Raw genomic sequence first — 144,179 nt, forward strand, 5'->3', positions numbered from 1 at the left:
CATTAATGTTTACAGTAATTAATGATAGATGTGTGTTTACTGCCATTTTGAACTTATCTTTGCAGTTGATTTGATATTTCCTTTGTTCCTTTCTTCTTCCTTTTGTGGCTTGGTAATTTTCCTTTGTATTATCATGGATTTTATTTAGTTTTTGTGACTCTTTTGTAAGTTTTTGGCTTGTGGTTACCCTTTTTTGTAAGTCTATTAGCCCATTACTATAACTGTTTTTATTAAACTGATAGTAACATGATCTCAAATCCATCCTACCGAGAAGAAAAAATTTAAAAAAGAAAGAAAAAAATCTTCTGTATTTTCCTGCCTCTCTCTCCCACTCTCAATGGTTTAGATGTCTTCTTTTACCATTTCGTGTTTATTTTACTTGTAATTCATGAGTTATCACCTTTCCAATTGTGAGATTCTCATTTCTGTAGCATTCTGCTGCTTTTCTATTTAGAGTAGACCTTTCAATATTTCTTTTAGCATGGGTTTAGTGTTGCTAAACTCCTGCACTTTTTTTTGTCTGTGAAACTCTTTATTTCTCCTTCTATCCTAAAGGATAGCCTTGCTGGATAAAGTATCCTAGGCTGCATCTTTTTTTCATTCAGGGCTTTGAATATATCTTGCCACTCCCTTCTGGCCTGTAGTGTTTGTGTAGAGAAATCAGCTGAGAGCCTTATGGGGTTCCCTTGTAACTCACTCTTTGCTTTTCTCTTGCTGCCTTTAGGATCATTTCTTTATCCTTGACTCTGGCCATCTTGATTATGCTATGTCTTGGTGTGGGTCTGTTTGGATTCTTCCTGTTTGGGACCCTCTGAGCTTCCTGTACTTGGATATCTGATTCCTTCTTTAAGTTTGGGAAGTTTTCAGTCATGATTTCTTCCAATACCTTTTCAATTCCCTTTGATCTTTCTTCCCTTTCTGGGACCCCTATTATGCGAAGATTGGCACTCTTTATATTATCCCATGCTATTTTCATTTGTTTTTATTTGTTTATCTTGTAGCTGTTCTGATTGGGTGCTTTCTGTTGTCCTGTCTTCTAGGCCACTTATTTGTTCCTCCACAGTATCTAGTCTGCTTTGCACAGCCTTTAGATCCGTTCTCATCTCAGCCAATGAGTTTACCAATTCTACTTGGCTCTTCTTTATAGCTTCCATTTCATTTTTGACGTATTTTATGTCTCTAAATACTATCTCTTTTAGTTCCTTCAGTACTTTGATCACTCCTTTTTTGAAATTTTGATCTAGTAGGCTATCAATGTCTATTTCATTGATCATTCTTTCAGGAGATTTCTCTTGTTCTTTTAATTGGGAGTGGTTTCTCTGCTTCTTTATCTTGCTCATACCTCTCTGGCACTGTGGTTTATGGAGTATCAGTTACCTATTTTGGTCCTTAAAGAGTTTATTTATCTATCTAATGCCTATGTAGGAAAAAAACAGATTTGTGGCGTCTCTGTCTTTTGAAGAGGATGATGTTTTGTTGGAGTTCTGCAGGTGCTCTGGTTGGCTGAGTGGGTCTGTGGATGTGAGTCTTGTTGTATTAGTGGGAGAGGGTGAGCTATGAGCGTCCTTCTACTCCACCATCTTGGCCTCCTCCTCCTCAACAGCATATTATATTGTCTGAGTGACACATGAATACTGTGAGGTAAGTACAAAAAGGCAGATTAATGTTTGTGTTTTACATGACAGAGCAGGCCCGTAATAGAGATGGAGGACTCTATCAGCCTTCTGGGCAGCAGTGGTGGTGATGATGGTGGTGGTGGTGGTGGTGGTGAGTTTGAAGAAGGCAGGAGTTTTACAGTTCATCAGAGGTGATTATTTCTGGAGCACAGAGCTGAAGTTAAGGTATTAATTGACCTAGGTCATGTATTTCATCAGTGACAGAACCTGATCTTGAACTTGGACCTTTAGACTTCTATTCTAGCTTGGAACTCTGCTCTCTTAAAGTGCATCTGTAGGATCTTAATATGTCTGCTCTTTGCAGTGTGTTCTCCACTGTTAACGCCAAGGTTGGGTTCAGCTGAATGATATCAGTTCTACAGAGATTCATCCATGTGGCTTTAGGGTCTTGGAAAGATGGCTAAGAAGCATTGCATTACACGAGTGAATAACATTAATCTATTATTTTCGAATTCATTTTGCAGAGTTTAAAAGAGTGTAAATAAGACATGGACCTCTTTGTAAAACCTGTTGTTTTGTACTGAAATAAATGCTGAAGAGTTTAGAGAATGCAGCTCATATGTTTGTTAAACAGAAAGAGTAAGTTAAAAAGTGTAGAAGTATAGACAATAAGAAATATTTAGGTGATAGACTCATTCAAATAACTGTAACCTGATTGATTCTTGAAATTTATGGAACTAAAGAGAGGGCACCTGCCATTTATCAGTGGGCAGAGTTTCTTACAAAGCAGACAAGATGAATCCCTCAAAACAAGGTATGAGGAGCAATGGTAGGAAAAAAGTCAAACTATACAGGTGCTGACTTTTAATTTTAATCAGCTAGCAGGTGTTTTTTGCATAGGCATTAATTGATTTTTTTAAGTTAAAGAAAAGGACTAGAAAACTCTGTTTATTATTTTAAAACTTAGATCAGTAGATAAGCATCTAAATAAGGGATTGGTGATTTTTTTTTCTCTGAAGGACCAGATGGTAATAAGTATTTTTCGCCTTATGTGGGTCATGTGTTTTCTACTGTAACAACTCAGATCTGCCATTGTAACTCCAAAGTAGCCATAGACCCTGTGTAAGTGAATGAATGTGGCTGTTTTCAATAAAACTTTATTTAAAAAATAAGAAGTGGACCAGATTTTACTTGCCAATCATGACCGCAGTTTGCCCAACCCCTAGTCTAACTCTTTATTAGTCTTGATTCTTAACTAATACTGGAAAGCCATAAGTAAAGTTCTGGACAATAAAAGCATCTTTTTTCTCCTTGTGCCAATTATTTCCCTTTTAAAAGTTCTATGAATGCCAACCTTATCTATCAATAAAGTTATAAGCATACTGAATAGAAAATAATCAAATATTTATTGTGTGATACTAGGAATACAGTTGAAAAAGAAATACCCACTTAGAGGGTCATTAGCTCAAAACATTATTTCTATTAAAAATATATATCAGGATGACTGAAACCACACATACTGTATTTTTCTGAGTATTTAGTAAGGAATCAACTAGTAGTTCTGTGTCATACTTAGAATATGGAATAATACCCATATGCAGTCATAATGCGGCTGAAAAAAGGAGACTAGGATTAATTTTGCCCTTCTCATGTGCAACTAGAGCATATTGGAATCAGTATCCTCATCAGTTACCCACAACACCTGTAATAGGTGTGTGTGAATATGTGTGTGTTTGTATATTTATGTATAATGTATAACCTTATATATAAAAACACTCCCACTCACATAGCTGAAGCAATAACCTAGTTAGACAAGTGGTAATTCCATAGGGATTTTCTTTTCCTACCTAATTGGACACAGATTTTGCACAAATTTTATGAAAAAAAAAACTTACATGTGTTTTCTGAATTTAGAATGGCAAATAATAAACCAAAAAAAATCCATAGTCATCTCAAATCAAATGTGGCTAAAGACATGATTCTAAAATGACAGTGTAGGAAAAGCAAGATGTAAGGTCTAAAGGCCTGTATTTCAGAGTATACAAGGCTTATTACTCTGGGTCTGTTTTCTATCAAATGCTTCCCTACTCATTCTCATTCATTTTTCAATTTGGCATTCCTTTATATTGCCAAAGCAGGTGCCTTGCTCGCAATAGCAGGAGTATATGTTTCAAAAGGTCCCATGGAGAATAATTTATCATGCAAGATTACTTCATGACTAATGATGATCTCTATAAACATTCAGGTGCTATTTGACTGCCTGGTTGGTGGTGGTCCAACCTGGTGACAGTCAGCATATGTTTTATCTCATCTTGCCTTACACATTCTCAATGTAGTCTAATATACGTTGGAAAGAAGCTCTGGGATGTCATAGAGAATAAAATGATGAATAGAAGCTATTAAATAAAATTACTACAAATAAAACATTGAACGTAGGACTTTATCATCTCTGGTTTTATCAGTGACATAGGAGGTCTTTTTGAAGCTGTATTCCAAACCTGATGTATTAACTGCTGGACACTGTAAGATAACAACGATATCATTCTAGCCAAGTTTAGGACTGGGAATGTAGGTTGGGAGGAGGAAACTTGTAAAATTAATATGCTCTCTAGCTAAAGCTTCAAAGCTACAGATAATAATGCATGTGAAATTCTGTGTACAGTGTAAGCACTATATGAATATGAGGTGTTTTTATATTACTGTAATATTTAAACCATATGTTTTTATTAGGTAAATATTTTAAACAACCTAGGTTTATCTTTTTAAAGTTTGATTATCAGCTCTAGTCATTTTGAGCTCATTAAACATCATCAGCAAAGGAGCAAACACGTAAAGCAGATGTGTTTCTAACCTAAAAAACAGAGTATATTTTGATATTGGCATGTACAGCAGAACAAAATACAACTTATAAAGTGTTCTGAAACTAGATATTTTTACTTCTGAGTATATTTAAGTAAAAATAACAGTTTAGTAGAAAAAATTTGAATTCTACACAATTTCCAGAAATATATCTAAAGTTAGTAGATTTTAGGTTGCAGATAAGTCACTATGGAAATATTTTAATCAAAATAGAAACATTCTCCACCACCATCTCCTTATGATGTCCAGCATAGTCCGGCGACCTATGCAAGCAAATAAAATGAAGTTTTCAGTTTTCCACATTTTTGGGAGAAGGATTAGTGTTTTTCTACATGATGAAATCTATAAGTTCATTATTTCTTCCCTCTTTCCATTTTTATATATTGAAATTACAAAGCTCATTAACACTTTGTAATAAATAGGAGAATTGCAGTTATGAGCACTGATGTAGTAATTAGCCTGCCTGGCTGTGGGCCCTAGCTCTCCTACACCAGCTACTTCATCTTGGGCAAATGACTTGGTGTCTTTGTCCCTCAACTGCTTCAACTGTAAACTAGGGGTAATATAGTGTCCACTTTCTAGGATGATTCTCAGCATTAGAAATAATGCATGTAAAGAATTGGCAATGATTTCTGATATACAGATGTATTCCACAATTATTTTATGTTAATATTATTATCCTTTTTATTTATTTTAAAATATGCATTCAAGCTTTGAAAAAAAAAATAGCATCAGAGCTTGGCAACTGTGATGAGCTGTTGTGTTGCAGCAAGTGTTAAGTTCCACACAAACTTGATTTAGTGTCTGCCTCACTCACCACAGCCACTCCAGGACCCAGGACAGTGTCTGACATGCAGGGTACACTCAATACCTGTCAAATGCATGAACAGATGAATGCATTAATGAACCTGACCTCAAGGTCAAGGGAAAGCATTGGGTTGTTTTGCAAGGAAGCATCTATAAATGAAGCAGTAAACTAAGGCCAGCTTTATCTCCAGTGCCTCCTGTCACTGGGTCCCTACTGTTTTGGCCTTGGCAGTTTGCCTTATTGTTGAGTAAATGTTCTAATGGCATTCCACTATTTCAGAATCTTATTTATAAACTTCCGCTTTGACTTTCACAGCCAAGTTTGAGAACCTGGAATAAGTAGGACATGGTTTAAGACAAGAGATATGTGCGTATCTCCAGAACACTAATGCTAATTCTAATAGCACCTATGTGTATCTACTACTGTATACTAAGTATATAAATACATATTCTCATTTAATCCTCATGCAAATCCTGCAAGGTAATTATCACCATTGTACATAGAATAAAAAAAGTGAACACTGCAGAAGATTAAATATATTTGCTGAGATCGTACAGCTCATTAAGTATCAACCACCACTACTAGCTAGTATCTTTGCTAAGTGCCAGACATTCTTCTATGTCTTCTATGTGTGTGTATTCACTTGCAACGCTATGATGTAGGTACTATTATTATACTTGGAGAAACTGAGGGTAAGAAAGACTAACTAGATGCAGGTCACACACTTGATAAATGGTACAGCCAGAATTCAAATCTAGGCAGTTGCACTATCAAATTCGCATACTTAACCACTACAATACAAGATTTTCCACTGTGAGGTCAGTATTAAAACTGACTTATGTTTTAAAAATAAAGTCTATTGTTTTATGGTGAAATTCAACCTTGATTTCAGTAACAAATATATTATGGAATTTAAAATATGTATTCCCTTTTCCATTTTGGGTATGGAATCTTTGCAAAGGCAATTTAGAGATAAATGGAATATAAAGATGAGGTTACATTATTACATTATTTAGTTCTCTTGTACATTATTACATTTATTATTTTAAAATTTAACCTGAAGTTAAATCATAATGGTTAAAAATTTCACTGTAGTAAGCATGATGGCCTTTCTATATGGTATTCCCAGCAATACCATATCTAAAGTTAAGAATGTAGGTAGTGTTCTTTGACAGACACTTTTAGTAAAGAAACTAAATGAAATGAGTATATGACATAAAATTGCACATAACTTGCACCTTTTACTTAACCACTGCTCTATATAGAAAACTATCTCTGCACTACTTCTACTCATCACCTTGTTTTGCTGACACACAGTAGTCTTTTTATTTACAAATGTAGAGTTCTGTAAAATGAAATACTCCTTTTATGAGGATGCTTAACTTCATTCATATGTCTTAGAGTTTAGGTTAAACAATAATTTAGTTCATTTTGGGATTAACATCCTTATGAGAGATCACAAGGAACTAAGGGAAATAAAGTAAAATTGTGTTTACCAAATCATCTGGGTTTGGATAAGGGATTTATATGTTTAATTACATTTAAAACTTTTTTATTATTTTAAAATAAAATTTTAACTCTTTTTATACAGTGAAATTAACCTTTTGGTAGAGCCCAATTCAAGGATTGAGAAAGGGTAAACACTTTCTATCTAGAAAATTAAGGTTAAATGGTTAAACATCCAAAACATCTTTTAGTGTGATATGGGGTATAATGTAATTCCCCCCCTAAATTGTCACTGGCCATGCTTAAGGTTGATGAAAGAAGGTTGGGAAAATCTCAAGGTACCAACAATCAATAAGTGTTCCCCAAAGTAGGACTGCGTAGCTCAAAAAAAGTTACTTAAAAAGAAATTTCACATAAATTAGATACTTACATTAAATGTTATAACCCGATAAAGTAAGCATTATTATTCCCATTCTACAAATGAGCAAATCAAGTCTTTGAGATACTGTAACTTCCCAATGGATCCATAGCTAGACGTGGTGGAGCTGGCATCTAATTCCAGGCCCTCTTTACTCAACAGCTGCAACTATTTATACCACATTATATTGTGTTGGCACACCAGGCAGCTGCATTCATTAACTATGTAAATGAACACATTAATTGAGCATAAATTATGTGGCATCAAGTCATGATACGTTCTTTAGATGGGAAAATTAAACAAGATACTCTAGTTCCTGCTCTCAAGGAATTCAAATCTAGGAAAAGAAAAAGTTTCTTGAACAGATACAAAGCAGCAAGATCAGTGTAACAGCAGAGGTGATCGCACCATGGAGTGAGAGCATAGAGGTCAAATAAGCTGTCTTAAATGGTGAGTTGAACATTTTTTTCAGGTAGACCCCAGGGAAAAAGATTTTCCATGCAAGGAAAACGACACGTAAAATCATGAAACATGGGATCACATGGTCTATTAGGGAACAGCAAGTGACTGACCATTCCTGGGCTGGTATAGAAGCAGTATAGTGAGGTGGATAAAATTATGGGCTCTTTGTAGTCATGACAGCAATCACTGAACATTGTATTTATTACTATGTTTTTCCCCATTTTCCAGCAGAAGAATGTCCAGTATCTTTACAGCAATAGTAGAGACTCTTCATCCTCTGTCCCTTGCTTACATACTCCAAGTTACCTCCCACTGCTCTCTTTATTGATAAAGATCTATCCTTTTTCCATAATAATGATATTAGGGAGTGCTTACTATGAGTCAATCATCCTTTTAAGTACATAAAACATACTAATCATTTTTTCTTTTTTTTTGAAGCAATTTTAAACTTACAGAAAGTCGCATGAGAAAAGTACAAAACAAAACTTTATACCCTTCATCCAGAGTCCCCATGCAAGTTTTGATAACCAATCCTATGTGCTGTTTATAGGAAAATTATCCATTTGAGGGTCAAGCATCACCTCTTGCCATATTTCTCTAGTCTCCTTCAATATAAAACATTTCCTTTGTCATTCTATGATTTTCACAACCTTTATGTTATGGAATTAAAGGGTCTTATTTTGTAAGTGCCCATCATTTGGGTTTTTCTGATGTCTCCTCATGATTAATTGCATGCTATTCATTTTGGGGCGGAATATTGCAGTGGTACTATTTTCTTATGTGATAAAATGATGCTTTGGAAGCAAGAAGCTAGTATGAAATATTTCCACTACATTTCATGATTCAGTCACTATTGGTATTTGATTCTACACTTCACATGATTTACTAACAGTCTGTCTCTATAACTGGGAAATGGTGAAAACACTTCAAGAGTAATGGCATATAATTTACCTACTGGGAAACCTCATACAATTCTCTGTGTAGAGCAAGTACTCAATATGAAGCTATCAAATTTATCAAAAGAAATTGAGATGAACTTTAGTCACTTGGATAACTTTACAAAAGAGCAATTCTGGAAGAGGATGGCAAAGAATAGAAATTAAGGGAGAAATGTTTTAAGAATTTGAATTCAAAAGAGGAAAGTGAGAGGAGACAGGATTTTTAGATCTTTTGGGGAATGTCTTGGAGAAGGGTAAAGAAGGAAGCACTTTGAGGCTGTCTCATTTGCTTCTGGAGAGAAAATGAATTCAATGTTTTACTGGCAGTCTGAAAAGTGATAATTTACTTAACTTTAAAAACTATCTCAGGATGTAAATATTATTATGTTCTCATTTTATAGACAAATAAGTTATGACAAATTAAGTATCTTGCCTAAAGTCATGCAACCAGAGTGTGGCCGACTCAAAGTTCCAAACTGGTGAACCTTTCATTTTAGTGCCCTAGTTCTCTGCAGGGGGCTTTAAGCTACATTTAAGATCACTTGTAGTTCAGATTCATAGGATTAATGAATCTGAATGAATTGTACCTATGAGAACAGGGAAGAGAAGTGGGAACTGAGGGAGAAGGTCATATCTCAAAGAGACTGCACAGTTTGTTATTCACAGGGTCCTTTAAATTAAGATGAAAACCTTACAGCAAAAATTGTAGTGCTAGATAGAGGAAGGGGGTGGGAGGGAGAGCAAAGAAGCAGTGGTAGTTGTAGTAGCTACCGAGGGTGCCTGCTGTGTAGCATTGCTTTATATTATATGTAATATCTGCTTACATTTTTTTTAATCTGGAAGCAATTCCTATCTTTTTAGATTTGGGACTGCATTTAACTACTAATGGCTTTCATGTAAGCCTCTGGCATTTGAGATGAGATGGATGGACTAGAAAAATTTTCCTCTCTTTTAAAATTCTCCCCACAGAATGACCTTTAGGGCTGTGGTTCGGTTTTAATGGCAGGCAGGATATAGCTGCTCTCATCCGTGTCAAACATCCAGGAATTGTTATTGTTTTCTCTCTCCATTATCATTTAGACAATCAATACGTATTTAGGTTCTTTAGTAAATAAGTCAATGATTCCAAGCCTTCACCATTGTTTGAACTCACTCTAGTTTATGTCTTTCTGGTAATGAAAGGATGAAAAACAATCATATGGTTTTCCAGAAACAGATCATTAGTTGTGTAAGAGAAGGATTATCACCTTCTTTCATATGGTGTAGTACCTTTTTGAACCCCACTCAAAATAGTTTGTGTGTGTATGTGTATAGTGTAATAAAAATGTGTTTAATAATACCATACTGATGATTATTACAGATTTATCTCCTAATAGTCATCTATTTGTTTTTCCTCTTGTGTGTCTTTGCTTCTTTCTTCCCCCACACCAGTGATGAGGGGAGAAGATAAGTATTAGCATGTGCTTAATATAATAGAATTCCCAAAGTATGCTTAGGGCAAGAATAAAGTAGATGTTTAAACACAAAATTGGTTTGAGAAAAAATGTAAACTACAGTATAAGTCAAATGTGGAATATAATTAACTTTTGCTGCTATAAAACTTACCCAAAAGCTAATAATTTAAAATATAGTTTTTTATTTCACAATTTTGTAGAATGATGATTTTGGCTGGCCTCTGCTGGGCAGTTCTTTTGGTCTGGGATCAGCTTGGTTGATCTCACCCTGACTCATTAATGCATCTCTCAGCAGCTGGCTGCTTGGCTGTGAGCTGGCTGGTGTATGATGTCCTTGCTGTGACAGTTGGGGTGACTGGGGTTTCTCACCTTTCAGCAGGCTAGGCAGGTATTCATATGATGGCAGCATTACAGAGCCATATGAAGTTGCACACCAATGGACAAGTCCTTTTCCCATTCATTATCTTATATCACATTTGTCAAACTGTCAGGTATGCTGTTACCCATGGGCTTAAGCAAGTGCCATGGCCAAGCCTAAAGTCACTGTGGGAGAGCAACCACCAAAGTGTGAGGATAAAGGGGAGATGTGAACAGATTTACTATATTAAATATGGCGAATTTGTGAAAGTTATACAAATGCCCAATATAGGCAACATATTATATATAATTATAAATAGCAGTATTTCAGAAATTATGATCAAACCACATTCTACCATTCTGGTAAACTAAGAAGTGATTTAGAAAAAATTTTTTTGCTATTTTTCAAGTTTTCTGCAACTGTTAGAGATTAAAATGTTTGAAGAACTGTAAAGAATCTAAGTGAAATATAAGCTATAACCTTGCCTTGAAAAACTGTATCATCTTTGGGGACTGATAAGAATGATACACTTAAGCAAATGTAAACATTTACAATAAAAATTAGTCATGAAACTTTTTTTTAATTTATTAGAAATAGACTGTAATGTGTATATTTTGAGGAGAATAGTATGCTTTCCTCTGCTGCCTTTCTAAATACATGGCATTGTTTCTATTCTATTGATATCTGTATCAATCACAATAGATTAATTGTTAAGAAAATAGACAATTTTAGGAAATTTAATACTTGTAAGATGAGAAGTTAAACAGAGTGCTGGAACAACCATAGATTAGTGAAGTGTACCATCTGGGGCTAAAGGAATAAAAGCTAGAGAAGATATTATCTTGATCTAGAAGTCTGGTCTTTCTGGAAAGAGCTAGAACCATACCAGGGATTGCTGATGTAGGGAAGAAAAGAAGATACCAAAGAATATGTTGGGGAAGAGAGGGCATTGTACCCTGATTTTCCCTGCCTTCTGTTCTCCAGTTGCCTGTCAGTGCTTCCATTTGACTAAACTTCGCCAAATGTCAAGGGAGCTTGGGAAACTGTAGAAAAGGGAGAGGAATGGATATGAGACCAAATAGGCAATGAGGTAACTATTCTTCTACGTGGACTTTAGCAGGAATAAGGGAATGAGAACAGAATTCCGTTACAGGAGAAGTACAAGGAGTAAGAAGATACAGATTTTCAGCCTTTGACGTACAAAGTAGACTTATGCAGCATGACAGAATTCTTGTAAGCTGGGCCAAGGTATGAAGAGGTTTTCCGGGCTCCATTATCTTTTCCTTTAGCTTACTGAGGGTCAAATCTTGAGAATGTAGCCCTAGAATTTTCCAGCATCGTAGAGACTGTTACTGTTTTTGTGTATTATGATTTACCTATGATGTTGAGGTTGGAAGAAAGGAGGATACATCAGAGCAGAGTCACTAAAACAGAAGCCTATCTCATTCCTGCCCTGTTCCAGGACTCCAAGAGGAAGTCCAGAAAACTGGGAGTCAGAATATGTACGGACCATGATGTGCCTTGATCTATCAGTATGTAGCTGCTCTGGATTCCTCTTCCCCCTCAAGTCGCAGGGATTGTTGAGACAGAACCCAAGAGTGGTTGAGAATCTGTGTTTGAAGCTCACCAGAGGAAGCACTTAAGTGGGGGTGAAGTTGGTGAGTGCACCCTATGTACCAAGGCCAGAGTGACTCAAAGGAGACCTAAGAGCTATCATAAACAGCAACGAAGACCAAAGGGAAGAATTTTCCATAAGGGTGTGTGCCATTGTACCAAACCCAAGCCCAGAGAGACACAGCCATGATGTATACCAAAAAGAGACTTTCAGTAAACCAGTAATCAGGCAGGCAGCACTCAGATGAAGAATACATTTGTTCATGCACTCTATATATATTAGAGAAAGAGAGAGAGAGCGAGAGTGAGAGCAAAAATTAAAGGCAAATTTAATCTTTTAGATGAGACTAAATTTCAGACTGAATAACACATGTAATTCCCACACCTCCTTAACCATGGTCTGGTGAAGAAGGTGAGAAACATATAAAAATAAATACTTTTCCTGTATGTTAGAATTTTGATATGAGTAAAGACAGACAGATACATCACTGTTTTATGATTTTTAATCAATATATATTATATTTGTTTATTCCTTTAGCCACCAGTTTATTTTTTTCCACAGATGAGGTACTTACAAGCATAACATAAGTAAAATACTTTATAGGATAATCTCACTTCTCAGAGACTATAAACAAACAGTAATAGTCAGTTTCCTAGCTTGAATAAACTGGATAAATGATAGTACCATTTACTGAGAAAGAAAAGCAAAAGGGTATGATATTTGGATGGCCTATGTTTGCACGTTTGGTTTCCAGTAGGAAACATCATGTAGGTTACGGGACTTACAGTTCTAAAAATGTTAGGATGGGGTTCTAACTCCCAGGATTAACAACTGGTGACTGTTCAAGATTTTCATTTATTTAGACTTAAAGTGGTTTCATCAAAAATAGTGAATTGATCAAGGCTGTTTAATTCCAAGGGGTGCACTAGCACTGAATTTAATGCTTTGATCTTTTTGTTAGACAATTTAATCATATCTGCTTTTAAGATATATATCTTATTGATTTTTCTTTTGGTGCAATGCAATGCTTGCTGATGTCTCTTTGTATTCTGTGCCCTCTAACCATAGATCCTTGGACTGGCTGCCCCCACCCCATCCCTCCAGATCTTTCTCTCACTCCCTATTGTCAGCATAGTTTTCATGTTTCTGAAGGAATCCTATCCTACTTTCCTCATAGAGATGATGCTCCTTATCAAACCCTCAGAGCATAAGATACCTTTCTTTGGTGGTATTCACCATACTTGCAGTGTTACTCTTTTTGTGTTTATTTGACTAATATCTTACTCCCTGTTAAGAATATTGTATTCACCTTGTTCTCCTTCAATACCAAATTCAGAGTCTAACACATAGCAGTGCTCAATAAATAGTTACAAAAGAAAAACTAAAAGGATCAATTATAAAATGGCTGTTAAAGTATAAGGGACGTAAGTAAAATACTTAATTTCACTTCAATAGTGCATAATTTTTCCTATACATAGGAATTACTTATACCACTAGATTTTTCTTTTAAGAATGATGGCTTTAAATATGATTTTTCAAGGGCTCTTTCTAAAATTTACTAAAGTCTCATTTCAATCTTTTGTTGACTCAGAGTCATTATGAGTATACTTAATTATACTGTGTAGTATTAATGTTGGTGTTTACTTTTAAAGTTTTTTTCCTTCTGCGTCCTTTAAATCTAATGTGTCAGCCTTTCTTCCCATCCCTGAAACTGTTCTTCTCATCTGTTGTTGTCAAGGAAAGAAGTTAACCAAGCTTTTAAAAAAAGATAGTTAAAATATGAATCAATAAGGAACTGAATATAAGTTTTAGGACTGAATTAGGAAACATTAAAGTGGAAATTTATTGAATTATTTCAAACCCACAACAAACTTTTCACTTATATTTGAGTTTACAGATTTATTAAGGGCATTGCATTTTCTTAAACCCAAACCCTAAAGAGGCAAGTTCTTCTCAAAAGGAATATAGTGCAGAGATGGTTAAGTGGACCTGGCTTGTAAAAAGTCTAGCTGTCTGGACCATAAGAATATAATCAAGACACTACTTCACATATGGCATCATAAACCCAAACTGAAGATGAAATAAACAGCTTCATGGGTATAAGCTGCTAGAACCCAAACCTGTAGAGAGATCCCAAATCTGATGCGCTCAGTCTTTTGTCTAGAGTGCGTGTTCTAGAACTAAGAGTATGAGATCTCAGTCTAGGACATGCATTCTAGTCTCTTACAGAGCTTTTAATACTTTTTCCAGTTTGGTTGTCAGAAAAGTGCAGCATACAAGAGCTAGTAGATCTGGAATGGAATCTCATATGTCTTTGTAACATATGAAGCCCACAAGCGATCCTGTTGCATGGCTGGATCAAGAAAGAGCATCATCATTCCAGGTAACTGCTGAGTTTCTAAATGCTTACAGTGTAGTTTCACTCTAAATTTTCATTCTTGGCTCTCAGATAATCAGCATGACAGTCTTGTGGTGAAATTCTGGTGCTCATATTACAGAGGTTGGGTTGAACATTTCCCAAGGGTAAATGCAGAGGACTTTATCCACACATTTGTGATACTGTGCTCAGTGGCTTAGGGTCAGACTTAATGTTCTTACCATTTTCTGTTATTATCAATTTTAGAACTTTAGTTCATTATGGGGCTACTGTATAATTTGTCAATTATATCAACTTGTTAAATTGGGTAAAACAATAGTTTAAACCTCTCAATTCCAGCTCTAGGAAGTAGATTAATGTACAACAAGAATGTTGAGAATATAGAGGGAAAGTATACCTAAACTAGGGTGTTCCTAAGGGAATAAACACTAACCAATAGACTGGAGGAATATTTTAAAGCACCATGGAAGTGGATTTGAGTTACTCAGTACTGATCAGCATCTACATTTTCATCTGGAAAACTTAACTCAATCTGTGCTCTTGATTAATTTAGTCACAATGATACATGGTTTATTGCATATCCCCTTGGCAGTATGAATCAATTTGGGGAACTATTTTTGTATATTTTTAGCTTCCTAAATATTTTAAGTTTTAATGTAAGAGAATTATTTTTCTCATTTTTATTATTTATTTAAGTTTTACATGAATGCAATAAATGCAGACATCAAAATAATACTAGTAAACATGTGTGGAGAGTGTCTTTCAGGAAGGGTAACCTGGCTTTGGCAGCATAATTCTGTCTTGGATTTCACTGCTGAGAAACTGGTAACCTATATATCATCTAGTTCAGTGAATAGGCACCTGTCCTCTATTGTAATATATATTATTATAATACTCTATCAGTAAAGTGAATCATAGTCTGAACTCTGGATGCAGACCTTCTGGATTCAAATTCTGGCTTTCTACTTATTTGCTCTGTGATTATGACCAAGTTACTTAATTGTTCTGTGCCTTAGTTTGTCATATGTAAAATAAAGACAAACATAATAGTACCTTATAGGGTTATAATGAGGATTAAGTAGGTTTCTACGTATAAAATGCTTAACACTTCGGAAATAATGAATAAAGGTTAGTTCGCATAATAGTTATAATAGTAGCACTGGTGCTAACACCATAGTTTTAATTGGAATGGAGGGGAATTCACTACCTTACCTCTATGATAAACATCATAACATACTGAATTTAACTTAGTTTCTTTATCCTAAAGTCAAGGGAAGATACTTTTCAGGAAAGTGAGTACCAATTTGGAAAGATACTGTAGGAAAAAATTCTATCTGCACTCTTCTTATCTCTGAATTTTGGAGATTCTTTGAGAATGGATCTAAATAGCAGTGTATGTAGCGTACCAGTGGAGCAGTATACTTTCGTAGCTTTCAAAAAACAAAGCACAGTGTGGAAAATACAAGGTAACTTTAACGAAAAGTAAGAACACAGTTATTTTGCATGTAATGTAAGAAGTCCTTTGGAAAGTGCCTTTAGTTCCTAAGTTAGAGGCATCATGAGTACTCAGAAAGTTACTGAGAAACTTCTTTTGAATCATGTCAAGGAACAGAAGTATCAATGTAAGTGGACTGCTTACAGCCTTTGTCAATTAGCAGGCTGAAGACGACGCCAGTGGACTGCATTAGAAGTCCTTCATGACGCTGAAGACTCTCAGTGTACACACTGGATCAAAAGCTGATCTGTTTGATGTTCCATAGTATGCTAAATGACAAAGAAAAACCTTGATCCCATTTAGAGAGAACTAAAAGACACAGACAGTGCCAATGTAGACTCTGAGTGTAGAACTGGAACCTACTGGTTGGGTTGTTGTTGTTGTTGTTTTCTAAGGGAGGTACTGGGGATTGAACCCAGGACCTCGCACATGCGCTCTGCCACTGAGCTATTTCCCTCTCCTCTGAAATCTACTGAAGGTTGACCTGAGCAAGTTTCTGGGAATCTTGCTTTATTTCTACTCAATGCCCAAGAAAGTTGGCATTTCAGAAATTGTGTAAAGAGGGTAAATTTATTTTAACCTCTTTTAAGGTTAATCTTTATAAATATGTAATAAATAATATTTACAGAATGCTTACTATGTGGCAGGCACTACTCTAAACATTTTGCAAAGATTAACTCATTCAATTCTAACAACAACGCTATGAGGTAGATTACTATTTCTCTCCCTATTTTACAGGGGAGGAAACTGAGGCACAGAGAGGTTAAGTCAGAATCTAATGCCCTGTTACTAAATGCCATTTAAATAAAAGAATTTTTGTTGCATCTGCTTGTTCTGATGCCATGCAGATATAAAAATAATGGATAACAGTAATGAATAACAACAAATTTTCTGATTATTTGAAAAGTATTGCTTATCATTTATTAGTTTTTCAGTTATTCTCAGACAAGCTAGAAACAAGTACCAGTAGGATCCTTAAAGGTGAATTTAAAAAGGCTATAAGAAATGCATTTATGTATGTGGAATTTTATTGGGGTTAAGAGTGAATAAGGAAATCAACAAGAAAGATAAAATTTCACATATTAAAAGGACAGTTTATACCCATGCATGCATTTGTGTGTTCCAGATTAGGCAGAACCATGAATATTTATTTTTTAAGTGGCAGGAATCAAAGGGAAGAGGCTATATTTCTTCATCTCAGGGTATAGTCATTTTACAAAGTGAAGAAAATTGTATGTTAAAAGTTGAATCTGTTTACATCTATTTCTCATATTTTCATAGAAGAAAATTGATTTCCTCCCCTCCCTCAGGTGTGGGTGAAAAGCCTCCATTTTAAAGAAAAGCAGCACAAAAGTGTGAGCTCTGAACCACCACTGTTGTTCTCCGTCACAGGGGCCGGTTTGAGACATAGAACGCTGCCCAGCTGAGCTGTGTCTCTGCAGCTGTATGGCTTACTCAGGGTGCTGCTGCTGAAAGTGTCTTAATTGCTTGCTTTGTCATTTGCCTTATCACCCTTTCTCTTACGTTCTTTTTCGTGGTCTTACCTAGTTTTAACTGAGAATGCTCTTCCCATGAGTTTATGCTCATTTTTAGGGTTCTGAAGAAACAGCATACATATTTATAAAGTTAGGACCTTACTGTAATTTCACAGTGTTTAATATTGCCATAGAAGACAATAACACTTACTGCATACTTTGAAAGCCAGGGCCTAGCATTTCTGAAAGGTCCTGTAGACCTCTTTCAGGCTATTCACCTAATATGAATATTAATTAAATTGACATTTATTGTATCTTGTTACTTTGAAATGTTACTTTTCACTTCAAGACCTCAGCCACATGACGTGCCTCTGCCAAGTTTTTAGAATCCTTTACAGCCCAATTCAAATATGGGATTCAGACTCACCTCCTCCCAATGTCTGCCCTGATTATTAATGCCAAGTCACTCTAGCTCTTTTTTGGTCCTGTCTCATTGACACTTATGGATCCAACTGAGTCTCTGTCACTTCACCCTGGCTGGCATGTATATGCAAAATGTGAACGTCCATTCACCTGAGTGAAAATGTGTTTTTTTTTCACGCTTCCCTTATAGAACCCCTAGTCATGAATAGAACTTATTTAGCATCACTCAGTGCAGTTCCCATACATGCTTTCTATGTTCTTGTGTATTGAACACAGTGAGCAGTTTGCTTCTTCCACTTATTGAGTAGCTACTATTTGCCAGACATTTTCGAACCCAGAGATACAATGGAGAACTTATGTCTAAGTGGAGGAGACAGATAATAAAGAAATACATGGTAAACAGACCAATGATAGATTTTAGAGAGTGATCAAAGCAAACAAGGTGTTAGGATGTAGAGCAGTGCAGAGTTGGGGGACTGATGGATGGAAGGAATTTACACGGCATGAGCCAGCACCAGAGGGCATGCCCTTTATCTGAAAGAAGAGAAAGGAGCCAGCTGAGTGATGAGCTTGGGGACAACACTGCAGGCAGAGGGCACAGCAGGTGCAACAGGAAGCTTCAAGACACTTTGACGACATGTTGAAGGAATTGAAACACACATGGAGGCTAAAGAGATTGGAAAGCACCTTATTGTGGAAAACTATGCAGTGAATAACACAGCAGGGTTTCTCTTCTTTTTAAGAGTGGTGGTAAGTCATGACGAATTATCAGCACTCACCCCTGGGCTCTCAGGTAATAAAAGGCCTGCTAAGGTAAAATGCTTTACCTGGGTTAGAGTCTGTGGTTAAAGAACAGTGTATTTGTGTGAAAAACAGGCTGTTAAGATGATCAATTCATATCTCTTATTATTGGTATCCTATTCTTCCAACTGGATCAAGTTGACCAGGTTATGTAACATCTTATGATGTACATAAAAGACATGATCTGTGACATAATATACATGGTTCTTGTAAGTATAATGAATCTAATTATGGGGGACATTATAGTACATTTGATAATAATAGTTGAGTTAGTGTTACTATATCTGTTTTGTTTCCTTTACTTGTATGAGAAAGAGAATTACATTTGTTAAAATATGTGTAATGCAGTTGATGTAAGTGTACCTTTCACAAAGAGAGACTATGTCTCTTGTTGGCATCTTCTTTTAGGCCTTGAATTTAAGCAGTATTGCAAATACAGTCCCTTATCCATAAGACAAAGAAAATACAACAGGGCTTTGAAAATCAAGCTGAACAATATTTTGCCAAATGATCATGAACATATATCAAGGCTTATCTATACAGGTGGTTCTTGTACAGGAAACAGCATTATACACAGTTTGACTAAAGGTCACAAAGGAATAAATACAGTTCTTTTTGAACTTGACAATAATTTATTGGAATGTAGCTTGCTTTAAATAACAAAGTGGCAGCCTAAGCCTCAAAATTCTCCATTGTATACACTCATTTCACTGACTTGATTCATTCTAGGGATAAACTGGTCCAGAGTAAAGAGAAGGAAGTTTGTATTCTAAGATGCATGGTTAACCCTTTAGTTAATAGTAGAGTAAGAGGCTGCCAAGAACACTAGTCTGAAGTTTTACTATCTTTGGGAGATTGACTGAAATTCAACCATCAGTGATTCAGGAGTCTATATTCTATCAATCAATCTGTTTAACCTATCTGCTAAAATTAAGTTTAATGTAGAATTTGGGCAAAACCTCAGTATATCTAAATAAGATGTATAAACATATAAACCTCAAATTATACTTTAAAAATAAAGAACTAACTTTCTTTGGTTGCTTAAATTCTAATGAGATCTTTTGTCCAGTTATTGTTTGCTATTAGGTTTTTCTCTGCTTCCTGAGTCCATATTTTCCCCCTTTATTCCTTCTCTTGATGAGGTAGGCAGGGTAGCAAAGATGTCAGGAAAAAGCTTTTTTATAGAATTTTATTCTATGTAGGGGTAGAAAATCTGTTCACAAAAATAATGAGCTTGTTATCATTCTACCTATATTTTGAGACATTGATTTTCTAATTTGCTAAGGATATATTGAACAAGTAACTCATGCATCACCGTGCACTAGGAATAACCCATGTGCTTCATTCCATGTGTGTCTCAGGATTTATCTAACCACTTCCCTCTGGCGAACCACAGTCTGTTTGAGTTTCTTAAGTGAAATACGCCAATGGATATTCTTGTCCACATGTTTTTGTAAAAGCCCACGCTCTTAAGCATTGTAATATATGCTCTGAAACTGGGAGGTATCATTTTTTCAGTGTAGGTATGTTATGTTTGGCAGAAAGTAAAAAATGATTTAGCTTCAGAGAGGTGACATGGGGAGTAAGTAGGACCAGTGTTTGGAAGATTATTCTTAAGGAGCTAATCATCTCATTAGACACTGCAGAAGATTCTGCTCCTGTGTCAGTGATGGCATTTTCCCTAGGCCACATCTACATTGATCTTTGTGTAATTTATAAGTAGTCTGTGAGGTCTATGTTGGTATAGCAATCAGTTTTTCTACCTATTGAACTACTATCTATCTTCTTATAGCCATGGCTTTCCATTTGCTCCTTTTTTCATGCAATAACACTGTAAGTCTAAATTTAAAAAAAAATACTCCCAACTGAACTCTAAATAGTCTTTCTTGTATGAATGATAGAGTGTAAAACTGACCCTCATGGCTTTGAATTTTGGATTTCTGTGCCTGCTCCCTATACTCATACTCCCTCATAGGTTCAATAATGACTGAGATGCCAATTTTAGATAGTAAACAGGCTTTATTTCCTTTTGGTCAGAGCAGAAATGGAAAGAAAATTATCTTTGATTTTAAAGGTGATTTGCTTAAAAATAAATCAGTTCAAAGTGTTTTTTCCTTTCTTACAGCTAAATGTTTAAAAGACTGGTGAAAAAGAAGCGTGGTAATTTAGTAACTGCAAGAGGACAAACCCCTTAACCCTCTGCAGATACTACTTCAAAATGATTTCTTTTGTTAATTTTTACAATTTAACATAAATTCAAACAGACACTGTTGCTTTAGGTATTTATCTTTAATTTGCAAATATAAAAGCCCTATGGGTAGCTGTAAGTCCAGCCTCCCAATACATATAATAATAATGTCCAAATACAGGTAAAAATGAGGATAAATGGCTTTTAAACAAAGAGGTGTGTATTTAAAAATTCTCTCCTTTTACAAAAATGCATCAAATTGCAGACAGCTAGAGTGGAAGAGTTGCTTATGTAATAAATAAATTATGCCTTCTGAATTTCAAATTAAAAAACTTTTTTTATGTTCTCCAATGCATGACATAGTAATCAATGAGAAGCTTTGTTGAGAGAAAAGTCAATTTTATAAGTACTCAGTTTAATAAAGTAGTCATGAATAGAAATATATTTTAAATGGAATAATATACTTATTTGCTAAATAAATATTCCTTCACATTAAGAAGGATAAGTAAAATAACATATATGCTGTCTTAGTTTTATAGTTAAAATTATCCAAAATGTCAACAATCAGCTCAGTTAGAAAATGCCTTAATTGAATTCATTGAAAATAGATAGTTTAATGACTATGTGATCAGAAGAATAATAAGGAACTCTCTTCTTTGCAGTGTAGCATCCACATAGAGGTTTCAGGGGTAGCCACAATGTTATAGGCTGAAACAAGTTTCCGTATAGCCAATTTATCAGCATTGAACAGTAGGGGACGATATTTCACTAGCTTGTGTAAAACCATCAGCATTAGAATAGAAAAAAAGCCTGTAGTAGGGTGACATAGCTAGCCAAAAGTAAGACAGATCTAACAAAATAATTAAATTCAGTTTTGTTCAAAAGTGTTTCTTTTTTTACTTGTTTATCAAAATCAGCTTCTGTTCCTTGTGGAATATTTATCTGTACCGTCATCAGCATTTTGTTTTATATATTTAGATTTCATTGGAGAGAAACACTTATCATTAGTGCTATTTCCACTCCATCTTCCCAATTAGAATTCTCCATAGAGGAAGAATTTACATTAAAAGAGATTGATTTGAATTAGAAATGTTTTATCCTCTAGCTTTGCCAAGGGAAAAAAAAGTCAAGAGTTAAAAACATACTAGGAGGGTCAGTGCCACTGGTGATGCTTCAGTAGAGTTTATATCAGTGCTTTCAATTCTTTCCTATATAATAGTCTGGGGAAAAAAGAACTTTATCAAAATTATATTTCTTTAATTGAGTTCCCAATAAAAGAAAATTCTGGCAATAAATGGTTCTAGAGTTTTCACTGACTAGGCTGCCGCAAAAATTAGTGGCAGATCATAAATCCATATTTATATATAGATAAAAATCAAATGTGCTATAGTAAAATATCCCAGAGTAGTTTTTTGCATGTTTTTGAGGTTTGCTGTGTATTTTTACCATGACATTGTCATGAAAACCAGAATCAGCAAATATATATGTTGTTTTAAGTAGAGTGTATTTATTGGTGACAATTTTGTGGTTCTGGCATCATTTGGACTATATGTACTAAAGAATTATTAAAATTAATTAGTAAAATTTTAGGTAGAAATTTAGTAATTCATATTTCTGTATTTTTTCTAGAAGTACGATTTCTAGTTACTATTCTAAGAATTGATGCTGAAGTAATTGGAGTATAAAGCCCAATATATACCTTATTTTTTCATCAATTTACTTATTGTGAATTAGAATCCTACTTTTAAAAATTACAAAATATGATGCATTGAGTCCCTTTATAAAGACAAGTTCAGTAAATTGTTGTTAAAACAATGTTTCTGATAGTTTAATTAATCAGGGCATAATGAACAAATCATATAATCACCATAAATCTTAATATCTTTGATTTTCAAAGTCCCAGAAAACCAAATACAAATTTTACCTACTTTATAAGTTTATCAAGGATTGGCTTACTTTTGTGGAGAGTATTTTCTTAGAAAATCTGATTTGGCTAAAAGGGAATTTTGTTGAAACAAACCTTACTACAATGCAAAAATAATTCACTATACAAAAGGAGAACATGGTTTGACAGGAATTTCTCATACTGATCTAAACTTAGTTGGAAAATATACTAGACCTTTAGAATTGGTTCTGAGCTTCACAGTTAATGACACTTACATGTGACTTGGACAATGAAAGAAATGTAAATAACAGATCAACAAGGATAAAAGACAATTAAACAAGGAAGAAAGAATATCCAAGCAGGTGGACTAGGAGCAGCCGTCAAATGGCACGCTACCCCTAACTTTTCTCACTCCTGAGGAGTTTGCAAACCAAGAAGAAAGATCCTAGTATTACATTTAAAATTGATTTTACCTTGTCATCACAAAGATTTTATGTACAACACAATAATAGATTATTTTTTATCTTTGAAAATCTTTTCAGCATACCAAACACAAAGAAAAGCTACCTGGAATAATGAAATTCCTGGTCTTATTGAGCACTCACCAGATTCAAGGTATCTGTCTAATCCTACAGAAACCCCCTGGCCAACAACAGTAGAATAGAATCTCCTTCACCACCCTTTTAGGAAAATATGTCCTTTGTTTTCTAAGTTACTTGTATATGTATGTGTGGAAGTTTAAAGGCACTAGAATAGAATTCTTAAATTGCTCTGAGTAAGAAATGAGTAATAGATGTAAGGCAGTTTTTGTTCATGGGAGCAAATTTGTTCCTTAGGGGACATTTAGCATTTCGAATTGTCAAACTTGACACATGCTACTGGAAATTGGTGAGTAGAGTCCAGGGATGGTGCTAAATATCTCACAATGCACAAGACACCCTACCCCTCCCATTTCCTAAAACAAAATATTAATCTGATTCAACATATCAATAGTGCCAAGATTGAGAAATCCTGATTTACAGGGAAGAGGAGAATATTCAGGGAAAAAGATAATTCTCTCTGCTACCTTTGAGGTCCAGAGGAATAAGGGAGTAAGGAAATAAGAAAGATTCTTTGGCTGGACGCAGTTTGGAGAGCCCTGAGAAGAGCCCTATGGAGATTTTTCAAATAAATGTTATATGCTAACTGATGTGACTTACAAATCTTCAAAAAAAAAAATACAATGCATTTGTTGTACTTGATTTCCCTCCACAATCCTGTGAAGGGACTGAGTTTTGAAATTAAGGCTAGTGGGTCCATGAAGATGCAAGAGAACAAATGCTATTTTAGTTGATATTTAGTTGGTGCATGCTGACTCACTGATAGTTCAGGTATTGTTAAATTTTCACAAGTTGATATATAATAACTGTCTTAAACTCCCTGGGTGATCTTGTTGCCATGACTACCCTCCACACCTCTCACAATCCAGGGAATCACTAATAAAGGGATGATGTCGGACCCAAATTGGGAACCAAAACTGGGTTCCCACCCTGTCATTGTCATCAGTGTCTTTTCAGATGGCTTTGTGTCCCTACTATACTGTGGTTAAATATTTTGAACTTCACTTTTTATTATACTCTTAATAAAATCAAACCTCAGTCCTCCAAAGATGGCACCTAAAGGGCAACCCACACAAGGGGATCATGGAGAGGGCATTAAAAACCAGTTACTTTTTCATAAGTTGAAAATTTTTTTCTACTGCAAGCTTGGAAGTAGAGTTTCAAATTTATTAATGAAGGTGGTAGGTTCCTGATGTAAGATTCGGTGTGTGAATCTTGTCAGCATGCTAGTTTTCTAAATAATGCTAGGAATATTTTAAATAGCATAATATTTATTTATGTAGTGATTCTTGGAATGAAAATGCTTTGAGAAAACTGGCTCAGTGTCAAAATAATAAACATGTCAAGGAATGGAAATCTTAAAAGCAAAATGAAGATGGGAATGGAAATGTCAGGTTTGGGCTGTACAAGTTCTCGAATCAATTACCTCAAATGCATTTTCCTTACCTGAATTTACTTGCTATGTTTATTTAAAAATGTTTTTTGATGGCTGTTACACTACTTGTGGCATAGCAACTTGGATTGGTTTGCATTTTTCTCTGAGAGGAGATCTCTGAATAATGCTGTGAATAGCCAAAGTAAGACAGAGGTCCTGGCTAGTGAAAGTCTGTGGGATGCTACGATTTTGTTTAGAAAGACAAGATCAAAATGCAGCATGGGCTAGAAAGTTGTATGCTAGAAGATATCTTACTATGGCATTTGAACAGTTATTTTCCTTAAATGAATAGAAAGTATTAATTATAATCACCTCCATGAAATGTTCTTCCAGAGGGTATTATATTGTAGGGCTAAACAGCATTTCAGTGAAATACCTACCTACATTGCACATGGTTTTGAAGAGTGTTAAATTCTGTTACAGAGTAAAATAATGGATATCTGATTTAAATAAATGGATATTTAGATGATGAGCTTGACAGCTTGGAAAATGGCAATGTACCAAAACCATAGGAGAGATCAGATGGCTTTGATAATGAATGTTTGTGTTAAAATAAATTTCTATTGCTTATACTAATAAAAACTAAGTAAAATTTACCTTCAGTCCACATGTATAGTCAGCTCAGTGTTTACACCTGCCCAGTTTACTCTCATAAAAACACACACATACACACACATACATACTACCCTGCTTGTTTACAGAGAATCATAAAACTTCAATGGCATCAAGACACATTATAATCAAATTGCCAAAAATCAAAGATTAAGCGAATTTTATAAACAACAAGAGTGTTTATAAGTGACTCACCAAGTACAAAGAACCACCGTAAGTCTATCAGTGGATTTCTCAGCAGAAACTTCGCAGGCCAAAACAAAGTGGGATGATATAATCAATGTAATAAAGGAAAAACACTGCCAACCAATGGTACTATATCTGGCAAAACTATCCTTCAAAAATGTAAGAGAAAGAAGGATATTCTCAGGTAAGTAAAAGCTGAGAGAATTTATCATCAACTTGCAAGACCTATCTTACAAGAATTGCTAAGGGGAGTCTTTCAAACTGAAATGAACAAGATACTAAACAGCAACATGAAACCATACAAAAGTATAAAGCTTGCTGGCAAAGGGTAATATGTAAACAAATACAGAATACTGTAATACTGTAACATTGATCCATAACTCATTTTTAATTCTTACTTAGAAGTTAAAAGACAAAATCATAGAAATAATTATGAAATATGTTCATGGATATATAATATAAAAAATGCAATTTGTGGTATCAATAGTATAAAGTGGCAGGATGAAAAAGTACAGAGTATTTGTGTGTGATTGAAGTTAAGTTGTCATCAGCTCAAAGGAGATTATTGTAACTCTAAGGTGCTTTGTAATTCTACTGGTAACACACAAAGAAAATATTTATAGGAGATATACAAAGAAAATGAGAAACAAATCAAACCATGTCAATACAAAAAAAATCAACAAAACACAAAAGAAACAGCAAGAGAGAAAAAGAGAAAAAAAAGCTTCAAGACAGACAAAACAATAAAGAAAATGGCAATAGAACCTTCTTCTCTATCAATAATTACTTTAAATGTAAATGGATTAAACTTCCTGTTATGATGTATGTGATTTCTTGATGTGATTCTTGTAATTATATATATATAATACATTATATATATAACACATTTTATATATGTGTCTATATGTATAAAACACATTATATGTGTGTGTGTGCATGTGTATGTGTGTAAAATATATAAAAATAACACAATAGGAGGCTGAAGGTTTCAATAAACCAGTTCATTCATGAACCATATCTGTTTGTTCTAACCTGTCATTTGATCAAGGTAATAAGGAACCTGCCCCTCTCTTGGAGAGGTTAATTTGTTACTAGATACCAAGGAGTTAGACCACCCTTGCGTGGTCCAGCGTAACACTGCCCTGTCATAAGACAGAATAGCTGAAGAGATTAAAACGTTTTGTCTACAAGACACTTTAGATTTAAGAGCATGCATAGGCTAAAAATGAAAGGATAGACAAAGATATTCCATGCAAATAGTAACCAAAAAAGATCAGGGGTGGCCATTGTCATATCAAATAACATAGACTTTAAGTCAAAAACTGTGAAAAGGGACAAAGAAGGACATTATATAATGATAAAAGGATTGTTTCACCAGGAAGATTCAACAATTTTATATATATATATATGTATGTATGTATATGTATATATATATATGTGTGTGTGTGTGTTTGTATATGTATATATATGTGTTTATATGTATATGTGTTTACATATACACATGCACACACACATCAGAGCACCCAAATATATGAAACAAAGAATGATGGAACTAAAGGGAACAACATAACTCTTTACTATAAAACTCCTAGAATAAATCATAGGGCAAACTTTCATGACATTGGTCTTGACAATGATTTCTTGGCTATAACACTAAAAGCACAGGCAACAAAGTGGATAAACAAATGGACCACACCAAAGTAAAAAGCTAGGTGCACAGGAAAGGAACCACTCAGTACAATCAAAAGGCAACCTACAGAATGTGAGATAATATATTTAAACTATACACCTGGTAAGGGGTTCATATACAAAATTTATTAAGAACTCTTACACCTCAATGGTAAAAAATAGGTAAATAACCCAGTTTAAAAATGGGCAAAGGACTTGAATAGACATTCCTTCAAAGAAAACATACAAATGGCTGAGAGGCATATGAAAATATGTTGGCATCACTAATATTAAGGAACTGCAAATCTAAATCACAATGAGGTATCACCTTACTCTTGTTAAGATGCTTATTATCAAAAAATGAGAAAATAAGAAGTGTTGGCAAAAATGCGAAGAAATTGAAATACTTGTGCGCTGTTGCTGGGAATATAAAATCGTGCAACTGCTATGGAAAACAGTATGGAGGCTCCTCAAGAAATTAAAAATATTACTACTATATGATCTAGAAATCTCAGTTTTTAATATTTGCCCAAAAGAATTAAAAGCATGATCTTGGAGATATTTTTACATTACCAAATTTATTGCAACATTTTTAGCAGTAGCCTAGAAGTTGGAAACAATGTAAATGACTATGGGTGAATAAATAGATAAAGATAACATGAGATGTGCGATACATATTAGAATATTCAGCCTTAAAAAAGAAGTAGATCCTGCCATTTGTAGCAATATGGATGAACCTTGAATATAGTAAGCCAAGTTAAATAAGCTAATCACAAAAGGATAAATATTGCATGATTCCATCTCTACGAGGTATCTAAAGTAGTCAGACCTCTATAAAAAAAGTAGAATGGTGGTTGCCAGGGGCTGAGGGGAGGAAGAAATGAAGAGTTCCTGTTTAATGCATCCAGAGATCAGTCATGCAAGATAAAAAAGTTTGAGAGATCTTTTGTATAACATTGTGTTTATAGTTAACAGTAGTGTACTGTACACTTAACATGATATCTACCCTCAATAATTTTTATTTTTTTTTACCATAAAAAAAAAACGAGAAGGAAAGCCCATAGATATGGAAGACAGAAAACAGAAATGATGGCTATGCAGTCTAAGTGGGCAGAGCTTCTGCTGTCTTGTTCACTGATGTACCCCCAGGGTTTGGTATGGAAGTACCACAGTGTACTTTGAGTGTTTGACTCAAAAAATATATTGACTAAAGGAGATTTAAGATCTTCATTGTACTTAAGAGAGAAAAGAAAGAAAGGAACCCAAAACACTTGCAAAAAATTAACTAGAACTGGAAAAATAACATGCTCAAAATATTCTTGAGAAAAAAATTAAAATTTCAAAATTAATAATGTGCTGACAGCATTTGAATTAACATGATGAAAGTGAGTGAGAAAATGGAGAAACTCTTAGTTCTAGTAATACAAAACACTGATATATCTTCACATGTATTTTTAGGTGTTAGAATGTTGATGTTGAATAAAAAATAATACTATGACATAGATAATAAAAACATAAATCATAAAATATAACAAATATTGACATAAAACTTTTGGCAAAGGGGAAAAAATGAGAAAACATATGAGAAGCCCTTGAACTAACACAGATTTCCCTTAATGTGTGGTAGGTTATTATTCCCCATTTTGTCTACAACTTTGTGTTTTAAAGACTAAATGCAAAAGGAACAAGGCCTTACCATCTGGTGAAGTAAGGAGTTTAAACTGTGACCCCTGTTTAAACTTGGGACTTGAAGGTTGTGCTCTCAACAGGCATGATAAAAACTCTGTTCTCTGACATAGTGAATTTGAGAAATAGAAACTCTAGGCCTGTTCTTGCCATAGGTTTAGGATTCAGATTTTTGCTTTTCACTTAGTTCATCACCCAAGATGAAAAATTAACAGCAACAAAAATGATTTTTAGCTGATGATGCCTCTCAGGTGCTTGGCAGAAACAAATGCAAAACCATTCTGGAAGGCACTCTACATAACTTCTTAAAAATATATACATTTAAAAAAATCTCCCATAAAGATAAGCTCACAAACATGTGAATACATACATAAATATATACATGAAAGTATAGAAATAATATTTTAGTGATGAATTCCAAAAACTATGAGAACTCAAGTCTCTAAAACAGCAATGTCCCATGACCTTTTATGTCATTTGTGTAATGACAAACCGTAAGTGTGTATCTTCAGCTTGACCTCTACTCTGAATTTTTGTATATATGGGAATAATCATATATAAATCATCATAATGTGTGACTACACTTAGGAATATATAAATGTATTGCCGACTCAATGTCTCCAACTGGATATCTAATGACCGTCTCAAACTTAGTATGTCCAAAATTAAATTCTTAATTTCCATTTTACATTGCTCTTCTCCCTGTCTTTACCATCCTTAATTTCTATCTTTCTTTCACATCCTTTCTCCCATCAGTTAGTAAATCTTCTAAGTCAATGTTTAAAATACACCCTAAATTTGATAACATTTTACTGATTTCTCCAAGTCTACTCTAGACTAAGCCATTGTCAGCATCTTGTGCTCCTGCGGTAAGTAACCTTCTAGTTGGTTATTTCTGTCTTCTAATCTTTCTTCTTTTTCAGTTTTTCATGACACATAACCATTCATTCATCCATTCAGTAAGTATTTATTGAACATCTACTATGACCTAAGTACTTGTCTAGGTTCTCATTGCGTATTAGTGAATGAAAAGGACAAGTTTTCTTTACTTGTGGTGTATATGTTTGGCAAGAAATTTTTGTTTTTAAGTCAGATCATGTCGTTCTCAAAATACTTTGATAGTTCTTATCTCACTCAAATCTCAGAACCTCAAGACTCACTATAGGCTTGAGGCCTTAAACAATCTAAACCCCTGTGGAAACTTCCTGACCTTATCTCCTGCTATTCACCTCTTACCCATTCAACTTCACCTATACGGTTTTGTTTTTGGCTTTGTTTGGTTTTATTATGTTCTTCTGGTCTGTGAAGCTCCCTCCGGACATTTATCCCCCTGTTCTCTCTGTGAAGAGTACTATTCGCTCTGTTCTTTGAAGTCTCTCATTCAGTTTCACCACTTGCAAGCCTGCCATGATAACCATTTAAATTGCGCTCCTTCCACCTCTTTATCCTGATTGATTTTTCTTCAGGTAACTTATAATGTACTAGCATTCTATATATTTACTTGTCATATCTCCTTAAGCCTGAGGTTTCTAAACTGTGCACCAAAGTGCACTGGGCCACTGCAGTGAACTCACAGGGGGCACTGTTGGATATTTTAAGTATGTGAGGGCAATGTCTTTATATGTTTCGCATAAACTGTTAATTTGGAATGTTAGTTTTTATGTTAGGTCAATTACATTCTTTGTGGAGCGTGGTATTTTTACAAAGCTGTGTTTTTGGTGGCAGTGACAGTGATTAAAAAGCACAAATACTGTGAAAAAAATCAGTATTAAATAATAAATGAGGGGGGTGGTTTCCAGTGTAATCCCAAAGTCCAAGCAGTGCCCAACAGCTGTACACTTCCCACTAGTAATTGTGGTCATTAAAGAATAGGATAAATATTTTTCAATGTATGTGTACTATCGTTTTAAACAATGTGTTAGCACATAAATAAGTTTAGACCTAAATACTTAATAAATGGAACTGTTAGGTATTCCTTTTGGCCTAGAGCTACTGCAAAAAATTACTGAGAAACTAAGGGTGCTGTGAACTGAGACAGTTTGGGAGTCTGAACCATAAACAGTTAGGTTCATGCAGGCAGGGACTTTGTTTCTTTTGTCTTTTTCCCCAGTACCTAAAAGAGAAGTAACACATAATAGTACAACAGCATTGAAAGGCAGTAGTAAAGGGAAATCTTCCTGGTGACAAGAACTTGAGATATTTCTGGTGGTTTACTTTATGTGAAAGAGAAAGTCTGAGGCTTAGGTTGATACTGACTTATAGTGACTAATAGTTTGGGTGGTTGATAAAATAAAATTGGAAAACTGGTAATTAAGAAATCCAGGTGAGAAGCATGTGGTTAGATCTCTCAAGGTGTGAAGATATCAGTACTTCCTAAATGCTCACCAGAGGTCATTCTCTAAAAGGAGGCTCTCATTAAAAAGGTAGACAAAATGACCTATCTTAGAGTTGTCACTTAGCCTCTTTCCCTAGACACCTTTTATCACCTTGAGCCCATGGACACAGGGATTGAAGCTACGCATTGGCTCAATGACACGGACTTCCTCTCACCAAGATTGTCTAGCTTCTTTCCCAGTTGAGTTTTCAACCTGCCAACATCAGAGGACCTGAGCCCCCAACTGGGCACCATCCACTGGTGTCAGGTAACTTAACGTTAGGCCTCTTCTCCCATGGAGGGGAGCAGAGATTGACACATTTTATGCAAATTGGGTTTCTTCCCTTTGGACAGTGCTTCTGTCAGAACAACCGTTCAAGGACATTAAGGATGCCTTGCCTTTCACCATAATATTCCACACAGCATCAATTCTGATCGGATGATTCATTTTATTCAAAATAAATGCAATGATGGGCTCCCTCACAAAATTATCTGGAAGTTTTATGAGGCTCAATGGACCCTGGCTTTCATCACCCAGTAGCAACAGAATGAATAAACAGCCTGCTGAAGACCTAGCTATGGTACCAGCTGGGAGAAAATACCATTAGAGGATGGGGCATTTTCCTACTGGTTATTTCAAATGCCATAAACTTGTGGTCGATATGTGTTGTCACCATCTCATACCCAGAATTTGTTGTTCTGGGGACAAAGGAGTAAAGGTGAAGTGGCCCCTTCCTCATTCCACTAAATTACACACTGGAAAAAGTTTGGCTTATCTACTCTGCTACCTTGGACTTTGTGTGTTGAAAGTCCTACTTTTTACCACTCAAGAGAAGAATCCTATCAGAGAACGCTATGCTGGGTCAGATGAATTGGTAGTTGAGGCCTTTCCTGGGTTGTTTTGGGTATGTTGTTTAAACAGAACGCTGACAGAGGGGATCATAGAAGGTCAGGGAGAGTAATCCTAATTATCAATGGGAATACTGGGTTTCAGCTACACACCTGGGACAAGGAGGAGCGAGAATCCAGTGGATTTACATAGGAGCCCCTTGGTACTCTCTTGCCTAATATCTGTATCAGTGGAAAGCTAGAGCAACTCAATAAAGGTAAGACCACCAAGGACTCAGATCCTAGGAAGGTGGTTTGGCTCACTCTCCCAGGGAAGGGACACCATCCAGTTTAGATGATGGATGGCTGAAACTAAGGAGAGCATGGAATATGTGATGGAAGATAAAAATTGTAATTATCAACTTGGACCTTATGATCAAGTATAGAAGCAGGACTATAGCGGGAGTTTTTACGTATCTTTCTTTCCTTCTTTCTTTCTCTTTCTCCCTCCCTCCCTCCCTTCTCTCTCTCTCTCTCTCATTTTGCTATTTTTCTTTTTCTCCTTATTCTCTCATGACCTTTTGAGGAGAATACAATGAATTAAATGTGAACTGAAATTACAAAACCATCATCTGAAAACAGAAAAAAGAAAATATTTTACAAGACAAAATGTGTGGATTATACTGGAGATTTTCGACTTTCCCTTCCAGATCTCTGCCTTTGACTCCTTGCTTATTTCTTTGGGAGGCTAAGTTGTATGCTTTCGTTACAGACTTCCTTGCCTCTGGATTCTGGTTGACTTAGGCCAATGGAAGGCACCAGTAGAACACTGAGGGACAGGTGATGAGTGAGGTGCTGTCTGCTTCCTTGTCTGCATTGGCAGTAGCTCTTTCCTTCTGTTTAAGACTGCATCTGCTCTGAGCTGGCCTTCCCTGTTTTGCAACTACTCTCTGAGTTCCAGGAAGCACTCCCTCTACTTGCCCATTCAGATCTTGTGCTAGGAACTCACCAGTCCTTATTAATTTCCCTAGCTCCATCTGCACGTTTATGAATGGTTCTTTTATTAAATTCTCAAGTGTGCTGTTTAAATGTGCTGTATCTTTCATTCCAAGACCCTGGCTGATAAAAATAAATAAAATTAAGCCACAGTCTTTGGGGCCATAGGGTGAGGTCTATTTAGAAAACTGGGGTGTTGGGGGTTGGTAGACAGTCTTATCCCAGAGCCTGTCTTAACTACTCTATATGATCTTCAGGAAGTTTGAAAACATTATTTTGAAGTCATTATCCTGATACTGTTAACTCAGACTAAAATTTGGTTAGACTGTCTCATCCTTTCTAGTTTGCAAATAACTTCTCTTGTTTTCTGCTATTTTACTCAAGATGATACAGTGAAACTTTACCCCATCTCACAAGATCAGCAAGTCCATTCCATTTGTCTGTGTAAAGCTTAGCTACAACAAAATGACTAACAACTTTTTGTAGATGTTTATATTTGAACTTTGTACCTTTGAATATTATATTTAGGAACACATAGTGTACTGATTATTGTATTTCAGCTAAACAAACAGCCAAAAATAATTATCTCCTGGAGAATCATCAATAATATCACTTCTCATCCATCTGCTAATGAACCTATGTACTTTCCAATTAGATTTCCAATTAGTATTCCATTCCATGGAACAAAATAATTACCTTTTCTCTGACTTGTTCCATGTTCTCAATGAAAAAAAAATCCTTTATGAAGTTCTTTTTATCCAAAGTCTGAGTTTGGAACAAACTTTAAGCTCAAACAAATGGTACAATGGTTATTGGCAAAAAAAGAAAGAATGGTGCAATGGTGTGTAGCAATAATGAAACACAAAATACTCAAAAGCATTTCAAGCAGGTGGTGCCACCTGTACCCATCTAATTCCTATCCTGACAGTCTGCCACCCACTTGTTAAAAGGATGGAGAACTTGATACTTGTTCAGTCTTGGTAGGGAAAGGGAACTGTGGCTCTAGCTCAAGTACTAAGTCAGATATGGAGGAGAGGATTATTACTGTTAGTGCCAGTGGATAATTTTCTTTCTGTGAAACAACTGTGGGGATCTCCTCAACAAATCTAGCTTTGATATTGGCAAGCTATCAAATGCGAGAATGGACACCTGTGGGCAAGGAATTCCCAGCTGTACTTGTTGCCCTGCTGTTCCAGCTGGTTGGCGTTTCCTTACAAAGAGTATAGAAAAGGGTCTGGATGAGGGGGAGATAAGCTCAGCCTGCTCTGAAATCAAGAAATACATTAGAAGATCATTTTAGAGGAGGTCATCTTTGGGGAACCCATTAAAGAGGAATGAACCCAAATAAAGGAGCATCTTTTAAGAAACTCCTAGGGTGTTCTTTCTTTCAATGCCATTATGGTTGGGATGCTATATGATCAGCTCTGGAAAGAAATAATGTGAAGCATGTTGAATGAAGAAACAAATGACTAATCAATGAGTGATAGTCCCCCAAATCCAAATGCCATAATCAGACTATGTAAGCACATTTTACTTTTGCATTTTTTTAATTGAAGATGCTATTGTTAAATACGTTACTATGTCTGCCTTGTGTTGGGATACAAAATTTATCACAGTTATTTCTGGCTTTCTTTGTGTTTAATCACAGATGAATCACTTCAAAGTGAGCCTTAGATTCCCCGTCTTCTAATACTTCTGTACATCATTACAGAGGAATTGGCCAATATTATAAGAAAACATATTGGTAACTTTCTCAGTCACAGGAAAACCCAAGTGTCTCTGGTAGATCATCCTCACCTGAGGGTTTCTGTTTAAAAGAGTAAAGCCATGTGCCTTTGAGTAGATCTGGCTGTAGATATTATTCGTCAGCAAATGCTAATTTCCTTCAAGTTACTTTATGTTATTTTCTTCACGTTGAATTTCTTGAGTAGAATCAAGATAGGCCAGGCCTTAGCACAGCCTTTTGACTCTGGTCATCGTTTTCTTTCTGGCCAGTGACAGCAGACAAAGAGTGTCATAATGCTGGTAGTATCTTTAGGTTCTAAGTTAGTCCTTAATTTGTCCACTTCCCAAACATGAGGTCATTTGTAGACAGGAGAATTTACGTCGTATTCTCCCATCTACCTCGGTGTTGCATCCTTTATCCGTTATGGTTTGTGCAGCCATAATTAGCTAACGATAATAGCTAATCCATGGAATTACCTCATCTCCTGTACTGGGGGAAGGAACAGGCAGAGGATGTCTCCTGGAGAAACTAAAGTAGCTAGCATTACAATAGCAATTATTGAGAACTAACACGAGTTTTCTAGGTTTGAAATAGTTAAAATTGTCTTTTATAAGGTAATGTGTTCTTCCACTATTAAGTCATTTTGTTATTACATGTGTTCCAATCTTAGAGAAGGAAGAGCCTGACAGCCCTGGTGGTGTGAGGTCCAAAGTAGAATCCTGTCACAAAGTTCCTTTTAGAAGCCTAGAATTTCTTCAAGAAAATGAACGTCTTCTGCTGCTGTATCTTAATGCATCAAAGGTGCCTGTAATTTGTGTAAAACATCTGGGTACATGGCAGCATATCAGAGTTTCATGTAAAAAAAAAGTTCTTTCTAGTAGGGATATATGCAGGGAACAAAATCCTAAGAAAAATAACAATGGAAACTTTATATTCATCTTCTAGGCGACGTATTCAGGTTGTCTGGTGTGAAGCAGCATTCAGCACTATACTTAAATCTCACACCAAGCAGGGTAACTAATCTCAGTGCAGTGGTGACAGGTGCAAGCCTTATGGCTTTTTACTGTAGGTTTGCTGGGAAATGGCGCCTAATAATGGTGCCCAGCTTCCTCCTGATTCAGAGAATCTGTTTTCTTAAATCTTCAAGTCACTGATTGTCAAAATTTTTAGGATGATATTTATTTATATTAGTAATCTTTCAGGTTGTTAAAAATATTTCCACATTTCTTTTTTTTTTTTTTTGCTCACCCTATTGTCAAGAATTTTTGTTGATTTTTCCTTTTTACTCTTAAAGAAGTAAGACTGGTTTAGAGGAATGTATGAAATGGTTAAGTGCAAACTAATTTGAATTAGAATATATTTAACATTTCTCCAAAAGAGCAATACTACCTAAAGCAAATGTTTATTTAATATTATGCATAAAAAAGATCAGGTGTGCACTATGACATATGCAAACAGATCTAATTATATTCTTTAATTATTTATGTTATATTTGAAAATGGCAAGGATGCCACCATTTATTTCTCATATCATTCCTGCTATAGTGATTCATTTGTATCTTTAAAGACATTACAAGTTTAGGATGAGACTCTTTTGGCCAGATACAGATTTTAGAGTCTTATTTACTGTCTGTTTTCAGTCATGAGATACCTTCGTAATTTGAAGAAGAAGTATAATTTATAAATTCTTTTTACTTCACAATCCAAACAAGTGAATAGCGACTGACACCCCACCCCCCACCCCACCTGCCAGCACACACACACACTCACACACAGAGAACTACATTATAATGTAACAGGAATTCATATTACTTCATAGTTGGTGCATATTTTAACATTTGTTTATTTCTGGAGTTTCAGGGATTGGGTGGAGAGATTAGGGATGAAAAGAGTGTATTTGACTTGTCGTGACTTCTGTTCCCTAATCCAGCCTGTATGATTCTCCTACTGGAATCTCACCATTCATTTTACCAGTCAAGAAAGATTCTAAATAACCTATACTCATACATCATTGATGGTTTGAAGAAAGCTCACCAAATCACTAACAGAGACACTGCTATAATGCTGCTGATTAGTGAGGGAAGAAACTGAGGCATAATGAGGCTAAGGGATTTTCTTTAGGACCAGGGTTGGCTTCAAGGGCATGAGACCTGCTGTTATATAGAGCTTTATGCTCAAATGGGTCTTGTATTTGAATTAGTCCTTAGTTGTTGCCAACTTAATAATTTTTGAAAAAGGGGCTCTGCTTTTTTATTTTGCACTGGGCCCCAAATATGATATAGCAGGTCCTATATCAGATGCATAACTAGTTAAGTGTCAGTTGGATTCATTACTCTTACAACAATATGATTTGAACTCAAACTCTTAAAATTTAATATCTATTGTTTATTGTTATCATTGTACCAGTATAAGCTGCATGGAATAGAACACCCAGGTAGGACTCTGTATCAAGGCCATAGGATCACAGTGCTTTGATCTAATCTGGACTTTTGGAACTGCTGATAGACCAGTTTTGCCAAGGCATGTGGACATGTAAGAATAAATTAAATTCCCGAGCAAAATTACAATTTGTGAAGAAAGGGGGAAAGGAGATTCTAGATTAACAAGTAACAATATTTGCCTTAACTCTTAAATTTTTTTACCTAGTAGGTTATTAGTGCTTTTAACTTGCCATAATTACATAGAGAAATATTTTTCCAAGAGTAGTGTCTATAGATTAATTTCACAAGTCTGCTTGAAATGAAATAAGGTAATAAATTTTTCATAACACTAAATTTATTTAACTTAAAGATATACTCTTTTCTCAATATCTTTCCAAGTTTTAGTGTCATGTGATTTTTTTCCTTTATAGAAATAATAAAAGATAACATAAGAAATTTACTTGGAAATAGTAAGTTTGGAAATAATACAGAAGCTTTCTTGTTATGATTATCACTGGCGTTATTTTTGTACTTTTACTATTTATTGAAATCTTCTAAATTTAATTAGAAAAACTTAAAAATTTAAAGTGATAAATGTTTTTGAGACAAAATTTGGGTCCCAAATATGGTAATTAAGCTATTATTATGGTATAATAATAGTTAAAACTTCTTGAATTCTTGAGGCTTCCTCTTTGCCTGGCATCATTCTAAGTTTTTATATGGCATGGAATTTTGGAGACTCAGTGGTGTATTTTTGATCAAATGCTTGAGTAGGTGATAATCTATTTAGAGGTAGTGAGGCCAACTCTAGCAGAGAGGCAATAAGTACCTGGTTAAGAAGAATAATCTATCTGGATTCAGATCTTGCCTCCACCACTTACTAACTGTGTGAACATTGGCAAGTATTAAACATTCTTAATGCTTGAGTTTTTTTCATATATAAATTGTGGTAATACTAATAACCTCCTTAATACAGTTATATGAAGATTAACTGATTTAGTAAATACAAAGCACTTTGAAGGGAATCAGTCATGTCATATTGTAAACATTATAAATGCAGCAACTACTGCACAGGTCCAGGTTTAACGAGAGAAACCAATGCTACTCTGCATGTTTTAAGTGAAGAGAATTTAACACAGGAATTGATTACACTGGTTATGACAGAGTCAAGACGCCGCCCATGATGCAGTGAGGTAACATGGAGATTAGGAACAGCTGCTCTCATGTCCAGGAGGAAGGGATATGGATAGGAGGAGAGGTTAAGGGACTTTAGACGTAATTCACCCAAGAGAAATTGTAACTAGATGGAAAACTCTGGTGGAGGCTGAAGTTATGGAGGGGAGGTGGTTGTAGCTGGAGTTGCTGTCCAAAGGAGGAGGTGAACTATTTTAGCTTCTCCCTTTCTCCTAATCTCCAGTTTTCCACATGTGTCTCTCCTGAGCCATACCTAGCTAGAAGTCAGCAATGCAGGCACCTAGGGAGCTTACAGAAGCCAGCCCTCCTACCATCCAGAACAGAGCAGCTGAACTGTGAAGAACTGATTGTGAGCAAACAGGACCAGTGGTGGTGTAGATACTGTTATCACCACCTCTTTAGGTGGAAAGTGACTTGAGAAAATTATAACCTTAACTGTGGTCTGTTTTTTTTTTTTTTGATAATTAAAAAATAACAAGACATTCATGTTTATCAGTTTAGACAATTTCACATATAAGTTTATTTTTCCTTTAAACTGCCTTAAAGTTCTTATTTTTCAGAATGCATTCATATTTATTTTCTCTCATTAGGACATGAGGTAAAATAAAAGATAACTATTATAGTCTTTCTGCAACTGAAGAAATTGAGTGTTCAAGTTTATAGATGCAAGTATTTAAGGATCCGTAGTGGGAAACAGGACAGATTCCCCTAATTTCTGTAAACTTAAATCCATTCATCCTAATAAGAGTGCAAGTATAACTATAGATTGTTATTTATTTTGGATTAAATATTAAAGTGTTGTTTTTACTAAGTAAGCTCTATTCCTAGAGATTTTTAGCGTTCTGAAGAGCTGTAGCCTGGAGGTGTATCTAAATAGATATATATCTGTAAATTATCTATCTGTATACATATAGTCTATACAGATGTTACTTTTTCCTAAGGATCCTGGTAGTATGATTTTGCAAAATAATGTTTTTTTCTTTTGTTTTTAACTTTAAATTTAAATATGAGTATATGATAGATTCCTTACTTATTGAGTTCCATGATTTTTCTATTTTTGTTTATTAAATTTAAGTGTATTATTTTCAAATAACCCAATTTCCCACCTCTCAAATTCTACTGAAGTATTTTATTTGATTTCTTAGCATAATGGCTGTTTATATTGGGAAGACTTTCATGGAGTGGAAGATTTGGTTAATTATTTTTTAAGATTTAGTATAGCATTTTATTATTTTTAAACTTTTTACTTTTTAAAATGTATTTTGTATTAATTTTTTGAATTGAAGTATAGTTGATTTACAATACTGTGTTAGTTTCAGGTGTACAGCAATGTTATATATATTTTTCAGATTATTTTCTATTATAGGTTATTACAAGATACTGAGTATTGTTCCCTGTGCTATACAGTAAATCCTTGTTGCTTTTCTAACTTATATATAGTAGTATCTGTTAACATCATACTCCTAATTTATCCTCTACCCTCCCTTTCCCCTTTGGTAATCATAAGTTTGTTTTCTACATCTGTGAGTCTGTTTCTGTTTTGTAAATCGAGTCATTGTATTATTTTTTTAGATTCCACATATAAGTGATATCATATAATATTTGTCTTTCTCTGTCTGAATTATTGTACTTAGTATGATATTCTCTAGGTCCATGTTGCTGCAAATGGCAATATTTTATTCTTTTTAATGGTTGAGTAATATTCCATTGTGTGTGTGTGTGTGTGTGTGTATATATATATATATATATATATCTCATATCTTCTTTATCCATTCATCTGTTGATGGACTTTTAGGTTGCTTTCATGTCTTGGCTGCTGTAAATAGTGCTGCTATGAACATTGGAGTGCATGTATCTTTTCAAATTAGAGTTCTTGTCTTTTCTGGGTTTTGCTCATGTGTGGGATTGCTGGATCATATGGTAGTTTCTATTTTTAGTTTTTTAAAGAGCCTCCATATAGTGTTTGTACTAATTTACATTCCCACCAACAGTGTAGGAGGGCCCCCTTTTCTCCCCCCATTCCAGTATTCATTATTTGTAGACTTTTGATGATGGCTATTCTGACTTGTGTAAGGTGATACCTCATTGTGGTTTTGATTTGCATTTCTCCAGTAATGCTCAGCATTTTTTCATGTACTTGTTGACCATCTGTATGTTTTATTTAAAGACATGTCTATTTAGGTCTTCTGACCATTTTTTGATTGGATTGTTTGTTTTTAGTTATTGAGTTGTGTGAGCTGCTTGTATATTTTGGAACTTAACCCCTCATTGGTTGCATCATTTGCAAATATTTTTCCCATTCCGTTGGTTGTCTTTTCATTTTATTGATGGTTTCCTTTGCTGTGCAAAAGCTTTTAAGTTTGATTAGGTCCCATTTATTTATGTTTGCTTTATTTATTTTTCCTTGGGAGACTGATCTAAGAAAATATTGCTATGATTTATGTTAGAGAATCTTTTGCCTATGTTCTCTTGTAGGAGTCCTATGGTCTCATGTGTTATATTTAGGTCTTTAAACCATTTGAGTTTATTTTTGTGTATGATGTGAGGGAGTGTTCTAACTTCATTGATTTACAGGCTGCTGTCTAGCTTTCCCAACACCACTTGCTGAAGAGATTGTTTTTTTCTCCATTGTATATTCTTGCCTCCTTTCTCAAAGATTGACTCTAGGTATATGGGTTTATTTCTGGGTTCTCTATATGATCTATTTCACTGATCTTTATGTCTATTTTTGTGCCAATGTCATACTGTTTTGATTACTCTAGCTTAGTAGTATTGTCTGAAGTCTGGGAGGCTTATGCCTCCAAATTTGTTCTTTTTTTCTCAGAATTCCTTTGGCAGTTCTGGGTATTTTGTGGTTCCATGTAAATTTGAGGATTATTTGTTCTAGTTCTGTGAAAAATATCATGGGTAATTTGATAGAGATTGCTTGTAGATTGCTTTGGGTAGTATGAATATTTTAACAATATTAATTCTTCCACTCCAAGAGCATGAGTACTATAGTATTTTAATGGTATACAGAAAATAATAGGCTAGGAAAAGTAACTTTCTGATTTTAGCTGCCTTTAGTTTTTTCCCATTAGCATTTCAGTCATAGGAATTGCATTAAAAAGCCCAAGATGTTATTTTTAGGGATGCCAGAAAGTTAGGATTTCATGGTCTCTTGGTTTTATTTGAAAGTAGATAATAACCTTCACAAATTTGAAGGCTTTCCTTTAGAATATGAATTTTCTACCTAATTATCCCCCTTCTGTGAGAATGTGAGACCTCCAGTATCCATTCCAAGTATGCCTTTTTGATATAAGTAGATTTAGGATATCAAAGACACACTTAGGTTTCAGATTCTTAAAACATTATCTTAAGCAATTATTCTCTCAATTATCATAGAGCTGTGCCAATTCTAAGTTTATTTCACAGTATGAGGAGAAAAGTTTTGTTCTACTCAGTATTACACACTTAAAGTGTCCCATAGCTGGGTTGCTTGGGCATAAAGTAGTATAAGCATTTAATGAGATATGCACAATATGTCACACAATGTCACACAGTAACTCTGTCGTTATCAGGATGCCTAACATGTCCAGTGTGCCTTGCTCAAGAAGGCTTTAAATAACCGCCACTAAGCTATATATCCTACTGAGTTTCATGTTTTATTACTGAATCCCCCATATCAGGTCTGCTAGGTCTTTATTTTAATATTAATTTTTTTCTCCCAGAGGCACAGATTCCTTCATGGTAGATTCTATCATTAGTTTTTCTGCTTCCTTTTTTTTCCCAGTTAACTTTAAGCCAGTGCCTCAGTCATGAGAAGAGTTTACTTCAGTAAAATCCATACTATTACATATACCAGGAGATGTGAAATCTTAGGGGAAGGTATAAACAGTATTTGTAAAGTGGTTAAACCGTGCCAAGAACATTGTGTGCTATTAAATGATTGCATGTATAAATGGACAAGTTAATAAGTATATGAATTGAACTTCATCCCAGATTTATTTGAATCTTCACTTCTAGGCCAGTAAGGAACTACAACAATACAAAATAGTTACATGTTTTCTCTTAAAATAAAAATTCTTTTCCTTAGAAAGCTGGTCTAGTTAAAAATGATAAATAATTAAAAGCCCCAGCCTTTCTTCTACCCATAGACCGAGACTGGGTTTTGACATCTGCAACTCTCCTGGGATGGCACTTAATGCTGACCCACATGGTTATACCAGTGTTGAAGTTTCAACCTGGAAGATGGTTATTTCTAGACACAGCCCACCATCCATAGTTAATACTATTATTCATAAATGTCTGATTAGCCAACTACAGCATACATGCTTTAGAGGGAGAAACTGAGTGTTAACCATCTTTCACTACAAATTTGCATCATAACAATTTATACATAGTTAATACTTACTAAAATTATTTTCTATTTCTACAAATAAAATAAGGAGTGATAGTTTTTTATATGAAAATCTGTTATTTCTTTTATGAAAAACCTACCATTAATAGAATATTTGGAGTTAACCGGTTAGCAGTGAAATCATCATTTTATAGATATTGAAATTGCCTCCTAAAGTTGTTTTCTACTTGTATATTTAAATCCTTAGATATGAAACTTGATAGTGAGAAAAATACTCAAATCCTTGAAGAAATGTTTATGAACAAGTTCCACAAAATATAAATTACTTTTATGAATCTTTAATTATCTATAAATTAAAGCTTTTATGCATAAGTAAGACTTTTCAGAGATACATAATAAGAATTGCAAGTTCAAAGAAACACCTGAATACAGTTTAAAACTTGGTTGCAGAAATGCTTTTTAAAGGTGCTAATCTTGCATGCATGTCCAAATAAACAAAAGGTATTTTCCAAGTTTTTATGATGGATTTTTCAGTTTCTATTTGAAAAAAAAAAAAAAAGGAAATATTCTAAGCTTTCAGGAAGTAAAAAAAGAGTTTAAGCTCATAAAAAAAGTCTTTGTGGCCCTGCTTAATGTTCATGTCATCAGTTAAATTAGATGTGACAGGACCAGTAAGCCTGGAGATTTTCACCACTACTGTGATTGCCTTGAAGTATTTTGTCTCCTTAGAATCTCTTTGGCTCCATTTCCCAAGGACGTTGACTCCATGTTAATCCTGTTGACTCTTTCACAGCGGTTTTAAATAGTCTGCATCCAGCCATAGGGAAGAGAATGCTTCTCTGAAGACTGCTAGGCCATTTAGCCTCCCCAACCATCATCCTTCTCCTAAGAAAGAATGCTAATTACAACAAGAGATTGCTTATATCTTAACGCAGCAGTGAGAGTTGAAAGAGTCAATTACTTATTTAGGGATTGTGTATGAGGTTAAAGAGTACGCCCTCTCAAAAGTCTTTAAACTGAGATTTGCCACATTCAAAGAAGAAATGGCTTAGAATGGTGATGAAGCAAGCCAACACATTTTCATCACTCATAACACAATCATACTTTACAAGCAAGCTGGTGTTTAGTTGACTTCTAGAGAACTGGAATCTTTATTGTAATATATAAGACACTTAGAATTCAATAGGTTGACCTTCAATTCTTGATTTAATTATTATTACCTTATAAGTACTATTTAAACAACTTGCTATTGAATTACACACAGGTCAAGATGTTAAACTTTACCCTGTTTTTTCTTCGATGATGAAAATAGTATTTGCTTTTATGCCTCTTCACCATTTATGTAAATTTTAAGGTAGATGTTTTATTTAAATGGTTAGAAGCAAGAGTCTTGAAAGAAGTGAACAAATGCTTTTGAGAAAAATCACTTCTAAGAAAACATATTTTATGATTAACCTAAATCAGAACTTTAGATGATGAATGACAACAGACTACAACTTAGTAGGAAAGAATTGTTTTTGAAGGGTAGAAAATGTCCCTTGAGAGATATTCAGTTAGCAGAAAAAGTATACACTTTAAAGCAAAACTCATATTACCTGATTTAAATACATTTAATTTTTATATATTTACCATAATTATGATTTAATTATCTGATTTCTCTAACTGTCTTTCCAGTATGAATGTGAAGTGGTTATTGAGTAAGACAAAATTATCTTTATGTAAAACATTAACCCATATTTACAGAGCTTTCATCAATTTACAAATCATTGATAGAGCTTCTGGTTTCTAGCAAATTTCTACTCAGGATGAGTATGTTTCTCATCTTTAATTGTTACCCTTTATAATAAAATAAAACAAAAAAATTCTCACGGGATATATTCATAGAATGCCTTTTAGTAAATAGTAATAATAGCAACTTAGACTAAACTATTTGTAGGGAAAGGTAAACGCTGACAGCCCTTCCCAGGAGCTAGTTTTAAGCAGGGGAGCAATTTGAGATACTGTTGGTAAATTCCAGAACTCCCCTTGGCCTTAATTAGAACAATTGAAAGAAACTGTTAATTTTGATCAGCTGGTGGAAAGCCCTGCTGTTGCAGTCAGTCATTTCTATGGAGTTCAACTTTTGAGTTCAACTTTCAAGTTCATAAGCAAAAGGGTTAGATTAAAGGATTTCTCCTCCCGGTAAATCATTAGCACAAATGCGTCATTTCAAAATTAATACTTTAAGATTGAGCTGTATTTTAAGGTTATAGAGTTGCTACTTTAAAATGTGACACACAATGTATGAGTAATTCATTTCACAGGGGGTTGTATAGTTTTAGTTTCCATATTTAGAGCTAAATAGAATATTTTAATTTGTGGAAAAGCCATCTTTTGGGAACATGTGCTGATATTCAGGCTGTACATCTACATGGTAATCAAAAAATGTTTTAGGGAAAAAATAATGTGGAAAGGCCACACAATATGTTAGAAGGGGCTACAGTAAAGGTAAAAATAAAGCAGGAATGTGGTGGGTGAGGTGCCTTCAACAACTTTTATGTTTGTAACATAAAACCCAACCATGGAACAATAAGAAGAGAAAGCAAGATATGACACCACAAACCATCACCCACAGCAAAAAATAGCAACACAAGATTTCTTATCAACTGTCACGGCAAGCAAAGAGGGTCTGAATATGCTCACCTGGGAGATCTGGCATTGATGGTGGGCAAATTCAGTTGGTGTTGTTTTTGTGTTGATTTGCTTTTCCTTTCTTTGTGACGGTGATTACTTTTGCTACTCCGGTGATCTCCAGGTGTGTGCATCTGATAGTATATGCCATGCCAGGGGCTCTGTACGGATTGACAAGGACAAAATTGGAGTCCCTTTGAAAAAGCCACACGGGGGATTCAAAAAAGCACTACAAAATACTTTTCTCTAATCCCTTGTTCAAAATGTTAAGCATGAGAAGTAGTTTGGAATTCTCAAGTTTTTAACATTTTAGGACAGTAATATGGTGCATATATCATATATAATACATAATGTACCCAGCAGGTCCTGGAGTAACATAACAGTATTGTTAAAGAAAAGAAAAATCTCACTAGATACTTCAATACAGGAAGTTTAATGTAAGAGATTGGTTATACCAGCACTGAAGAGTTAAAAGAGCAAAAAACCCCAAAACCAAACCAAAACCAAACAAAAAAAAAAAAAAACAAAACCCCCAAAAACACTGAGGGATTCAGAGAAAATAATAGCAAGAAGAGTTTATGAGAATTTAGAAGTTTAGAAAATGGCATTGACCAATTGGAGGTATGAGGCTGATTCTGGAGATGCCAAAAGAACCTGGAGACCAAACAAATTTATTTTTTATGATTTATTTTTATAGTATACTTATTTTTGCCTTTTTTACTTGGTAGAGAAAGTAGGATATAGTGATACAGATATTTGGGGATCTCTAAGAGAATTTATTGTTTTACATAGTAATGTAAATTACAAAGCTCATGCTAGAGAAGGCACTTTGCAAATATTTTCTACCTCTTAATGGCATTAGTCTATATTGTCCTTGAAAATTGTTGAATCTTGGATGATGTGTGCAATGAGGCTCTATCTTACAAGTAAAATTAACTGAAATAGTTCATCAAGTGTGTTGAAATTCACACTGATGAGGAAATCTAATCTGGTTGGCCTTTATTCACTCTGGAGTGGCTTTCAAAGTACAAAACCCCAAGGCTTCTCCCCATCCTCTCATATCCAGCTTGTGGTGTTGTAACTGGTACTTATTGTGTTGCTGAGATTCTGAGATAATTCCTGTAATCAATGATTCACACTCGGGTAATGTAAAAATAGGATAAGAGAGATAGATCCAGTATGAATTCCTAACCTGTGAGTGGAGTGAAGTTTCAGGCAAGACTATTTTGAAGAAAGAGTAGGGTCGCAGTGCCAAATCTGAAAGCAAGGAAAGGTGATTGGGAACTCAAATCCCAGAGGGGAAGCAACGCTTTTGTGATGGAGAGCTTAACCTTTCAGCCAGTAGTTCCTTTGGACCCTGGAGGAAAATCTATTTATATTAACCTTGAACCTTTAACCAATTTAACTATTTACCACTTAAACTAAAATTCTACTTATAAATGCCCTAACCCCTGAGTTTAAAAAATGTGTACTATATTTATTTGTCAAGGGAGTCATCTTAGATTAACTGAGGGGAGGCTGGCTGATAATCTTGAAGTGTGACTTTTCTTATTTATATTCCTCTGCTTTTGGCTGTTTAGAGGAAGTGGCATCCTTTTCTAGTTTTGACCTTGGGTTTTTACATGATGACCAGCAGTACAATGAGTATAAATATATAACAGAACTGAAAGTAATGGGTGGGATAAAACTGTAGTCCAGTGAAGGAACGGAGATGAAAAATTAACACTTCCTATACTAGAAGCTTGTAACATAAGAACCAGATGGAGTGGATGGTCAGGTTACCTAATTAATAGACTAAAATTGTAATCTGAAACCAAGGCTGCTAAATAGACATGCATTCTGGGGTCTCCAAAAGCTTTGGATCTGCACAAGTACTTTTATGGAATAGAGATGTTAAACTTTGAGAGGATTTTGCTCAGGCTATAGATTATTTAAGGAACCTGAAGCTCTTGTCTATTTGCTTGAAAGACAATCACCAGTTCAAATGAAGCCATTCATACGGAGACATGATGCAATGAAAGAGGAGTGTAGAGGAATGCAAAGAGATCAGGGACTCATTTGAGAAGAAAGGAAAGGTTATCATGGAAGCCACATCCAAGGCGAGCTAGATTTTCTGAGCATATCCTACTCTTCTAGAGTTAATCATCTTCAAGTTTGTTACGATGTAATTACTCTAATACATTTCTTTTCTATTGTCTTGTTTACAACCTCCAGTAGGAAATTCAGCATGAGGTCCATGGCTAGAAGGAGGAAGAAATCTACTACTCATAATTAAATAGTGTGAAGAATAATGTTTATTTTTGTGTTTGAAATAAAAAGTCATCAAAGATATATATTTAGATTTAATGCAATCTGCCAGGTTCTTTAAAAGCTTCTTAAGCCACTTGGAAGTCAAAACATTTATTGTATATTATTACTTATTTAATAATAAGAAGAATTTATAAAACATAAACTTAAATATGCTGCTATTTTTTATGTAGGTAGCCTTGTCAGTGCCCTTGGTTCTTCAGAAATAAAGTAAAAGTATAAATGAACACAGACCTTGACTCCAGATAGTTAAAATATAAGCTATAGACCACAGATAAAAGCAGTGTTGTCAGTTAATTGATTTTAGGTTCCTGGGACTACATTCTTCTTCTATCAGTGTATAAATCTAAGAATCACCTTTGAGTTATAAAGATGAAAATAATATCATACAAATTAAAATCCTTTGTATCTATAGATAACATCATTTCCTGTTATGGCTGTCTATGCAGGGGTTGGAGTGGTTGCTTACCTGTAGTGTGAGGTTCAATTGCCTTCCTTTCTCAGTGGTTATGAAAGTCTTCACTTTTGAATAGTGGCTACAGCAATAAGAGGAGGAACTGCTCTTGTCAGCCTCTCTGCATTAGGGTCCCTCTTTTATTCCCCCTCATTCCTGCCAAACAAAATAAAACAAAAACAAAAAATAAAAACAAACAAACAAAGAACCCAAACCCTTTCTATTTCTTGCCATAATTCCTTGCTGTTAGTGAAATACACGTTTGTTTCATTTTAAATATGCAAAGGGGAGGGAATAGCTCAGTGAACCTGGGTTAAGTCTCCAGTACCTGCATTAAATATGTGTAAATAAATAAACCTAATTACCTCCTCTCCCCCAAAAAGAAGCCAAATTTTTATAAAAATATATACATGCAAGAAAAGGGGAGCAGGACATGCTTTATCACAGGAACATTTTTTTCTTTGGTAGATTAGACTAGCATCTCTAAACTATAGGCTAATTCCATGTACTGAAATTAATTGCACACTTTGATTTTAAATAACAGGATAGATGTGAAAGAGTGAATAAAAAATACTAGAAAATTATGCAAGTACACACACATTTTTCTTGGTATACTTATTTCTTAATTCTGTCTTCTTGCACTCTACACTACTGCTAGTTTGTACTGTATGATTTTCCTCTAATACTTTCTTGCACATACATGCCTTTATGAGATTCTGTCTCTCTAGAAAGTCCTTTTTTGAATCTTCACATGGCAAATTTATCAATTGTTATCTACCTTCAAAAGTTTTTCCTGTCTCCCACACTTGAGATTTACCATCCTTAGGTTTTACTATAATAAACTTAGCTTCCTCATGTTATAGCACTGACTTCTGTTTTTTGCCCTAACATGGAAAGAGATTGGAATTTATTACTCCTTTCCTTACAATAAGAAAAAAAAATAACAAACTGAGAATTAGATCTATCAAAGAGCTGAGGTACAGGGCAAACTGTCACTCCAAAATCTGGAGAGACAGACTCATACCTAGAGACATAGCTGAGATCTGCCTATCTGGAGCATGAGTTGTTGGAGACATACACAAATGATAATTTTGAGAAACTGTTGGAATCTGATTGTTGACTGACATGAGAGGAAGAAACTCTTGGGGTCACAGTCTTAGGGGAGCTATTCCTTTTTCACTGGCTTTACCTCTAGCAACTCTTACCTTCCAAAACTTCCATGGTGATGTTCTGAGAAAGCTCTCCTTATGAGTCTGGCAGGGAGTAGGAGGAAGTAATCTTTGTGAAATGTGATCAGAACCTTTTCTGTTTAATAGGTTTTTTTCTGGGAAAAATGACTCTGCCATTCCTCCACCAATGAGAGCCATTTGTGGCCTTGCTGTCTCACCTAAGAGGGGGCAAACAAAAATGAAACAACCAATAACAACAAATATTCAAAATGGATCAAGGATCCAAGGAAATAGATTGGGGGCATTTCAGTTAGGAAAGGGAATAGAGGGCAGGAGAAAAATAAATTATATCTCTGAAGAAACATTTGTGAATGTCACAGCCCTAAGACAGGTGCACTAAAGGTAGTGAGATTCAATTGGAAAAATCTTCTCCACACATTATCAAAACACCAACAGTCCTCAAATATGACAGTAAGTTACAGCTGGCATAGATACTTTCAGATAAAGAATGTATAAGGAAGCCCAAAGTCAAGAGGGGGGAAAAAATAAGGACAGTAGAGGACTTTGAAGCCTCTGGCATCTATAGCTAGAGCTTTTACCTCAGGTCTTATTACACAATATACATGCCCAGCTTGCAACCAAAAATTACCAGACACACCAAAGGCAAGTAAAAGCAATCTGAAGAGTTAAAACATTAATCAGAACTAGACTGAGGTGTAAGTGTTGGGATTATTAGGCAGGAAATTTTAGAAAAATCTATGACTCTTATGTTAAGGGTGTTCATGAAAAACATTCTCTATGCAAATGTATCTACTAATTCCTCTTGTAACCTAGTAGAAATGTGGGAAGTCCGGTTGATGTAAAATTGAATGTGTACCTCGTTATTTCTTACATTACCTTTTTCAGGAGTCTGCTTTGATTGTAGTTATCTATTTCAATAATACCAGTAGAGAGCTATGATTTCCAACATTTGTGTTGTGATAAAAACAAAGCAAATCTATTTATTTTCTATTCATGAGGATTTGGTCATTAAATTCTACATTGTTTATCAAACATAGTAATTAAAAGACATGAGCTTTCTGAGAAGAATTAAAATCATCATTCACTTGATTTAAGATTCATAGTTAATTACTTTAAGTGTCCTCAAATGGTATTCTGAAAGTTTGACAGCTCCTAGAAATGTGCCCATGTAACATAGCAAATTTACTTACAGGTTGTGGGATTAGAAATGATGAGTCGGATCTCAGAACTTCTTCAATTTAAAGTTCTATTTGCACTGAGACAGTCATACATAAGTTTGGTTGGCTGAATTACAGAGTGAACATAGGGAAACCTACTCAATCACGTTTAGGTAGATCAGATAATACCTATTACTCACGATCCCAGTCTTTCCTTACCTCAAGTCTTTCCTACAGAATGGTAACTAACTTTTCTCATTACTCAGTTTCATTCTCAATTGTCCATAACTCTCTAATATAATCCTATGATGACAATCATACTATTGGCAGAAAGCACCTTGGATTTCTTTGCTCATTTTTCTTTCACTGGCACCAACACCATTTCTCTGACCTCTTTATACAGACACCTGCTTCTGGACTGGGTATTTCGTATAATGCAAGAAAACCACAAAAATGCTTCCCTGAAGATGGAGGATGGGCAAAACATTAAAACAAGTAATAATGGAAAGGCGGGTAGTGTTAAATTTTGTGATAGGATTTGTTTACTGGAAAAAATAATTGCTTTCCTTTAATTTCATGAGACAATCTGCTCTGTCAGCTTGGAATTTTCTATTGAAATAGGAAATATTTGTATTTGGAGATCTGTTGTGAAAGAAAATATTTTTGAAGTAGATACATTACTTTCTAGTGATAAAAGCAACATGATGACCATTTAGATTTTCTCTATCATTGAATTTTAAGCAGCAGAGACTTACAGAAGAGTATTGTGACTAAGAGTATTGTGGCTCAGGTAACTGGATGAATTTCCATGGGAATATCAGTTGCTGTCAACTGAACTCATTTTATTTTAACTGGAGTATGTAAAAACTTACTTTTCTTGCCTATCACTATTTATACTCACAGGATGTTGTTAACAATAACCTGAATCCATAATAAGACAGCACAATTCCTTAAATATCTTCTCCTGAGCTAGACTAATAACCTATCATCTTCTATGAATGCTAGTACTAGCTTGAATTTAATTTCTCAAGTAGAATAATTTTATATAAACCTAGCCCAGTGGGTCACTGGAAATTGATGTTCTGCCCTGCCATTAAGGAATGAAGGAAAAATTCCTTATCAGCATTAGAGTGCAGGCCTATGCAAAGTAAATAACAGGAACCTCCAATCACTAACAGGTAATATATAAGGTACTATTAAAAGTAAATTCATTTGGGACTGACAAAAACTGAGAAAGCTACAAGCATAGATTTATTTTGTATATACCAAAGGATAGTGATAAAAAAAGATAACACTCACATAATGAAATTTAGGACAGATACCAACATATACCTCTAAGATTCACCTGCCCTTAAATCAGAGACCTTCAAGTACCTGCCATTCAAGAGGAGGATGAGTGTCATTTAACAAAAATCATGGTGAAAATGTTCTATCGATTGTTTTCTCAAACTAATTTTAAAATAGAACATACCATATTTGCATAGGAAAACTTATTTAGTTTCATTTCCACCAGCAATTATTTGCCAAAGCTATTTTATACTTCCAAAATAAAGTGAAGAAATTCAAAGACTACCTGCATGATATTTATGCAACATATGCTTTTTACAAGGTTTACATAAGACTTCTTGTAATGGAAGCGGGTAGGGAAGCAGGGGCAGTAAGAGAAAGAGTGGAATCTTATATGTGGTCTAAAAAGCACTTCCATTTCCCACTTTTCCCCCTCGTAAATGAAGACAGGATGAACAGCTAAAATTACTAATTGGTTTACTGATCAGTTGTACTTTGTTCGATTGATTTGCAATTAATTCTGGTTTGTGGTGCGCTGAAGAAGAAGGTTGGCGCCAACCTTTGAGGCAGCTGATACTTAATACCCTGCTGGAGACGGCAGATCAGGGTATCAATATTCGGTCTGGAGACAGCTCCTAGACCCTCTCATGAAGAATTGCTCTGCTCCCTCTTTCTAGGGAGGCTGAATTCATATTATTTGTTTCAAGTAATAATAAAATGTAAGCTTTTTAATTTTATGTTTAATCTTGCATAATTAGGAACAAAAGCACCACATACCAACACAATTTCAGGCATATAAATCCTTTTGATCATTGTTTTTCTTCCTATCTGTACTGCAAACTCCACATATAGCCATATAGTCACACACAGGCACCCGCCAACACACACACAGTCTCAACTGGCTAAAGAGAATCTGATGAATTTATTCCTACAAAGTAGAAAAGATTAATGAAAACTCAAGTATTAAACTTCCTAAGTTCATTTTAAATATAATTTACATTTCAAATATCAGAATCAGAGGGCTGAAAAAATAAAGTTCTAATGTTGAAATTACCATTGTTAGGCAATCAATTGGTCAAAAGTGTGAAAGGCAAAAATACCTTACTGGTCTTCATGACATTGTGCACTTGCTGACTCTGCTAATACTAGTACCCCTATAACAATTCTGTACTAAGAAAATTATGTTTCATGCCTTCTGTTCTTTTTTTCTTTAACTTATATAGATGTTTATTAAGATTGATTTTAAAAATTGAAGTATAGTTCATTTACAATATTGTGTTAGTTTCAGATGTACAGCAAAGTGATTCAGTTATATATATATTTTTTTCAGCTTGTTTTCCATTATAAGTTATTACAAGATATTGAATATAGTTCCCTGTACTCTACAGCAAATCCTTGTTGCTTACCTGTTTTATATATGGTAGTGTGTATCTGTTAATCCCATACTCCTAATTCATCCTTCCCTACCCTTTGGTAACCATAAGTTTGTTTTCTATGTCTGTGAGTCTGTTTCTGTTTTGTAAATAAATTCATTTGTACCCTTTTTGTTTTAGATTCTACATGTAAGTGATATCCTATGGTATTTTTATTTCTCTGTCTGACTTACTTCGCTGACTATCATATTCTCTAGGTCTATCCATGTTGCTGCAAATGGTAGTATTTCATTCTTTTTTATGTCATGACTTCTGTTCTTAAGTGATATTTTTTCTGGCCATTTCCAATCTTTTATGAGACTTTTAACAGTGTCACTTGTGTTTACTGTGTTTTTTATGATCAAGACTATATTGATGTCAATATTATAAAATTATTTGACCTTGTTTAATAAGAATCAAAATCACAATGCATATTTTTCTGACCATAAAATCTAAAATAATCCTGTATAGATACAGGATGTAAAGTTTCACAAAAATTTTTAAACATTACTTGTATATATTCGTAATGGTAAAATGTCTTACATTAACTGCTGATTTTCTGAAGCGTGTAAGCACATTTTTCTTCTAGGATTACCTAAATAAGCACCATATCAATTAGGATTGCATTGTGGTGCACTTAACAAAAACCTAAGTGGCTTATTACATGTCTGCTTATTTGTTTGTTTGTTTGTTTTTTACCTGATATGGAGCCTAGGGTCAGGCAAGACATGGCTGATAGTACTACTTAAGAACTAGGCTCTTCCCCTCTTACTTTGCATCCTTAGGGCATGACTAATTTTCATGGTTGATAATCATCTGTTCCACTTTCCAGGTAGAAGGATGGATAAAGGAAAGAAAGCAAATAGCAAAAACAGCCTTGGCTGGCCCATCCAGTGGCTTGAGCTTACTGGTTAGCATCACATGGACATACCTAATTACAAGGAATTCTGAAAAGTGAATAGGTTGAATGGGCACATTACTATCTTAAAACAAAAATGGAGTTCTCTTGAAAAAGAAAAAAATGAGGATCGATATTAAATTTAATATTCTCTTATTTAATATCCACATTTAAGGCTCCAAGATTCTATTTTTTTTAAATTTACCTTACCTTATTTGCAATTACTTATTTAACGTTTATTTCTGTCTCCTCCTAGTAAAATAAAAGCTCCAAAAGAGTGGGGACTTTCTTTTCTTTTTGCTCATTTTATTTTTAGGGCCTAGACTAGTTCTTGAAGCACAGTAGTCATTTGATGTATTTTTGTTGAATGAATGAATGAATTTATTCATTCCTGAATTCAATACAAGTATATTGAATATCTACTTTGCTTTCCAAAGCTAAACAGAAGGCTAAGTGCTAAAAGTACAAATTCAGATAATGTTAGTTTTCTAACATCAAAGTGCTTAAAATTTGTGATATGAAGTCAGTCATGGAAACAGGTGAAATGATACATGATAAAGGCCATGATAAAGGTTTGTACATGGAAGATTTCCTGGAGGTAGGACATCTAAACCCAAGTTCAGAATAAAAGGTTCTGTGAGCCAGGGGACAGTTCGGTGGGATGTGGATGGGCAACAAGAGAAGGAGGAGATGTATCAATCAGTAGGGCAGAAGAATAGTATATGAAGTCAAGAGATCCTGGTACAGTTAGGAAACTCTAAATAGGCTTATATAACCAGACAAGAGTTTGTGTGTGTTGGGCTTTGGGGAGGGGATGGTTGTGGGTGGGTGTTGATTGTGTGAGAAAGGTTGGTGTTACAAAACATAAAATTGGCTGTAAAAACAAAAGCCAGATTATGAAGAGCTTATTACTCAAGCTAAGGAGTTTGTTCTTGAAGGTAAATAGAACACTTGACACTATATAACATGATATGATTTTTAGAAGTACATACGGTAATTCAGAGGTAAGAAAAAAAGCTGAGAGCAAAAAGACAGTTTAAAACTAGTTGCAATAAATCAGAAGAGAAATTAGAAGTACTGGAGATAAGGATCAGGGAATAAAAGGAGATTCCTAAAGAGAGTATCACATGACATGGCAGCAGTTTGGGTAGTGGGTTGATATAAGAAAGGGAAGAGTCATGGATGGCATGATTTCTGAACTGGTTAGATGGAAATATAGGAGGTTTTATGCCTCGAGGCGCACAGAGTGAAGAATTTGGTTTTCCAAGTGTTCAGTTGCATTTTCAGGACATTCAGTGGAGCTATCTAGTCTATCAGAGCTCTGAAAAGAGAAATGCATAAGAAATTCAACTGTAAGACATGAATAAACAACTTATAAGTGAATTCACAGAGTAAATGTATTCAACTAGGGGGCTGAGAAAGATGAGAAGAGTCAAGGACAGAACTCTGCAGAACACCAAGTTTTAAGAAGGCCATAGCAGCTCATTCATTTTCTAGAGAGTAAGTCCACCATTACTAACATGGTTCCTTTCTTTTAGAAAGTACTGTCATTATAAAAATGTCTCATTAACATTTGTAACTAAGGGAATCCTAGGTCCAAACAGAATGACTCTCACTACTAAATCCTGCATCTCCTAGAGCATCTACAAAGTTCTGGGCACATGACTGGCATTCAAGTGATTTTATTTTTCTGTTATTTAGTATCCTACCAACTCGAATTAGAATTAGGGTTAGAGAATAGGATATCATCTGACTTAGCGACAATCAGAATTGTCACTGAATTATCAGAATTTAGTGAGAATCAGAATTTATTTTTAAACCACTTCTTACCTTAAAGAATGGTACTTCACATGTGAAAATATAACTGGCTAATCAGTTATTGTAAGTTAAAGAAAATACCTCACACATCTCACAAAAGGCCTAAATTAATAGGTTAAATAATCAACTATTAGATCAAATGAGATTTTTGATAATGTCTTAACATAGTGAATCTTGGATTTAAAAAAAAAAAAGAAGCATTTTATTTATTTATTTTTATGGCTCTGGTATTGAATGGTCACCCTTCATTTCTAGGTAAGTTTGTGGTCAGTTTGAAAAGGGGTATATTTGTTTGGTTTCCTCTACCCCAGCTTTATTGAGGATGTAATTGATACTAACATTGCATAACTTTAAGATGTACAATATGTTGATTTGACACATTTTGCAAAGTGATTACCACCATACTATTAGCTAATATTCCCATCAGGTCACATAATTACCATTTCTTTTTCTGTGGTGAGAACATTTAAGATCTACTCTCTTAACAACTTTTAAGTATATGATAAAGTATTATTTACTATAATTACCATACTATACATTAAATCCCCAGAACTTATTCACTTATAACTGTAAGTTGTACCCTTTGACTAACATCTCCCCATTTTTCCCTATTTCTTTGCTTTTTTAGACTCCATGTGTAAGTTATATCCTTCAATATTTGTTTTTCTCTGACTTATAGCACTTAGCATAATGCCCTTATTTCATCCATGTTGTCAAAAATGGTAGGATTTCTTTCTTTCTCATGACTAAGTAGTATTCCATTAAGTATATAGATAGATATTAATCTATATCTATTTCTATTTTTATATCTATGTCTATAATCACATCTAATTTATCCATTCATCCATTGATGAACACCAAACATCTAGATTGTTTCTGTATTTGGCTGTTGTGAGTAGTGCTGCCGCAGACATGTGAGTATAGGTATCTCTTCAAGATTCTGTTTTCATTTCCTTTGAGTATATACCGAAAAGTGAGATTGCTAGATCATATATAGTAGTAGTAGTCTATTTTCAATTTTTGAGGAACCCTCCATATTGTTTTCTGTAGTGGCAATACCCACCAACAGTGCACAAAGGTCCCTTTTCCTCTGCAACCTCGCCAACACATGTTATATCTTATTTTCTTGATGATAGCCATTCTAATAGGTGTGAGGTGATACTTATTGTAGTTTTAATTTGCATTTCTCTGATGATTAGTGATGTCTAGCATCTTTCCATGTACATGTTGGCCATTTTTACATCTTTTTTTGAAAAATGTCTATTCAGTTCTTCTGCCCATTTTTCTAATTGGATTGTTTGTTCTTTCCTATTGAATTTCATGAATTCTTTATATGTTTTGGATATTAACTTCTTATCAAATATGTGATTTACATATGTTTTCTTCCATTCCTTACGTTGCCTTTCCATCTTGATAGTTTCTTTTGCTGTGCATAATATTTTTAGTTTGATGTAGTCCCATTTATTAATTTTTGCCCTTGTTACTTGTGCTTTTCATCATATCCCAAAACAAATCATTGCTATGACTAAGTTTAAGCTTTTTTTCCTATGTTTTATTCTAGGGGTTTTATGGTTTCAGTTCATACGCTTTTAAGTCTGATTCATTTCAAGTTTATTTCATTTTCAGTTCATATTTATTCTTCTACCTGTGGTTATTCATTTATCCCAACACCATTTACTTAAGAGATTATCCTTTTCCCATTGAGTAGTCTTGGTTCTTTTGTCAAATATTAGATAACCAGGTATGTGAGGGTTTATTTCTGGGCTCTGGATTTCTGTTTTGTTGGTCTATGTATCTGTTTTTAGGCCAGTACCATAGTGCTTTGATTATTATAGTTTTGTAGTGTAGTTTTAAATCAGAACGTGTGATGCCTCCAGCTTTGTTCTTTAAGAAGGAGTTTGGAACATATTTTTCCAACAGTGTGTAATCTTTAGATTTAGAGACCAAGTCCTAGGCCATGGATGTAATTTCATTGAGGACATTTATTCTTCTGGTCATAGTTAGAAACTCCTTTTGGATTTAAATCTAAGTCCTGATTTTGGACAACCATTCTAATTCAATTATGTTTTTAGGCTTTCTAATGAAGAACACAACATTTATAATTTCACATGTTTATATTAATCTCTGAGTATCAGTGATTGGAGGTATTGACTAAATAACCATGCCTATCATTTAACTGTAAGTATTATTTGGACACTGAAATGCCTCTAAGATCAGAAAAACAGTGACAATCTAATGATCATTAATAAATGCACAAAACTTCTAAGTAATGGAATCAATTAAATATAAAATTGTCCAATTAAATTAAAATATAATTATCATTTTCTGTTTTATGAATGGAAACATGATTTGTAGCTAAGCATTTTCGCCAAAATGTATTAATTATATTTTAGACCACATACTCTACTTTTTCCAGAAGAGAGTGGATAGACAGGAAATGTGGGGCTAATAGAAAGAATATGCAGAAGATGTTATGAGGAGATGAACACTTTTGGGTAGCATTTTAAGTCTGATTCAAAAACCCTGGGTACCTGGAAATGTCATCTAATAAATGTAGGACAATGTTAATGCATTGTTAGCATTGCTCACATGTAGCATGGCTCTCTTACATGGGTCAATATGACTGATACACAGCCAGCACCAAGGCTGATATTCAAACTTTCTATTTTATTCATCAGTTGATTTAGAAGATTGACTTTGCCATTGCTTTACACTTCTCATTAATGTTTCTTTTCTTACCTTTCAACTTAGACTTTACAGGGTTTTCTGTATACTTAGTCCCTTGTAGGGAAAAAAATGCCTAAATTAACTTGTAGCAACTTGTGGAATTAATTTTAAGTATGACATAACTTTTTTTCCCCTCACATATTATTCAAGAAAATCTATCTTGCTACAAAAGAAGTTTCAATGAATAAACAAAGAATGCATTAAGATTACTCTGTTGTGTTACTTGGCAATGAGAATAGTCTCATCCCACCTGGAATACATTTTACACAAGTGGTGCCTACTTGTATTACTATAATTTTAATTTCAGCACAGCTGAGTTCTGATTTCCAACAAGCCTAATCTTGACTCTTACTCTTATGTGGTACATTAATACCTTACAATGGAGGCCATCTTTATAAATGGACACTTTTTTTCTTTCCATTAGGAATGTGATAGCATGCTACAGATGTATAACCAAAAAAGAACAAAATAGAGCAAATAATAAGTTGTTCAGACTTAGCAGAACTAATAAATTAGGTATGTGATTTGAAATATTGAACAGTGATAAGAAAATGAAATCTCAGACTACATATTACTCTAGAGTGCCCTTTTCACTCTCTTGTGATCTTGTTTCTGCTGCTGAATGAGTTTCGAGCTTCATTTAAAATCAGCTACATTAAGGACACTATAATCATCACAGAGCATCCCCATGAGAATGGAGAGAGGGTTTCTTGACTCCAGCGTAAGAAAGCTATCTGTCACTTTATCTGACTGAGCTCTCTTAACTGATGCCAGACCTACTTATATAAAGGTACACGTATTTTGTTAGAGAAGCTTGTGTGGTTAGCAAGGATGAGAGGCAAGATGGCGGGGGAAGGGGAATGCCTTTGCTAAATGAATAAGATGATCCGTGTGACTTTTTAACTGATCTATTCATTGTGATACTAAGTGTACAGCTTCTTGATTGGAAGAACATGAATCCTTACAGGACAATTTCCTAGCTATGTCATAATTTAGTCATCATGTCACATTATTTACATGTAATGAATCAAGAACCCTAATACTGAGTCTAAGAAATCTATAGATCTACTGCTTGATAGGAGAAAACTACATGTTCTAGTATTTGAGCTGTAAAGTCCATAACTTACTATTAAATGATCATCAGTCCAAAGGACAGTAGTTGGTAGAAAGGATATTAATGAAACATGGGATGTAATTCTTAAGTTCACGGATAAATAATTATACCACATGACACTGATGTTGAATCTACAGGGTCAGAAAATGGAGAAAGCCACCATGAGGGGAGAGAGATAGAAGCACAGAAATAGAGGAATTGAATTAGATTGTGAGAGACAGCGGAGACAGTGGTGAAATGAATCATTGTATCTTTCTTGTTTGTTTTTATTATCACACCCTTTTTAAAAGTACATTATCAAAAAATAGATGTGTTGTTTCAAGACGGCATCATCTTCATGAACCACACCACACATCCGTGGTTCCCTACAAATGAAAATAGCAAAAGTCATGCTTATTAAAAACTACTTGAAGGGAAGAGGAAAAGCTTGAGTGGAAAAGCATTCAAAAGATGCATTCTCAACGTAGCAAGCTTATGAGATATGTGCTGTTCAGGTCTAAAGTAGCAGTTATGGTGTGACCACTCCCCAAGGGACAAATAACTTAATTGCAGGTTAAGAAGCAGATAAAGAAGACATGGGCAAGTCTTACAGACAGGGCAAAGGAGTATATTTTGTATATGATTTTTTGGGAAGAAAGATTGGGAAGGATATCACAAACAGAAGACAGGAAATTGATGAAGCTATTAATAAATTAAACATTATGACAGGGCCAGTGTTCACATGCTACACAACAGAACGAACGTTATGACTGAGAAAATGCTGGGATTCTATCATACAGATGGTAGACTGGTGAGTGCTGCAGACCCTCCAAGTGTCTGTGCTGTTCTAGTCCCTTCCATGAAACTCTCAGGAATTTTCCCAAATCCTCAATTAAGTGGTTAAACCTGGAGTGGCAGGGTCTTTAGAACCCTGTCGCAGATCTAAGGTCATCTTCCATTCTCATTGCAGCACTAGTGCTAATGGCTTACTATTATTCCAACACTGGGGCATCAACAAATATAACTTAAATTGTATTTTTTCTGTACAAAAATGAGAATAATGCCTTAAAAATTAGAAGTGGCACACAAATTTATAGACTTGTGCAGTTATAGTGGTACAGGTATACTGTTCTTGATAGAAATTAATTTGAAATATGGCTCTGTAACAGGAGTATCACAATCATACATAGAAAACACAAAATTTTCTTCAGTATTTATAGGCACTCTGTGTCCATCATTAGGCCAAGTGTTGGGAGTAATGGGAATGAATATAAAATATTTGTAGAAAATTTACAAATCTTAAAGCTGCAAGGGGTATTATTTGTCTCCTTCTCACAATGGTCAAGCATCACTGGGTAACAGATGTTTGCAGGAAAATGATGATATAATATTTTCTTTGTATTGTTTTCAGGCAACATTTTTAGAATGGATAACAAGGTGTCTGGACTGTAATGGAATTTAGCTTTTTCTTTCCAAATTCTAAAAGATTGTGTTCCATTGCTTATACCTGTTGTAGCTACCAAAACATCAGGCCATACTACTAACCTTTTTTCCCCTAAGATCTTAATATATTTTACATTTCACTTTTGTTTTTTAACCTTTTTTCCAGGAAATATTTGTCCATTTAACTTTTTGCCCTCCAATCTTCTTTTTTCAAAGGTATTTTAATCCACTTTCCATATAGCCAACAGTTGGTTTAATGTCATTATTATTACTATTATTTTATATTAGATTCTGTTTAAAAGCCCTCTATGGTTTTTCATTGTCTTTAGGATAAAAACAGAAATTTTCCACACTCTATCCTCTGTGCTTACCTTTCCAATTTTTCCTTGTGCATATTACTCTCCTATGTCCTCAGCCTTTCACCCCTCCACACACATACACTCTTTATTTTAGCCAACTTCTTTTATTTTTTGAAAATATCACATGATCCTTAAACTTCAGGACTTTATACCAGACATTCCTTCTGTGTGGAATGCTTTCATCCCCTCTGCTCTTCCACACTCACCCAAATCCTACTGATTCTACAGATCTCAACGCTTTCATCTTGATTGTCTTCCCTATGTGTGTACAGACTATGCTTCCCTGAAGACCTAATATTTGCCACCATGTCTTGCACACAGTAGATGCTTGGCAAATATTAGTTACATAAATGCATGAAGAACACACCTTCACTTTCTATCCTTTTTTTCAAATCAGTTTACAGCATGGCTTTACTAAAATCTCTTTCTCCTGTGCCGAAATAAGAGATGTCCTTTTTGCTGCCTAAGGCTAGTTCCTCCACAGGAACTCTGGTGATCATTTCCTCAAAACTGTCTTTCATCAGTTATCCTTTCCTACTTAGGTATCTTCAAATTCTCCCTACTTTCACTAAATACGGTTTTTTAAATATAAGTATAAAATAAGGATACTTATTACTTAAATATAAAAATAGACTTATTATAACTTTTCAAAAAGTAAGTCAAAACAAATCTTACTATCCCATATTTTCTTAATAATACTCTCATTCTATGGTTGATGCCAAGCATGCTATGTTATAGGACCAAATTAAGCTACTCCAATTGCATTGTTTATTGACTGAATCTATTTGAAACATGTAGCAGGAAGCAAGGGAAAAGAGATTAGGTAGGTTTACGTACTTAGAAGAGGGTATAGAATGGAATAACCACACTATCCAAATCCTATAGTATTTAATGTTCATATGGGAAATAGGTGAAATTAAGTACAGAAGCAAGTATTTTGTGAGACATTTTAAACAAAGATAAAATAAGTAAAATATATGTGTACTGATCATAGATAGGAAGGGATAGAAGGACCAAAACAATGTTAAATGTTCATTCATCAACCTTCCCCATTGACAATGTGGATAATTAGGACCAGAGTTGATGGCATGCAAAGGTGCTCAGCAGATGAAGCTTTCTAGGGGCCCAGCACACTTGCTCTGTTAGAGAGATGCACAGCTCCCATTTCTGCATCACCACTCCTCATACTGATTCTGCCTGGGATGTCAGTCTTGTTTCCACCTCTGTTTGAGAGATCCTCACCATGTTTCAAATTCCTGGTCAAACCATCTTCCTCTAGGAATCCTTGATCTCTGCTTCTGAAATTCTAGGTGCTATTGTAGCAGAAGAATTTCCTCTATGTTATTAAATAGAAAATCTTTTAATGTAGTAAATTTCCTTATCATATGCCATACATAATTATACATCTGTAATATATAAATGTCTGTAATATACATAAGTAATAATATGTTTCCAGACAGTTTGAATTATTGTTGAATTTTCCTTCTGTGGACCACCTGTCAAATGCTGCTATATGTATATTTACCCAGGACATTATTGGCAAATATTTGTATTTGGATTTTAGAGAAGGCATTCCTGTTTTTTTTCCAGTAGTGTAGTCTAAGCGTGATGCCTGCTAATTCAATTTTTTGTGCATATGCCTTCATTTATAAGTATGTACCTTTTTATTATAAATAATTGGCTTAATTATAAAAATATGCAGTTATTTTTATGGGTTTTTTTTGCTCTAGAGGGCTAAAATAGTTATTTTAACTTTGATTATGGCTAGAATGAATTATTTATTAAAAAGGGAATCTTAATAAGGAGGGGAACCAAGAGTACTTTCTGTATTTAAATATTCAATAAAAACTGTTAAAGTGAAAGGTTATTACCAATATCTTCTCTTTATAAAAAAATCATCCAGGTATTTCATGTTTTTATTAGAGAGAGCTATTACTTCAGTAGAAGTTTGTTTGAGTTTCAGAAGTTGTACTTAGTGATTTAAAACATAGAAAGTTAATTGCATGGTTAAATATATGTCCCCAGGACCCTCTGAAAAGGCATGGTCCTAAGACCCATATAACATGTTCCCATTTCCCCAATACTTGCTTATCTGCTTTTTATCAACAGCAGTTTTACAAGGTCCTTATTTTTGCAAGCAATTTAATAATGAGTTGTTGTAAAGAAATCTCAACAAAGCACTTTGATTTCCCAACATTCTAGGTTCCATTCTCATTATTGTTTTTTGCTAAGTTTTTTGCTTTCAAATAATTAATCAGAATTTTATTTTTTAAGGGCTATTTGAATTCCTTAAATCCATCACCTGTACTCTACCTGCGGCTTCCATATCATTTCTCCTATCATTTTAGATAAAGAAATAGAAACATTTTAGAAAAATTATTATATATACTTCAGTTCTGAATCTGCTGCTTGCACATAATATTCCTTATTTGATTTTGGGTTCAGATTTCTTTAAAAACATGTGTTCTATGTGTTGCATGCCAATTGCAAAATGTATGAAATTGTTTTCTAAACTTTTCTTTCCCTTTACAACAAATAGGTTATTTTAAATTTAAATTTAAGTTGGGTTATTTTTATGAAACAATAATAATAAATTATCAAAAGGGAGAATCAAAGGCCAGAAAGTGTTCTTGCCTTCCATACTCAAAGATTCAATAAATATCTGTTAAAGTGAAAATTCATTAACAGAAAAATCTTTCTTTGTATTCAATTTCCCATAAAGGCGGGGGTGGGCAATGGGATTAGTAGTCTGTGGTTTCTTGAAGTTAATTGCCTCAGAGACTTGACATGCTACTTAGTGACTTCTTTTACCTAAAACAAATACCTTCTCTGTACTCTGTATGTAGAAATGTAGAGTTGAGCTCACTAAGCTGTCTTTTGTATTCCTTACTCATTCTTTTACATGTTTAACATGCTGAGAACACATAAATGATTCATGATTCTCAGTCTTGGAAAAGTTGATTTTCACCCCAACAAAACCATCATTCATCTGAATCCACTAGCTCTGAGGGGAGAGAAGTAGAAGGTTTAGAGAAGGATGTTTTAAAATAAAACACATTTTTAAGAGGCATCTGAATGAATATCTCCCTAATTAATCATAGGACACAAGATGAGAGGGTTATTTGTTTTTGCTCTTTTGTTTGTTTTTGAGCAAACTGAAGTTAAGAGTCAGGTCAGTATTGAATTACTGGATGAGAAAAGAGGTAATTGTGGTTAAGAACTGAAAATATTACGTATATTTGTTTAATTCCTTACTGTTAATAAAAAGTAAAATCTCCCTTATTGGGTGGATTATGGCACATGGACATTTTTTCCCAATTGTTCATAAAGAATCAGCTGATAAATAAATATAACAAAAGACACACCATGCATCAGTGAGCCTGGCAAAATGGTGATAAAAATGAGAGGATGAAATTTGGAGTGAAACAGATTGAACTTACATTCTTTCTTGTAGCATTTACTGGTCACTAACACTCTTGATTTTCCCTTATGTTTTTAGAAACGTTAAGTGGGAAATGTCATGTCAGTAAATTGTTTTCAGTCTTCAGATGAATATATTTTAATTACCTCTGCTGTCATTTTCCCACTTTGTCCACATGCCCTCTCCCTTTCTCTTTTACCTGTTTCCACGTATATTTAGCTTTCTCCCCAAGGTCTTTTCCTTGTACTTCTATTCTTTTGTCTTTATTCTGAGGTGTAATCAACTCAAATGTCTTTAACTTTCAGCTGTGCGAATGACTTCTAAATCTCCATCTTTTACACTGAAATTGCTCCAGATCTTATGTTTTCTTACTTTCTAATTTTAAATTTTTTTCCATGTGTAATATTTCTTTACCTATCTTATTTTACATAAAATTTTTGAAATATAACCTTTGTTTTCATCCGCACTTTGTAGTTTGTCGTTTTTATCCTTTAATATTGCAAAGCTGCTCTAGTTTTATTTTCCAGCCACTAATGCTCATTAGAATGTCTTTTTTTAACCTTTGTAATTAAATAAGTAGGTATCTTTTTCATTAATTTACTTAGAATACAGTGACCCCTGAGGAGTTTAATTTGAATTGTTATTACCAACAAACTGTATTATTGAAAAGTTCTTACAACTAATTCTTGCTGCATTTTAGATTTCTCACTTTTTTATTCAGGCTCAAATATTTATATATCAAACTCCCTGACTTGAATTTAGAGGTAAAAATAATATTAAATAATACTCATTGATCAATTAAAATCTAATTTAGAAGAAACAGGATAGGATCATAAATTTTAACCTCGAAATTTTACAAGCTCTTGTTTCAAAGGAACAGTAGAATGCTTAATTTTGAACAGTATACAGTTCTGTGAGATTTAGCAAACACACAAAGCCACGATTTAGAGGGTGCCATCATCCCGCCAAATTTCCTCCTATTCCTTTGTAGTCAGTTCCTCCTGCCAACCCTAGCCCCTGGCAACCACTGATCCATTTTTTTGTCCCTATTGTACTGCCTTTTCCCAAATGTCATATAAATGGAAACACAGTGTGTACTCTTTTGGGCCTGGCTTCCTTTACTTAGCAAAAGGCACTTGGAATTCACCCATGTTGTTGTATGTATCAATAGTTTTGGTACTTTTTATTGCTAATTAGTATTCCGTTAAAGTGTTAGTATTAGTACTCCATTATATCAGGGTACCAGTTTGTTTAGCCATCACCAGTTGAAGGACATTTGAGTTGTTTCCAGTTTTTGAAAATCATTGCATAAAGCTGCTGTAAATATTTGCGTATAGGTTTTTGTGTGAACAAAGGTTTTCATTTCTCTTCAGTAAATATTTAGGGGTAGAATTGCTCTGTCATATGTTAAATATGTGTTTAATTTTGAAAGATACTACAAGCCTGTTTTCTAAAGTGTGTGTTTTCATAAGCAGTACATCGACATCCAGTTATTCTAAATCCTCCCTACATGGTATTATTAGTTTCTTCTTTTTGAACTATTTGAAATTTTTAATTATTGTATTAGATGTGTAGTGGCATCTTGTTCTAGTACAGTGGTGGTACAAATTGATTTAATTTGCATTTCCCTAAAGACAAGTAATTATTAGTATCTTTTCATGTTCTTATTTGCCATCTGTATATCTTTTTTGGTGAACCATCTATGCAAAAGTTTTGTTAATTTTTTATTGGGTTGTTTTCTTATTATTGAACTTATGTAGGTATGTATACATACACAAATGTAGACGTATTTTTTTCCTGGATAAATGTCCATTGTCTCATAAAGTTTTTTCAAGTATTTTCTCTTAGCTTATAGATTATCTGTTATTTTTTTTTTTGCACTGCTCTGAGTATTTCTGCCCTTAATTCATACTAAAACTTGTCTTTTAAAAAATACTTATTTTTCAGAGTACTTTTTAGGTTTATAACAAAATTGAGAGGAAGACACAGAAATTTCCTCTGTACCTTATGCCCCTGTGCCTGCATAGCCTCCCCAACTATCACTCAGCAGAATGGTACATATTTTACCAAGGACGATCCTATGTTGACATACCATAATCACCCAGAGTCTGTAGCTTACCTTAAGTTCTGCTCTTGGTGTTCTCTGAGTCTCCAGGATCTGTGGTTTGGTGTCTGACATTAGCTTTTGGGAATTCTTAATCACTACAGTTTCAAAATATTTCTTCTGTTTCTTTCTATTTTTCTTCTTCTGATGTTCCAATGACATGAATGTTATACTTTTTTTTAGTTGTTTCACAGTCCTTGGATATTTTGTTCTTTTTTTTTTTCCTAGTCTTTGTTCTCTTTGCTTTTGGATTTTGAGTATTCTAGTGATATGTCCTGTAGTGCAGAGATTCTTTCCTTAGCTGTGTCCAATCTACTTATAAACCTCTCAAAGTCATTCTTCATTTATATTACAGAATTTTATCTCTGGCATTTCTTTTGGATTCTTTCTTCAGATTCATCTCTCTGCTTAGATTACCCATCTGATCTTGCAAGCTGTCAGCTTTATCCTTTAGAGCCCATAGCATATTCATCACAGTTCTTTTAAACTGTATCTGATAATTCCAACATCCCTGCTATGCCTGCTTCTGATGCTCGCTCTATCACTTCAAGTTGTGCTTTTTGCCTATTATGTTTTCTTATGTAAATTTTATATCTTTATATCTTTTGTTGGATCTCTGAATTATTTAGGGCTTACTTTTGTTAATGTGTAAGGTTTAGATCAAGTTTGTTTGTTTGTTTGTTTTTTGGTTTACAGAATAGGTGACCAATTGTTGTCAGCAACATTAGTTTAAAAATCTTTTTCCTTTGAACTATATTTGCATTTTATCAAAAATCAGTTGCTGATATTTGTGTGGATCTATTATCGAATGTTCCATTCTGCTAAACTGATCTATGGGCCAGACTTGACACCAATACCACACTGTAGTCTGGAAATTAATTAATGTGAGCCTTTCAACTTTGTTCTTTTTTTCACAGTTTTTTTTTTTGACAATTCTAGTTCCTTTATTTCCATATAATTTTTTGAATCAGTTAGTCCTCTCTCCAAAAATTTCTGATTGTATTTTAATTGTGATTTCTTCAAATGTATAAATCAAGAGAGGAGACATCATTTTAAGAATAGTAAGGCTTCCAAACCATGAACAAATTATATCTCTCCATTTACTTAGGCCTTGTTTGATTTCTTTCATTAATATTCTGTAGTTTCAAACATCAAGTTAGTAAATATATTTTGTTAGATTAAATCTACATATTTTATTGTTATTGGTGCTATTGTAAATGGCATTTTAAGTTTGAATTCCAGTATTTTATTGTTGGTATATTCAGTGGATTTTGATGTATTGACTTTGAAGCTTGAGACTTTCCTAAGTTCACTTATTAGTGAATTCGATAGCTTTTTAAATTCTTTGAGTTTTTTTTACATAGACAGTCATATTTTGAATGGATAGAATTTTGTTTATTCTTTTCTAATTTATATTTATTAACAATCCCTTTTAAAATTGCATCAAAAAATAAAATACTTAGGAATCAATCTAAGGAAGTGAAAGACTTATACATGGAGAACTATAAAACATTGACTAAGGAAATTAAAGATGACTTAAAGAAATGGAAAGATGTCCCATGTTCTTGGGTTGAAAAAATTAATTTTGTTAAATTGCAATCTACAGATTTAATGAGATCCATATAAATTACACAGGACATTTCTCAGAGAACTAGAAAAAATAATCCTAAAATTTATATGGAATCATAGAAGACCCAGAATTGCCAAAACAATACAGAAGAAAAAAAGAGTGAAGCTAGAGGAATAACCCTACCTGACATCAGACAATACTACAGAGCTACAGTATCAAAACAGCATGGTATTAATATAAAGACAGACATATGGATCAATGGAACAGAATAGAGAGCCCAGAAATAAACTCATAGACTTCTGGTCAATTAATCTGTGACAAAGGAGGCAAGAATATACAATGGAGTAAAAATACAGACATCTTTGAGGGAGCATTATTTGTCCTACTGCAGGTCAATATAATTTCTGACCACAGCAGTGTTCCAGAATGGTTTTGGCCAGGCTGATAAGAAATCCTTAAGCCACAGTTGCTAATTAAAGGATCTGGCATCTTGCAGGGATGGGATTGTATTTGTAGTCTTGCTATTCTCCATTGTTGACTGGGAGCAGTTTGTGGGAAGTGTGGACTCAGTGCAAAGATGGTAGTGGATCCAAAAGTGGAATAGCCAGTGCCATTTGTCAATTACAATCCCTGGAGTAGAAGATCTTAGAGGTGCATTTTTTGTGGCTTCTATAAATGCCTATCAAGTATTACAATTCTTTCTCATTGATTATTGGTTGAGTTTTCAACTGCCTACTGTTACCCACCATAATCCATATAGGTTTTCTGATTTCTGACTGGTGAATTAAATAGGAATTATTATGGATAAATTAACACAGAGATGTGCCACCCACAACCCCTCTGAGGAACCACAACCTGCTGCTGACTTGTATGAAGTGTGGTCAGCAGAGAGTACCCAACTATGAGCTCCTTCAGAGTCTGTTAAGCTTCAGAGAACTGCTTTGCTGAAGTCATGCTTGTCCAACAGTTGATCAAGGCAAGGTATAAAAAGCCAGCAATTTACCAATGTGAGACATTCAGACAAGCATACTAACTCCAGAACTCCCAGCTAGAGTGGCCAAAATTTTATCAACTCTGTACTAAATTTTTGCTTCCTCGGCCCAGATTGCTTTATCTTCCTTCTTTTCATGGATGCTGATATCTGATAACTTTATTACACCAAACTCCATTTCAGCCTGGTTCCAGAGAACCCAGCCTACATCAGACAAGAACAAATACCCTTTAATTCTTTTAAGTATTTGAAGGTAACATAATCATTGCTACTTTACTCCTCACTCTTGGACAAATACTGTATTTTATTTACATATCAGCTGGTGGAGGTGGAAAGACTTTCCTGCTACAATAACTCTTACTGTGCAGGTGAAGGAACTCTTAAGAGGATTTTGCCAATTGTTAAGTATGTCCAGTCCAATTACATATTTGTGGTCTGGGGAAATGAGCACCAGATGCAGTGATGTGCTGGAGCTGGCTTGCACTGGCTCACAAGGGCCAATCATGTATATTTCTTCTCAGCCCCATGTTCAGTGTCATGTTGGGGGCTTGAAATCAGTTATGGTGGGAGAATTTACAGTATAAAAATAAACAACTAATTTTAAAAATTCGGGTTTTTCCTCTTCAGAGAGCAAGTTTGTAAGCATTAACCAGCATGTTACTGACCCCAGGTATCTGTGGACTCAGTAGACCCCCTGTGAGATGGATCTGGGCAAGGGCCCATTTATTACTGACCCAGGTATGCGCCTATTAGAAGGGAGCATGATGATGCTGCTTCCTTGAATACTGGCATTCAGTGGAATCTTTTATCCAACAACCCTCAAAGAATCTGAATAACCTATTTTCCCAGTGTACAGTTACCCTCTGCAGGACTTAGGAAATCACTCAGTATGCTGAAATATTGCTAGGTCCTTCCTCACCAAGATCCAGCTTCTAGTCAATAGATTCTGGATCTAAGAACTGGCTCAAGTTTGGTAACTGGACAGGGAATTATGAGGTATATTTTATATTGTTAACCTCATTCTTCTGTTCATCCTTTCTTAATATATTTGATTATATTTATTAATTGATCTTATATTTCTTAGCTGTCCATCTATGTCTTGTGAGCCATCTCCATAGATAGTTGAGTGTTATTCATCTCATACTGCCCTTCCAACTTTGCAGTGTATTATATTAATTATACTCTTCTTGGTTCAGAGAGTTAAATGCTGCTGCCTGTCCTCTACTATTCCGGGTCTGTATCATCTCCATTATTACCAGGGAGCCTGTATCCCTTAATTGAAGTCTTAATATACAGAACACAGAGATTAATAAGACTTTAAACTATGCTCATACCACCCTCATTAGTGCATTCCTCATTGCTTTGGTAAATATAATGTCCCTCAGTCTCTCCAAAACAACATGATCAACTGGTGAGTTTTCCAGTTTTGTATCATAGATCTATTCTAGCATGCTCACTTTTTTGAGTCTTGATTTCTTCCTTCATAGTGTGCTACAGCAGATGGTGGGCCTTCTCAGCCTCCATAGTTTTGTAAGCCAACCAATTCCTCACTTATTCTCATTCTCTCTCCATATATATATATTCTATTTCTCTCGAGAACCCTAATACATGCATTGATTGATTTCTTACTTTCATTTATTTTCTTATATATTTTCTTACAATATTGTATGATGTTGACTTCAATATTTAACTTTTTAAGTCATACAGATTTTTTGGTATAGTTTAATAACAATTTGGGGACTGGATTTTCAATAAGGCATATATTAGAATGTCTTAAATATTAGAGTTATGAAACAATAGAATGTACCTTTGTAAGAAAACTGATCTTAAAGTATAGACACTATCACACTTGGAAAACAGGTTCTTTCTTGAAAATTGAACAGGATTATGTAAATATACATTTCAATGTCTTCTTTTGTGATTCTGTGAACAATTGCCATTTTCAGTGTAAGTAGTTATAGAAGCAAATTTTTACACAAGTATTAAGCAAATGAAAGGTGTGATGTCTTATAGTTAGTTGGGCTTTATTCAGTTTCAAGAAACAGACTGTTTCCTCAAGTGAAGCAATGTATTTTAAGGATGCATAGAGAATTAAGGGAAAGAGGAAAAGCCAAATTGCCAGGCTAGTAGAATGACAGAATTGAAAGGTCCTTTTGGGAACAGTGCAGATGGCGATGATATGAATTATCTAGTCACTCTTTGTACTTTGTTTCATAATTTGGCTTGGCTGTTGGAGTTGGTCACGTATATGTATTTCCTAGGCCTCTCCTCTGAATCAGATTCTTCATGAGTGAGGCCCTGAAATTAGTATTCCAAAACTTCTCCTAGTTCTGGTCACATAGTCAAATGGGCACTTGCCCATGACCCAACCTTGAGAAGCAGTGCTCTTCTCTAATGACCCACCATGAGCTTGTTGATTTAGTGCCTCTTTGTCTCTGCCTCTAACCACCAACTGATTTTATTTTCCATGTCTCTGATCTAGTCTCTTAAGGCAGGATCAGATTGCTTCCATCAAACACAATCTTTACAAGTAGTCTATTCATAAATTTATATATGTATGTGTATATATGTGTATATGTACATAGGTTATGAGTATGTGCCCATGTACAGTTGCATGTATACACACACACAAGTGCTCACACATGCAATTGTACAAGAGCAAATATATCGTTCCAGCTTATCCTTTTGTGCCCAGTTCTTGAACTTTCATTTTCAGTGTTTCTGCTCCTCTTTTTCTGCCCATTTTGAACTTATGTGTTCTAATCAACACTTGCTATTCACTAAACAGAATGATTCTGTTTTGCATTTTTGTGGAAGGAAGGGTCACACTGAGTAAATATCTTGGAGAGGTAGATTTACGGCTTGGTCTGCTCTTTGTGGTTGTTGTCCTAGGTTTTTGACAATATTACAGTGTCACAGAAAGAGTCAAGTGTCTCCATGTGGTATATTAAAATCCATTCCAACTGGAGGCTGAATGAGCTGTGTGTTGAACAGACTGCCAAAGTTGAGGAGCTTCAGCATTTCCTTAGTGTCAGGATCTGCTTCAGTGATTTCCTGATCCAGGTCTGAGATCTCAGGAACAATATCACCTTTCCTCTCTCTCTCCTCCTGCAGCATAGAGGAGATACCTCCCATAGGGGCAATCTGAATGCTTTTCATCAAATACCTGCTATCTTGTTGTGGAAATTCTTGCTGGAAATTACGGTGATCTCCTGGCACATGCACTTATATATGAGGAAGTTGTTACCCAGGCTTATGTAGTACTTCTCAGTGAAATCCTGAGCTACCTTCTTTGTAGTTTCGATGCAAATGCTGCTGATGTTGCTGGGTCCCTGGTAAAAGGACTTGGTCTAGTTTTGTTAATTCATTTCCTACTGCCTTAATTTTTGTAGGAGGTGCATTTTCCTATAAGATGTGCCAGAGCAGGTGACAAAATATGTCTTCATCAGAAAACAGAGATTGAGCCTGCTACTGGGATCACAGTGTAAACCTAACTGATCTGATGGATACAGTTGGGATTTTAGAGTAGCAAGACTAGCTACACATGAGAAGAAAAAACGTTACTGAGATCAAGAGTTTAATGGAGTTCACTGGTAGGGATCGGAAGTTAGTGTCAGCATTGAGGTCATTGTTGTCAGCGTGGTAGAATTTGATACTGATTAGGAGTTTTACATCTTGACATAAGGAGATAATTTTAACTCAGCAATGTGTCACAGATGGTGAGTCATTCTTCAACAGAATTATAAGAAGCCTGTACTACTTTGTCTTTTTACTACTCAATTAAGATTAGGTCTTAATCTTAAGAAGAAGCAGAGATGGAAAGGTCTGAATCATTAAGCAAAAACTTTAGAACCACTGCTCTAAGGAAAACCATGGTGGTCCTATTCCTCTGTCAATAAATCATGAGGGCAATCAGGGAGGGTTTATTTTCTTCAATCTTAGAAAGAGACATTAAAAAAGAAATAGCCAGTTGCATTTCTTTTGCTTGCAGATGTTGCCATATCTGCATGTGAGACATGGAAATGCAGCAACCACCTTGGTATCACGATGAGAGTCATAGATTAAAGATTCATGCTTAGAATGGCAGAGGGGGAAAGGGAAGGACCACTGTCTAAATGACCCAGTTATATAGTCAAGTCACTGAATTAGTAAAACCTGGAGCCACCCTTCCTCCTTAACTCCTTACTTGAGATGACAAACCTCACTGTTAAAACTGTTTTAAACTGACTATTCTGCAACCAAATGCTTTGTAACTGATTTGCATAGATTAATACATGTGTTCTTTTCAAGAATCCTATGACATAAGCAAAACAAGCAAAACAAAATAGTTTCGTTTTTAAAGATGAGTATTGTGTAGTTCAGAAAAATAAAGTGAGCCACTTAATTAGTGGCAAATCTAAAATTAAAGTTTCTAATAATCAATCCTGGAACTTTACAGGTATTTTTGTACAATGCCACAATGCTTAAAAAAAAAAAAAACAACACAAGCAGAATCGCCAAAGGCTAATGGTCAGTCTTCTACATATAGTGCCTCTCTGCAGAAAAATATTTCGAAAGGGGAGGCCCATTCTACTGTACTTAGATAGAAGTAAAAAGTGGTAATAGAATGATAGTACAAGTAGGAAACACCACTTAATCTTTCAATTGTTTATTTATTTATTAGCTCATGTATTCATCATTCAACATGCAGGTATTGAGTGTCTTCCATGTGTCATGAAACATATCAGCAGCTGATGTTGCAGAGAGGAAGTATAGATAAACTTGCCTGAAAGAATCTTACAGTGTACAAATCTCACAAATATATTAAGAAAAAAATGTTGGAATAAAGATGTTTCCAGTTCTGTGGATTTGATCCTAGGTGACATCTTCCCTGACTGAAATTCCTCCCTGACCCAAGGATCCAGAGATAATTAACAGTGGGAAGAAAGGCTACCCATTCAGTGGACACGTTTGAAAGGTAGTACCACTTGTGGTTAGGATCTATATGTCAGAGAAGAGTATCAACCTCATAGAAATGGCAAGAGTTATCAGCACTCCAGAGAAGATGACTAAGCAAACAAACATGCTGGCTTCATAGATACTGAATGTAGATGAGTCTCAATAGATCGGTGTACCATAGTTTATTGCTCATAGCACAGGAAAACTGTAAGGATCAGCATTGCAACACTGGTTCCCGTAACCTCATGGCCCTCCACACAGTAGGGGGCACTGTAGTTGAAGAATGCAGGAGTTAGGCTCAGCACCTATTGCATAAGGCAGTAAAAACCTTCCACCTCCCTTGGGGAACAAGTTCTCACGTGGTAGTTCTGCTGTGGTTGCCTTCACTAATTCAATTGTCTATATGACCAGCTTCAGAAATGGCTCAGGGTCAGAGGATGTGAGGCTTGAGGTATGGCATACTCAGCAAAGGTATGTTGTATGTTGAAAGACTTGGGACCCATGGTAGATTACATCTTCTAAAAGTTTGCTCACAGTCAGATTTCCTGGGTTCAGGGAGGTTTGCAGTTCACATGTAACATTACTGGCTCTGTGGACATGCACAACTTATTCTGCCTTTTTGTTTCCCCATTTGGAGTGTGGGATTTTAATGACATTTTGGCCATGTGATTGTTTAAAATAGGGCCCGGAATATAGTAAATACAGGCACACCTCATTGTATTGCACCTTACCTTATTGTTTTTTGCAGATACTGTGCTTTTTTTTTTTTTTTTAACAAATTGAACGTCTGTGGCAACCCTGTGTCAAGCAAGTCTGTTTGCACTATTTTTCGAACAGCATTTGCTAATGTCGTGTCTCTGTGTCACATTTTGATAATCCTCTCAATGTTTCAAACTTCATCATTATTGTATTTGTTATGGTTAGCTATGATTAGTAATTGATGTTATTACTACAACTCTCTAAAGGCTCAGATGATGGTTAGAATCTTTAGCAATAAAGTATTTTTAAGTTAAGGTATGTACATTTTTTTTGGCATAATGCTACTACATGCTTAACAGACAACAGTGTTGTGTAAATATAACTTTTATACGCACTGGAAAACCAGTGTGACTAGCTTCATTATGATACTTGCTTATTGTGGTCTTCTGGAACTGAACCTGCCATACCTCTGAAGTATGCCCGTACTAAATCAAGTAGCCAGTGCAGTGTTATTTTCAGGTTGCAGAAAGAAAGAATGAGCATGACTAAAATAAAAAATACCAATTGTGCTTTTCCCAGAGGCAAGTTAGCGCATGTATGAGGGGGTGGTTTGAGCAAAAGAAATCAAGGGCTTTGTGGTGAATGAGACAGAAGATGAAAAATGTCTCCAGCTGGACACAAAGCCCAAAGTGTCCATGTAGATGGATTTGTAATTTCAACAGACTTGCTTCTTCCAGTTGAGGATTAATGCCTGTGTCTATCCAATTTCTTATACATGAAGCTGTTCTACATTTTTTATTTAGAAAATTAAGCTTTGTGTTCTTTGTGTTATTTCTGATTACCACTTAGAGATCAGTAGCTCTGATTCACAAATTGATATATTTATTGACTTCAAGAAATTTCAATAAAAGACATAATCAGTTGTAGTCCCAAAAAATATGTAAACATGTATTTCCTTCTTATTGTTGAAAATATATATAGTATTGCTACTTTGGTCATCTATCAATAATAATTAAAATAAAGTAACAATTCTAGATTATAGCTATTGAGTGCTTACTGTGTTCCTAGTCTTGTTTTCAGTTTTAAGTGTTACACACAGACTAATTCATTTAATTTTCAAAACTACTGTATGAGCAAGTGCTGTTATTACCTCATTTTACAGATGAGGAAACTGAGGCATAGTGAGGTCAAGTAAATTGTTTAAGGTCACACAACTAGTAAGTGGCTAGATTGTGAAACAGACAGCTGGACTCCAGAACATATGCACTTAACTAACATCTAAAAAGGACAAACTCTAATAGCATGTCAAGTGAGCAGACTATTTTCCCCAAAAATGTAATCCATTTTTTGATTTATCTACCTTGGGCATTTATGCATAGGTTTTTCATGATCAGTAAATAAATCCTTATTGAGTGGATCATTTTGAACAGCCTTTCCAAATTTACTACTAGAGCACCAATGCCCATTTGCTGACCTGGAACTTGGGTGTCAAAAGTTCTTGCTGATCTTTAACCATGCGTACCTTATAGATTCCCAAACTAGTAAACAGGCTTTATTTTCTGCCTCAATAGATTTATGGATTTATTTATTGTAAATTACTCACTAGAGAAAGACATTTCATTGTAAAATACCTCCTGGTATTGATTCAGTAAAATGAGGGTGTCATCATTAAACAAATCTTCCCAAATACCCATGCTATTAAATTTAATTGACCATGTCTCTTCTTTACCATTAACTGTGCATTTCATGTGCTTTCTAAGGAAAATTTTATCTGGCTTTTCTATCCCATACACACAGCATCTCAGGATTATACCTCTTATTCAAGTCCTCATGAAGGTTTTCTCTATCTTTGGATAAAAGGAAATCATCTAGACATGCTAACAAAAACTGTGACTTCTAAAATTATTTTCACTTAATATATCCATTATCTATTTAGGATTTTATATATATAAACCACTAGAAATCTAAATTTTAAGAAAGAAACACCAAGACTTAATTTATAGTGTTTTATATGGACCATTTTAGAATTTTCTTTTCAGAGTTGTTAACTTCTCTCAGTTATCCTGTATTCATTCTCTTATTTGACTAATGGCTTAGAGGACAGGTCATTGTCCTCCTTGTTCTTGATTGCTTCTTCAGACAATTAGTCCCCAGTTCACCTATTTAAAATAAAGATAACTGTTCATTGGAGCTAGTGCTCTACAGCCGAACCATTTGCCCCCTCTTCATCAACTTTGGCACATGACTCACCGTTTCTCTCTTGTCTGTGGACATGTCAGTTTTCACATGATGGGCTCACCCAATTCCCTGACTTTCAAGTTTCTTGGTTTGTTTACCTCTGCTTCATCCACACTCCCAGTGTGACATAATGAACACTGTCAACAGTGGAAACTACTCACCCAGACCACTGAGACAGGCATAAGAGTCTCTGATAAAATGTTCCCATTATTTCTTCTTGAGAGCTCAGCTGTTCCTACTAGGACTTTTCTTGCCTTCTTGGGGACTCTCTTCTTTCTATCAATCTAGTTTCCTCCTCTTTTTATTTTTATTCACATCCAGCCGAGGCTCCATTTTCTATCAGTTCAGTAACACTTGCTTCTTTATTTTGTACTGTCAATTTGGCAAAACCTCAACCCTGGGTGAACAAAAGTATTCACTTACTCTGCTTACTATCTTGCAGCTGATTTTGCTCAAGAAAATGATGCGTTAGTATAAATTGATACCACTGTTAATTTGTGATTGCCGATCTCAAATGCCCCTTAATCAGCGTGGGAAATTCTGTTTTTCCAGGGGACTCACTCTCCTGGCACTTACTGCAGAAACTATTTTAAACCTTATTCATGCTCTTCAAAACTCTGGTATTGCCAGTCCACTGCAAGTGCTCTCAACAAATGGGCATGTTTTCTCCATCACAAAGAAAATAGAAAGCTTGGGAAAAGCATTCAATCAAATGTTTTTTAATTTTTTGATACCTGCACATAGTTTTTCCTTGTTCCCTTCTCTGAGAGATGTTGTTTATCTTCTCTCTATAGCCAGTTTTTCCACCATTGCTCTGAATCCTGTACATTTTAGATTTCTCAAAGATTAAGAAGGATAGTGGTATTGAAACCACCCTGCCCTCATTCTGTGCAAGGAGAGAAAGGCAAAAAAGAAGAACTGTTTACACTAGTATGGTGAGACCTGTATCACCCAAGAAAAACACAAATATTCATTTGCAGTATTGCTCATGTAATTATCCCACAAAGGTCAAAGTCAAAATCACATTCAAAGAAGGAATTTCGTTATGAAACTTAGACTATGTTACTACGGAAAGGACATTCATATCTTCTTGGTTAAAATGTTTTTGATTTTTAGATAAACAAGTGAAAAACTTAGTCCCTGATTTAAAAAAAACAAAAAACAAGTAAGCTAGAATAGGAGCCCCTACTTTTACTCTCACTTCAGGGCCTACAGGCCACAGAACTTCCTGTTTAAAATCACAAGAAGTAAATAAAGAGAAGCGCTCCTGATCATCTGGACTAGGTTGAAATATTTTTACTCAGCAAGGCAAAAAAAGAGACAAAAGTTGAATACAAGAAGGGTAAGAGAGGGAGAACCCAAAATGGATTTCCTGTGGGTGGATAAGGAGGGTGGGGGTAGATATGAAAATTTGAAAATGGAAGCAAGAGAAAAAGGAGATGATACCCACTCACAGCAGACATCTAAGTCCTGTGAATAAAGAGGGAACAGAAAAAGGCAAAAGTACTTATTTGTGTTCTCTGTGCTATATCTTTCTGTTGCTTCTTCACTGGAGAACTTGATTTGCTACCCAATAACTGCAGCTGTTTTAGGTCTAGAGAAAAATAGCCTAACAAGCAAAATTTAGTAATGGCATTGTGATTATTTTAACCATCTTGATGAGGCTCTGGTGGAGACAGAGGCAGAACTTGCTTGGCTTACCTGAGAATTACTACACAATTTTTACTGGTTGTCACAATTATAGGATGACCCAAGTGCCATGAGTATCCGAGCAAGCCTTCAGAGATTTCTCTGTCTCTTCACACTCAACTGCTACCGACTGCTACTATAAAAGATTAGCATGACACTCCTTAAGAGAAAAGAAAAGAAGGCCCCGTGATGTAATAATAATTACAGCACCCATACCTGGGCACTCTTCATTTACTTATTTCACTCTTATCTGTTTGTCTACTGGAATCTCCTCAACTCAACTCCTTTACTCCTAAGACAATGCTATCAGCAACAAAATGAAGCCTTCTAGCTCTTGTCGAATTTCTCCTCTGTAATTTCAACATTTGATACTCACTTTCCATATTTCTCATTCATTTACTCAACTCACTCAAATTTGGTTTCTATCCATCCTTTTTACTCTCTTGAAATAGTTCTGCTGAACTTCCCATCAGTCAATATATTGAGTGTCTTTTCATATGGATCAATGGAGCAGAATAGAGAGCCCAGAAATAAACCCGCAAACTTTTCGTCAATTAATCTTTGACAAAGGAGGCAAGAACATATAATGGAATAGACAGTCTCTTCAGCAAATGGTGTTGGGATAACTGGACAGCTGCATGTAAATCAATGAACTTAGAATACTCCCTCACACCATATACAAAAATAAACTCAAAATGGCTTAAAGACTTAAACGTAAGACAAGACACTATAAATCTCTTAGAAGAAAACATAGGCAAAATATTATCTGACATAAATTTTAGCAGTGTTCTCCTAGGGCAATCTACCCAGGCAATAGAAATAAAAGCAAAAATAAATAAATTAAACTTACAAGCTCTTGCAAGCAAAGGAAACCATAAGCAAAACAAAAAGACAATCTACGGAATGGGAGAAAATATTTGCAAAAGATGAGACTGGCAAGGGCTTAATTTCCAGAATATATAAACAGTTCATGCAACTTAATAAGAAAAAAAAAACCCAATCCAAAAATGGGCCGAAGACCTAAACAAGCGATTCTCCGATGAACATATACAAATGGCCAATAGGCACATGAAAAAATGCCCAATATCGCTAATTATCAGAGAAATGCAAATCAAAACTACAATGAGGTATCACCTCACACCAGTCAGAATGGCCATCATTCAAAGGCCCATGAACAGTAAATGCTGGAGAGGGTGTGGAAAAAGGGGACCCTCTAATACTGTTGGTGGGAATGTGCTTTGGTGCAGCCGTTATGGAAAACAGTAGGGAGATTCCTCAGAAGACTAAAAATAGACTTATATCATCCAGCAATCCCACTCCTGGGCATGTATGCAGAGGGAACCTTAATTAAAAAAAAAAATACATGCACCCCAATGTTCATAGCAGTATTATTTGCAATAGCCAAGACATGGAAACAACCTAAATACCCATCAAGAAATGACTAGATAAATAAGTTGTGATTTTTTCATACAATGGAATACTACCCAGCCATAGAAATAATAAAATAGTGTCATTTGCAGCAACATGGATGTCTATGGAGATTGTTATTCTAAGTGAAGGCAGAAAAAGAAAGAAAAATACTATATGATGTCACTAATATATGGAATCTTAAAAAAAAAAAAGACAAGTGAATTTATTTACAAAACAGAAACAGACTCCCAGACCTAGAAAACAAATTTATGGTTACTAGAGGGGTAAGGAGGTGGGAAGGGATAAATTGAGAGTTTGAGATTTGCAGATACTAACTAATATATATATATAAAATAGATAATGGGTTCATACTGTATAGCAGAGGGGACTATAGTCAATATCTTGTAGTAACTTATGGTGAAAAAGAATGTGAAAACGAGTATATGTATGTTCATTTATGACTGAAGCATTATGCTGTACACCAAAAATTGACACAACATTCTAAACTGACTATACTTCAATAAATATATATATATACACACGTGCACACACACACACACATATATATACACACAAAAAATACTTTGCTTTTGATGGCATTCAAATGTCTCCCATTTTTCAAAACTCCTTTCCCTTGGCATTGGCAATGGCATTTTTTTCTCATACTCTTTGGCTGATACTTGTCAGTCTTCTTTCCACTTCAAGCTGTTCTCCTTGGTTCTTAAATATTGGCATTCCTCAAATCTTATTCCTCATTTTCACTCTTCTTTCATGTTCTCCTCTCTCTTTAGACTAATCCATGCCAATGGCTTCAATTACTGTCTCTAGGCAGTGATTCTGAAATTTCGTTTTCTAGCTGTGAGTTCTCTGAATTGCATACCTCTATCCACCTGGCTATTATATCCTCACTTGGATATCTTAAAGGCAACTAAATACCTACTAGAATCTAACCCATGGCTTTCTTTTTAAACTTTGCACCTTCCAGTGTTTCCTTTTTGGGTAAATTGACGTAATGATACTGAAAATTTATTTATATTCATCATTTATGATGATATAGATTTGAGTTACCTATAAGGAACAATTCTTTGAAAGAGAAATTTATACATGGAAACATTTTCTAGAGAGTGATTTCACTGCAGTAAGATGGCTTCTCAACTGTTACTGTAGGTTTTTCTGGGCTATTGAACTAAAAAGAACTTCATTTTGTTTATAATACTGCCATGTAAGTTTTTCTAAAACTAATGACTACTTACATCATCAGAAAAAAATTTTTTCAAAAATTCATACAATCATGTGAATATAGGACATTTTCATTTTGGATAAAATTCTTATAATAGGACTTGTTATAATTGAAAACTACAAGTGGAATTTTAAAACCATATATCATGTTCTATCATGCCATTTTGTTCAAAAGTAATTTTTAGTAAAATTGAAGGAAATGAAAAGTTGCCAACATTTTGGACATTACATTTTGGATTTCCTGAGCAGAATCATATTAATAATATAATCTCTACTATTAAAGTTAAGGAAGATGTTCCATTAATTTTAATTAAGGAAACCTGTCTGTGATTTGCCTTTAAAAAAATACTTAAGAATTTTATATCTCCTTTCAAATTACTGACACAGACAGAAGTGTGAGGTCATTCCTTAGACTTTTGCATTGCTCCCAAAATGAAAGAGAAATGGAAGCATGATGAGAATTAGCCTTATTTGCCCATTTTGAGCTTAATAAGGCGCTTTAACACAGATACTTAGGGCTCTCTTGTATCTGCACTAGTTCTAATTAATGCTTGCCACCTCTCATCCCTGGGCTTGAGAACAAATCCGAGAGTGTCACCTTAGGAAGAGGAAAATACTTACTTTTGAAAAAGGTATCTCTGAAAGACAATATAAGTACTTCATGAAATAACATGAAATGATTTTTAAAAGTTTACATAGTTTTCATCAGTAGGCTCACATTCATGCTTTATTTGTTGAATAATTAACAGAAATAAATGAGTATTTCTTTCCATGTATGATGCAAACATTATGAGCAAGTCACATTTTAATTTCATACTTGGTGCTTCAGCTTCTGCTATGTTTTTAGTTACTGCTAGCCTATTAAGCTGCTAATTTATCTACTGTTGTGAAGGCCTGTGGAAATGCTGCTCCGTAAATAATAGAGCAGTGATCCGTAACCACCTCCCATGTAACAGCATCAAGTCCACTGCAGCTAATAGGAACGAACTGCCGGTTGCTAGGTGCCAAAATGCTGCTTGCCTATTTAGGAAGTGATATAGTTTTGTCTCCCTGCTAAGATGACAAAACTGTAATTAGAGATTAATCAAGAGCTACATTAGTGCCACAGTTTCCTGCAGTCTGACTTTTGTTGCCCACCAGCAGTTAAGTGCATCTGCCTGTATTTACCAGTTCTCTAGAGATTTAGAAATTTATTGTCATATTTACAGGAACAGCTGCCGTGCAAGTTGTCAAATCATAAAGAACTAACTCAAGAGAATGCATATAATTAACTACTCTGTCTTTAGTCTATTTAGTTTTAAAATGAGGTTTCATTTGGAAAGATTAAATGACAAAGTACATAACCAAGCTCTTTTTTTGTTCTTGGATTTTGTTATTTTTCATTAGTACATTTCCACAAACTCTACAGTGATTTATGCTGAATAAATAAAGATCAATTCAAATATTGGAAGGGAGACAAATACATGCTGGTAGCAAAGGAAACATGGATCTCGGGATTATTCTGGGAACTGGGATGGTGATATATGTTAGCATCACTTAAGGATCTATGCTGCTATGGCTTTCTTAAGAAAAATAATATCAAGACTTACTACTGAATTGACCTTTATTTAAATTTCTCTTGCTATTCCTTTAGAATTTTTGCTATATCTGGTTTGGGGTAAATTATTTTTTCTTTTCTATTTACATATGTTGCACTTTTGTTTTTTCAAATGCTACAGCATAGGGGCATATTAACCACAACCAGTTTTCTCTGTAGAAAACCAAATACTCCTGGATAATGGCTTCTTTGTTTTAGTTGATTACTATAACCAAGATAGTATCAAAATTAAGACTATTGGAATATTTTAAATCTTAAATTATAAAGTTATAAATACTAATTAATGAATGTCTTAGCATTGTCCTCTAGGAAATTACCTTAAAAGTTGAAGTGTAGTTAAACATAAAATGTATTTTTATTGTTCTAGTTGCATAAAAGATAAATACTTGTAAATGAAATCAGTGGAAGCTATATTCTTATGAGTACACTTTATAAAATTATCTACAAGTCACATACATAGACAGAAAAATACATATTTAAGCACATTCATAGTAGCATATTATTTCATATTTAAAGGAAATAAATTTGATTCCACTTTGATTGTTCTAACTTACAGCACAATTTTGGAGCAGTTGTAACTCATTCAAATACTAGCTCTGTTAATGCAAAACTAGTATCATTTGACCTTACAAGTCTTTAACCACATGGCAAAACTAAAAGCTACTTCAAAATGAATTGAAGTTTTGTGCTCATATTTTTAATCACATTACCATATTTCAAGTGTAAAATACTCTTAGACATCCAATTCACTAATGTTGGGCTCCATAGGAAAAATACAGTTTTCTCAGAGTACTTGATATTTTATTTATTCTTCCTCCCGAAAAGCAAGGGAGAAAAAATGTTATTGTTGTTATTGTCATTGTTTCTAAAAACTATATAATGTACACGTATATACACACATATATATATATTCAGATAAACATTTCTCAGTCTTTCGAATTGTAATGAAAAGATTATAAGATCATTACAGAGCAATTTGTGCTCAAGCATGTCAGATTTACTTTGGAGTTTGCTCTTTTGTTTTCTCTTCAGTCTAATGCTACACATTTCTGTGTATTTGAGAAATCTGAATTTAGAAATAAAAGGTGAAATAGAAGAGATCAATTATAGAAAGGAACTCTGCATCTATAACTGAAAGAGCCCTGCAGGCACTGTTTGGGAGGTCGAAAGGGATCCCTCCACACATATGCTGCTGTTGAGGGAAGTCGCTGTGCACTAGTCAACTCTAGCACTGGCGGTAGGTAAGCACTTGGTCATTAAAAAGTTCTGAAATCAGATTTTTGCTGATAATTTATACATATTAGATTATAATATTATGTAACTTTTAAAGAATATGAAACTGGTTGAAGTCTGGTGAGTTTTGGAATATCAGAGACTTCACTGACAATTTTTCAATAATAATTAATTAGCTAGCATAGGAAGAATTGGTTTTGAATAAAAAAGTGTTCTTCTTAGGTAGTTACTTACAGATATTTTAAGCACTAATAATATACACTTCAAGTAACTTAAATTTTTAATCGCACTGTTCCCGTGTATTAGTAAATATATATTTAATGTAGAAATTTATAAAAAGAAAACACTATTAGCTAGAATGTAGTGGAAGTAAAGTGTAGCAAAGCTGTTAAAAATAATAAGTAGGAATTTTTCTCTCTCCACGATGTATTCCCTTCAATTAAAAATATGGTTATGGTTATGATTTAGAGTTCTTTGATAATGTTCATTATAGGCAGGCCAGTTATAAGCTGAGTCCAAAAACTTATTTAACAAAATATGTCATCATCGATGTAGAAAAGCATATCTGGTCAGTGAAAGGAGTGCTTTAGCAGCTAGTCACTAGACTTGGTTTCATTATTGTATTATTTGTTCTCCAGGTTACTTAAGAAACATTAACAATAACAAAAATAAAACTTGTTATTTTTCTCTTAGGAAGAAATCTAATACAAATACTAAAAATCAGGAATTGTCCATGAGCCATGAATTACCAAGTTCCAATGATTTCAAGTAGGCTTAGGCTGAACATCTTACTCAACTTTGATTACTATGTACTTTATTAATTCATCTTTTTGTGATGTGTTAAATTATTTATTACATAAGCAATGACTGCTATAATTTAGTGGATTTAGACTACCTTTATCAGAGTGAAACATGTTTAAAATTGAGTGCCATGCTGCCATATTTTTTATTTTATAATCTCAGGCAAATTAATTGTATGTGCCTCAATTTTCCCATCTGAGAAAAAAATGGAGAAGTTAAAAACCACCACACAGGGTGGTTTGAATTTTGTATTATTTGCAATATGAACTGCTTAAGGTGGCACACATTACTGTTTCAAATATCCATTTTAGGAAATCAGGCAAAGATAAAAATGTTTAGAGAAGAAGCTGAGATGTTTTTCACCACCAGTCCTTGACTATATCACTGTTAAAATTCTCATTGTGTTTATTTTTAGAATACGCTCACACAAATGTAGGGAGTAAGTATTTACACAATATTCTAATTATGCAGTTAAACAATTTGTATTCTATTTTGTCCATTTGTACCATTTAATATACTTTGAATGTTTTCAATGCCATAAAGTTTAAAAATTTTTGATAGGTATGTAATAATTCAATTAATAGATGTATTGTTTAACTATTCCAACATTATTATAATTAGATTGATAATTTCCTGTTATTATCACAAAAGCACAGCAATGAAAATTGTTCTACATGTATCTTTGTTTCCCGTCTCTTTAAGAGATCTAGCAACAGTATTAGTGGAAAGAGACAATGAAAAAAATAAAAGCTCTGTTTTCCAAATTGCTTACACAAAAGGCTATACCAATTCCTACTTCTCTATGAAAATCATTATGCCACCATACCAATTTCTGAATTGAAATTTTTTCATATTTGCCAATTTTATGAAAGCTAATGACGTCTTTAAAAATTTTGCATTACTTAATAATTGGTGATGTGATTTGTATTTCTTCCTCTTTAAGTGTCTAAATGTTGGACCACTTTTTCTATTACAGAATTAGTGACTACTTGTTTCACTTGAAACTGATCTTTGTGCAATAGTATTTGTTGCAAGCATCGTATTTTATTTTGCCATTTGCCTAATCTATTTGGTTGTGAAATTATTGGCATGTATCATTTAACATATTTATTTACATCTATGTACCTTTCCCTCCAGGAATTCTATGTCTCCACATATCTAAAGATCCATCTCTCATTTCTAAACATAATGATATTTTGTTATTCCTTCTTGATCCTTTGAATTATCTTAATGTTTACATCTAATATTTTAGCACATTGGTGCATTATTTTTACCTAAGGTATGTAATAAGATCTAGCTTTTCTGCCCTTAACATGTTAACTCAATACTTCTAAAGTCATTTAGAGAGTAACCATTTATTTCTCCACTGGCTTGTTATATAATTCTTTTTTATCATTTTTATCATTGCACAGTATTATATACTAGAATCTATCTCTGAGCTATAAATCCTCTATTAGGCTTCCTTTTCATCTTTGCTATGTAATCATTCTGCTTAGATTTTAGTTAGTAAAGCTTAAAATCTTTAGAATCTTTAGTGTTCTTTTAAAGTTATTTTAAAAAACTTGTTAGCTATTTAATCCCATTTATTATTCTACATGACCTTTGTCAGATCCCAAATAAATCCCACCAGTGTAGTGTTTGGAATTGTGCTGAAACCAAAATGTAATTTGGAAAAAAATCTTCCTTAAAAAATCCAGTCTTCCCGTCAAAACAACATGGTGTGTCTCATCTCTTTATATGGGCTTTTTTTTTTAATGTCCCACAATATTTTAAAAAATATTTTCTGTGTGGTTGTAACTTTGATAATTACTTTATATTTCACAACATTGTAATAACCCTATCAGGTGGATATAATGATCACCATTATATCTATAAGGAAATGGGAATTTCAAGAGGTTAAGTAACTTATACACACTAGTGAGTGGCAGAGGCCAGTTCTGTCTAACTCGGACCTCACAGGCTCACCCATCACACTCATTGCCTCCCAGTTATTGTAGGTAATAACTTGTGAAGGGATTCTGATCCTGAAAATATTCAGTGCAGTATAACGCTGACTGCGTTAGTAAATCTTTAACCGTCTCTTCTTACTTGCCTTTTTGTATAAAAAGTAAACAGCTTTCTGAAAAACAGTTATCATTTGAATATTTTAGTGGCTCGTAATTTTAATCAGCTTTTTTTTTTTTTTCACTTAGACCAGGACTATTCAACTTGAGTTTGCTGCAGGATACCACAAATAAGGCCCACAGGAAATAAAAGAGGAAAAAAACTTGCCTTTTTAATCCCTAAACATTTCAAAGGCATTGGAGCAAAGACTGTCCACAGGCAGAGGACACAAGAGATTGTAAAAGGTTAAACAGTTTCTCACAACAGGCTTGGCAAAACTCCACAATAGCTAGGTGACAACAGTAGCCTGTGAGGGTGACTCTTCCTGAACACATAGGTGATTTTCAGCCCTATATAATTTCTATCAGGGCTTTAATTTTGAGTAATTCTACCCTTCAGACCTCTCTAGTCTCCAAATACACATCATTTATTAATATATTTTTAAACTTATAGATAATCTCTGACTACCATTCTTCAGTATAAAATTAGTTACAGATCAAGATAAAACAACCACATTAACACTTAATGTAAGGTTGCTGCCTTTATTAATATGTAAATTACACCAAGAAATTTAATTTGTCCAGATTTGGTTTTGCAGCTTCCATATGAGGTCCAAAGTACTTTCTTTTATTAATGAGTGGGAGGAAAAAAGAATATAGAAGCAATAAATTGATTCAAAAAGGTATTTTTGTTTTATGGAGCTATTAACTTTTGCACCATTAATATTCTACAACTTCTCCACTGGCCAGGCAACTGTTGATGCTCTAGAATTTTACTTTGTGTAACCGAAATTCAAGTAACTTGTTCCTGAGTCTTTATATATAGTTTTGAAGTGGTTTCAATTCTTTATATTGAATCATGACACTGAGCTGCATTTTTCACTTTTGGTCACAAGAGGAGAAGTGGTATCTATGGCAACAGAAAAGTTGCAGTGTGGTTCCTGACAAGGTTTTCATGTGACAGAAATGACAGCCATCGTTAAGTAATACTATGTTAAGATGGTATCTTTTGTGTCAAATTTACTGTGATATCCAAAATTGGGGAATTACAACTTTAAAGAGAAAGACAGCTCAGCAATTAAAGTGTATATTAGAGAATCTTTAGACAGAGTCCTTGTGACCTGCCTTTTGGTTCAGTGCTTGATTTATAAAGCAGCATGGACTACTGCTCCAAAATCATGATTAGAGAATTGAAAGATGTCAGCATTGAACTTGGACTAAATATATTTCTCATAAAAGTGACTGAATTGCACATATGAGTAATTTTGGCTTCTTTCTTATCCAACATATTGTAAAAATGGAAAATGCAAGTTATTTAAAAATTGATTAGCAAAATTTAATTAATATTATTTGAAATGGCCTTTTGTCTTCCCTTTTCATTTTTTAAAAAAGTGTGCTTCCTCAAGTCCTCCAAAACACAGACACACACAAACACATACACAGAGGCAAACACAGACCCTATACTTAAAAAAAATCAGTTTTGCTTTGTTTTTAATTGTAGTAAAATACGTATAAGGCAAATTTATCATTTTTAAGTGTATTGTTTGGTGGCATTAAGTCTATTCACACTGTTCTACTACAATAGTGGTGATGACCACTATTCATCCATAGAACTCTTCATTTTGCAAACTGAAACTCCCCGTTCTTCTCTTCCCCCAGCCCTGGAATCCATCATTCTATCTTCTGTGTCTATACACTTTGCTACATTAGGTACTTCATGTAAATGGAATCATAGAGTACTTATCATTTTGTATCTTATTTCACTTAGCATAATATTCTCAAGTTTCATCAATTTTGTAGCATGTACCAGAATGTCCTTCCTTATTAAGTCTGAATAATATTCCGTTGTATGTTCATACCACATTTTGTTTATCCACTCTTCCATAAACAAATACTTGTGTTCCTTTCAACTTTCTCCCATTACAAATAATGCTGCTGCTGTAAGTATGAGTGTATAATATCTCTTCAAAACCCTACTTTCAGTTCCTTTGGGCATATGCCCAGAAGTGGAATTGCTGGATAATACGGTAATTTTATTTTTAATTTTTGAGGAGGTGCCATTCAGTTTTGCATAGTGACACCATTTCACATTCCCACAAACAGTGCGCAATGTTCTAATTTCTCTACATCTTCGCTAACTCTTATTTTCTGTACAACCGCACTTTAAACATTATTTGAGGATAAGGTAATGGAAGAATATGTGACTTCTGGCATCAAAGAGTCTAGGTTCAAATTCTAGATACTGAGTTTACTATGACACTGGGCAACATTTAACTTCCTTGTGTTTCAATTTTGCTATCTGTAAATAAAAATAATGATAGTACATTTGTTGGACATATTTTTGTGAGAGTCAGGTGGGATACTGCATGTATGATACTTTACACAATGTCATTTATTTAGTCCTTGATATACATGAGCTATAATTGTTATTAATTCCCCAACAACACAACTAGCTAATATATTTTGAAGATGAATTTCAGAGATATTGATTAAGTAGTCTAATGACATGGAGCTTATAAATGGTGGAAAAGGGATTCAGACTCAAAGGCTATATCCTTGGTCCACTATGTTACACTGTCTCAATTCTGTAAATGAAGACAAAGTGTCTTTGTTCTTACTGCTGTGACAGAATACCCCTAACTGGGATAGACTGGGTGGCTTAAGGAACAAACTTTTACTTCTCACAATTCTGGAATCTGGAAGTCCAAAATCAAGATGCCAGCAAGGCTGAGATTTTAGTAAAGCCTTTCTTCCTGGCTACAGACAACCATTTTCTCATTGCATTTTCACATGGCAGAGGGAGAGGAAAGGGAGGAGGGGGGGGAGAAGTAGAAGGAGAATATGAGAGAGCCAAACCTAATGCTCTTCCTGTTCTTATAAAGACACTAGATTCCATCTTGGGGACTGCACCGTCATGAGCTAATTATTTTCCAAAGGTCCCACAAATAGATTTCTTCCCTATTGTCCACATCATCCCTTGTATTCAAATCAGTTTATCAAATATTTCTCATTAAGCATACTTTTGTGTATATCATCTTACTACGTTATTAGATTCTTAAAGGTAGGAATCATTTGATATGTTTTTAGTTCCCTGATTCCCTACTTTTGTATGTAACATTGTTACTGATCAATTTGCATTTCATTGTTTGCTAGTAATAGTATTTGACTAGTCCCAGTAAAACACTGATGCTTCTATAAAATTTTCGTGTATTTTTTAAAAGGCCACTTAGTAGATTGTATGTTTATATTCAGAAAGAATGGTTTTATTGATTATCCTACATCTTTCCCCAAACTGACATTAGGAAAGACAAATGTTATTACTTCACTGATGCTTAGAATTATCTACAGAGGCCAAGTTAACTTAGTCATTTAAATAGGTGAGAGACAAAAAGATTGCTTTCCTAAGATTTAGTACAGTGTTCTAATCACTAATCAACACTAAGTTGATCCTCATGTTGAAACTATACCTATTTTGCAATTTTGGAATTTTCCACCTTTTTTTAGACCCATCTGTTGCTGAAATAGTGTTTCTCAAACCTTACTTTTTACATATTGAAATATACATATATTTGACTCTCTGCTATGTTTCGGGCATATATTACTGGATGAGTTCTAAAGTTGGTTGAATCTGGATTAGAATATTAGAAAACCAACTCTAAAAATTCCTAAATGCCTTATCTTTGAAAAGTATACTAAACTTTGATTAATTTTATTTAATTACATGAAAAATGAGAATAATTGTATCCATAGAATTGTGAAGATTTAAAAGGGTAACACATTAAAAAAAATTCATGACAATGCTTACCATACAGTAAGAGCAAAATAAATGTTAGTTATTACAGTTGTAATTATGAATGCTTTGTAATGATATGTTCTCTAAATCTAGATTTCTATAACTGTAGGTTGGATTGCATTAGCATTTTGGGGGCTCTGATTATTTAAATGACCAACAATAATTTTACCCGGACAATAAATTCCTGTAGTTTTGCTACTGCACTACTACTGCTATTGTGACAACTACTGTTATACTGTTAGTGCTACTACTTGATTTTTGTCACAGGGAGGACAACTAACTACCCACACAGAGGCAAAGACAGTATTTGGGAGACAAGCAAGTAACAACCTATCATGGCCCCTATGGAGAGAGGGATGAGAGTTTATGGCAGCTGAGAACACCGCCACACACACACCCCATCTACTATGGGCCATTACGAGTCTTAAGATCAAGCACAGCAGACAGCACAAATGGTGGAGCTCATTCAAGGATGAAAGTGTGAGAAGCAGGAAGTTTTAGCTTCATGAAATAAACATCAAGTTTTTGAAATTTTTTAAAATAAAATTTCATGCCTTTTTTACTTATTAATTTTAAGACTTAGAAATGATAAAGGATTTGTTATAAACATACATAAAATCAAGGCAAGCTATGAATTTAGAAAATAGGTCGATTTCTCAATGATTATTTCCTAATTAAAGGTCTGTACTTCACCAGTAATGTGCAAAAGGTATTTTTTTCCATTGGGGGAAAATATCCAAGTAAAGCTGAAAACCCTCATAAATTGCCTTTTTTTAATGCCTACAGATTAAGCTGTCCCTCAAGCAGTTCTATTCTAAAGAAGAAAGATTGAAAACATCTTTAGTAATGCCAATATTTTACATTAAGAAACATTTGAAGTAATGGTTTAAGATGCAGATTTTAACTTTAGCCAATTGAGCTCCATCAATACATTATCTGATACATTATCCAGAATATTAAATAGGTTGACTCAAAATAAGAAAAAAAATGAATGGGACCTAATTAAACTTACAAACTTTTGCACAGCACAGGAAACCATAAGCAAAACAAAAAGACAACCTATGGAATGGGAGAAAATATTTGCAAAAGATGAGACTTCCATGGGTTAATCCAGAATATATAAACAGCTCATATGACTTAATAAGAAAAAGACAAACAGTCCAATCCAAAAATGGGCAGAAGACCTAAACAAGCAACTATCCAGAGAAGACATGCAAATGGCCAATAGGCACATGAAAAAATGCTCAATATCACTAAATATCAGAGAAATGCAAATCAAAACTACAATGAGGTATCACCTCACACCAGTCAGAATGGCCATCATTCAAAATCCCACGGACAATAAATGCTGGAGAGGGTGTGGAGAAAAGAGAACCCTCCTACACTGTTGGTAGGAATGTAGTTTGGTGCATGCAGCCATTATGGAAAACAGCATGGAGATTCCTCAAAAAACTAAAAATAAACTTAACCTATGATTCAGTAATCCCACTTCTGGGCATATATCCAGAGGGAATTTTAATTCAAAAAGATACATGCACCCCAGTGTTCATAGCAGCACTGTATACAATAGCCAAGACATGACCTAAATGACCATCAACAGATGACTGGATAAAGAAGTTGTGTATATTTATACAATGGAATACTACTCAGCCATAAAAATAAAATAATGCCATTTGCAGCAACACGGATGGACCTGGAGATTGTCATTCTAAGTGAAGTAAGCCAGAAAGAGAAAGAAAATACCATGTGATATCACTCATATGTGGAATCTAAAAAAAAGAAAAAGAAGGTGCTAATGAACTCATCTACAAAACAGAAACAGATTCACATAGTAATCAATCTTACGGTTACTGGGGGAAAAAGAGGGTGGGAAGGAATATATTTGGAAGTTCGAGATGTGCAAATATGAGCTACTATATATGGAAATTGATTAAAAACACTTTTGTATAGCATAGGAAACTATATTCAATATCTTGTAATAAGAATATGAAAATGAATATATGTATGTATATATATACTGGGACAATATGCTATACACCAGAGGTTGACACACTAACTGACTATACTTCAAGGAAGGAAGGAAGGGAGGAAATGGGTATAAATTTTTTCACATTCAGCCACACTAACATATATAAAACTCAAAGATTCACATTTTATAGCTGGTTATATTATTTCTGTTTCTTCAATGAAATGCCAAATTCTATGTCAAAATTTCATAGTCAGTATCATTTAATCACATGTATACAAAATATTTTCCTAATATACAGAGATTCCTAACTAAGTATTAAGAACACAGAACATTTACAACTGAATTGAAGGCTTAAAAAATTTTAAGTATCTATTGAAAATTGGTAAGAATTATTTTAACATCAGATTATATTGCATTTTATTAAAGTGCAATAAAGTTTACATGTTTTCTACTGAGTTTTTGGCTATTCACATATTATTCTGCTAGGAATTATGAAGTCAAAACAAGTTTTTAAAAAGTGATTTTTAAAGTAAAAAAGTTCCACTGGATTAGAGAAAGAACAGCATTTTATAGTTGTAACTTCAGCAGTCACTTGGGATCAAATGCTGAATTCAAAAGGCAGCTGCACAGCACAGATGAACAATTTTGTTCTCCACAATTACCTTGATTGTAGATAATCTGATTTGGACTGCTGTGTGTGTGTGTGTGTGTGTGTGTGTGTGTGTGTGTGTGTGTGTGTCTCTAATCTTATATAAGAGTTGATGCCTTTGGTGGCTGAATTAGGTCAAAATACAAAAGACAAAATAGCTAATAAGTAAGAAACATTATCAAGATTTTAAATCCACAATTGTACTCTATTTCCCCAAACCCAGAGCTTTGATGAAAATTGTTTATTGCATGGCTAAGTTCTTATCTGGAAGACATCTTCTGGGCTTTGAAGATTTTACCATAGTCTTAGAAATAAAAAATTGAGCAAATTGCAGTGCTTTTCTGTAATTTTATAAAACAGGGTGTTTCAAGATAAATTATACCAGTGGACTGTATCTGTCTTGTACCACAAAACACATGTAAAATACCTGTAATTTAGTCATTTCAAGGCATGCATGAAAAAGGTAATAAACACAAACACAGACATCCTAGTTTGCAGACATGCAGACTTCACAAGTTAGAAAGATCTCAGGCTTACTAAATATCAAAGATGAAATCTGTACTGCACACCAAACTACTGAAAATTGCCTTCAAATTTAAGGTGCAATTTGTTTCAAATGGGGTAAAGTTGTAGCTGGAAGAATTGGAGCATACAGAGCTATACCTAGATTTATCATTTTATGTTTACAATACAAACCCACAAACACATACATGCAAACAATAAATGCCCAAAATTATATTCTTTACTATTTTGTTTTTAATGGCTTGACAGTTTTAATATTTGATTTATGTCCAAAACCTTTATTTTAAAGCATATTTTGTCCATTAAAACTTTCTGATTTTCAAATTTTTCTGATTTTTTGGAATGCTTGAAAATTTACTTAGAATAAAATTTTGTTCATGACATTAAATTAGAAAACAATCTTGTTCCTTGTATTAAATCAATTTTAATAATAAAATGTTTCTTTATTAATAAAATAACTATTTTTTTCTCTTCTAATTGATAGTGACTCTGGTCTCATTTTCCTAAGAAAAACATGCAGCCACAGGCAGAAAGGACACCCCCAAAATGTATAAATACAGTAAGACTTTAACTGCAATATTTAGGTTTGACTTAGCCTTCCCATTACAAGATGCTACAATAAAGTAAGTATGAGTATTGCAGTTTTCCTTTTTTTTTTTTTTTAAGAACACACAAATTCTCCTATGCTCACCTGCTTCAGGTTGTGAGTCTGAGGTTTAATAGTATATATACTACTATTGTCCTCACTATTTCAGCAACAGATACCGGTAAATAAGTGGAAAATTTCACAACTGCAATATGAACAGTTTCACTGGGCAACCTGGCGTGCACAGAACATTGAAACCAATCCAAGGAAAACAAACCTTTTGCCTTTTATCTGTTCAAAATGAACTTGGACCTCCCAATTGACCTAAGTTTGAGAATTCAGTCTCAGTGTGATAATAGGACTTGTCCTATCTGTGACAATTTAGGGTCAGACGTAAAATAAATCAGTAAAGCTCATCTTTTGGCGAAAAGTAAAAAGCTACAAGTAGAAATGCACACGCAGGAGTGGAAGAGCCTTTACCTACGAAGTTACAGTGATCGCGGAGGGTGGGACTGGCAGGGTGTCAGAGGACTTCTGGTTAGAGTCAAATTTATAGAGTACTTTTATTTTGTGTTCTTCCTCGTGACCTGGGCTACTTCAAAGGTTCTACCTTTCCTTAAGAGTCTTGTGTTTATTGCCATGATTCTTATGGCAGCCTCAGGGAAGTTCTCTATACTTCCACAAGGCCAGCTTCATGGGCTTGTAACCTGTGATATTGGACAAAGCCTGTCATTCAGAAGGGTTTAATGTCACTTGGTTTAATGTCACTGTGTTGACAATCTTGATAATATAACCTTTGAACTTGTGCTTGTAAATGAAATCCAGTGGGATACTGGAACATGCGGATGAGCAGAGGAGAGGCTCGAATTACCCGTCTGCCTCAGTTCTTGCTGTGTCATTGCATAGTGCATTTTTGATGCCCAGGAGCACGGACACCTTATGGATCCATGATTGTGGGCATAGAAAGGTGATGACGTAGAGAGAAAGGAAAAGAGGGCAACCTATAGTTCCTTTTCCTTTCTGTTTTTCCTCACTCATTGATAGACTGTGTGTGTATCAAGTGAAATAAAACCAGTTAGTTTTGTGCAACTTTTTCACTCTTCTGGTAAGAATGAAATATATATGCAGGCTTGAGCTAAGGAATACAAATTGTGTAATTTTGGTGATTCTCTATATGAGTTAAATGCTCTTATCTTGGCAGTTAAAACTGGCATTCCATAGTATAAAGATGCATGGGAGAATCCATGCTAATAATTTTAACTTCTAATTTATTTTTACTTATAATATCATTAAATAGCAAAATATATTTTGACACGTTGAGAGGGAATATGTGTGGAAGAAAGAAGGGAATTTATATTTTAGCATCTTAATAGTTATTTTCAGGTTTTTTTGAACAAGAGACCCTGCATTTTTACTTTTTACTGGGTTCCACAAATTGCGTAGCAGACCCTGTATTTCTACATATGAACAAAATGTATTGAATATTTACTATGTGTTTACAATAGTGCCAGGCACCTGGGGTGAGGGGTGGGAGGGCAAAGCATTTTGCAAACCTTTCATTTTATCCTCACAATTATGTCATTATGTGGTAATAGGCCTGTTTATCAGATGAAGAAAATGAGATCCAAAGTCACAAAATAGGTGAAAGACAAAGTCAGGATTTAAGCTTACATCTGTCTGGCTCCAATCCCCGTACTCTTTCTACTCTCTATGGTGACCATATAATTAACATTCCAAACTGGGACACTATTGACAGTAAAATGGGATGATATTAGTAAATACTCCCGGACTATTGACCTAGACTGACTGTGTGAAATAAACCAGGATGTGTGACCACTCTAGTTATAAAATTCTTCCTCATATGTAGTTGGCCATTGATTTAGCTTTTGTAATTTCCCCTATATCTGTAGGAGGATAGGTCTTGTTCAGCACCTGGTATGTGCTTCATCAATTACTTACCAAAGAAACAATTCTTTGCTGATTAGATCCTAAATATCATATGGGTAAGATTTTTCCAGAGGTAAAATATTCAAGTAAGTGTAGAAGTTGAAAAATTAAATAGAATTGTTAAGATGTTTCATTTTATTTCATTTAGTTTTATACTTGATAAACTTCAGGTATTATTTCAAACTTAAAATGATATTGGGTTACAAACCAAATGGAAAAATTAAGTGTTTGAGTGTTCAAAAATTTTAGCTAGTATCATCACTTAGAAAGGTTGTCATAGGGTTTTTCTTTTTCCTCTGAGGGATCCAGCTTTACTTGGATATAATGCCAATACAGTACAAAGCCAAGTACAGATTTGTAGATTAGTTGGGGAATTTAATCCACCATGTACAATGGTCTGAAAAATAAAGCTTTGGGGGTATTTATGATTCTTGGATTGTTGAAGAACAAATCACTTGCTTCTTGTCCCATTATGAGTTTTCTTTTTACTAGATTGTTTAGTACTTTGAGACAGCAAGTATCCTGTCATATTTATCAGTGTATAATAACTAGTACAGGCCTCAGGACAAAATCAGAACTTAATAAATGTTTATGAATAATATTGGCTAAAAGAACATTTATGGAAGCTATTGATACAATTCTAAGAGTAACTGTTAAACAACTTTTTAATTAAAATATAATGATTGGGAGGGAAAATTAAGATACTTCCTTGATGATAAAATATGTGATTCTCTTGTTCCAGAGAAGGGAGATAGAAGTTATGTACTCTGCAGGATGGAGCTTATAATATATTTAAAATTGGACACATTTTAAAGAAATTTGGAAGGTCATAAAGGTTTCCTGAGACTTAACAATATTTAAAGTATGGTTCTCCTTACTCATTCTGTTTCTTTATCTTGCCCCAAAATTATTGAATGAGAAAACGTCCTGTCCTTCACTCTGCTGATTACCATTTCTGGGAACATTGACTCTGAGTGCAGGACATACAGAAATGACATCTCACTGCTGGATGTGCTGATTCACTGGCACTAATATGTCATTTTCAGAAGCGTTTCCTCTCACGGATATTTCAGCATGGCACATTCGTGGGTCAAAGGGTAAAAGCAGGTTACCTATGGGTAGAAGCAGATAATGGGCATTTTATTACCCAGACATCTCTCATTTTAAAGCGGCTATTCTCAAGAATTAGACAGATGACCTCCAGTCATGATTTTGATTCCATAAATTGAAATTGGTTGTAATACTGTTCATTGCTCACATGTGATTATGCATGAAGTTAATGTTATGTGATTTTCTATCTGAGGTGATTTCTTAACCTTTTCTCTGCCTCACTCCCGTTAGGTTTACTGTATTCAAGTTTCCACAGAAATCTGCTAAACTCCATAAAACTCCTGAATAAAAATGAGCCACTAAGAAAATAGCTTATATTTCTTTATTTTCAGGATTCAGAATGCTCAAATTCAGTAATTCCATTTTTACAATTAGGCACTTGGCTAGGTGCTGAGTGGTACGCATGGTCCCCACTTAGAAAAAGATAACTAAGTATAATGACAAAGTTACAGTACTTAATAGAACAGCAAACCCTTCTGTAGGGCTTACTTTATGCCCTCTATTGTTCTGAGTTTTCAAATACATTAATTTATGTAAGAAATTTACTGTTTAGGTAAAATAAAACACGGACAAAAGTAATTTATATACAAGTAATTCTGCCCTAAATGCATAAAAACACATTCAAATTTGGAAGGAGAACCATCACCCAGCTACAATCAAGGAAGCGTACAAGTTGTTGCTTATTGGATGTCTCCTGTATGCTACCATGTGCTAGGTATATCAGAAACCTCAAGAAAAGCACGAGACAGACCTATAACTCAAAGAAGTTCAGGGAATAAGATTCATACATAACACATAATTTGAGAGCCAAAGAAGACAAAATATAATTTAAAGTTCCTTTTATTTTTATGTTTTTGTGTTTTAAAGCATTTTATTCCTCTCCTTGAGCTTTTTTTTTAACATTTTTTATTGATTTATAATCATTTTACAATGTTGTGTCAAATTCCAGTGTTCAGCACAATTTTTCAGTCATTCATGGACATATACACACTCATTGTCACATTTTCTCTCTGTGATTTATCATAACATTTTGTGTATATTTCCCTGTGCTATACAGTGTAATCTTGTTTATCTATTCTACAGTTTTGAAATCCCAGTCTATCCCTTCCCACCCTCTACCCCCCTGGTAACCACAAGTCTGTATTCTCTGTCCATGAGTCTATTTCTGTCCTGTATTTATGCTTTGTTTTTGTTTGTTTGTTTTTGTTTTTGTTTTTCAGATTCCACATATGAGCGATCTCATATGGTATTTTTCTTTCTCTTTCTGGCTTACTTCACTTAGAATGACATTCTCTAGGAGCATCCATGTTGCTACAAATGGCATTATGTTGTCAGTTTTTATGGCTGAATAGAATTCCATTGTATAAATATACCACATCTTCTTTATCCAGTCACCTGTTGATGGACATTTAGGCTGTTTCCATGTTTTGGCTATTGTAAATAGTGCTGCTATGAACATTGGAGTGCAGGTGTCATCCTGAAGTAGATTTCCTTCTGGGTACAAGCCCAGGAGTGGGATTCCTGGGTCATATGGTAAGTCTATTCCTAATCTTTTGAGGAATCTCCACACTGTTTTCCACAGTGGCTGCACCAAACTGCATTCCCACCAGCAGTGTAGGAGGGTTCCCCTTTCTCCACAGCCTCTCCAGCATTTGTCATTTGTGGATTTTTGAATGACAGCCTTTCTGAGTGGTGTGAGGTGATACCTCATTGTAGTTTTGATTTGCATTTCTCTGATAATTAGTGATATTGAGCATTTTTTCATGTGCTTTTTGATCATTTGTATGTCTTCCTTGGAGAATTGCTTGTTTAGGTCTTCTGCCCATTTTTGGATTGGGTTGTTTATTTTTTTCTTATTGAGTCGTATGAGCTGCTTATATATTCTGGAGATCAAGCCTTTGTCGGTTTCACTTGCAAAAATTTTCTCCCATTCCGTAGGTTTTCTTCTTGTTTTACTTCTGGTTTCCTTTACTGTGCAGAAGCTTGTAAGTTTCATTAGGTCCCATTTGTTTATTCTTGCTTTTATTTCTTCTAGGAGAAAATTTTTGAAATGTATGTCAGATAATGTTTTGCCTATGTTTTCCTCTAGGATGTTTATTGTATCCTGTCTTATGTTTAAGTCTTTGATCCATTTTGAGTTGATTTTTGTATATGGTGTAAGGGAGTGTTCTAGCTTCATTGTTTTACATGCTGCTGTCCAGTTTTCCCAACACCATTTGCTGAAGAGACTGTCTTTATTCCATTGTATATTCTTGCCTCCTTTGTCGAAGATGAGTTGACCAAAAGTTTGTGGGTTCATTTCTGGGCTCTCTATTCTGTTCCATTGGTCCATATGTCTGTTTTGGTACCAATACCATGCTGTCTTGATGACTGTAGCTCTATAGTATTGTCTGAAGTCTGGGAGAGTTATTCCTCCAGCCTCTTTCTTTCTCTGCAGTAATGCTTTGGCAATTCTAGGTCTTTGATGGTTCCATATAAATTTTATTATGATTTGTTCTAGTTCTGTGAAATATGTCCTGGGTAATTGGATAGGAATTGCATTAAATCTGTAGATTGCCTTGGGCAGTGTGACCATTTTAACAATATTGATTCTTCCAATCCAGGAGCCTGGAATATCTTTCCATTTTTTAAAGTCTTCTTTAATTTCCTTCATCAATGGTTTATAGTTTTCTGTGTATGATTCTTTCACCTCCTTGGTTAGATTTATTCCCATATATTTTATTACTTTGGGTGCTATTTTAAAGGGGATTGTTTCTTTACTTTCTTTTTGTGTTGATTTATCGTTAGTGTAAAGAAAGGCAACTGATTTTTGAACGTTAATTTTGTAACCTGCTACCTTGCTGAATTCTTCAATCAGCTCTAGTAGCTTTTGTGTGGACCTTTTAGGGTTTTCTATATATAGTAACATGTCATCAGCATATAATGACACTTTTACCTCTTCTTTTCCAATTTGGATCCCTTTTATTTCTTTCTTTTGCCTAACTGCTGTGGCTAGGACTTCCAGGACTATGCTGAATAGGAGGGGTGATAGTGGGCATCCTTGTCTTGTCCCAGATTTTAGTGGGAAGCTTTTGAGTTTTTCACCGTTGAGAACTATGCTGGCTGTAGGTTTGTCATATATAGCTTTTATTATGTTGAGATATGTTCCTTCTATACCCACTTTGGCGAGAGTTTTTATCATTAATGAGTGTTGAATTTTATCAAATGCTTTTTCTGCATCGATTGAGATGATCATGTGGTTTTTGTCCTTTCTCTTGTTGATGTGATGTATTACACTGATTGATTTGCATATGTTGAACCAGCCTTGTGTCCCTGGGATGAACCCCACTTGGTCATGATGTATAATCTTTTTTATGTGTTGTTGGATTCTATTTGCTAAAATTTTGGTGAGGATTTTGGCATCTATGTTCATCAGTGATACTGGCCTATAATTCTGTTTTTTTGTAGTGTCTTTGCCTGGTTTTGGTATCAGGGTGATGGTGGCTTCATAGAATGAGTTTGGGAGTATTCCCTCCTTTTCAATCTTCTGGAAGAGTTTGAGAAGGACTGGTATGAGTTCTTCTTTGTATATTTGGTAGAATTCCCCGGTGAAGCCATCCAGTCCTGGACTTTTATTTGTAGGGAGGTTTTTAATTGCTATTTCTATTTCCTTTCTAGTGGTCGGATTGTTCAAGTGTTCCGTTTCTTCTTGATTCAGTTTTGGTGGACAGTATGTTTCCAGAAACTTGTCCATCTCCTCTAGGTTATCCAGTTTGGTTCCATATAATTTTTCATAATATTCTCTTATGATATTCTGTATTTCTATTTTGTTTGTTGTAATTTCTCCATTTTCCTTTCTTATTTTGCTAATTTGTGCTCTCTCTTTTTTCTTCTTTGTGAGTTTGGCCAGAGGTTTGTCGATTTTATTTACTTTTTCAAAAAACCAGCTTTTGGTTTGGTTGATTTTTTCTATGGTCTTGTTAATCTCTATTGTATTTAATTCCTCTCTGATCTTTATTATTTCCTTCCTTCTGCTGCTTTTTGGGGCTTTTTGTTCTTCTTTTTCTAATTCATTCAGGTGGTGGGTTAACTTGTTTATTTGAGATTGTTCTTCTTTTTTGAGGAAGGCCTGTATCACTATAAACTTCCCTCTTAGCACTGCCTTTGCTGTGTCCCATAGATTTTGAGTGGTTGTGCTTTCATTATCATTTGTCTCAAGGTATTTTTTAATTTCAGCTTTGATTTCCTCATTGATCCTTTGTTTTTTCAATAACATAATGTTTAATCTCCATGCTTTTCTTTTTTTCTCCTTTGTTTCTCTGTTGTTGATTTCCAGTTTTATGGCATTGTGGTCAGTAAAGATGCTTGAGATAATTTCTATCTTCTTAAAATTGTTGAGGTTTCTTTTGTGCCCAAGTACATGATTGATCCTGGAAAATGTTCCATGTGCACTTGAAAAGAATGTATATCCTATTTTTTGGGGGTGTAATGCTCTGAAAATATCCACCAAATCTAGTTTTTCTATTGTAGTATTTAATTTCTCTGTTGCCTTGTTTATTTTCTGTCTGGAAGATCTGTCTAGTGATGTTAATGCCGTGTTAAAATCTCCAACTATGATTGTATTCCCATCAATATCCCCCTTTATCTCTGTTAGTAATTCTTGTATGTACTCAGGTGCTCCTATATTGGGTGCATATATATTAACGACTGTAATATCTTCATCTTGTATCACTCCTTTAATCATTATAAAATGTCCTTCTTTATCTTTCTTTATGTCCTTTGTTTTAAAGTCTATTTTGTCTGAAATCAGTACTGCAACACCTGCTTTTTTGGCTTTTCCATTTGCATGGAATATCCTTTTCCATCCTTTCACTCTCAATCTATATGTGTCCTTCTCCCTAAAGTGGGTCTCTTGTATGCAGCATATTGAAGGTTCTTGCTTTATTATCCAGTCTGCCACTCTGTGTCTTTTGACTGGAACATTTAGTCCATTAACATTTACAGTAATTAATGATAGATGTGTGTTTATTGCCATTTTGAACTTATCTTTGCAGTTGAATTGGTATATCCTCTTTGTTCCTTTCTTCTTCCTTTTGTGGTTTGGTAATTTTCCTTTGTATTATCATGGATTTTATTTAATTTTTGTGACTCCCTTGTAAATTTTTGACTTGTTACCCTTTTTTGTAAATCTATTAACCCATTACTATAACTTTTTATTAAACTGATAGTAACATGATCTCAAACCCATCCTACTGTTAAAAAAAATTTAAAAAAGAAAGAAAAAAAAATACTCTGTATTTTCCTGCCTCCCTCTCCCACTCTCAGCGATTTGTATGTTTTCTTTATTTGTAATTCATGAGTTATCACCTTTCCAGTTGTGAGTTTCTCATTTCTGTAGCATCCTGCTGCTTTTCTATTTAGAATAGCCCTTTCAATATTTCTTTTAGCGTGGGTTTAGTGTTGCTAAACTCCTGCAGCTTTTTTTTTCTCTGTGAAACTCTTTATTTCTCCTTCTATCCTAAAGGATAGCCTTGCTGGATAAAGTATCCTAGGCTGCAGCTTTTTCTCATTCAGGGCTTTGAATATATCTTGCCACTCCCTTCTGGCCTGTAGTGTTTGTGTAGAGAAATCAGCTGAGAGCCTTATGGGGGTTCCCTTGTAATTCACTCTTTGCTTTTCTCTTGCTGCCTTTAGAATCATTTCTTTATCCTTGACTCTGGCCATCTTGATTATGATATGTCTTGGTGTGGGTCTATTTGGATTCTTCCTGTTTGGGACCCTCTGAGCTTCCTGTGCTTGGATATCTGATTCCTTCTTTAAGTTTGGGAAGTTTTCAGTCATGATTTCTTCAAAAACCTTTTCAATCCCCTTTGATCCTTCTTCTCCTTCTGGGACCCCTATTATGCGAAGATTGGGATGCTTTATATTATCCCATAGGTCCCTTATGCTATTTTCATTATTTTTTATTTGCTTATCTTGTAGTTCTTCTGAATGGGTGCTTTCTATTGCCCTGTCTTCTAGATCACTAATTCGTTCCTCTGCGTTATCTAGTCGGCTTTGCACAGCTATTAGATCATTGCTCATTTCTTTCAATGAGTTTACCCATTCTACTTGGCTCTTCTTTATAGCTTCAATTTCATTTTTGACATATTTTATATCTCTAAACACTATCTCTTTTAATTCCTTCAGCAATTTGATCACTCCTTTTTTGAAATCTTGATCTAGTAGGCTATCGATGTCTATTTCATTGATCTTTCTTTCAGGGGATTCCTCTTTTTCTTTTAATTGGGAAAGGTTTCTCTGCTTCTTCATCTTGCTCATACCTCTCTGGCACTGTGGTTTATGGAGTATCAGTTGTCTATTTTGGATCTTAAGGATTTTATCTATCTAATGCCTATTTAGGAATAGAACTTAGGAAAAAAAGAAAAAAAAAGAGAGAGAGAAAGATTTTTAAAAGAACGGAGAAAGAGAGTTTGAAAACAGTGTATAATGAATAATAGAAGAGCGAGTTGAAGCAGTGTATTAATTGGGTTGAGACGTCCTTTTAAAACCTTTAAAAAAAAAAGAAAAGGGGTGGGGAGATGAATAGATGTATTTGAAACCTGTGTCTAATGAATAACAGGACATCAAAACCCAAGAGAAATAGAAATGAATTAAGAAGTAAAAATTAAGAGAGTAATAGAAAATAGAACAGGTAAAAACAGATTTAAAAAAAAAAGGGGGGTTGTCGGTGTTCTCCTGGAGTCTGTGTGCTTTTAATGTGAAGTCTTTCTGTCTTCGTCCTGTTTTGGAAGCTCAGCTTGTTTTCAGAGGCCCTCCATTGGCGCCCTCTTCTGTGCTGCTCCCAGCACCTGTCGGCAAGCAGATCGCGCCTCCTCCTAACACGGGGTCTGATGCAGCTCTCCTCTGCTGCGGGCGGGCGGGTCACTGCCCCTCCGGATGCCGCAGTCAGATGTTGCAGACTGGCCAGGCAGGAGGGCGGGTTGTGCCCCTTCCCAGCACCTCGGTCAGGGGCTGTGTTCCTGCCCGACAGGCGAGGGGCCGCTCTCCCTCTGCCTGCGCCGCAGGTAGCTCTGCTGCTCTGTGAGGCTGCGCGCTCCGCCCTGGTCGCGCTCCGCAGGTGGGCTCTGGGAAGACCGAGGGACAGCCTCGTCCCTGCTCCGAGCCAAAACCCAGCTCCTTGTTTGTCTTTGTGGAGCAAGTTCTCTGAGGGACCAGGATGGAAGGATCCTATCTGCCCCAGGCTGTAGGCCCGTCTCAGTCTGGCCTTTGAGGCTGCTAAGCCCTTCGGTGCGGATGCAGGTTTCACTCCCGCCCCCACCTGGGTGCTCAGTGCCGGAGAATATGGCGGCTGTGCCTGAGCCCCGCCTCTCTTCCCCTGAAAAGTTTCCGCGGGTTTTCAGAGATGGGGGTATGCACCCTTCCCCGAGAGCACATCAACCTTGCTGTTTTATGGAGGGCCCAGGTGGTTCTGCCCTGTGCACCCACAGCCACAGCGCCCAGCCCCTTGCGGTCCCCCGGAGTTGCCTCCGTGCAGCCGCCCCCGTCCTCCGCCCGGCTTGTGCAGCCTGGCCCTGCCCGCCGCTGCCGGCCCGCGTCTCAGGCTGGGTGTCAGGGGGACGCTCTGTGCCCGTTTAACTTAGTTCTGTCAGACAAGGGCTGCTCTGTACAGATCCGAGCCTCGGAGGCTCCCCCTCCGTCCCGCTGGCCTCTCAGTTGGAGAGGGGAGACCCAGCGAGCGAGCGCCAGTCCTCCCCTGCCGCTCCCTCCCAGGGGGACCCGTCCCGCGCTGCTTTGCCCTTTGTTCCCTCCTCCCTCCCTTTCTCCTACCAGATTTCTGGCGTCTTTATCTTTCGAAGAGGGCGACGTTCTGTCGGAGTTCCACAGGTGCTCTGGTTGGCTGAGTGGGTCTGTAGATGTGGGTCTTGGTGTATTTGTGGGAGAGGGTGACTTACGAGCGTCCTTCTACTCTGTCATCTTCCGGAAGTCTCCTCCTCTCCTTGAGCTTATAAAATAGGTATAGTTATTTTATTTAACAGCAAACATTGAAACTGAAGAATGAATCTTCCTGATTCAAAGGACATGCCAGTTTAAATAGAATACCCAAAACAACTAGTAAATGCAGTTAACACTTACTGAATACTTACTATGTATCATACACTGAAACTGAAAACAACACTATGATATAGGCATATTTCCCAGAAACCAGAACTTAAAGAAGTTACACAGTTTGTCCAAAGTAGTGTAGTTTTAACAGCGGGACTGACATTGAACCAGGCTGAACTACTTGAGAGGTCTCCCTCATGACCAACTTGCAATTCTCTATGTTGATGTTGTCTAAATGAAAATGAAGACAGAACATAGTGGCCCTGCAGTCACCCAGTGAAAGTGATGGCTCTGTGTTGCTGGAAACAAGACGAGCAACATGGAGGAAGGGCTACAATTCTAAACAGTAAAATAATTCCTAAAACTTTGTCTTGCACACTGATCCCCATCATCTAGCAACCTAAATACCCCTTTCATTCAGAAACCTTCCCTTGTATAATTATCCGTTGTCATCATTATGAACTAAGCACCCTAAATTTCTGTTTATGGCATTCTTTAACTATATTAAACTATAGTCGATTTATAATATTGTGTTAATTTCTGGTGTACAGCATAGTGATTCATTTATATACATATCTTCCTTTTCATATTCTTTTTCATTATAGGCCATTACAAGGTATTAAATAGAGTTCCCTGTGCTATACAGTAGGACCTTGTTGTTTGTTTATTTTATATATAGTAGGTAGTATCTGTGAATCTTGAATTCCCAGTTTATCCCTCCACACCTCTTTACCTCCTGATCACCATAAGTTTGTTTTCTAGCTCTGTGAGTCTGTCTCTGTTTTATAAATAAGTTCATTTGTGTCCTTTTTTATTTTTTCAAAATTCCACGTATGAGTGATATTATATGGTATTTTTCTTCCTCTTTCTGGCTTACTTCATTAGTATGAGAATCTTCAGGTCCATCTATGTTGCTGCATTTTATATGGTACTTTTAAAAAGAGTGGACTTCCTATCAAATGCAAGTGGAAAGACTGGTCTAAAGATTATCAACTAATTAGGTTATTAGAACCTTGATGATTCTTGTGCATGAAGTTTGTTAGCAGATTTTTCTTGCTTATGGAAATAAGAAAATAACCACAATTTTGAAGGTCCATCAAGAATATGAATTAAATTCCCACTTTGGTGGTCCATCAACAATGTTACCTAAGACTTGATTCTATGAAGGAAAATATGATAGTCCATAGTGGTGAGAGGAATGATATGTGGGTTATTGTGTAGCATCAGGAAAATTAATACAATTCAGAAGTATAATTCCTCTTTAAATGAAATGGGTACGGTAACAGTATTTACTTTATAGAATCATAGTATTTATATTTTTATTAAATGAGATAGCTTGATTAAAGTAATTTGAAATTACTGCCTCATAGTAAGCATATGAAATATGGTATTCTTATAAGAAGGCTTTACACTTTTATATAAATGTGGTACCTTACATAACAAAGTTAGCAATTAATCTTGCCCAGAGTTGACAAGGTCCTAATAACATCATAATAAATAAAAATCTCATGGAAGTGGAGATTGGTTTGCATACTAATTTATAATAGAAAACATTGACTTCCATGCCAGCTATGCTATTTATGTCACCAAGGTCTGTAAATGACAATTGAAAGCAAATTTGATTTGTTGCTTTGCCATTAGATGTTAAGCCATATTTGGGCAAGAATTGATTATCAGCATATCCTCTGCAAGTAGCTCCATGATTAGCATCAATACTGTTTTTTGAAAGAATGACTAGAATAAGTTTAATGTAACTCAGATAAAAATAAGGTAGTCTGTGAGATCAGTACTGCATTCAAAAGAACGACTAGTTCAATATCTAGAAAAACAATTTAAATTGCACAACCTACAGCATAATATCAAAATACCCTCCTGTTTTCTCTTGGCAGTTGCTAAAAGAAATTCTCTTTTTCCTACCTTCTCATTATAAATTCTTGCTCAAACTACTAACCTTAATGCTTTCCCTCTTAGTCTCCTGTTTCCTAACTCTTGTCCCATTCTTTCACCTTCTTGAGTTATCTTGTCTTTCAAGAGCTGCTCTTTAATACTTTTAGTAGGAGAGATCGCTATAATACTAATTTTTTGTCTCTGTTAGATAACTGTTATCTGCCACAAATCAGAGAACCATTTGTATTTTTTGCCACTCAGAAGTCCTCTACGGCCAAGCTGCTCCTTCCCCTTCTCCTCTTTTCCTTCTTTCTTCTCCTCCTCCTCCAGGATAGAGTTGGATTCCTCCCAGACGTGAGTGGGGAAATTGTGCAATTCATTTTACAGGTTTCTATCGTGACATAACCCAGCCAAAGCAGATGTTGGGGAATTTGAACTCTCATTGCAGCAGACATATCTGAAGATGGGGATAGTGCTTTCTGAACTCAGTAGAACTGATACTATGCAAAGAAAAATAGAAAGCGTGAAACAATCTCTTTTATCACGAATGAAGTTGGTTACTAAGTATCTCTCTTTTTACAACTGAATAAAGTAAGAACCTTTACATAATAATGCACAAAATTTCTAGGAAGTCCCAGTTTGTAATTTAGTCACTCTTACATCATCTGGGGTTTTCCTGTAGCGTTATGATATTAGCATCCCAACTTAAAATAATTCCTTTGTGATCAGTGTTGTCCCTCAATTAAAAACATACAAATAAAGGAGTGCAATTTCTAATTCAAAATGGTTCTAAGCTTATCGTTTAGTTAACTTTGAACAACAGCATTTATTGTTGCCTGTTCCAACCTTGATTGTTGATATCTGATAAAAGGAGAGTGAATTGGGTCTACGTTCACTTTGGGTCCTTGAGTACTTGCACATTTTAAGTCCATGATTCCCTCTGATACTCTCATTCTGAGAGTCTCCATGAGAGCATCTTTCTTTTCATCCTCTCTAACTGGCTTTAGTAATATTTGGTGTATCAACTCCACTGCTGATGACTTCCAAGCCCCATAAAAATTATTGGCCATTCAAGTCCCTTAACTTACCTGAATTCTGTGCTTTTGTTTTTTATTATTTTACTTTTGTTTTCGTTCTCAAAACAGTGTCCCATCACTGTACATGATGTGTTACAAATCCTTGAAACAAATTACTTAGAACAATAATTTACCCTGAAATGCAGTTGTAAATATCATTTGATACTCTCCAGAAACTCTCCACCGTAAAAAATACTTTTTCTAGGTGGCCAAACTGTCTATTAAAAAACTCAAGTTCTTGGGGAAAATAATTATGGTCTATAAGGTTCTTATGGTGGTATAAAATGAACCCATGGTTGACTGATCAGTGAAGTATATATAATATAATCACTAGAGCTATCATTAAAAATGCAAAAAGTTCAAGTAAAAATCCAACAAAAGTGATAGAATTAATTGCTAAAACAGTTAATCAACCCAAGGGAAAACAGAAAAGGACCAAGCAAACACACAAAAAAGTGAGACAAAAAACAAATAGCAAAGTGATTGATAAACTTAATCTGAGCCACGTTAAATATAATTGAATATAATTGAAAGCAATATTACAATAAAAATCAGGGTTGTAAAAATGAACTGAAAGAAATATTAAGCAAACACCCATGTGCATCTAATACATCAAACAAAGTAGACTTCACCAGTAGTAAAGAGAGTCATTTCATAATAGAAGGTCATGAGCTCATCAAAATGATAATAATCCTACATAAGTATGTACATAATGATAGAACTTCAAAAATACTTGATGCAGTCCTTGAAGATTATAGTTATAAACAGACAAATCTACAATTATGATTAAGATATTAACACTCTTCTTTCAGTAACTGATGGAATAGCATGTAGAAGTAAATGTATAAAAGATTTGTGTATCTATATACACACACACACTATAGTATCCTAGATGTATTGTATGTATATCTATATATGTATATGTGTATATGTAACATATATAGATATGTTTATATGTATAGTATATTTATACTTACATCTAAATAGGTGTATTCTTATGTCCATAATAGGTATATTCTTATATCTATAACCAATATATATTTATATCTATATATGGATATAATATATTTAATATATAATATAAATATAAATTACATAATATATTAAATATATAATATAAGTATAAATGATATATTATATATAATATGAATATAAATATATAAATATATAATATAAATATAGATATGAATATAGATACAAATATAGATATAAGTATATATACTTGTGTTAACTTGTTTGAGGGTTTTTGTTAACTGTTAATTAAAGGAAACTTAGTTACAGTAAGTTAATTAATTATTATGGTGTTCATAAATCTTGTCTTTATCTTTAAGAAAAAGTTAATATATTAAATATGTATATATATATGTGTGTGTATAGATATCTATATCTATCTATCCATCCGTCTATAGAGGAAGATAAAGAGACAGAGACAATTTTCTTAGACTACAATGGAATTAAATTAGAAAATCATACCTAAAATACCTAGAAACCCTCAAATATTTGAAAAATAAGCAATATGGTTCTAGATAATATGTATGAAAGACCAGAAATCACAAAGGCAATTAATTGGGCAGTGTTTCAAAATAAAAGATAAAGAAAATCCAATATTTCAGACTTGTGAGATGCATGAAAATTTTTTTCTTAAAGAGAAATTTGTTTATTTAAATTCTTTTATTATAGAAGAAAGATCTCAAATAAATTATGCGGCTACTCACCTTAGGTAGCAAAAAATAAATAAAAGAAGAGCAAATATAAAACAAAGTAAGTTGAAGAAAGAAAAAAATGAATATAAATTAATGAAATATGAAACAAAAAACAACAGAGAAATTAAGGCATATGTTAATTCTTAACAGATAAACTAAATTGATAAATTCCTAGCTAGACTGATTTTAAGAGAGAGAGAGAGAGAGAGAGAGAGAGAGAGAGAGAGAAATATACAATACCAGTAATAGGAATGCCGGAAAAGGTAACACTAACAATTGTTAGTAACATTAAATCGATTAAAAGGGAATATAATAAACAGCATTATGCCAACAATTTGACAACTGAAAAAATGGACAAATTTCTTAAAAGACTAAAATTACCAAAACTCACATGAGATTAAATGTAAAATCTGAATGGCTCTATATCTACAAATAAAATTGAATTTGTAGCTTAAAATATTCCCCTGAAGTATCTTCAGGCCTGGATTATTTTGCTGATGATGTTTATCAAATATTGATGAAAGAAACAATGTCAATCTTACACAGACTGTTTTAGAAAAGAACAGATGAGAGAACATTCTCTGGTACTTTATGACACCAGCAAAACCTTGATAGTAAAACCTGACAGAGAACTGACAAAGAGAGATAATTACAGATAACATATTTTATGAGCAGAGATAAAAAAAATACTTAATAAAACCTTTGTAAGTCAAATCTGGCAACATAAATAAAGGATACTAACTCCTGACAAGTGGGTTTTATTCCAGAAATGCAAGTTAGGTTTATCTTGTGAAGAAGAATTAGTAAAAAATCAACAAATTAATAGACAACTTGAGAAAAATATATGATTGTCTCAAAATGTGCCAAAAAATCACCTGACAGAATTTAATATGCATTCATAATAATAGTAATAATAATAATTCCCAATAACTTAGAAACAGAAGGGAATTTGATCAAATAAAGTACATCCATGAAAAAACTTTAGTTAACATGATACTGAGAGATCAGGAAGAAGCCAAGGATATTTGACCTTACCAGCTGTATTCAACATTGTCCTGGAAGTCCTAGCCGGATCTGCAAGTCAAAAGAAAGAAAAAGCCTAAAAGTAGGACAGGAGGTGAGCTCTTCCTTAACTCACAAAATCCTACAAAGCAATCACAACCGTAACTACTGAAATTGATAAAATATGTAGGAAGATCAGAGAATCATGGTCGGTGCAGAAATGCCAACCGCATTCCGTATATTAGCAACATAACAACTGTAAAGGGAATTTGAAATACTGTTTACAATAGTGTCAGAACCTTAAAATACTTAAGGATAGATTTATCAAACTATGCACAGGACCTCTGCATTGACAACTAGAAAAAACTACAGAACAAATTCGATTAAGTCCTAAATAAATGGACAAATATATTATGACAAGGTATGGGAAGATTCAATATTGTTAAGATAGTTTTCCCCCAAATTATGTACACGTTCAGAGTAATCTGAGTCAGAATTCTACTGGGCTTTTAATTTTGCAGAACTTGACAAGCTAAATTTCTAATTTGCATAGATTTATATAAAAGCTCAAAGAACCTGCAGTAGTCAAAAATATCTTAAAAAGGACAAATTTAGAAGTTGTACACAATCTGATTTTAGAATTTAGTATGTAGTTACCATAATCAAAATACCATAGTATTGGCATAAGGGTATAAAATATATCAATGGAACAGAATAGAGAACCCAGAAATAGACCTAAATACAAACATTATCAATTGACTTCTAAAAAAGCACTAATGTAATTCAGTGTGGAAAAGGAAACATTCTCATCAAAAGATGCTAAAACAACTGCCTATTGTCTGGGAAAAAGTAAACCTAGACCAATATCTTACTGCATAAACAAAAAGTAGTCTGAGACAAATTGTGACTCTAAATCTAAAAGGTAAAAATAAAAAAGTTTTTATATAGAAATAGATCTTTGCTACATATTATAGAAGAAATACATAATACAGGGCATCAAAAACAGTAAAACACAAAAGAAAGTAATTGACAAATTGGGCTGACTCAAAATTAAAAATTTCCGCTCATTAAAGGACCATTAACAGAATAAAAAGTCATGCCATGAGACTGAGAAATTAGACGCAATACATAAATCTGAGAAATATTTGTGTCCAAAATAGATAACCCCTACAAATCTGTAATAAAAAGTTAAAATCCCAATATAAAAATGGGCAAAACAAATAGCTATTTCACAAAAAAAGATACAATGATGACCGATAAAGGAAATAGTGCTCTCATCATTCTTTGCCATCAAGGAAATACAAAATTTTTTAACATTCTGTTATACATTGTGATATCACTGTATACTAAATGGTAAAAATTTAGAAGAGTGACAGATCCAACCTTGGCAAGGATGAGGAGGAATTTTGGATCTCTCACATGTGATTGGTGGTGATGTGAAGTGCTTAGCAGTAATGTAAATCACTTGGCATATCTTTATAAAATTAAATTGGCAACTACTCCATGACCCATCTATTTTATTCTTAGGTCTTTTCCAAAATTGAAAGGGAAACATGGGCCCTCCAAAAGATTTGTATAAAAATATTCATAGCAGTGTTATCTAATTAGCTCCAAACTTGAAATTATATAGTCATATAATTCAATGTCTATAAAAAGATATCAACTAATGATATATATATATATATACATATATATATATATCCCAACAATCTGACTGAGAAAAAAGAAGACAGGCACAAAACCACCTACTGTATAATTCACTTTATATAAAGTTCTGAGATAAGCAGTTGCAGAAATCAATTATAGACATAAGAACTATGATGAAAATGTCTGGGATAGGTGGAAGTTTTCTATATCTTGATTTGGGCTTTGGTTATACGAATGTATACTTTTGTCAAAACTCATTAAACTCTACTCAAAATCTACATTTTGTGAGTTATACCTCAATAAAATATCACTAGAAAAATTATTGTTTAATAAGTTTTACAATTCTATATCGAAATCTTCCAAGGGGATCCAAAGAATAACATAATAACATTAAGGATCTTTTCCACTCATCCATATACCTTAACTCCTCAAAGCAGTTAAAAAATGTCTTGTCATTTTCCCAGATTTTGCTAAGTCAAAATTCCACCATGTACTCTTCTTTCCTCCCTTTGAAAAATTCTTGTTCCCTATTCCTATTTTTCTGATGTTATTTTTATCCATACGCAGCTCTGTGATCTTTTTTATGGTAATTAATTTAGTCTTTCTTAAGTCGCACAACAAAAGCCCATGCCTATAATTTTGTTCAAACAGCCGAGAGATCTTTCTCTACAGAAAACTGAGTCAGGAGAATGGCTTGGATGTTACATTCAAGCACAGATACAATAGAATCAAAATGTTTGTTAAATATTTTGTCAGAATAACAGATGTTTAATGAATATAATGGTTAGTGGCATTAGGCTCAGATCAACCATAAGCATGAGTTAAAGGCTGATAAGATTCCAAGATGGCACCCAAAGCTTTCTCCAGAGTTTTGGACAAGGTGTGGCTGCACACCACCAATATTTATCTGTGTGATTCTTATTTTTCTAAATCTTATGACTGAAACAACCCTTTGGAGACGGATATTTTCTTTTTGATTTTTTTTTTTTTTGGTCATGTTCTGAGTATTCATTTTGTATCATTTCCCCCAGGTCTATCACTGGTCTTTACAATGAAAAGAAGAAAAAGGCTTCCGTCAGTAGATGAAGCCCAGCAAGTGCACGATTTGGTGAACAGCGACATCGCAATGGTAAGTGCAGACCTGTACCCAGGTACAAGGTACCTGTGGGTTATGTGCTAAATTTCACCGTGTCTTTTGTGTACAGACTACAAAGACATTCATAGGGACTGTGTCTTTTATCTTTCAGGAACATGTCTTTTTTCTTCTATGCTCATACTGATGTGCTACGTTTCTTTATGCCCTGTGTATCAATTTGAATTCTTGGTTGCAAATAAGAGAAATAAGCTAGTGGAAGTAGAATATTTCTGTTTGTTCAAAGTAATGGCTGCACTTCTGGTTAAAAAGATACATGTGTATATATCATTTCTGCTAATTTATTTACATGAGGCTAAATGAAATTCATGTCCTTGTACCAAATGGATCTTTCCCTTTACTACCTTGCCTTGGCTGATTTGGAGTAGCTTTTGCTTTAAAAGGGAAGATCCAAGCTTCTCCCTTTCTCTGTCTCTGAGGAGGACTTAGTAAGACTTTAAATGCTCCCCTGCAGCACCCTTTCCTAAGATAACATTGTTGTGATTCTAAATGGTAATGGAAATAAAGATTATTATTTACTTAGATATTTCATCATTTCACACATTTAAATGATTTTTCTATGTAAATATTTAAGTTTTCCTCTTCTTTCTTAAAAGAGTATGAATTTTCTCCTTGTCAGAATTCAATGTCTAACTATACCAAACTTTATTTAAAAAAATCAAAATCTCAAGAAGTTTAATGTCATTTAAAGTCAAAGCTGGAGGGCTGCTTGTGGGAGTTTCTACAGATCAGGCTTGCTCATGCTTCAGATGTGGGGCAGGGATGTATCTGTTGACTCTGCTGCTGGCGTGGATTGGGCAGCAATGTCCTGGATGTGGAACTGGAGGTGGGTCCCTGTTCTGTTTCTGTTGCTGCACTGGACCAGATTTGTCACTGGCCCAGGTGTGGGGCAAGGGATGGGCCTCTGTCCTGGCTTTGCTGCTATAGCCAACTGGATCCTCTGTGCCCTGGGGTGGGGGGGACCATGAAATGGGTCTCCCAGCTAGGTTTCTTTCCTGGCCTTTTCACAAAAGAGAGCAGGATTTTTTGTTTGTGTGTTTGTTTTGGTCTATAAACATTGGTGCTTGCAGGTTGTAGGCCACTCTGGTGCTCAGTTGATCTATGGGAGATGGAAAAAAAATGAAAAACAAAACTCCAGGGAACTCAGTGCTATGAAGCCACCTTTTAAAATATACCTTTCAGAATTCTGAGTCCATTTATGACTGTTGAATTATTTCAGGACACGGATACATTTAGATGAGGGGAGCCTGGAAAAGTGAGTCCATGCCATCTCACAACAGCATGGTTTTTGATTAAGATCCAGTTTATGGTACGCTGTCAAGCAGTTCCAGGGACTCCAGTGTTTTCCATCCTGGCCATTCTTTATTGCCCCTATTTGATCAGTGATTTATTTTTAAAAGTTAGTTCTTATGAATCTTGTTCATTAAATATTCCAAGCCTTTTTATCTAATTACAGAATATTTTGCTAGCCTAATTTCATCCTTTCTGCTACAGCTGTCCATACTTATACTAATATTTATGCAAGATATATTTCATTATCCCACTTAAGCAAACATTGTGATAATTATGTGCTTCATAATTAAATGTCTTCTTAACTAAGCCCTAGCAGTTAGAATAAATTCAGCTAAGTGATTGACTCTGGGATGGGTAAATATGTAGGAGAAGACTGTTTGGCTTTGTTTATTAATACATCAGATAAGCTGCCTTTTGACATCCTAATAGAGACAATATTTCTCTTTTGCTTTAAAAATGAGTCATTTAGCCTCCTACAGTGAAAAAGATTTTACATTGACTTTGAGCTGACCTTCGTAGCAAAAGATGAACATATTTGCTTTGCAAATTTGATCAAGTATGAGGACAAGTTTTACTTACAGCACAAATGGCTTTACTAATATTGAGGCCCATGATGTTTGCCTTCCAGCTTTGCCAAAGCTTTAAAGTTGACTTTTAAACAATGGAGTTTTTAACTGTAGAACACCTTTGGGTACATTGTCAGATACAGATAAACCTCAGCTACCATGGAAATATTAGTGTGGTTAGTGTAACAAAGGTTTTGTTCATCTGAGCAAGAAGAATTGCATTCTAATCATTTTAAGGTTTAGCAGTAAGGTAGCCCCTTTTTATAGAAAGCCAATGATGGAGCAAATTAGATATGGTAGTTGGCTAGAGAGAGTATATTAGCAGCAGCATCAGAGCCCCTGTCAAAATGTACATGGGCACTGGTACAAAAATCCACTGCCATCCAGTGTCCATAGGCTCTTGAGGAAGTCTGCTTTGTTAATTACTAGTGAATAGAATCCCTGTAAGAAAAGATTAGATTCTGAGCTCTTTGTTTGCTGGTGATCTTCCTTTTTACAGCCTAATCAGACACAGCATTTCTCTGGTCACCTGTCTGAATTATGGTCCTCCAGTGATGTCCTTGCTCTAATTTAAGAACCTTTACAAAGAAAAATTGATTTTCAGATGTGATTAATTTAAGGAGCTTGAGATGGGGAATATTATCCAGTTAGAAACAAGGTAATCACAAGAGTTAGTTCTAAGAGGGAGGCAGGAGGGTCAGAGAGAAAAAGAGAGATTGAAAGATGCTTGACTATTTTAACATCTATTGGAGCATCCAGAAGGAATGCAGCTCTCCTGACTTACTTTACACTTCTGACTTCCAGAATTTTAGGAGAAAAAATTAGTGTTATTTCAAGCTACTGAATTTGCGGTAATTTGTTGTAGCAGCAGCACAGAACTAATACTCTACAGCCAGAAGAGTTTGCCATTAAACAAAGTATGACTAAGCCATTACATTTCTGAGAATTAACACATATTCATTTTACTTGTGTGCACATGTATATACAAATTTGTATGTATTTATATATGTGGGTTATTTTTATACTTTTTCTACAGACTTCAATTTTTTATTTTGAGCATTTTTTTAATCTTTGTAAATAGAAAAAATTGTTTAATGCATAAAATTGAAAGAATATTTGAGACTTATAGGGAGTGTATCAGTTGTGGAAACATGAAGTAAAGAAATTTACTTAATAGTACTTAAATATAACATTTCCCTTTAGAAATCTTAATCTCAATAAGCACTTAAAAAAATCGCATCAAAACAAATTAAACATTGTCTTCTCTTTGACTGGATTCTTAGATAAAACCTTAGTAGAACAATTTTTTCTGTGTGTACTAGGAAATTGTACAATGTGTCTATAGTGGCAACGTTGCCAATACAAATATCTGGACACTACAAAATAACCATCAACAGAAAAATAAGTAGATCAGCTGTGGTACAGATTATTGTGCAGCAGCAAAAATGAATTCACTTTAGCTAAACACATCAGAGAATGATGAAATGTGAAAAGGGCAAGTCAGGGATTTTGTATAATTCCATTGTACAATGTTCAATACATACACAATGAAAAATACCATTTGAAATACCAATACATGTGGTGAAAAATATTCATAAAAGTCAGGGGAATGATAAACAAAAGATTTAGTATAGTGGTTAATGGAGAGAACAGGAGAAGGAACTAGATCAATGATCAGGGGAGGTTGCACAAGGGAATTTACATATAAAGTTAATTTTCTCCCTTAAATTGATGTTTGTTACTATATGTTTAGCCTTTATACTTTACATATAGTTTATGAACAAATTTTGTCTACTTAATATTTAATAAAACATTTATATAAAAATCTTAAATAATTAAAACTATAGGATCTCTGGCCATAAGCTAGTTGGGTAAAATGCAGTAATCTCTAAATACATACTTTTGACATTTGACCCAAAACCTTGCTATTGTTATAATTTTTTGTTTTGCTTTGGTTTGCTTTAAAAGAAGGGAATTTAAAAAATTTTAAATGAATTTCTGAATTTTTTTTAATATTTTGGTAGTAACTTTGGGATTCAATTTCTATTATATAGTGGTACAACAATGTAAACATATTTGCTCTTCAAAATGGATCCATATTTTTTCTTTTAGGTTAACATATGGTCAGTCTCTAACATACTTTTCCATAAGGCTGTTATTGTGGGGTACAAAATATATTTTATATAGTTGTTAAATCAAATTTTAATTATATTTCCAGATGATCTACATTAATATTTAATTTTGAAATCAGTTAAGACTAAATGAAATGTCCTACAACTTCTACATCTATGGTACTTCTTACTTTCATTTAATTTCTAGCACTATTAGATATTTAGATATTTTGTTCATGACAGTTATAGCATCCTCTTGTATTTATCTTTTGTCCATTTTTATGTTTAATATTTTGACCTTAATTCTAAGTAACTGTCAGTTTTAAATACCATTTGTGCTTTCTTTAATTATTTCTGTGTTTGCCCATATTTTGTCCCTTAACATTTATAAATCACTGTATTTTAGTTTGATTTCAAATTGACAATTTTATTTGCAGAGTGAATTATAAATTGGATTCGATGTCTTTTATCAGTTTGTTATTCAGTATTCACTAAATCTGTCAAACATATTCTTACGTTTCTGGCTTGTGAATTTCAACTTTCTCTAATATCCATTGTAAGTTTTCTATTTTCCCTTTCCCCTCTACTCTTTTTGTCATGTCATTTGGGATTCAAGTGTGAAATTATTTGTAAGTCTCCATAAATATTAAGTTAACTGACAAAAGTCCAGTAAATGGCAAAACTTGTATTTGGGTATCCCCCTGATTTGCTGGACACTGAGTGAAATCTGGAATAATTAAAATATTAATCTTGCCTCACCTACCTGGCAGAAGACGTATAAGTATTATCTCAATTGCAAAACTTTCCAAATAAAGTTTAAATATATACTATAAGTCAATATTGGATTTATGACAGTCATTAGTGGCTATGAAAATAAATTGTCCTTGAGCACAGTACCCAGAATTATTTATTATTCAACTTCTTAGTTTTCCCGAAGACAATGCTTATCCTTTATGGATTTCCTTATGTGCATGCTTTTTCTACACCAAATTTCCCTTTCTTCTTGAGTCTTTTTCAGTCCTACTCTAACTGTATCCAGTTATTTAATAAAAGCAACAAACCTCTTAGTTTTCTCTAATTATACCCCCTACCCTGTTTGCGGGCTTATATTTATGTTTTAGGCCTTCTATTGCTTTAAAATTGGTTGTTTGAAACAATAATCTACAAGGATGAGGGCTACACGATTCCTTCCCTTTCGTAGTTTCCCAAACTGTGTTTTGGGTGCTAGTGATTTGGAAGGACTGGGTTAAGCATACTACCTGGCAGTGTGAATCGGATTTAAGTCTCCCTCTTTCTCCCTGTCATCTCCATCTCTGTCTCACCTCTTCTTTCTCGCCCTCTCTCCAGACTCAGTTCCCATTCAGACTATGACCCATGTTAATTGACATTAGCTCTTCAGGGAAACATCAAATATGGCTTATTGATATTCACACAAAAGTGAATCAAACACTTCAGGAAAGCAAACTTGTGTCTTGCATTGAGATTCCATCTATATAAATGAACGAGAAAGAGAAATGTCCGTAAATTTCATGGTGTAGCCCTCTTCACAGAAATGAGAAATGGCTGCTAGCTCAGCTGGAGAGCATCGCACAAAGCAAATAGAATTGATCCTCCTGTCGTGTTACGTGTAGCTCTTGCAGTCCACAAGAAGGGACCTTCCCGTGCAGCAGGCGAAAGTGGAGCTTCTCCTGCCATTTACGTGTTTAGGGTCATTTTTATTGAAACTCTGAGGTAGAAAGCAGTTGATTTTGGTATTAAAAGACAAAATATCCTAAGATGTAAGAAAGATAAATGAATAAAACAAAATATAGCTAAATATAGATAACTACTAATTTGCAAAATAAAAAACGGTGAAATAGTGTGTGCTTTCCACTATGAAACTATGCACCGTCTCCGGTGACATCAAACTCTGGCAGAATTACTTGTCCCACTTGATGTTTACAGCTTACATATCAAATACAAAACATCCATCCACAGCACATTGACAAGCTCGTCACTTGCATCTCTGCTGAGCAGTGTATAAAGCTTTTACCTAATCCTTCTCAACTCTGAAGAACAAACTGCAAGAAATCAGTCAATATTTTGTCATTTCAGTATTACTACATTGCCCACAAAATCCTACACAGATGGAGATAAAAGCTCTACTACAAGCAAAGAGGGCATTTTTTTCCTTTGCCACAAAATATTGATGAAGTGCTTTATTGAGGTGGAGATCTCATTAATTATTTGATTTACAGAAAAAGAAGGCAGAGGGAAATGAGTGCCCTGGCTAATACCATGATGTACCATCTTGAGACTTAAGATCTTTTTAATGTATTCATCAGGGGTACATCTGAAAGGGGAAAGAGTGAGCTGAATGGGTCCATTAATTTAATTGAAGCAAGCTCAGACAAGAGATAAAACATCCCAGCCGGCTTCTTTTCATGCAGCATGAGCGCTGTAGTAAACAGGCGGAGATCCAAACACACCAAAAAGAAATAAAGGTCCGTGGAGACTCTAGAGACTTCAAGGCCACGTAACATCAACAGATGCAGAGGTGAATACACCCGAAGAGGCCCTCTCTTCACCCACCACCATGTCAGTGTTCCGCGGGCACAGTCTAGGCTTTATTGTGAAACTCTGAATGACTCTGAGGTTACATGTAAGTAATTTAGACTTCCTAAGGCAAAGTTGCATTTGTTCTTTTTTTTTGTCTTTTTTTTCCCCAAACTTCTGAGAAATAGACTCCATCTTCTGCTCTTGAAGAGATGGAAGAGCAGGACATCCACTGATCTCAGAAGCAGCTTTAAATGATGTTGCTCTCTCTCAGCTGTCTGTTTTTGAAATGTAGCAGTCAGAAAATTATCTTAGTCCTGAAGAGGTTGGGGCCTCTCTGTGCACTCAGCATTTGTCTTTCAGTGGTCAGCGTGATTGTACACAGCACATTAATTCAGTTCCTGGCTCCACACAAAACAACCAAGGAAAGTCTCCCAGGGAACACAAAGCCTGTCTACTGCGACTTATTTCATCAGATAAAAAACAGTTTAGTGTGTTTAATAAAAATTGTATTACATTCAGATGTTCATAAAGTCCTCAATATCATCATTTAGAGGCAAACCATGATATATGCATTAGAAACCATTAGTAAGTATTAAATGAAATATACAGTTTTCATTAAAATGTTAGAAAAAATTAGCATTAAGGGTATTGCCAACTAGTTTTCAATGTGTGAAAGTAGAAGGACAATTTGTAAGAAAAATAAAATGTCTTTTAGTCAAATTAGATTCTACCCAATGTTATTTTAATGACAATAATAAACATGATGAATGAAAATGCTTTGGTGTCTTGGCATATAAATTTAAAATGGTGACAAAATGCAGGTATTTTCATAATAACAACATAATAACAATACATATATATATATATCTTATACATATATTCAACCCTATAAATCATGATTAAAGTTTCAGTACCAATTTTACAACTCAGTTAAACCCTAGAAATCCTTAAAAACCAAGTAGTTTTCAGGAAAAGGAAAAAGAGGCTTACAATGTAGTGATTGAAGTAAATTATATTTTTCATATTTTTTAGTGTCTATGAGGCATTTCAGTTATTAATTTTCATTATTTTTCTGTTCTTCAAATAAGGACATTATTTCCTTTCCTAAACATGGGAAACACTTCTTTCTTGTTTTGATAGTTACTTCATCAAAAGAACCCATTTTTTCAATTAAAATTTTATGTGGATCACCAGTATATTAAAGGATTCAAAATAATATTTATTATGGAATTACATAATTGGATTTCATAAGTTCAGTAATATCCCCAAAGGGGTTCTAATGAGTTAAATATATAATTTAAATTTTGGTATATAAGTAACTTTTCAAGTCATCAAAATGAGGCAGGAGCAAACTAATAAGCAGCTAATACCATGCTATTTGACACCCTGAAGGGGTTCAGCAGAACCCTGTCCCAGAAGAACAAGGGTGAAACAGCACACGTGCAGTGCTGACCACAGCAAGTACAACCGCCCCTTCCAAAGGACGTCTCTTGGAACCAAGCAGCTTCTTTCTCAGAGACACAATCACTGAACAATTCCTGGTAGATTTTATATTAACAGTTAATTTATTCAAATTGGTGATTCCACTTAAGTGTAGTAAGACTGCTTAACTTTCCTCTATCCAGCCTTGAGTCACCAGGAATTAAAAATGAGATAACTTCTGTGCATTCATCTAAATGTTGGCATATATTTAGTGTTTGTCCGACACTTCATTTGAGAGTGAAAGAAGTAATCTGTTCCACGAGTAGCATAGATTTTATAACTCTTAAGACTAAAGCGTTCAATTTGGCTTTACAAAATGTAAGAATAAATCAGTAGCTTAGTATGGAATCCTTAATATAGATTCTATACTATGAGGCAGTAGATTTTGTTAAATCATCTCAGTAAATCTTTTCTCTTTTCATAATTACTTAAATATTATTGTATATGGCTACTTTTTGAGGATATTATATTTAAAAATAAATTTACATATCAGATGTCTTGGTGATAGTTTAATAAACATTATTGTAGTAAGTTTATAAAAATATGACTACTTGAAGATAACATTAAGACTATAAATTATTTTCATTGTACAGTTAATCCAATTTGCTATAAAACAGTATGGATGGAGCATAGCAATCAGTATTGGCTGAATAAATGGTTAAAATGTAATTAGCTCTTTGGCAAATATTCCTAAATCATCAATGTCATCATCACAATCTACAGCAGTAATAGAGGTAAAAGAAAATGGTAATTTAATGTGTAAGTATTTTTTTGTTAGATATTATGCAAAATATAATATAATGGTGAAGAGTACAGATCTTAGAGTCAGTCTGTCTTGGTGAAAACCTAGCGAAATTATTTAATTTTTGCGTATCTTGGTTTCCTCATTTATAAAATAGGGATTAAATTATATACCATATAGGATGATTGTAAGGATTAAATAAGGTGAAATATGTAAAACACCCCAAGGAGCATTTAGCAAACATTGTAGTTATCATTATTGCATCATCGATGATAAAACATTCCATTAGAAAAGTAAGTGGCCAATATGGGAATACCTGATCAAAGCATGCTTTTTAGTGATAATACCATCATTTTTCTTGAGATATTCCTTTTCTTCTGTGCAACTTTAGATATTCCTTAAGTTTCAATCTGTAAAGTAAAAAAGATTAAGAATATGTCTATTTAGAAAAATAAGTATTTGTGAAATAGGAGCCCTTTTTTCTCCCCAACCAACCAACTCTAATTTTTATTTTTGTTTTTTTTACTGTAACATGCTGTACACTTACTGTTGTTTAATAAAGCATAACTTTATTGAAAATATTTTAAGAGAGTAAGAAAAACCTCTTCCTCCCCTGAATTTCTGTGGTGTTTAGTTTTATTAGTACCATGATGGTTTCTGTGAACATGTTGCATTTATTTCTAGATCAAAAGTTCAAGATATACTCTGAATTTATACATTGCCAAAAACCTTCTCCTGAATTCTATCTCACATTTCTCCTCCTCTTTATCTCTCTTTTTGTGTGTGATGTGTGCCCAGACACGGAGTTTAGTCTATTTCCCTTGATTCCACATAACCTAGCCTTTTCTTCCCCCACTTTACTTACAGGGCGTTCACTTCTTAAGTTTTTGAAAATTTAGAGCAGCAATGGGTTATTTTACAATTGATAATCCAGAGTCCTGTTGCTAAAAATTGCTTAGTTTCAATTCTTAGAAATTATATTTATTATTATTTTTGGTCACTTTTCTCTCTTGACTTCAGACTTTGAAAGTGAAGGTCCATCACTTCTTATTTCAATCTGTTAAACCTTGCCTTTCAAAAATCATATAATCTCCTCACTTTCTTCCTTTATTCTTAAATGACTAACCTTTGTGGATATAAGTAGTCATGTAAACAATAAATCATGTATTATGAGTTGGAACAAGATTGACTAAGGACTTTCAATTGCAGTCTTTTTTCTTTTGCTGCCCATTTCCATAAACAATGGAGTTTATAATTTAAAATTTTGCATACTGTAAAATGAATTATGCCACTTTTTCCTTGGACAGCAGAATATTTTTTTTAAAATATAGTTTCAAATGGGGCTACCTTCATTATACACATGAGAATATGAAGTTTATATAAAACTTTGATGTGCTTTAACTTCATTTAGGAAAACTTCTAAAATATGTCTTAAGTAGATCTTATTCCTGAAAGAACTAATTGGAGGGTCTTTTATAGGTCCTTGAGATTATAATTTGGATCATTAATTTTTAAGTTTAATATGGATTGAAGTAATGAATGGGATTTAAATGATAACATATACTTTGCTTTCTTTTTACTTCTGTAATTATTTTACCTTTTAAAAATAATCAATTTTGTGTGGTATGTATTAGCTATTTATGGATGCTATGAAGTGTTAGATGTTACAGGAAATAGTGAAAAAGTATGTGCTTCTCATCATGAAAATTAAAATCTGTTTCAGGTGATATGACTAATCTGTCTGTCCTAAAAATTGATTCAATATAAAATAGATTATGCCTTATGAATCTAATCCTGTCCTAAATTGTATGTAGGGATTTCAGGTAATGTAGCCAAAGAAGGCTTCTTTAGTAAAGAAAAAGTAGGGCATAAAATAGTGAATAGAATTTGTGGAAGAGCAGTCAACATGAGTGAATTCATGACTTTGGTATAATTTGGGGACAGTGAGGGTAACCTGAGAAGGAAGGAAGTGATCTTTTCCTATTATTCCTATTAGACATTCAGGCTCTGCTTTTTGAAGACCTAAGAGTTTATATACTGAAAGTACATTTATCCTATACTTTTAGTAAGAACATTTAGTATGATTATATTCTTTCTTGTATACTTTATGTATTTTTAAATTATGAAAAACTTTAATGGCTCTTTTTTATGGAACACAGTGTACACCTACACACACACACGCACACACACACACACATTCACATACACAGTGGTTTCTTGGATTTCCATCACCCACTAAAATGTTGATTTAAAAATTATTCTATTATAATAACTCTATAGTGATAAATTGCCAACTATTTTTGTTTGATCATTTTCATTCCCTACAAAGAAATGAATGTATTTACTTCTAGGGACTTTAATCTACATTTTGAAAAAAAAATCATATTATACCTAGTTTGGAAAAGATCTTACCAGAAAAGATATTCTGTTTATATGCATATTTATTATTAAATCCTCTAGCCAATTCTATAGCTGTATAGAAAAAAAACTGTTACATAGAAGACTGTGCATACATAGTACTAAAAGTCAGAATAGTAAGTGGTTAAGTGCATAAACTTTGAAGAAGGCCACAACTTATTTGCTATAGAATATGTTGAACTTAAGATGTCTGTTATCAAAATAATGATTCAAGTAGTCTATTAGATGCATTCTTCTAGAGTTTAGGAGAAAGGTATGATCTGAAGATATAAATTTGGGAGTGCTTTGCAAATAGACGGCATTTGGTGTTATTAACTTGCATAAGATCATCAAGGGAGTAAGTATAGAACTGAGGACTGAGCCCTTGATCACTCCAACATTTAAAGGTTGGTGAGACCAAAGAAATGAAGGAAAAAAAAAACACTGAGAAGAAAGTAGAAGGAAAAGAAAATCAAGTGAAGAAGGTATATCAAAGAGGAGAGAGATGTCTACCCACTCAAATATTGTTAATAAGGCAGAATAAGAATGACTGATGGCCATCAGCTTTAACATCAGGAGATTATTGGTCACTTTGGCAAAAGAAATTTTGGTAGGATGTTACTGGCAAATTTTGGTTTGGTTGAGTTCAAGAGTGAATGGGTAGTAGTGAGTATAGATAAGTCCTTCAAGGCAATAGAATTCTCTTTGCCAAAGCCAAACTACAACAACAAACACAGCCAATAAATACCCTAAGAATGAAACTCTAGATTTCTGCAATTAAAAATCAGGAGTAAAATAAGCTTACTCTCTTACACTAGTATTGCATATTGTCTTCTAGTTTTAGCAAAGCAATAAGGAAAGAAAATGAAATAATTAGCAAAACATTGGGGAAGAAGACATAAACTTATTTTTCTGATTGATATGATTATATCCATGAAAACCCAAGAGGTTCTAGTGAAATTTTGTAAAAACTAATGAATTAGAAAAAATATTTCTTTTCTATAGTCTTTTCTATAGTCTAACAATTAGTACTCAAAAATGTAAATAGAAAAATTTATTCACAGTAATTTAAAAATTAATAAAGCATATAGAAACAAATTTAATTCAAACATCACAGTATCTTTAATAAACTTCTAAAAGACTAAATATGTCTAAAAAATGGGAAGAGAGGCCATGACCTCAGAAAGACAATAAAAATGACAATTCTCCAAATATCTTCTGTAAACTCAATGAATAAAATTTTTAATCAAGTATTTTTTTCAAGTTCATGGTACAAATAATTTTTTAATGATTTTTCAATTAAGAAAAAACACAAAATAGTGTCCTGGTCTTACCAGGTAATACTATAAAGCTGCTAAATAATTCAATTTGATATTGCTATAGCTCCTAGGAATAGAGAGAGAATATAGAAACAGATTCCACTATAAGTGAAAATGTAACTTGTAGTGCAATAATGCCAGAACATTTACTGTTTCTCTTTAAAATATGAGGGTAAAGGAGATATTCCAAATGAAGTCTGGAAGCACTAATGCTATAAATAAAAAATATATATATATATGAAACATTTATGAAGTGTGTAATACTTCATATATATGTAACACATGTAACTTTCATAGAGTAAATAATAGCATCAACATATCTAACAAACAGATAATAGATTTGGAGGGAAAGTATTTATGACACTTTGAGAATTACTGTGATAACCAAATAGCTTTTATAATTTAGAAAGAAAAGACAAAAATCCAATAAAATATGAGTAAAGGGAATAAAGAGGAATTTTACAAAAAAAGGAAATTCAAATACCCAACAAATATATGAAAAGCTATTCAAATACAAAGCAGTTGAGAAACACAAAGAATGAAGTAGGCATTCTCGTAAACTTCTACAAGATGTGTGAGTTGTTAGAGGTTAAAAAAAAAATTTGTTAGCAACTATTGCAATTTAATCATGTAAACAATTTTTGACCTATCAATCTTATTCCTGAGAATCTATACCTCAGAAATAAAAACTATTAGAACTCAATCACAAAGTTCTAATCATTATCAGAACTCAAACACAAAACGTTACCAGAAATGTATGGTAACATTTTTTGTAGGAGCACAAGGGGAACACATGAACACAAACACACACGTCAAAAACAAAAATAAAGATTTGGGAAATATCCACAATATTCACACTATAGAATAAAGGGCTGCCATTAAAAAGAATGAATTGCAAATACAGCAATTAATTTGAAAATTTTTTTACCAGATGTTGTCGAATGAGGGAAAAAGCTAGAAAACATCTATATGATAAAGCCCCATTTTGTAAAACAACCTGACAAAAATGTTGCCGGAGTGTGTGTGTGTGTGTTGGTGTGAGTGTGTGTCTCACTAAATAAACTTAGAGGAAAAAAGTACGAAGGTTGTTAACACAGGATTACAGACAGGTCGGTGAGGTAAAGGAAGCCTGGGTGTTTGTTTTTTTTGTTTTTTTTTTTTTTCCATTTTGGAGGAAAACAATGAAAAAGAGTCAGAAGGGCAACAATATGAATAACATGATCAGATTAACACAGTTCTGTAAAATTTTCTGTAAATGTGTAGATAAGAATTTTTTAATAAAATAAAGTAAAATAAAATTAAAAAACTGTACCAAATTAATTGATGCTGTTTGAAGAATAGCTCAGATTTGAGGTATATTTTGCTTCTAATCCTTAAAGAAATCTGTAAGTCTGCTCTTTTTTTTTCCCTTATGAATCTGCTTGTCTATGAAGACAAAAAGGGAATATTAAACCTAGTTTTGTGCAGTTAATGATCTTGAATTGTCTGATTTGAGAACATTATACTTTCTGACCATTTGTGATTCAGCACTGGGATTCCTTTGGCAGTCTCTTAGCATCATTCTGAGAAATCTGGACTATTCATAGGCTAAAATATTTTTAACCAGAAGACACAAAATATTAATAAATTAGTGTCCTATTAGGTTCCTATTACAGATAAACACATGGTAATGAATAATTGACATTACAATTTTATGAACAATTTTTCTTTTCTTCTCATATCCCTAAAACTTGGGACAGCTGACTAATTTTAAGACTGTACATCAGAAAACCTGGATTCTAATTTCCTCTCTACAAATCACCAGCTATGAATGTGGATTCTAATTCTCCTTCTACTACTAACTAGTTATTTAGGTCAATTTCTTTTTTATATGTATTGGGCAGAATTACTGATATTTAAGCTACCTAATTTCACAAAGGTTTTTGGTGTAGCATCTGTGAAAAGGAAGTGAAGTCTTATGTAGTTCTTATTACAAGTCATCATAATTAGTCATAAAAATAAAAGTAGAAAATGCATTCTTATATAGCAAAAGAGAGGCATCTGTGTTCAAATTCTCAATATTATACTAGCAAAGGTGATGTTTATACGGTTTATAGAAAAAAATCTATAATGTAATATATTTTATATAAAGCACAATTTCTTTGGTATGTTAGATATTTATGGCAGAGAAAAAAGTATTATAGTAAACCCTGAGTAAATCCATATTGAACAGACTATTTTTTGGTGGAAATTCTCTGTATTTTTATTATGCTTACACTTTCTGTAACTTTTTCTGAGGAAGATAGAGGATGTACTTCACAAACTTGTTTCATGACCAATTTTTTTCCTCCAAGAACATTTATTTTTGAATGACCTATGAGGAAACGTTGAGCAAGATGCTACATTTTCAAAGTAAAATTTAATTTCAATAGAACCAACCCAAGAACAAGAAAAATTTTTAAAGACTGAACTACAATCCCATACTGGTTCCTTATTTAAGAATAATTATTTTTGCAGAGCTATACTTTTTAAATAATATCAGCTTCTTTACCAAAAACATCACTTGAATAGCTTCCTTTTACTTCTATACAAAGATAGAGGCTAAAAAATGAACAGCAGTAGTTTAACATCTTTTTCTAAATCCCTTCTGTGAGAGAAGACATTTCATAAATTAATCTAGATAATTAAAATTTATTAATTTTATACATTTTCTTTGTTATCCAGAAATGCTTAGCTTAACAGATGTCATTTCATGCCTCATATATATTATAATCCAGGGTTCAATATAAAATTATAATAATGAAAAACCTGAATATTATAAAGGTTATTTAATATTTAGATAATAGAATAAAAATGTTATTTTTATAATTTCAAACATATAATTGCTAAGTGCTATAATTATTTATTTGAAGAAATAAAGATAATATATCCATATTTTAAGTGGAGTTAGGAGAAAGAGCGAACAGAATCATTGAAAATTTAAATTTATTTTCTACACTAAGATGTATTATATGGAGTGGATATTTTTGGCATTGAGGAAAAGATAGAACCTCCTGGGAACACAACCTTTCCTTCAAAGAACTGCTTTAAAATCATTTTAGAAAAAAAAATTATTCATAGTTTAGCCCAAAGCATTTCTTCCTTATTTCACAAAGTGCCTTTCAAAGATAATGGCATGAAACAAGGATCATAATATTGAAATATAAAAAGCATGAGCATACATGCTGGTAAATTTACCTCTTGGAGATGTAATCACCCTTTCATTTGGCATTTTCGTTTCTGCTTTTCTGTCTTCAATTGTCACTCTATATCTTGCACTGTTCTAAAGGCACTGTGGGTGCTCAGAGAGTCATGAATAGCCGTAATAAGAAAACTAATAATACAGAACAGATTTTTCTATAGGTTAAGCTGTGAGAAGGAATATTGAGATTAATCAGAAATCAAATGTATCAGAATTATGAAGCCTTCATTTTGGAAAGAGAAAAATAAAACAAGTCTGTGGTACTTGAGTTATCTCATTTAACACTATTGTGTTGAGAGGTTCAAGGCTGGAGAAAGCTGCTCAGAGGAGGATGTTGAAGCTTGCTTTTTTTCCTGTAGACTGTACTTAAGTCAAGGCATGATATTGGGCTGCTTTGTTAAGTAGACCAGGTGCTAATGGAAAATCTTGACATATTCTTGGTGCATTCTAGAAAAAAAAAGATTATACCATTAAACATAAACGCTAACAGAACTGTGTTCACAGTGGCATTACTAATGAACACTTTCATTTCCAGCCATTGTAAGTAAATTGAAAGTACATGCCAAGGCATTGATATTAAGGTTTGTTACTATTAAACAAGCATACTGTGTGGCTCATTACAGTTTTTAGAAGTGAAATCAAATTTCCAACGATGGTAGTTTCTCACAAACTACTGACTTGGAGACAGCCTAGCTAGAGATGGCAGACAGAGCATCTGATGACTTGGAGAGGACTTCATAGTGAGACAGATGCTCAGTGACTGAGAATGGGCAGTTATGGGAGTTGACATGGACATGGAAAGGGAAACTATAAGACATGTTAGTGGAAGATTTTTCTGTGAAGTTTAAGACTAATCAATTTTCTCTTTTTATTTTGTATGTTATGACATATTTAAGATTTTTTGCACTATCATAGAATATAACCTGGAGTTATGGTCCAGAACTTACATTTCTGATTTCATAAATAGCCATACTCATGGTCCATCAAAATTTTGAATATTTACAGAAACAGACTTACAGACATACAGAACAAACTAATAGTTACCAGGGAGTAAAGAGGGTGGGAAGGGATAAATTGGGAGTTTGAAAGCTGCAGCTACTAACTACTATATATAAAATAGATGAACAACAAGTTTCTATTGTATAGCACAGGGAACTATATTTAATAGCTTATAGTAACCTATAATGACAAAGAATATGATAATATATATGTGTGTATATATATATAGTATGACTGAAATGTTATGCTGTACACCAGAAATTGACACAACATTGTAAACTGACTATACTGAAGTAAAAAAATAAATTAAAACATTTTTTAAAATAAAAAAATTTTTAAATGTTGACTATTAAAACATTTTTATTTCTGGGGGGTATTGAGGCATGATTTTGACATTATATTTTAGTTTTTTATGGGAAGGAGGAGGTCCTTTTTGATGGGAGTAGAGCAAGCTTCAGGTCTTTGACTAAGATGCCTTGCTTATATAAGAAAGGTTTTTACTAATTTTTAAAGAATAATTTTATGTCATTTTTCATCAAGGAATTGAAAAAGTCCTCATAGGGTAGTATATGCAATAGAATCCATAAACCACGCTTATTAGTGTTATGTTTCAGTATTTCCTTGAACTGAATAAACTTTGTGACTCCTTAATCTTGGGATCTTTCTATCTGGTTTTCTTAATAATCACCCATCTAATGCTAATCGATCATATTCTCATATTGAATGCAACAAAATGAATTAAACTACAACTTCCTTGAAAGTCAGTATTCTGAAACTGTATTTCATTTATCCAATGACACCTGACTGTTCTGATATTTGAGTGTTAGTTGGTTTTTACTGATCTAGGATAGCATTAACTGGAATTACCTGGAAGACTTGGGTGTGTCCCATGTATATCTCCTCTTCCAACGGGTAGCTGAGGCATGGTTGTATTATTACGGCAGAAGGTAAGAGAAAGCAAGCTCAGTTATATGAGAGTCTACATTTCCTACCATTCAATTGGCCAAAACAAGTCACATAACTGAATGTAGAGTTAAAAGGTGAGTCATGACATCCCTCTCCTCTCCCAGTGGACAGAGCTCTGCAAAGTCACTTGGAAAATGGATTAGATACAAAGTAGTGAAGAGTTTAGGCCATTTGTATAAGTTACTCTCAACTCTTCTAGTTTTAGTTAATTTATGGTAATTCATAAAAATCAAATATTAGGGTTAATGTTTAATTAATACATGTTGCCTTCTTCCTGGCAGACCATTTTTCTAAAAATACAAATGTTTTAAAAAGAACATGCTAAATACACATTTTACCTGTTAAAAATTTAAACTCTATTTTACCATAGAAATTAATATGCAAGAATGAGTATTGTCTCTATTTTTATTTCAAATAATAAAATGGATTGTGAAGCAAATCTGTAGAAAGCCATATTTCCATTGTAATTTATTCTGGTAAAAAATTCATAGTTGTCAAGTTACTCAAGGTCTACTTTTTTACATGAAACCTTTCTTAGTCTCTCTGTTATTATTCAAATAGGTTGCTAAGGAATCACTGATTTCTGACACTTTATTATCAAAACACATCCTTTGACACTACAAAGAATATACATAAAGTTTCAGTGAAAAAGTAAAGGTTTAAGGTAAAATAAAAATTTTCTTGTTAAGATTATTTAAAAGATACTATTTTAAATTTGATTTATTTTTAGAATAGAAATGAAAATATTATGGCGTTTGACCCCCAGATAAAAGTTCTTGATATTCATATATATATAATATTAAAATAGATAACTTTATCCAGACATACACACACAGAGTTTTATTTTCTGTAGTTAATTACAGGAAAGTTAACTCTGCTGCTTTAATTAAATAGGTATGGCAATTAAAATAGTTACAAGCAAATTACATAGATCTTATATGAATGAAATAAATCATTTTTATAGAAAAATAAAAATAATTAAGAAAAAGTATCCCATGAAGTAAAAATTATAACAAATCAAAGAACTAGATAAATGGAAATTATAGTGATTCAGTTAATTGCATCCAGCTAGCTATTATTCATCAAAAAATTAGAACATTATGCTTGCCTCAAAATACCTATTTTTAAATTAAATGTGCTTTTTTGAAATTCTTTAGTTGAGATCACTTATCTGTTTTTCCCCCTGGGCTTTACTTTGGTATAATTGACAATATAAAATTGTATGCATTTAAAATGTACTACCTAATGATCAGATATAGGTAAATATTCACCACAGCCAAGTCAATAAACATACCCATCAATTCACATGTTTATCATTTTCTTTTTCTTTCTTTTTCTTTTTTTATAATGAGAACGAACAGCCAAAATGACATCCCTTATCTTAACACAGCACCTCATTGTCCATATGAAACTTTCAAAATTATACAGTGTACTTTTATTTGATTTCCCTAGGTTAATATTTTTAATTCCTTCGCTAACAACCCAACTGAGGACAAATAATTTTACTGAAAGTAAGTTTATGAAAATACAGCAATAGTGTATTTTCTGAATTGTTCTAATCATAACTTTAGAGCCTAATGTCTTTTGTAAGTAATATAAATACTCTGTCTTTGATATGCTATATACACTGTAAGGTTTTCTTCTGTAAGTGGCAAAATAAGAACATATCAAGGGTTTTGTAGACAAATCTTTACTCTTTAAAACTTCTACCTGTATCTTGCAAAAAATATTTCTGGAAAAATGAGCATAATTTTTCCTTGTTGAGTACTTGAAATGGGGAAAAAATACAGGACAAATATGTATAGATATAATTTTCTGCAGATTTTAAACAATGAAAACATTTCAATGGATATTTTAAATGGCAAAAATAATTTTAAAGCAGAATATGTATGAATATCTAGTGTTGACTAGGATACAGAGAAATAGGTATGTTCCTAAACTGCATATGGCATAACCACCTTGACAATTATTTGAAACTATTTAGTGAAATTGAAAACTTCAATTCATGTGCAAACTTTATAATTTTTCAATTTTACTTTTAAATATTTGTTCTCCCATACATGTTCAAGGAGATATATACAATGATTAAATGGAGATAATTGGAGATACAATACAAGTATCCCTCAGTAGGGGAATGGATAAATTAACTCTGTTATTTACAATGAAAGATACTGAAAGCAGAAGGAGAAAAAAAATGACACTTCACCTATATGGGAAAAACAATTCATATGGCAGCAAGTTTCTCATAAGAATCTATGGGAGCCTGAAGAAAGGAATGCTGAAGGAGCCAATGCTAAAAGGAAAATTTCGCCAACCCAAGTATAGTTAAAGGAAGCTCTCTAAATAGAAGGGAAATACAGTAGAACTCATGGAAAATTAAAAAAAAAAAAAAGGAACAGAAAGGAAAAATATGAGTAAATACATGCTCTACTCTTGAGTTTCCTAAATTACATTTGAGAGTTGAAGCAAAAGTTATATAATACTGTCTGAAGTGGTAATAAATATATGTAGAAGGAATAGTTAAGAAAATTGTATCATATGCAAAGAGGGTAAAGGTAGATTTCTATATTCACTGTAGCTGCCAAAATAACAATACTAGTAGACAATGAGAAGTTCTGTGTTTATTATGTAACACTTAAAAAACAAAACAAGGCTATATAAAGAGGTACCCTAAAAACTTATGAAGAAATTAAGACACTACCTTAGAACATATTCAAATAACCCATAATAGTATAAAGAAATACAAACAGATGAATGAGTCACAAAGGCAAAATCAGTCACTAAATGATAAAATAACAAACTTATGCCCTAATATATCAATAATTAAATATAAATTATCTGAATATACCAATTAAAAGAGATAAGCTGAGTAGATTAAAATCAGTGATATCTGTCTACAAGAAACTTGCTTCAAAAACAATATAGGAAGTTTAAGAGTAAATGTATGGAAAAAAATATATACTATGGAACTATTAATAAAAGAAAGCAGGAAAGAGTATATTATGAGAAGTAAAGTAGACTTCAGGACAAAGAAAATGACCAGAGACAGAGCGAGGACATTGCATGGTGATAAAAGAGTCAATCTTCCAAAAATACATGGCAATCCTAACTCCTTATGAATCACAAACAGCTGTAAATTATGTGAAGCAAAATCGATAGAAACTTAATGGAGAAACAGACAAAATTATCATTATAATTGGTAACTTCAAAGCCTATCTCTCAATAATCAATGAAACAACTAGACACAAAATTAGCAAGGATAGAGAAGAACTCAAAAAAACAATCAGCCATAAGGGTCTATTGAGCATTTATAGAACATTCCACCCCAAAACATCAGAATACAATTATTTTTTCAATTGTCCACAGACCATATACAAAGTAAACTGTATCATGGGACATAAAACACATGTAATTAAATTTATGAGTTGAATTCATACATATTGTATTCCCTGACTACATGGAATCAAGCTAGAAATCAATAACTAAAACATACGATTATCTCCAAACACACAAAATCCAAACAGAACACTTATAGTCTTTGGGTCAAAGAGAGTCTCAAGAGAAATTTTTTTAAAAGTGGATTGAACTAAGAGAAAATGAAAATATAACATATCAAGTTGTGGGGCACAGTTAAAGCAGTGTTTAGAGGGAAACTTATAGTACTAAAATGCTTACATTAAAAAAGAGGAAAAGTCTCAAATTAGTACCATGAGCTCCTGCCTCAAGAAACTAGGAAAAGAAGATGAAAATAAAACCAAAGCAGTCAAGAGGAAGGAAATAAGCCAGGTAAGAGCAGAAATCAATGAAATTGAAATTAGAGAAAATAAATGAAGCAAAAAGCTAGTTCTCTGAAAGATCAATAAAATTGATAAAACTGACATAGAAAAAAGAGAGATGACACAAATAACCAACATCGGATATGAAACAGGCGTTATCACTACAGATGCTGCAGAGGGGAAAAAAGGAACGATCTGTAACAACTGTATATACATAAATTTGACAGATCAGAAGAAATGGGCCAACTCCTTAACAAACACAAATTACCACAATCCAAACAAGAAAAACATATAAGGGTGAAAGATTAAATGCTTTTCCCCTAGTGCAGGACTCCTCCTCCTATTACTCTTATTTAACATAGTGTTGGTTACTTTATAAGGCAAAAAAGGAAATGAAAGGTGCACAGTTTGGAAAGGTAGTAATAAAACTGTCTCAATTTTTAAATGATATGAATTCTATGTAGAAAATCCTAAGGAATCTACAAAAAACTCCTAGAACTAATAAGTGAATTCAAGAAGTTTGAAGGATACAAATTAAATATAAAATAATCAATTGTTTTTCTATATATTAACAGTGAACAGACAATAAAAATACAGTATCATTTATAATCACTCAAAATATGAATATTAAAGTATAAATCTAAGCAGGTGTATACAGGACTTGTATACCAAACACTACAAAATGCTGATGAAAGAAATCAAAGATTCAAATGAATGGAGAGATACACTGTATCCATAGATTAGAAAACAACAAAATAAAAATGTCAGCTCTTCCCAGAGATCTATAGATTTAATGTAATTCTTCTCAAAATCCCAGCAAGCATTTTTTGTAGACATAGTTTAGATTTTTCTAAAATGTATATAGAAATGCAAAGGAATTATGATAGCAAAACTATTTTGGAAAAAAGTTGAAACAATCTTTCTATCCAATTTCAAGACTTATTATATAGCTGCAGTAATCTAGATTGTAGTATTGAGAGATAGACACAGTGATCATCAGAACAGAAAAAAAGAACCCAGAACTAGAACCAAGTAATATTTTGTAAATATCCCCAAGTAATATTTTGACAGAGCTGCAAAAGCGATTGAAAAAAATCATTCTGAGCAATGGGGACTCCATGGGTTAAACAAACTAACAAACATATTTTGACTACATCTCACAACTTATAAAAATGAATTCAAAATAAACCAGAGACAAATGCAAACATGAGACTGTAACACTTTTAGAAAAAAATAGAAAAATACTAAGGTTTTAGAACAAGGCAAATAGTTTTCAGACTTGACCCCAAAATCATAATCCATAAAAAGAAAAATTGCTAAATTGGACTTCATCAGAAATAAAAATGTTTTATCTATAAAGACCCTTCTGATAAAATGGAAAGACAAACAACAGACTAGAAGAAAACATTTGCAAACTACATATACAACATAGAACTGTGTATTTAGCCTATGTAAAGAACTCCCAAACTTAGCACTAAAATAAAATAACAATCCAATTAGGAAATGGACAATAAACATAAAGAGACATTTCATGATACACAGGATTTATTGTATATACAGGTAGTAAATAAGCATATCAAAAGATATTAAATACTAGCTTTCAGGTAATCAAATTAAAAGCAAAATGAGATATCACTCCATACCCATCAGAATGGCTAAAATGGAAAAAAAAATAGTAACATCACCAAACCATGACAGTGATGTGGAGAACATGTATCAATCATGCATTATTGATGAGACTGTAAGGTTGTATAGCCACCTGGAAGACAGTTTTATAGTGTCTTTAAAGAACTGAACATTCAACTACCATATGGCCCAGCTATTGTACTCCTGAGCTTTTATTCTAGAGAAATGAAAGCTTATGTTCACATAAGAACCTGTACATAAATGTTGATGGCAGCTGTGTTCATAATAGTCATAAGATGGAAAAACCCAAACTCACTTACCCTTAGGTAAGTGAATGGTTAAATAAACTGGTGTATACATACCATGCAATACTACTTATCAATATAAAGGAATGAATAATTGATTCAGACCACAACCTGGATGAATCTCCAGAGAATCATGCTGAGTGAAAAGAAGCCACTCCCAAAAGTTTACATATTGTATGACTCTATTTATATAACATTACTAAAATGAAAAAATTATAGAGAAATGGACATTTCTTTAGAACTTCACAGTGGTTACCAGTTATTAGGAGAGTGTGGGTAAAAGTGAGGTGGGTGTGGCCTAGCACCATAAGGGGTATTTCCAGTAATGGAAAGACTGTCTTGACTGTATCAATGTCAATACCATGGCTGTGATATTGTAATGAGTTTTATAAGATGTTACTATTGGGGGAAACTCAGTGAAGGGTACATAGGGTCTTCCTACATTATTTCTTATAACTGCCATTTGAATCTGCAGTTATGTCAAAAACATTTAATTAAAAATATTTAACCCAGAGATATTTCCCTATATGTGCTCAAAGAGATATGGACAATATTATTCACTGAAATGGCAAAAAAAGCAAACCACTAGGGAACAATATACCCTACTATACAGGAGTAGATCAGTTGTGTTATATTTACACAATAGAGTATTATCTAGTAGTTAAAATAAATTATATCTACATATATTCAAATGGATAATTGTTGAAAAATTATCAAATGAAAAATATGATAGAGAAGAGCCTTACATATAAGTGCATTTTCAAATTTCAAGTGAATTAATTTTTGTTGCTTCTAGAAACACATACATGTAAATATTTAAATGTTAAAACATACAACATCACGTATGTAACAAATACGAATATGCATTATGTACATATACATAATTTACATATTTAATTTATTATGTAATAATCCATGTGCAATAAGGGTACAGGGCAATTTTTTAAAAAACTAGTCCAGTCATCAATTGAGGCTGATGTTGGTTTTACCAACAAGACTTTAAGTATTTCTATAATTAAAAAAAAATTTTTTAATTGAAGTGCAGTCAGTTACAGTGTGTCAATTTCTGATTTATAGCACAACGTCCCAGTCATTCATATACATACATATATTCATCTACAATGTTTTATTTTATCCAGTGTTTCTCAATTGTTGGCATTACTCTCTTACACAGGTGTGTTTGGAGATATTTGGGGGTATTTTTGTTTATTTTAATAACTAGAGATGCTATTGAAATTTAATGTCCTGGAGCTAGGGTTTCTAAATGTACAAAGTGCCCAATGAATAATTGTCCTGTTCCAAATGCAATAATGCCCATTGATACATAAACTTCAGTTGTCCTCATAGACCAAATAGGTGACATAAATTTGTGCAACACCTGGTTACAAAAGTTCATGCTGATGAATGTGTAGAAATTTAGATTAACTAAGGCATTCATATTATCTTTAAAAATATCCAAATAAATAGAATATGATTACCCTTTGCCACTTAGTTTGCTGTCTAAATTGTATTAGGGAAAAGTTGATCATGTTAAGCATAATAATAACATTAGCAGATTTGCTTAAAATTAATTTAAGAATCATTCCAACTGAAGTGTAGATAAATGGGAAGGTAAAAAAGTAAAGCATGGGCAATTTCATAGGTCTAGGTGAGCAATAATTAAAACGTAAATAAAGACAATGGCAGTAGAAAGTGTGAAGAATAGGACAGATTTATGAGATTCAAGAGATTCTTAATAGGCAGAATTTATTGGCCTTGGAGACCAAAGTGAACATTCCTAATGTCATTAGCAGCCTTTATTATCTTTGGTGGGAATGGTCAGCCTTTTAGCGAGAGATAACCTCATCTATTTCCTCCAACTAAAGGTTTCCTCTAGCAGGACAAATTTAAGCCTGGATGAGTACTGATTTTTATCATTGATGCTGTTGTTCTTGATTGCTGGGGATTTTGGTTTTTCATTTGTTTGTTCGTTTTTGCCTTTTTTAGGATAAAATCTCCTACATGTTGTCACTGGGTAACCAGTGGGCTCAGTTTGCCTGGGATTCTCCTGGTTTTAGCACTGAAAGTCTTGTATCCCATAGTCAACAAATTGGCATGTTGGTCACCATAGCAGAAGATAATATCCAGCAGTTAGAAATAATTTCCTTATGGCACAAAGTTTATTCTACATTCTGTTATTCTGTCTGTATTGAAAGACATACATTAACATGCCATATAAATTGTGTAGTTACTATCTGCATTAACTAAATAGATCTGTAAGGGAAAGCTCCAGTTTTAGGTGATATAAGCCCATTTGCTTAAGCAAGTTTGCTCTTTTACTGACTTGAAATATACATCTTTCATATCCCACATGGACATTTAAATAATAAACTTCTTTAGATAAGATAGTAAGTACAAGTTTTTGCAGATTTCTTTATGGTATACAAAACATTTTAGAAACATGATTATAACAAAGTACTTAAACATCACTCTACAATTATTTTGTGTGAAGAGTGGATATTACTACTTTAGTTAATCAACACTGTAAAGATGAAGCATATTTCTTGAGTGAGCTTTGGTGACAGACAGTGCCTATGACATAGTTTGATATAAAAAACAATTATTTTCAAATCTCTTTTGAAAGACTGTTTACTTTTTATAAAGAAAGAATGGCTTTTTTCAAAATTATCCTGACTGCTCCTGTTTTTCTGACTTTATAAAGTATAATTATAAGCTCTTTCTGATGTGGGATTTTGTTTATGCCTCTTTGACTGGCCTGCTTAGTCCTTCTTTCATTGGTCAACACATAGGCTTTGTCGGTTTCAACTGCTATCATGATCCTATTGACCAGAAAGCACTCATAAGAGAGAAAATGCTCTCCACTGGAACATGTGACTGATAGAGTTCAGGAAATGCAGGATCAGTTATATATACATACACACAAACATTTAGTATATTTAACATATAACATTATATCTTTGATGATTTGAATGGCTTTCTATCATATTGGAGATCTGTGATTCTAAATGTTTGTGCTACTAGTATAATATTGTCATCCCATATTTAGTCTATTACATTATTGATTTAGAATTATAATACATCTATAACTGTGTGCTTCATTAAGGAAAATGAGTTTGCTATAGAATTTTGTTTAGCTATACCTGTATATTCAGTTGTCCAAGGAATATTTTTAATACAGTTCTTACTTCAGATTGTGATTTATTTGTAATATTTGCTTCAAAGAATTGCTTTATTACCATTTTCACAAACCAGAAACTTTTAAAATCATGCAACTTTTAAAATCAACAATAAACTTTGTCTGTTTTTTATTATATATCTATTTTCCAACTGAGAAGACAAAATTTGGATTTAGTACAGTTTATAGACTCCGATAACTAGAAAGGCTAAAACTTCATAAAACAAGATACAGTTTAATTTACATAAGGAGCAGTTACTAAAGATTTATCTGAAATAGCTAAACTAAGTTAGTAAATAAGCCACACATAATCTAGACATTATAGAAAAAAAACTTCACGCTTAATAAGTTTTTCTTATTAATAGGGCAGCTATTTATTCATTTATTCAACCAGTGTTTATTCAGGGTCTGCTGTGTGACAGCACAGGAATGAGCACCAGCATTACCATAAATAGCCATAGTCACTATCCATATGGGTCTTAGGGCAGCCCTGGAAAACTTACACAATATCCGTATCTGTATCTGTATCTTTAATTTTATCTGTGTAGTTATAGCTAATTTAAGCCATATGCCCTGATGGCAGGAAAATCCTGGAGAGTTCTCTGAATATTTCAACATAAAATATTTCAAACTCAGGAGGCAAATACGACACCAAGAATTGTTTCTCTGTGCTGCTGTTTTATTTTTTGTTTTTCACTTCCTTGTAAAATAATAAGCTTTTGATTTAGACATGAGAAAAATTTACCCTCATATAAGCATGTCTTCTTCATTTCTCTAAAGTAAAAGTAGGAAGCTTGATAAAGCTTGTTATTTTTCCTTCAGGAATTCCTAGTTCTGTGACTTTCATAATCAATACAATTTTTATAGAAATATAAAATATGACACATCAAAATAATTGAGTCACTTTAGGGCTTTCTTTCTTAAGAAGTTGGTGACATAAGGATGGGATTTGTTGAAAGAATGGAGAAAGCAAAAGGATTATTAATGGGATTAGAAAGAAATGTAGCCCAACAAAATGGCCTCTCAGCTTTTATACAGACAACTGCAAGACTTTCCCTCCTAGGGCGCTACTGTCATCACTGTCCTCATATACTTGGTCCTTCACGCCACTGATAACCTATTTCTATATATTCAACTGTATATAATATATTGCAATAAAAGGAAGAAAATTAAAATACTTTCCATTACTATGCTGTCCCAATAATAGCTGTTTGGTGAAAAATAAAGGTGGCAGGTGTGGCCAGAGAGAGTCAGATGCAAGAAAACTGACAAATTTTTGATGATTCTTAACCTGAATAATAGGCTGATAGTTCAGTTTATTATTTTATTTTGTGTATGTCTGAATTTTTCCAGAATAAAATTAAAATATTAAATAAAAATAGTATTAGTGAAGATTAGAATAATCAAGCATTTTAAAGACAAAATATGAAAAGTTTCCTATTGTCCCAAACACTCCAAACATCAGTTTCATATAATTAACATAAAAAGTACATAAATGTATATACCCACTTATATGCTCCTTTTAAAATAATTATACAAAGGGAAATAAACGAATTTTTTTCTGTACTTTGCCATAACTAAATGTTTTTTACTTTTTGCTTATTTACTTATTCACACATACAGAGTTATCACTATCTGTTAAATATAATTGCATCATGATTTTTATGGATGTATGATGCTTAACTGAAATAGTTCACAATTATTTGTAATATTGCTATTACAAGCTATAATGTAATAAACTTTTACTGATTATAAATCAAGGACATTTAAGAGTGTATGCTTTAGTTAAATTCATAGCAGTGATATGATATATGCATTTCCAATTTTGTTGGATATTATTCATTTTTCTCCTTGTTAAGACTGTACTTGGGTAAGGGAAAAGATCAGAAGAAGGGAGATGATTTATTAGGCCACTGGAAAGCTCCAGGAAAGAGATGATGGTGCCTTGGACTATAGTGGAGGTCCTGGTAGTATTAAGAAGTCATTGGAATCTGGATATTCTGAAGCTGAAGTCACAGTATTTGGTGACAGTTTTATTATTGGAAGTGAAAGAAAGAGAGGAATCCAGTTAAGATTCAAAAAGGTTCATCTAGAGCGTCTGGAAGTTTGATGTTTCCTTTTAAGGAATCAGAAGAGACTGCTTAAGGATCAGATTTGCCAGGAACAGGAATCAAGGATTTGGTTTGGGCTGTTTAGTTTGAGATATTTAGCAGACATCTAAATTAAAATATAGAACATTGAATGGAATAGGGAGAGAGAAATATTGGTAGTGATCAGCCACAAAATTAGATGATGTCACTTGGGGGATATATAAAGGAAGAACAGGTCTGATCACATGAGTTGGCAAAGGCAGTGGTAGCAGGGGGGCCAAATAGTGGAAAAACAAATCAAAATAAAATCAAAATTTTCAAGAGACACAAATTACTTTAGCTTCTGGACTGTGAACAGCAGAAAATAATTGACAGTCTCTTTAGAAGGTCGTTTAAAGAAAGCATTCGATCAAACCAGTTATTAGCCTTGGATTTGGGGGCTCAATTTTCAAATTTGGGGGGAAATTTTATGATTGCCAGAAGAAATTAGGGAATTTAGATTTACCCATACTGAATTCAGTTAGATTTTCCCAAAGGGAATATCATGGCTTTTCCATGAAAAAATAAGACATGGAGACTGGTGGTGGGGGAGGACGACTTAAAGTGTAAATTGCAGCTTTATATTTTATTACAAGTACAATCCGAACACCTTAACATAATCTACAAGGCCCTGGTAAATTGATCATGCTTTCCTTGACAAGATTTTTCTCATATAATTCTAGGCCCTCACACTGTGATTTAGTGACACTGTCCTTTTTAGGTTTCTTCTTTTATGTGTCAAAATGTTTTATATCCACCTTCTTGAATTCCAGAGCTCAAGTAAAATACCATCCTTTTCTGTGAATTCCATCTAAAATAGCTAAGCCCCTTCCCATATAATATAAGTTTCTCTTATATTATGCTTCAATTTCCATGCTC

General features: G+C 34.0%; 1 long non-coding RNA gene across 1 annotated transcript; it reads left to right on the forward strand.

The window, feature by feature from the left end:
• The first annotated feature begins 14,308 nt into the window (after window positions 1–14,308).
• LOC140689764 (uncharacterized) lies at window positions 14,309–114,885 on the forward strand. Its single transcript, XR_012064854.1, has 3 exons — window positions 14,309–14,357; window positions 114,535–114,632; window positions 114,751–114,885. It is a non-coding gene; the product is annotated as an uncharacterized lncRNA (long non-coding RNA).
• Window positions 114,886–144,179: the final 29,294 nt, after the last annotated feature.

This window comes from Vicugna pacos, chromosome 3 (assembly GCF_048564905.1).
Source record: "Vicugna pacos chromosome 3, VicPac4, whole genome shotgun sequence".
Lineage (NCBI taxonomy): Eukaryota > Metazoa > Chordata > Mammalia > Artiodactyla > Camelidae > Vicugna > Vicugna pacos.